Genomic DNA, 144,179 nt, shown 5'->3' with positions numbered 1-144,179 from the left:
TTACACTAAACCGGAAATCTATTACAACTCTCTTATCTTTATTTGATTCGGAAGAACTAGTAACGTCATACAAAACAGTTCTTTTTTATTAAAATTATTTTGATTTTTTTCTTCATGTATTTTCAAGAAACTTTTCCGTTGGGCTGAACTTCCGAATTCATCAAATTTTTCTCTGCCCGAATCAACTGCTAATATAAAAGTAGATTCTATTTGAAATGTATTTTGCCTGAATTTTTTTGATGTTTGTAATAATTGTTTTTTGCTTGACAAGAAATTCGCGTTACAAGACTGTTTATCATTTTATTTCTAAAGTTACTATTTTTTCAACAAGTAAAGAGTATATATTGAGTTTTTCTACTGACATTTCTTGGTGGAACTACATTTTAATTATAATAATAAAAATACTTTATAGTTTATAGATGTCGGTCACGACGAAACCCGGTCACTGGTAAAAAATGAATAAAATAATTATAAATAAAAGTGGAATAAAACTATAAAGTATTTGTATTATTATAAAATAAAGAGTTATCATTTTTAGTATCGTCATTGTACCTAATCATTTCACATTTTATATATTTTTGTTTATAAACAGATTTATAAATTTAGGTTAGAGGATAAACGAGTTTGTTCATAAAATGTGTAACCATCCAATTTGATTTACTATTGACATCAGTGTGGTCCCAGTACCTAACAGAATTATTGGCTATATGCTTTACCAGACTACAATTTCTGGTGGGATGGGTAATAAGTAATGAGAATACCGAGGGGAAAAAAGTTCGATTGATTGGTGGAATTCTAACAGGGGATGAAAGTAAATAAGGACGCCATCGGTGGAATCTAATACCTATCCAAATTGCAAAACCTCCCCAACTGTTATGCGAAAAGGGAAAGTAATATAAGATATACACGGTTTTTCAGGGCCTGACCGCGAAACTTTAGAGGAACATTCCTTACGGTAAGCTTTTAAAAAAAACCTAATAAAATTTTTCAAAAAAGTCATTTTTTATTCGACTTTTTTTTAAATTCTCAAAATGGAGTTAATCTTTATTTTTTTTCCTTCCATAAATCCCCTACTCCTCAACATTTTTTTTTTTGGATAAAACCGTATTTGACCAACGAAGCGATACGCACCAGACGCGGACAAACGAAGCGGCTGGGTAGGAGAGGGGTAGGGGTTTGTGGAGGGACTGCTTGTTCGAGAAATTAAGGATTTACTACATATTGAGATCATTAAAAAAATATTAATGACTTTTTGAAAAAAAAATATCAGGATTTTTTTTAAAGCTTATCATGAGAAATGTTCATTTGAAGTTTTGCGGTGTGGCCCTGAAAAACCGTGTATAGATGGTTACAAAATAAAAAATATTACAATTCAGGTGTTTTGCGGCTGTCAAAATTTTTATAGACAATTACTGGAATTCACCCCCTAGGAAGGTATCAAGATTAACGTATTACAACAAAGATGGACTATGGAAAATATAAAAGTTCTGTCATTGGGTGGTTTAAGTGGCCACTGTACGCAGTGTGTAACATTCACTATTCTGCCTTTGTTCGAATATGCATATTTCTTCAATTCTTCCATTCGTTGATTTTTGTGAAGATTAAGACCCGAAACCTTTATCAAAGGAGTGATCCAGTCCTTGTTAACACAAATTTCCTAGAAGTGGAAATAGTGAAAAAATGTTTTCAGGCCTAGTAGGTGAAATAATTCAGTCAGGTGAATCTCTCCCGCATCAATAAAAGTTTCAGATCCTTAATAATAAGAAAATCAACAACAAGAATTGAAGAAATATGGAGGTTCAAACATTCTGTTGTAATAATTATAGATTTGTGTTTAAATTTCGTAGACTTTCACGACCGTTCAGATGCACAACGAGTTTCTCCGGGTTATGATGCCGTGTGTCGTTTGACGGTCAACATTCAACCCCGACGAAGAACGCTGTAATGCGATTTGAAATGTCGGAAAAGATTACTAACGACACACGGCATAATACCCAAGAAAAACTCGTGCATAGACTTGTGTTTCTGTGTTTAAATTCAATTTCATGAATGTTTAATTTGCATAAAGGTATATTTCTAACTTGTCCTAACTTAACGCCAAAAAGTTCCATGAAGTTAGAACATGGTGTAAAAAGAAAAAGTATTATACTTTTTGTGAAAAAAAATATATTAAAAAATTCAAAATATTTTAATTTCAAAGTTATTTTCTAAAAGTCGTGAATAACTTGTGGTAAAAAATTATAATCAGGTTATAGTATAGCGGGACTCGAACCTTTGATATCTGATCTATAAATGAAACAAAACTTATCCTATGAGATTATGAAATTTTCTACTTTTGTTTTTCTACTCCTTACCAAGTCATATAGAAATTGATTTTTACAGTTTTACAATAATTAATTTTTAACAAATATAAATCCATTTCATTTTTTATTCAAGCCTTACAGGCTTTATTTCTGATAAAAGGATGCAAGCGAATAAAACAATTATACGTAAACTTTGTGTGCTTTTTTATTTATATTTTTTGCATGAGAAAATTCAAAATAATTTAATCGTTTTATAATACAAATAAATTCTACAAAATCCACATTGACAAGAATATATTTATCACAATTCATGAATATTTTTATTGATCAAAAATATTACAAAAAATATTAAACATTATTAATAATTAGAAAAAATGACAAAAATCCATTTACAACATTATTATCAAACTTATAATTATAAATGTAATCAAAATTAGCTGATCACCAACACGATTAATCAGTCTTTTAACCCGTATAATTTCATTTTAGGAACTAAACAATTATTATTAAATCCATACTTATATAGATTTTAAAAACATACGTACAAAAATAAATACCCCTGTATCTATTAAAATATAATATTTTGTACCTGAAAATATTTTTTTTTTAAGCTATAACTTATGTAGATGCTCTAACATGTTTTTTCTTTTAATAATTTTACATCACATCACATTTGTAATTATTATATATTGTGTCAATAATTTGGATCGCAAAACTCAAAAAATACATGTAGGTACGCGTAAATATAACAAAATTCATTAAGTATTATAAAAAGGTACATAAAGTTACAACACATAAATTAATATTTAAATTTGTAGATCAGACTTTTGAATTTAACAATAATTCACACTGTTTGTAAAAAAAAAACAGTACAAACTTTTTAGTCTCGTAGTTCTTTACAAATCTTTAAAACTGACCCTAGTCCGTTTTCAATTTAGTTATCTTTGGCTCTTTTATAAAAATCTTATATGTACAGAAATTCTTGTAATTTATAATTGAAGAGTGATTTTTCAAACCGTCCTAAGTCAAAATTTATGAATTTAAAAATGATAATCCCATTGTTATCACAATTATCATAAATTCGTTCACTAACTGTCAATAAGTTGGATACTATAATGTTTTAAAATTTTACATTTTTAATCAAAATGCCCTCAAAAATCCTTATTTTAATAAGCATTTTGTTGATGGCAAATTACCAAGTATTTGGTCCGATAGCATAATTCCAGTCTAAAATTACTTTGATATGTCATTAAAAAAATCACTTGATCTGATAAAAGCGGACTAAGCACAAATAACTGATTTTCTCTAAACGATGTTGTTCGAATTAGGCCACAATGAAAAATCACTCTTCAATTTCTTAAAGCTATTTATTGAACCGGAGCAACTCCACAAAGAGCAAGTTGTTTCCTAGCAGCTGCAAGTTCAAACTTTAGTTCAATATTCTCTCTTTCCAAAAAGGCGGCCCTGATAGCTATTTCATCCTCTTTGATTCTTCTTCTGTCTCTTGACTTCTTCGCTGCGGCGTTGTTTTTTTTCCTCCTTTCCGTGTATGAATCATCTCCTAAGACGGACCCTTCCTCGCTCAAATAGCAATTGTTGTTCGTCGAGTTGAGGGTTCTTCTCATCTTCGGGTTCGACACTGTCGCCTGTCCTCCATTGGCGGCGCAGATTTGATCGAGCATTCTTTTTCTGAAGGCTGAATACTTTTCAGCAGATTGAGAATCGAGAAGAGCGTCGACGGACGAAAAGCCGGCCGCCAAACTCATCGGGTCTTTGGGGTATGCTTTGAAAGGTCTGGCGACCTTGCCGTCTCTTCCGGATGTTACCATGGGATACATCGGAAAAGTGGAGTGAGAACCTTCGGATCCGGCATCGGAAACAGCGTCTGATTCTGATTTTCTTTTAGGGTCTGGATTTTTTAAGAGAAGATGTTGGCGGAACGCTGCTTGGATTATGTAAGGACTTAGACGTTCCGGTCTCGGGTAAGATGAAGCGTAGTTAGGTGAAGATTGTCCAGAATGAGGACTTATCAATGGATCTTTATCAGCGCTATATAATGAAGGAGATCTATTACCTGTGTATGAATTATTCACCGATTCGTTTACATAGTAAGAATCTCTTTCCCTGAACTGGTGCGGGGATAAGCTGGTTCTCGCGGGAGACTGTTGCTGAGAAGAGTCCGGATGAGTTGGAGAATGGCGATCAAGATTACTCTCATATTTGTGTACGGCGGGGTAGTTGTTGTTTATATATTGTCCGGTAGACTGCTTCGATCTAGAAAGATCCAACACCGCATCGTCGCGGTTGGAGAAATCAAGTGGAAGCTGGTATGCGAATGAATTTACGTGACCGACGGCCGCCATTTCTGTAACAAAAGGAAAATAACATTGTAATCGTATTTATTCATTAAAATACATACTATTTTTTCTTTCATAAAATACTTATACTCAATTTTTTAAAATGCACGTTTTTATTTGTTACTACGCCTGTTTTATTTACGCTTATATGTAATCTTATTTACACCAGTGCAAACATGTCCGTTAGTAATTCAAGGGTTAACGTTATGAACAAATTAAACAAAAATATTCATAGTCATTATGTAGAATGAACTAACGATGTACACTCTTTTTTTCTTAGTATAAAATAATTATTAATTACTTGTTTTTAATGACAAATTGTTAAACGAATGTGTTCAGATTGTAATTATTTTTAAAAAAACAGCATCGAAACAATAATTTCAATCTGTAAATCTCTTAACTTAAGATTTGTGTAACGTTTTTTAATAGTAAAATAAGTAGGCATGCTATATTTATTTTTATGTATTCATACAAATACATACATATTACAAAAAAAAACGAATCCCAAACTCTACGAGTCACGGTGTTGATTTGGAATACTACATAATGGACAGTGGAAGCATGTAAATTATTAAATTATGATATAAATATTATACGATTAATTATGTCATAAAACCGGAAAATTGATTATGAAAAATATTAAAACCTAACTTAAAACTATCAATTATAGACTCACCGTTTGAATATGTGATGAATTATCGATGATAAATTAAAATAATCCCATAGCACAGTAGCAATTTAATTTAATTTAATAAAAGCGATATTATATAAACAGTTTTTATCACGTATCACTTCACTCAATCACATAGAAGGGTTAAAGGGAGGACTGAAAGTATATGAGGAAGTACTGAATCCGAAGGTCGAAACTGAACTAATGTTCGATGCGAAATGACCACACTATAAATGTCATTCTCACAACAATACTATTTCTATTTCGTTCGCAAAAGGGGTAAAAATGCATTAAGTAACAAATACACCCGAAAATATTCGCTTAAAGTAACGGGCCCAGTGTAAAAAATAGTTAACGCTACATTTCTCCTAAACCTACAGGTTGAATCTGCTGTTACCTTTCTTGTGGAAGGATTGTGTTTAGTTTGCAATTGTTGCAATTGAATAGACTACGACAACCCGTTTTGCGGGGGCGGGGATGTGTGGTCAGTTATTTGCAAATAGACTTATTTGGCGAAATGGCACGCCCATAATCAAAGCGCACAGCTGCGTACGATTTTTTTTTTATTTAATTCGTTTTTGTTTTAGAGCTGCATAACGTCCATGCGTTTAGTAGCTGCAAGACTTGTTGTAATCTAACTTCTATTTTTATAAATTTGTTATTTTTTTCATTTTTTTTTCAAATATCGCTTAAACTCTAAACTTTATTGTCAAATAAAATAATGTAAATAGGGGCTATATTTTTTACTGTCCATGCGCTCTGTATCTGCAAGACGTGCTGTAATCCAGCTCCTATATATCATAATTGGTGACGAGGAACTAAAATCCCAACCGTCAATGCGCTCTGTAGCTGCAAGACGTGCTGGGATATTTATTGTACAGCGCCCTTGAGATGATTTTCACAAAAATCACGCCATATAAATTATCCAAATATATATGTATATATATAACTAATAAAAGAAAAATATTATTTTATTTTCCCGTTATAAAACTTTTTGTGTTTATTACTTAAACCTAATCATCATCATTACCATACCCTTATCCACACGCGATGGTGTAAGGGGCACCGGGACCTTATGCAAGTTAGTAAACGCGCTAGCCACTAACTATTTACAACACCTTCAAATTTTAATAAAGAAAACGTGTACTAATTAAGTTAGGTAATTTAATAAATAAGAAAATGTTTCAACAACAAATACAGTGCTCAATGCACCACTAGCTGCGGAAGGGAAAGGATGATGATGATACAAAGTAGCAGCTGCTATACGTTCCTTCAAAAAATATGTTTAATCCATTCATATCTCCAATAGCCTTTGTTAATGTGTGCGTAATATAATGTTTTCAAATGTGCGTACTAACACAAACGAATATGTGTTATATTACTTGTTTCACAGACAAGCACTTATGCATTACTATAGACTTTAAAAATATTGAGCGTACTGTACATATGAGTAAATAAATATTTATTTATAATAATTTAATTCAATTCGAATTTATTTCAAATAAAACACTTTGAAAATTTTACCACACAAGAGTTTAATACATTAAAACACGACTTATTTCGAGTAATCAGTATTACCCATCCTCAGGTGTAAATATAAACTTACATTTTTACATAAATATAAATTTACAAAGTGTTTTATTTTAAATAAATTCAAAATGTTTTTCTACAAAGTAAATGCTGAAACAATAAATAATATCAATTCAATTCATTCATTTAAAAATAACATAAACATTACAAACATACATTCAGGACGTACATATTTTTAAAATGAAAAAAATACATTAAAGAGACATTTGTCAAAGTAGAAGGATAATCCTGCTCCGGAAAACCCCTTCGGATACATGGAACAGATTAATATCCAGAGCGATTTGTTCAGCATAGCGGTAGCCCTTCCAACAGGCATAACCATCGACAGGTTAGTCCTGTATATCGAAATATGAAACAATCTATGCTGACGCTGTCAGTGTTCATCATAATCTCAGAATTATCGATCATACCGCGCAACAATCAATAAAAATGTGTCATCAAATACACATTCCTTCTAGTCTCTAAACTGTTGTAGTCAAACGTACCCTGGAGAAACTCGGTCGGGTAGAGCCAAGGATAATGTCAGCACTCTCATGTAGAGATATCTCATAAACTTTTGGATTTTCTCTATCATAAGAGAGTACTTCAATTTATGTGGCCCCCAAATCATCGAGCCACTCTCGAGTCTACTTCGCACCAAGGAGTTGTTAATAATGTCCTTACGCTCCAATGTACATCCGTGAAAAATTTCAACGGTTCTTAGTTCATGGTTTTCCTTTCAGAGTAATAAGGCGCTACCACTGTGAAGAATACAGTTATGTGTAAAAATGAACCAGAATCCTGAACCAGTTGCAATTGGAAAATCGAGTGAAGATAAAAAAGAATTATGTATTTACGGATTTTTTGCATGCGTTTACATTTGATTTCATATCTGGCCACACTGATCATTAAACGTCAAAAAAATATGAACACGTGAAATCAAACATGATGATTTTCATTAAGGACGTTATTGCGACTTTAAGCATTATTCAAAACAGTTAATTAGGTTGAATTGACCAAATCGCAATAGTTTTTTTCCGTTTCTTAAACAGTTTTATACATCATTTTACATTTAATCATCAGTGTGGTCATTACATGAAGCAACAAACTGTCCGAAACGAAAAAAAAAATTGAATATGTTTTTATGCATATTTATTTTAGCACACTTGTTGTAGTATGATTTTGGCTGTCCTATTTTACCCATAATGCATATCATTGGATACCCAATGAATGTAGAGGTAAGAACCCACCTATATCAAATTCTGCACCTGATTATAACAGTACATATATTCCCATAGGTACGCTCCATTCAATATTTGATAAACTTTGCTTATGTGTGCGTAACAAAAAGTTTTCAAAAATTTAAATGTCCGTGCGAAAATTGTATGTTTACTTTGTTGGCTGACAACACATAAAAATGGTCTTTTTTGGTATCTATCACCTCTCTTCTTTTCTCTTCATAGTATAGTGTAATTTTTTTGTTAATTTTGTTATTTTCAATTTTTGTATACAATTATAAGATTCTGCATTATTACCGAGAATATGTCCAAGTACTCGTAATTTTTTCAAACTGAACGGTTTTGTTATATAGGATTTTTTTTCACAAGCCTAGGAGCTCTGCGCCGTATTTCAGCATTGTAAATTCAATATTTTAATATTAATAATTTTTGGTTTTGTAATTCAATCATAAACAAATACCAACTTATCAATGAAAAATCCTTTGTCAACGTTCTGGCAAGACAACGTCTGTCGGCTCCGCCAGTTTTAAATATAAAATTACTGAAGTCAACAAAGCATTTTTTTCGCTAGTGAAAAAAAAACTGAAAATATTATTATTTTTTTGTGTTATTACTTATTTAAACTGATGAACTTTGTAAACGTAAAATTTCAATCTTAATCCTTTATTGCGTACATCAACATAGTATATTATAACGTTATCATTATCACACACTCACCCTGTCCATAGACCTACCCTCACACCCATAAACAATCACACACATATTCACATACCTACCAAAAGAGGCTACTAGAACAGGCATTTGCCCATATAGGAACCGATTGCAACATTAGGCATACTAATATTTCTGGCTTGCCGACCCTTCATATACTGAGCCTACTCCTAGTACAAGCACAATTTGCCAGAGTGTTTTTTGTGCCATTTTTGTAACAATGTATGTATAAACTAATAAATAAATAAAAAACCACACTCCACTTTTTTACACACGCATCCTCACACATAAAAACTCGCACACATGCACTTCTATGAACTAATATCTAACTGAACTGGATTTTTATAATTGTATTTATGTGAAAAACTGATTTGGCTTTATTTTATGTTTTTTTTTTTATAATGTTGTGTATATTTTTTGTATTGCTGTTGTTTTTCTGAATAAACAAAATAAAATAAAAAAAAATTAAAAAAATCATCATTTCCCTGCACAGGGCACGGCATTGGCAGTCCGGTTGCAGCGTATCTAGATCATTTTTGTAACATGGGAGCTAAGGTCCTTAGGCGCCAGTCCAGGGTACATTGAAAGATTGCAGTGTTAAACTTAATGAAGTCACTGAAATGAAATATTTAGGTGTAATGTTGGATTCAAAACTTACATTTCACCAAAACGGTAATAAATAAGATTGCAAAAAAAATATCAATTTTGGGAAGGATCAGAAGATTTATTGATAAAGACTCCTGCAAAACTATTTACAAAGCAATTATTGAACCACACGTTAACTACTGTAGTAGCATTTTATTTTTATCAAACAAAGAAAACATAGATAAACTAACTGTATTACAAAATAAAGCCTTTAGAATCATTTTGAAAAAAACAGATATACGAGGGTAAAGTCGATGGTAAATGAAATGAAATTATTAACATATAAACAAAGAATATTTTACAATACAATGATATTTGTTCATAAAATTATAAACTCTAATAAAAAAACAGAATTTTGAGAAAAAATTGATCGGAACCAGCATGAACACGATCACAATACTAGAGAAAAGAACAAAATTAGACTTCCATTTAGGAAAAAGGCAAAGTCACAAAATTCAATTTTATTTAAAGCAATTAAAAAGTATTACGAAATGGAAAAAAATATTTATGAAGAAAAAAACATATCAAAATTTAAAATAATGGTCAAGACATATGTGATAAACAATTTATAAATTAAATATATTTGCAATGTTATTATTATAACACACATAACAATATGTATGATACGTGTGCCCTACTTTAAGATTTAAATATAAAAAAAATTAAAAAAACCACCTTATATACCAATATTTCACGTCCACTCCGCCAGGAATTAAACCCCAGGACAATCTACCGTGTCATGGTATAGCTCAAGACTGTGTTGCAAGAACTCGATAGGGCAATATTATGATGTAGTCCGAATGTTACAAAGAAAGTTTTCGCATCAATTTTTCCCATGTAACAACAAATTGCAACCTTCTCCAATGTTGCTTTTATTTATCAATAGAAGTGTACCCTTTATCCACATAATGGGAATGGTTGTAAAAGAGAATTTATGCATTTATTAAAACAGTGCCATAAATAAGCCAACTTCATTATTTTTGAACCTAGTGGTACTTTCCAATGTAAACAACCTAACGTTTGAATATTCCTTTTAGCCTTTACTCAAAGTAGAACCATTCGCAAATTTAAAACATATTTTTTGTAGTATTGTTTGGTAAATTTAAACAGGTGTAAAAAACTGCGGCACCCATTTACATTTATTGATTTATTTATTATACGGCACAAATGCCTTTTACAATATAAAATATAACAAAATAATGAGTTAATTAAATATACAAACATTTAAAAACAGTATTAAAACATAGGTATAAAAATAAAAATAACAAGAAATATATATATACATGTATGTATGTCAGCATGCAGAAGATTTAAAAAATATAAAATGAATTAACACCAGATCATTAGCATAAGTAGCTTTTGCAAATAATTTGTTAATCGTTACATCATAAAATATTTAAAAAGAGATGATTTGAATTCACAGAGACTTGAGTTAAAAATGTCGGTTAAAAAAAAGAGGTACACTCATTTCCTAGTCTGTGTGTACGCGGGTATAGGTGAGTGACAAAGATAGTTGTTTTTTTTTTTTATAGTTGCAAATTATTTGTACCTTGCTTTTGTTATATGCAAAGTTTTATCGAATATATTTATCTTGAAGTTATATTCAGTTGACTTTAACCTTTTTTCACCATAGATAACAACACTAAAAGTAAAAGCAGAATCAGAATATAAAAAAATAACACTCGAAATATTACATTAATAAAAAATAAAATAAAATTATCATAAAGGTTGGACACAAAAAAAAACAATAGGAGATAAATACCACCATTAAATAACTTAGCCTGCTTGATCGTCCCTGTAATAAATCGAACAGTCTCTCTTTGTGTATCATTACAGTTCAGAAGCTCAGCTAGGTTATTTGTCGCAGCAATCCTAGTGATAGTGATAGGAATAAAGAAAGTTGGTTTGAGAAGGGTGACAATAATATAAAGTATTTTGTCTAGTTCTAATTTATTCATTCACAAATATTTTTCTCATTGCTGGTAACCATATCCAGCAATTATTTATAAGAATTTGTGATGAAGCGGTTAGTGGTTTGGCCGGATACCGGAAACCGGATATTTGGTGAGCCTCTAAGGTGATACCCGGATATAAAATTTCTCTAATCGTTAAAAACAAATCTTTTAATGGGCATAAGATGAAAAATTATTAAAATATTTTTACGATGTTTTTAATTATCACTCATCGATCACAATGAGTTGCATATCAATGTGGTTTATAAATTTATTCATTAAATTAGTATCGGTGGTTTTGGGTAGTTTCACCCCTTGCGCTTTATTTTTTTGACACAAATATATTTTTAATTAAAAAATCTTTTTTATTTTATTTGCGGGTTGAATTCTTTTTCTAGCGTGTATAATGAAAAATGACGATCGTTTTTATGCAAAAAAAACTATTTTTGAAATAATTAGGATAACTTTTTCCCAAACACCGTCCATATCAATAAATCAATTTAGTGGCTACAGAGAAGCAACGCCTTTCATTATACAGTCCATAGGTACAGAAATATAAGAAGGAACCTTTTCGATTCCCGAAGTGAAATATTTGTTTTTTTACCGGATCATTTCCACCAAAGTTTTTTTTTTTCAAAATAAATCTGAAGCGTAACATTGATTAGCTGGCCGTCAAGTCACAAATCGGGATTCACTGCAATTTGTGCACCAGTACGGCTCCCCATGCTTTATTAAGAGATAATTAATTTTAAAAAATAATGCATTGCAGTCGGCATATTTATTATCGAGAACTTCGAGCAGCCACATCTCCAGTTCATTATGTTATTTAAACAAAAAATAAAAAGGTTTGCGTATTGCAAAACAGGTTTCATTTCTATCCGATCGTCGAATCAACGTTTAGAGAAATTTATACACATACGGTGTTAAATTGCGTTAATAAGGTTTGAATGGCATTTGGTACAGACATAATTCCTCACACTGAACCTAGAACATTTCTGCACAAATAAATATTTCAAAATTATTCAAAATAATATTACATCAATCATTTTTCTAGCCTTTTATTTCTTTTAAAAATATATATATAATCAAATGAAAAAATACCATGGATTCTGACTAAACAAGGATTTTCTTGCGAGTCGTGGCAATCCCACGGGCATGTGTCGTTCTTGGTTATGTTTCTATGAGCTATCTCTCTTTGACTCTGTTTCTATAATGAATTTTAAATAACGCATTTATTAAATTTAACACGGGTTTTCTAGCGAGTCGAAGCAAGTTCATAGATACAAGTTGTTCCTAGTTTCTCTACTATAAACTTTATTTTTATTGTACTTTCATTTTGAGCTAATTTGTGAACTATTTATGCTGTTTTTTTTTTTTAATAATTGTAAAATTTGTTTTTGAAAAAAATGCATTAATTGATTGACACAGAACGTGTCTATGAGCCGGTGAAGTGACTAGATCCACGCAAAGGTCCATCTGTAAGAGATATGTTAAAATTGTAAAAAAATAACTACAGATGAAACAAGTTGACAAAACCTGGCGGCTTTTAGCCAGTTCCTAACGGTAACTGGAAAAGTTGCGTAGGTATGTAGGTACTTATTTAAATATTAGGAATATTATACTGCCCTTTATGCAAAATCTGTTACTTCGTTCTGTTGTAAAGGTTGTCCGAAAACCCTTTGTCTCATCTAAAACAACCGGTCTTCGCATGATGGAAAAGGACGCAGCATTGTGGTCGAGTATTTAGTTTGCTAAAATACAAAAATACAGGGTTACCCATATTGACGAATTCAATTTTGCTTAATTTTTTCATGGAAGAATTTAATAAATTTGGATGTTCAGGCATGAGCTAAATTGTAAATGTTACACAGTGTGTAATATGATCACTAAACCACATCAAATTTATAATTTTTATGTGACTACATATACAATAACAATATTATGAGGAAGCCTATAATTGGCCTTTATGATATGTATATTTTTTTATTTTTTTTATTCATAAATTTCATAAAAAAGAACATGTTTTTGTAAAACTCTAAATATATCTACTTATACACACCTAGTAAATGTTATCACTGTAACCCTCCAAAAAAGGAGACTAGCTCTTGTGCTTGGAGAGTGACTTACACTGTTTTAGTTGTTTATTTAAATAGTTTATATAATTTCAAATACGAGTACATGAAAAGAAAAATAAAAACATAGGATATATAAAGAAAAAACATAAAACAATAATACATTCATAATAATTAAAATTGAATGTTGTTATTACACGAGTTCAAAAAATTTCTTTAGATTAACTTTAAATTTATTTATTGATATATTATATTTAATAGTTTTTAGTTCATTAGGAAGATTATTATAATTTTTTACACCTTTGAAGACAAAGCTATTTTGACCATGACTTGTATGGAATTTGGGAATTTTAATATTATGTTGGTATCTGAGTGACTTATTCATTTCAAATTCTTTTATTTTTTCTTTTTTATAAATTTGTACAATAGAATTTATTTTATAAAGAGTGTCAACTGTATGAACCTTAAATATTTTGTCTAGACTTTCCGTATTGAATGTTGAGGGTTTTTTTTAATTACTTTAATAATTAATCTTTGTTCTATTTTAAGGGGGTATAATATATTGGCATATGCACCACCCTATCCGACAATACCATATTGTATCTTATAAATTTATGAATATCTGTTGGCTATCCAATAAAATAAAATAAAATAAATATTTTTAAAAAAACTTTTAATTTACAACGCCTTTCAATCATTAAAGTCCTGATTTGAAAAAGATTGAGAAGTTTTAAAAACGAAAAAAAAACATTAAACAAAAATTTAAAAAAAGAGAAATAGGGGAATTATGTATGCGGGTGTATTTAAAAAAAATGTGCACCGGCTTGTACATATCGTCATATCCCTATCCACACCCAATGGTGCATATGGCACTACATTTGTGCTCCAATTACACCATAACATTATCGTATTTGTTACATCGATGGTAAGGTGGTCTACTTCAGTTGCTAGTCCCAGGAACAATGAAAATATTGCAGTATAGAACCACCTTTCAGGTTCTTAAAAATGATAGGCGAATGCGCCGACCACTAGACTACGAGGCGGACATATCTCCACTCAATACATTTTAGCCTGCTAGTAGCCATCGAGTCGAAAGCTCTCGTCGAGGGTTCTAGTTCTATTACTCATACAAAACAGTATTCCTTATCCGTCCGGACTTAAAATACATATAAAATACAAAATGTTGATATATCCAGAGAACAGGGAACCCCGAGGAAGGCATGTCATGATCAAATCTAACAAATACTTTTTAATTTGTATGTTTTTGTATAACCCTGTATTTTCCATTACGTGTTGACGACCTTCCGTTAATCCCTTAAGATTTATTACCCCGAGCCTTTTGCGCGGGAATTTTCCGAAATTCCTAAAAGGGTTGTTTGTGTTGGATGTATTAATGGGTCCGAGGACAGATAACAGACGACATGCAAATTGCCAGACTGCGGAACAGATAATAGTATACCTGACAGACGAACTAATAACATAACTTATAACTATACATTACAACTTGTAGGGAACTTACCGTCCAAAATTTACTTCGATTATAAATTTACATAATTCGTTATATTGATGTTCCGGTTTTACGTCAAATAGACGAATGAAATCATAGGTTGATCTATTGGTCACACGCGTTTAAAATTTGATTTCATTATTAACGTATTTATACATTAGCGGGCTTATTAACAAATGGCAGTTTCTTCCAACCAACCAATACAATTAAGAGTATTTTTTTAAATAAAATAAAAAAGTTACAACATGTTAACAAAAAGAAATACATAATAAAGCAAAAGTACAGAAACAAAAAAACGAAACAAAATACCACACCAAAAAAGAAGCAACCTCTTGTGCTTGCTGTGGGATTACAATATTAATAATTTAAGTACAAAATATACAAATATTTCAAAAAATAAATTAAGGTATTTAAAACATTTTTTTATAAATAAGTGCATATACATATGCATGCAAATGCGCATGCGCACACGCAAACTCACTCACACGCACATACACATTCACCCACATACACACTATAACATGGTGAAGAAAATTACAAAATAAGGTTTTCAAGTTACTTAAAACAAAAAAAACATATTTGCTTAATGTTAAAATAAAAAACTTAAATATGATTTCAATGTTAAAAAGCAACATTTAATTAAGGAGGTTGATAAACAAATATTTTTACCTTTAGTTTGAGTTTTGTAAAGACATTATTTGAATAATTATGATTTCACTTTGCAAACGAGAAAAAAATAATAAAATAATTGAACTAGCAATATGAGGTTTAGTGTCGAAATATGGCGTTTATTGGCAAAAAATAAAAGTAAACACATGCAATACAAAATAAATCAAAATTAGTATTTGACGTCGAATTGAATTGCAGGAAAATAATCATAGCAGCTTCACTAGATACAAAAATACCTGTTCTATAGCTACATTTGATAGATATATATATATACACTTTAATATATTATAATAACAATTATAGTACTACATTGTTATAAAAATAAAGAAATAACAAAAATAAAATACTTAAAATATTCATGAAAAAGTTAAAAAATTTCTAACAATGATTAAAAAAATAAACCAAGATGTAAAAATAAATTAAATAAATTAAAATTAACAAACATTTTTTTAAATGGCAACTAACACTTCGAATTACAAAAACTTTTTTTTAAATTTTTTTTTAATGTCTACTTTATAATTTTAAATCTATACTTGTATTCAATAGTAAAAAGGGGAATAAAAGATAAGGAAAAGAGAAAAGAAAGAAAATGTTTCTTTAGGCGTGGCACTGAGTTAGATAAAGAGAAATTAAGTAGTTCAGCGCTTCAGAAATTTGATATTTTTTTTATTTATTGTAATTTCTTCTTTTCATTTTACTATAGGTATACATAAGCCAAATACACAAATAGAGAATACACTATTACAAAAATAATTTAAAAAACAGAGAGGCATGGCCTGTATACATTTTATTTCAAATTTCCAACTAAAAAAATTACAGAATCGATTTGTAGTGCATGACTGGAGCCAGCGGCGCAATCACAAATGATTATCGACGTGCTTAAAAACATGTTAAGCATTTGAGCGATCGCAATTAACAACAATGAACATGCTTAAGTTATCGCGGTCATAAGTCAACGCGTACGTAATCTCTAAGTCAACGCTCGTGTCTGTTTGTTTTTTTTTCCTCGTTAATAAATACAATTCACTGGCGAAATATCGGCGTTTTCTATTAAAAAATCATACATTATATTCCATTTGCAAAATAGTAAGGAGTATCTAATACAAAAAAGTTAAAAATAAATTTAATTACTATGGCGACTGCTTTTTTGACAGTTGGCTTGCCAACCACCGGCCAAATGCAATAAATAACATGATAAATAATAAATAAATAAATGAAAAAAATTTTGGAATATTTTCCATATTTACACCGGTGAAATTCAAATATGTGATTGCGCAGCAGGATTGTATGACGCGAAACGTAAATATTTTGACATTTAATATTAGGTGTTCACGGATGTCCCATTGTGATCAGGAATACGATAAACAACCATGGTGAGAAATTGTTATCACGTCGCTTTTTAGCACGTCGATAATTATTTGTGATTGAGCTACAGCGTTACGTGGCAGTTTGACGAAGACGCTAGTATGGGATAAACAATGTTGTCAGGTTAGGAAATCATTTGTATTTTTTCTTTATTTTCTTTAGTACAGATATTTACTTCAAATGTGAAAAGTGAAGATTTTAATGTGAATATTAAATAATCGTGATTTATTATTCTACATTCAAGAAATACTACAAACAATGTTTTATAATGCACACTTTAACGAAAAATCATTTTATTATTCTATAAGTATAAAACCATTCGAGTAATTATGCTAATTTAAAGGGATGGTTTTAAGTGAGTCAGTGTAAACAATTCTGGGAAAAATAGTCGGAACTATTTAAAAATAATAAGTATGACATGGTTACACATTTAGAAAAGGATTAAAAAAATAGGTTTATTAACAAAGAATAATATGTAACTTTCCACAATTCCTAGAAAATTAAATATTTCAATGGACGATTTTAAGTTGGTTATTGAGGCTGGGTGGTTGGACTATTAGTAATAGTTAAAAATCGAAAGTAATAGTAATTCTTTTAAAAAGATAAATAATATATCGGCAGTTTAAATATTTATAGATTTATTTTCAATTTTAAAAAAATATTTATTGAAAAAATATAGATTGCCATGAGGAATGTTTGTCTGAAGTTTCGCTGTCTGGCCATGAAACATCGTGTGTAAGATATTTTTAATTTCAATAACTTGTTTGCAAAATTCAGCGCCTTAGCACAGATCCGGTATGGTCTAGTGGCTAGGATACCTGGCTCTCACCCAGGAGGCTCGGGTTCGATTCCCGATACCGGAATTATTTTTGTCATTTTTTTTATCTATCTTGAGTTCATTTATAGTCACTGTTAAAATAGGAAATTTGTAGCTACACTACTTACCTACGTATGAATGATAATAATATTTTTATACGCCTAGGGTCGATTCCTGACGGGTGGTTTAGAAATAAGAGTTTTAAAGGCGGTCTCTGGACTGGCACCTGAAGCGAAAAATTAATCACCTCGCAATTGAAGAAGTTCAGTGTTTTTTTTATTATTTGTTAATGACTCCCAAAAGCAAAAAAAAAAATATGTAACGTATTATCATCGGTATTATTTTACATATCGTAATTTTGAAATAACTCTGCCCGTGAAGTCACGAGTTGTCGTCGGTGAGTTGAGCTGATATTCAAAAATAGAACCCCGTACGTTTGAAAACACGCTAAATATGGCTTCCCGGAAACCTAAAATGTATCACAAATCACAACACATAATTTTATTGATTGACCATTCTTAACAAACGTTGACAAGAACCTGTAACGGTATAAATTAGTTAATTTTTATCCAAACTTTTTTTTTCAATTTATTACAGTTAAAGGCTTAAACTTTTATCGTTCGCAAAAAAAACATTTTTTAAATCCAATTTTCCGTAGCACTGAACTTCTTAATTGGAGTGAAAATGCAGTGCACTGTGCACCACTGATTAGGAAAATTATTATTTTAAGAGAAAAAAACTAATTTAATATCTATATTTGGGTAAATTATAACAAGCTTAATATACAAGCATATTTTTTTTAATGCAGTAGAACTCCAATTATCAGAACTCCGACTATCCGAATCATATTCTGAATTTCAGAAAAAAAAATAAGTCGGAAACGTACTGCGATTCGCAAAATAACGACTTGGCTGTCCGATAACGGATGGTGACAGTCAAACAGCTTATTTTGGCCGAGATATTCAGCAAGCAATGACTTTCATTTACAGTACGGCACGTACATACTGTGCTAATATTTCTCTACAAAATAGTTAATAGCATGGCCCAGAAATTGTTAGAGGCATTTCATATCGAGTCCCTGTCCGTAGAGCTCGTCAATCTGTACTCTTCGACATTCCTAACTCAATGACTAATTATTTAAAAAATAGCACTCTACGAAGAATACAGATTACCTATAATGACAGTTTTAGTGACATCGACATACTGCATTGTAAAAACATATTTTTATCAGATCTGTTAAAAACATTTAAAATTTATCTCCTGCTTGACTTTTAACTTTTAATTTGATTTTGAATTTTATCTTTCAATTTTAACTTTTTAATTTTAATTCTTAATTTTAAATTTTAATTTTAACTTTTAATTTAAACTTTTAACTTAATTTTAATTTAAACTTTAAATTTAAATTTTAACTTTTACTTTTCATTTTATTTTTAACTTTTGATTTCAACTTTTAATTTATACTTATTCATATATACATCTACTACCTGCATCAAATAAATTATTGTTGATTGTGAATTTTTACAAAGAAATTCAAATGTTCATGGAAGCAGAGAGAGAGGGAGGAAAGTAGAGTGGGAGTTATATAATGTCTTCTCCTTTTTATGTGCTTTTTATTAAATATTTATATTTTTACTTTTTTAGAATTCAACTATTTTTCCCCTCTCCTCCTGCATTCATAATAAATTAGTGTGAAATCTGTAATTGGTCTTACTTTTTTTTATTGTTCTTTTGTACCTTGTTTTATATAAAGATTGTATGATTTCCATAATAAATAAATAAATAAATAAATGGTATACAGCACTTGTAACTATGCTTAATAAAAGTGTTGCCTTTTCATTTAATTAATTAAAAGCTCATTCATTTTTATTTTCAAAATACATACAGTAATAAATTAAAATAAACCCTTTTTTCGGAAAAAAATCAATTTTCCTATAATATTGATGTTTTTTTAAAGATATTTTTTGATATAACTTCATAATTTATAAATGATTTTGATAAAATTTTAAATAAAGTTATCAATAAAATTTCTTGGTTTAGTTTTACTTTTTTATTATTTTGACCAACCAAGAACATTTATTAATAACTTTATTTATAATTTAACAAAATCATCAACTATCCTAATTTTTTATTATCAGAATGGGATCCGGTCCCAATTGATTCGGATAATTGGAGTTCTACTGTGTGTGAAAAAAAACATATGCTTAATGCTTAAACTTTTATAATAATGTACGTATTTTGAAATGCTGGTCATCCAAAATGGTGCAATTAAGTAACATCCGTCTTACATTTTCATAACAAAAAGCTCTGATTACTTTACCAAACTAAGCACTTCAAAATCGCGTTACTTCCGAGCTTTCTCGAGCCAATTTCCCGTGAGAAGCTTTGATCCTTTCACATAACAATCGTAACATTAGGTAGGTTCCTATCCTTTCTTGGTGGTAATAATATTTCCCACACATTCATGGTGCGGCACCGAGATTCATTCTCGCAACAATCGTTAACTTAGGGTTGGATGCATATTCATGTCATTGAAAGCTCATACAACAATACATTAGATGACCATTCAAGGTTCCCACGTAGCTGTTATGATTTACGATTATATAGCGTTGTTACTCCCACGATATTAACGTTTTACTTTCATAATAACTTTTTTCCTTTTCATATCATGTACACTATGAGATTTTTAGCAGTGTTTTCATGTTCGTATGTTATAAATGTGATTTTTTTTAAATATTTTTATTTACTTTAGTAAATATAATTCAATATTTTCGATAAAAAAGGGGGCATTTAAGAGTCCTCTTCACAAGGGAAACCTGTTCTGAGGAGGACTTTAAAATGTTCAACTTAAAAAAAAAAATATTTCACGTCTAATTATTTTTTTTAATTGATTTATTCTATCCTAATTTTCTTTAACCAGATTTAGATTTCTATTTTGAAATATTATTTGTTATCAATTAACTTTGATTTAACAACAATATTTTTAGTTTGTTCAAATTTTTATAGAAAATGACTGGATTCAACTCCCTGGGGAGCTGTTAATATTTATATATTAAAACAAAGATGAAGAACATTTTAGATAAGGTAATATAGAAGTCTAGGAATTTACAGGGCTTATGACCTGAAAACATTTTTGACCTGTCATTGGCTGGTTTAAAAAGGTTTCAGCTCTTACTTCACAAAAGTCAACAGATGGAAGAGTCGAGAAAATAAGGATGTTCAAACATATGCAGAATGGTGAATGTTACACAGTGCATAAAGGGGCCTCTTAAACCAGCCAATAACAGATCATAAGCCCTCCTGTTAATGACTAAATTTCCATATTCCCTTCTGAAAGAAATTGATTGCAAAAGAGTTGGGACATCATTTTTATCGTGAAATATTTTAAAAATGCATATAAGGACCATCTCAGTCTTACGTTTCTCAATGAAGACAGATTAAGAGATTGTTTAATTTCACAATAGGAATATTTACCCCTTTGCAATCTGACCAATAAGTTTTATGTGGAAGCATATTAACCCTTACGCTGCTACGCAGTTTTTCAAGAATCTAATCAGAAATCCTCTTATTTATACATTTCAAAAATATTTTATCGAATACGTTGTTTTCCAAACACACTACTGTTTTATCAATTAATAGAAATTCCAAGAAAAATCTTCCATTCCATAAATATCTAATTCAAACCCAATGGAGTGAGCAAGATAGAAAATTCGTGCCGCAAATAGACAATTTTCGTACAGCGGTTGTAAACCCTTTCTAAATTGAAAATAAAAACAAACAAAACTGATCTCGTACTGCAATCTCAAGGCGCATTGTTATTATTGAAACGAAATAATTATGATAGTTTTTTTGTTGATTGCGGGGCAAAGTGCTCTGTTATATATTATCAAACCTACCACTTCCATCAATGCATGCTAAACAAAAATTGAGTAAAATATATCTTGAAATTTGTTGCAATAGAGAGGGAAAACATTTTTGCCAAGGGAATATGGAAGTCTAGGCATTTACAGGACCTATAATCTGTCATTTGCTGGTTCAAATGACCACTTTACACACTGCGAAATATTCACTATTCTGGGTATGTTTACACATCCACATTCATGATTATTTTTACATTACCTCAACTCTTCCATCTGTTGACTTTTGCAAACTAAAAGAGCTGAAGCTTTTATTGATGTCGGTGAGTTTCATCTGGATAAATTATTTTACCTCCTAGGTAATGCCTAAAAATACTATTTTTATGCAAGTTATTTTAATCAACAATATTTTGAGTATGTCCAAATGTTTGTAGGGAGTTATTTAGATTGAAACTTAAAGGTAACCGGTAAATGTACTAAGAAGTGATATTATTTCTTGGTAGTTGTTATAATATAATTTTAATTTTAAAAAATAATGTTTTTGTACAACTATCTCACAAATTGATATCTCTTCTAAGAAAAATATTCCGTTACACTAATAGCTAGTTCACGCATAATGGATTGAGCGAGATAGACAACAGTTGCCGAAATTACAAACAGCTGAGGTAAATTACATATTTTTTACATTTATATATATTTTTAATCTTACTTTGTTACTCTAACTAACAATTTAACTCTGCAAAGCGTCCTTTTTATTATGAATAAAATTTACAAAATATATCATTCCAAATGATAACGGATAGTGAAAGTGATAAAGAAATAATAGTACCTCGCCGAGAAACTCGGAGGCTTAGCAGCTCAACCTATTCCGAAAGTGAATTAGACAATAACGATATTTTTTTAAGTGATAGTGATAATAATTAAAAATATGACTCTTACGAAGATCACGAAATCGAAGAAGCTTTTTCTGAAGTATTTTTGGATCAATCTCGAGCTGATATACCTCATTTACGTTTTGTTTGTAGAATAGAGTTTGTACAGTAATAATTACGTTTTGTTAGTAGAGTAATAATTACTACCTAATAAACAGCTAAAACATTTTGATTTCCCATTACTGTGGGTACCCATTATAATAAATTAACTAATGATTTTTTTAATATTCAAACGTCCTAATTGACAATCATTAGATTCCATGGTGAATTATTTTTATGTTTTATGGCTCTTTACGTATTTGTTTATATTCTTAATTATGGGGTTTTCCGGTGATATAGGGACCTCACTAGATAAGAGTTATTATATTAAAGGTAAAGTATTCAATTAGTTATTCATTTCGGAAGTAAATCAATATTTTCGTAATCACTGAATCGGGTTTAATAGCGGGGAAAACAGCAAATATAATTATTTTCCTCAAATATCATATAGGTGATTAAAAATCTAACTATTAACATTGATTTATTTTTTATTTCACTGTTTTTGGAATGTAAAAAATTTCACTGTTTCAGGTCCCGACTAGCTAGAAGTTTCCAGTGTTAAGTCGTTTATCTTTTCTTAAAAGCACTGCTAATTTAAACATCCTAAGTAAATTTATAATGAGGATGTTTAGTGGTTTTCAAAAAAATAAATTGTTAATAGACAAAGATTTTTTTAAATTTTTTATGTATCGTACTATCAGCGCTACGATCTTATAAAGTTTTGTATTTCTGACATTAATCCGCGTGTGACGTCGCAAGTTCTCTTCCGCTTCTTCTCGGTTAGTTCTGTTGATTGGTCCATTGACGATTAGCGAACCGGAAATCTTACACAACCCTCTTATCATTGATTGATTCATATGAACAAGTGACTTCGTTCAAAGTTGTTCGTTTTCATTGAAATATTTTTAATGATTTTTTATTCATTTTCAAGAAAATTTGCCGTACAATTTAATGCTTAAATTTTTACTGCGCGTAAGAAAACATTTTTGTATAACATTTTCCGTAGGGCTGAAATAGGTACGAAACTAAATAATAACCCGTCGAATAAGTAATTTTTATGCTTTGAAAATGTTTTATACCACTGACGGTTAAGTGCAACAAGCAGTTCCCGAATTTATTTACCCTTTTGGGGATTATGACGTCAGCATCAGTCTAGTTAGAACTTTATGATAGGGATTAACAACAACGATATATCGTTGTTTAGCAGTATAAGGGTTAAACAACAGAAAAATAATCCTTGCACGTCTTTTTGTGTTAAAAGGAGGAATATTGACAATGATACTGTTTATCGTCCTTGTTATATATTCATATCTCTAATCAAGGGGATGACGATGTCCATCTCCAAATTTGTCTAGCAGAATAATTTTAGCGTATATTAGGCACATCTCAGGTACATCAAAGGCTTTAAAGATTTATGGAGATGGGGTTCTTATTGGTACTTTGAGAAAAACTTTTATGATGCCGTTAAACTAGATAGATAGATAGATTTTTACAAAATATTATCAATCACCAAAAATGCTGGTATAAGGGGATATAATATATTATGACTATTAAAAGTCGATAAAATAATATCACATTTCACTCGTGATATGGGCCGAAAGAACTGTTATTGTTGTAAACTATATTCGTTATATTCAAACGTCTCATTATTTTTATAATTAACTATTACAGATGGGTTAATTTAGAATTTCAGTGCCGTAAAAGAATGGCAACCAAAAAATATTTCAATACGCTTACATAGGGTGCCTTTTAAGTTTTTTACAAAAATAATATAATGAATTTTTCTTGTTACTAATGTTTTATTGCTTTCCAAAATATTCGGCTTTAAGTTTTATACAATTTTTATTTAATTAATTATTTTGTTCATTAACGCCCGAAAGACATTTACAAAAAATAAAAATAAATTACATGTTAACATACTAAATAATAAACACAGAATATACAGAAAAAATATGTGAAATTAGTTAGAAAGGATAAAATAAAAAGTTTTACAAAGTAAAAACAATAATAATAAAGGTATGCAAGAAAAAATAGTAAGCATGTAAACGAAAAATGCAAAGCTTATGAAATAAATTCTGTAAAGCAAACACAGTAAATAAAGTGTTACGGTAAGCAAGAAAGACAAACTTAAGTTAAATTTATTAATTGTTTATTAACAAGCAAGCATATATTATCGCGGAAAAGGAATTGCATGTGTTCAAATCAATTTGCTAGTGTGATGACAAAAAGATATATTATGTGTCATTTTCTTGACTCCGGACAAGCCAATAGTATCTTTTGTCACGTAGTTAAAATTGTGAAAATAACAAATGAACCCTATATTTTAATATGGCCATTTTAAAAGAAGGTCTAGCTCTAGAAATGTATTTCATGTTTTCAAATATGAAAAAGTAAAAGATTTTAGCATGTTTTATTTTGGAATAAAAGTCGGATACACCCATTACAAAGGTATCACACTACCGAATTCTCGAAATAGTTTTTTTCCATTCTTAAGGTGGTATCTCAAAACATAGGTTTGGAAGCTTCAACAACATCTTGAGGTGATGAAAATTTTTGGGATATTATTTATTGCACATCACCATTGAGGTGATTTTAACAAAAATGGCACAATATAAATGGCTAAATATTAATTTATAATATAGTAAAACGCACACATTCCCTCTACAGATTTACGGACATTTATACGACCTTTTCTTGTAACCCGTATGCGTATATAAATTTCTTTTTGACCCGCCAGATGTTTCGTCTTTCGACGCCTTTTCTGATATAAGAATATTCAAATGTCGTGGGTATTCTGCGAAAAAGCACTAAGTCAAAATTACTACTTCTGAGATATTGAAATTCAAAGTTTGTAACGAAATAACTTTTTTTTATACTTAACATTACTAAGCCAACAGAAAAAATGGTAAATTGATGTATTTACTACATTTTTCGATATAAGAATATTCAAATATCGTGGGTATTCTGCGAAAAGGCACTAAGTCAAAATTACTACTTCTGAGATATTGAAATTCAAAGTTTGTAACGAAATAACTTTTTTTTTGTACTTAACATTACTAGCCAACTTGAAAAAATGGTAAATTAATGTATTTACTACATTTTATTCAATAGTTTGATAAATAATAACTGAACTTTCAGAACATTTTCTTCAAAATAATAGTGGATTGACATGACTTATAGTCCTTAAAATGTAACATGATTTGAATGACAGTTGTCATAAAAAGTGACGACATAACTTTGAAGTAACGTCAAAGGAGTTATTTATATTGACACACAAAAAAACATTTGTATCTGGCATGTTAATTATTTTTTTTAATACAATTCTTGAAACATAAATCAACATTAATATTTACAATCAGCTTTAAAACTAAAAGAAAACTAAAGAAACCTAACCTATTAACGACGTTCTTACAAGGTTACATCATTTTGCAAAACGTTAGAGATGGGACAGATTGATCAATGTAAATTGATCGAATAAAAAAATAATTAATTTGATGTTGTTTATGAAAAAGGTATAAATGTCTCATTTTTTGCTGAATAATTGTGTTAAACACACTATAATAGGCTTGTTTTTGCCTTTTTCATATCAATTTTCGGAAACAAAGTTTTATGATTGCATGAAATAACTGATAAAATCGATTTAATCAGTGATCCGTAATTTCCCATCACTAATTTAATCAGTTTGACAGCTGTCATTCTAATCAAGCAATATTTTAAGGACTATAGTGCATTTTTGTTGACACATAATACCACAGTAAGGAATGCAAATTGAAGTCACATTGAACCTACTATAGTCACTTTGGGAGGAATGTTTTTTTTCTTTAATTAAAAAAGTTATGTAATCATTTTATGTAATGTACAGTACCTATTACATTAGGTAAAATAATAATTGATTTGTAGAAAGAGAAAAGAAAGAAAATAACAGAGTGAAGCATGTTGACATCACTTTTTATTTTATTTTATTTTTATTTTTATTTTTGCACCACAACAGGCCAGAAGGCCCAATTGCAGCGGTGAATTACATCACAGAACACCCAGGCTTGAGAAAAATCACATTTAATTTTTGTGTTCTCACCGGGAATCGAACCCGGAACCTTCCGTCTGTGAGTCAAGCGTCTTGACCACTACACCACGGAGGCCGCCTTATTAGACATCTCCAGGATATCATGTCACCGACCAACAATCTCACATTTTCTCATGTCAGTACTGCTCCATAAGCCCCGCTGAATACATCCGAAATATTGTCATTGATGGGCCACCAGTACGGCGTCCCTTGAATTATTACAGAAAATATCTCGACTTGTAGTGTAGATAGGACTTAGTGCGTTTTTGCAGATTGCAGAGTATTTTTTCAACAGTATAACCTGATCATTAAGTCAAAATTTTGACTCAGTTCTCTTTCGCAGACTACCTACGATATATGAAAAAGTAATATCTTTATATATATAATTCCTCTGTACATGTGATGTCACCGTACTCCTCCTAGACGGCTTAACCGATTTTCGTGCGGTTTTTATAAAAATATAGATCTTTGCGCTGTGCGTGTTCGTAGATATTAAAATCTTTAATCGAATATGTAAAAAAGAAGTAAGGATCATGAACGTTTTATTCATTGATTTACCAGGGTTGCATTCGAGGAGAATACATTTGCAAATGTTTTTTTGTGTATAAAAAAGTTTGTTTTTGAATGTTTACCAACATCGTTTGTTTTTTTGTGAATCTCAATCAGATTCTTTCCTTAAATTCCTTAAAATTTCTACCCATTTCTTTTTATTGGGTAACAATAAAATAATATTGATTTCAATACATTTTTAAAAATCGTATTCCTACTTAAGTACACCCCTTTGTTGGTGAGACGACCGGAGTTTGACGTTTGCAAAAAGAATGCTATATTTGAAAAAATATTTATTTTATGTTTTGGAATTCAACCATAAAGAAGTACTTACTTAAATTTAAATTTGAATATTAACTATTTTTAGTTTTGGGATTTAATCACAAGCAAGTACCTAGGTAGGTACCTAATTATAAAAAAAAGTATTTTTAAGGCAAGCCAACGTTCGGGCAGGACAACGTCTGTTGGGTCAGCTAGTAATATATAATATTTGAATTACCGATCGTGGCTGTAATTAATCAGCAAAGATCCCATGCCATATGTCTTATCTTCATTTGTTCATCAATTTAACGTTTTATTATTTTTTTACTACGCAAGATCTTTAAAACATATATCGACAGATTTATGATGAAACCCATTACACAGTTATCACACTACTTCTATGGCTCCAATTTTATTCATTTTCAATGATGCGGATATTCGGCTATCAGAAACAGTTATCCCTTATGTTGTATTAGCCATCCGCGGATGTCACCCGCCCCTATTTGTGTGGGAATAGGACCAAACACTGAACTATGTATGTCACAGTCCACATAGGTTCCCTGTAGTGAATAAATACAGGAAAAGCAAACAAAACAGCCAACACGGAACGAGGAAAAGGTGATAGGAAAACAAAATGCCAGGTGCGATGCGTGTGGCGTGGTAACTGTACATCTCTATTCCACCTTTTTGTATTTCTGAAATCGCCATTGTGCTGAGCATCGCACAAAAGGGTTGCGGCCAAAATATAATGCATTATTATTTAAACCATTCTCCATTATGTTACGTTTGAACATGGCTGTTGACAAATAATATTCCCGCAACACATTTCATTGCAATGCGCCATTATTTAATAAATCTTATTATGATAGAGTGCGTAAACCGGAGGTTTGTCCTATGTTTGACGCCAAGAGGTTAAACTGCAAACAAATACGCGCACAATACGGCCAAATTTTTGAAAACCCAGAGGAAGTAATAAAAAATGAAGCCACTGCGGAAAGATACATTGACTTTTTGAAGACTTTGTATTAAGATTTTTTTTAAATAATGAAGGAACGGACCCAGACCCGTGAAAAATAACTGTTGTACAATACATACATACTGGGAAAAAAAGCTTTGTATGCATAAGCAAAGCAAGAAATAACCGGAACAAGAGGAGAAAAAAAATGAGGTTTTATGTATTGCACTTCCTCTCAAATAGTGTCACAACTCAAAAGAATTTAAAAACTTTTTTATTGTACCAATCGTTTCAGAAAACTTTAAAATCTTATCTTAGATAGTGCCAATATAGTTAAATAGTTAAATTATTTATCCATATGTAAGTTCTATGTTTTTATGCTGACTTTTTTAACAATTTGTGAATTATTTTGAAGTTAATTATAATTAAGTACCTACATAAGATTTAAAATTGTTCTACCCCGAGTATAAATACTTAACTACTTTTCTGTTTACTTTTTGTACTGATGATTATTGTTATCATTATTTTCTTTTTGATGATTTCTATTGATATTATTTTATTTATAAAAGTTGAATTATGTTAGAGTTTTAACTCATCTATTTTTTTTTCAAGCCAATCAACAGGCTTAGGCCCTAATAGATTGGCATAAATTACTAATACTTAATCTAAACAGTCCTAAAATCTACTTAAATTTAAAAAATCTACAATGAACAAAAGGTATAAATATAGCATAATCTAGGCGGAAATGGTAAGTGTGAAATCGCGAGTCAGGAGAGACAAAACCGCTTGCTTCTTAAATGCCTACCCTTGCTGTAGGAACACATTGACATCACCGTTTAGTGAGATTTCGTTCATTTTTTTCGATCCTTGAGCAGAGGGGAAAAGAATCCGATGTTAGTTTTATAATTTCCCACAGCAAAGGCAGGATTGGTACGCAAGTTACGGCGAGGCACATTAAGGTTTTTCTGAGCAAAGGCATCTATACAGTTAGATATTAATTTGTGCAAGAGTATCGAACCACCAAAAATCCTTCTTAATTCTAAACTAAATATATAAAAGTAGTCTAGACGATCATAATAGTTGATTATAAAAGTATTTGATCCGATTCTAAATATTAACGATTTTAAAAATTTACGTTGCACCGATTCAATCCGCGCTATATGAATATTATAATTAGGAGACCATATTATAGAATTAAATTTAAGCAAACTACGAATATCTATTAATTAAAGAGTATATTTATAATAAGTATCTGATAGTGCTGAGTTAATGAGAGGCACAAGTCAATGTTTCCATTGTATTTCTTAATAAGAAAATATTTTTGAACCGCTTTATTTGAACAATATTTCGTAAATTATTAGTTTTTTTATCCATAAAGTGTCACAAGTCAAATATTTTTTTTTTTCATATATTTCTGATACTTTATACACCATTTTGTAGTGCTTCAAAAACCATTGTAACTTGCCAAAAAACTTATCGCGCTATTTTTATTAGATTTTTAATTATAACCCGAAAAGTTGGAAAAAATTCGAATAAATTTCAAACGCCTTTTACTAGACAGTTTAGTTTTTTGACTTACGACACTAATTGAGCGGAGGTGCGATATTCAAAGTACAGTAGAACCGTTTATCCGAACTCCAGCCATCCGGATTGCCAAATATCAAAATCGTTATCAGGAAATAAAAAATAAATGAGAAGTTTTTAATTATAATTTAATTGTGCAATTAACTTTGCTAGCCATGTGGGTTTAATTCCCGACGAGGACGTAAAAATAAATACGATTTTTCTGAAGCCTGTGTGTAATGTGCTGTAATTAAGCATTGTAATTGGGCCTCAGGGCCTCAGGGCCTGATGTGCAAAAAAAAGTAAGTTTTTTATATGATTCCAACTCTGTATTATTTCAAAAGCAAAAAAATATTATACTGTTTATCCAAATAATTGAAGTTTTACAGTACCTACTTATTGGTATTAGGTAGATAAATAAAAAAAGCTAATATTTGCATGAAGTCTGCGTTTATTTTTTATTTTTTATTATTATGGATTACTTATATAGCGCTATTTTCGTAATATAATACCTCAGGGGCGCTTTACAAAGTGAAAAAAAACATAGAAATAAATTTAATTTCAACTATTTTAATTTGTAATTTAAGAAAAACAATGTAGGTTCTTTGTCATCACATGCTAAAGATTTATTCAAATGATTATTTAGAGAACAAGTGGGTTTTAAGGTTTTTGCGAAACATCACTTCACTCATACATTTTCGCACCTCTGCTGGGAGAGCAGTCCATGCCGCAAATTTAGTGCGCTGTTTGCGTAGAGGTATAAAAAGTTTTCCTCTCGACGTAGATGTAGCTGATCTAGCGTAAGACGTCTGTCGGCCAGTTCATCTGGAATGCAGAGTTCCCATAGATTATTATTATTATTGTGGATAACTTATAAAGCGCCATTTTCGTAACAAAATACCTCAAGGGCACTTTACATAGTGATTCTTTTAAATTTGTAATTTAATTTAAATAGTTTATTTTGTTGTCACATGCTACGGATTTATTCAAATAATTTAGAGAACAAGTGGGTTTTAAGTTTTTTCCGAAATATCACTTCACCTTCACAGCCTCGCATCTCTGCTGGGAGAGCATTCCATGCCATAAGGCCTGCGACCACAAATGCGCGTTCACTAAATTTAGTGCGCTGTTTGCGTAGAGGTATAATAACTTTTCCTCTCGCCGTAGACGTAGCTGATCTAAGCGTTAGACGCCTGTCAGCTAGTTCATCTGGAATGCATAGTTCCCTTAGATATTCCGGAGCAGAGTTGTGCAGTGACTTATACATAAGCCAACAGAGTTTGTATTCGACCCTCTGTGGAAAACGTAGCCAGTGTAGTTCCCAAAGTAGTGGAGTGATATGACTGAACTTAGAGATTCCGAAAATAAGTCTCGCTGCGGCATTCAATACAGATTGTAGGCGAGTCATTTTGTTCATTGGTAGACCTGCATAGATACCATTACAATAATCGACTCTAGACACTACACACGCATTTATTAATTGAATTCGATATTCTGGAGCAGAGTTGTGCAGTGACAAGCCAACCGAGTTTGTATTCCACCCTCTATGGAAAACGTAGCCTGTGTAATTCCCGAAGTAGTGGAGTGATATGACTGAATTTAGAGATTCCAAAAATAAGTCTCGCTGCGTCATTCAATACAGAGTTTTGATTTTGGCGGACGTATTACTAAAAGAAAATCTTCCAGACAACTAAAGCCTGATAAAAAAATGGTTTAAATTTTTTTAGTTGCTTCTTTATAGTTTGAATCCGCACAGACGTCTAATTTTTTTATTAAAATCTACCGTCGTTTACAATATACTTCTTATGTAATATAATCATCATCATTTCCCTTTCTAAGGCCAATGATGTATAGATAATTCAATTCGTAAACCCAGTGTAGCTTATTTTGATCAAGGAAAGGTGATCAGTCCAAAGCTTCAGGTGCTACAGGAACAATGAAGTATTGCAGTTAACAACCTTTAAAATCAATATTTCTCGTCCACCCTGCCAGGAATCGAACCCAGAGTCTCAAAAATGTTAATCGAACGCGTTAACCATTACAAAACGAGGCTGACTCATCTTCACTCGTTTTCTTTATTCGGGATTTCTACTTGAGAGAAGCTATCGAGTCGAAAACACTTGTCCAGGGCTGTGGTTATAGTAAATGTAATTTCACACAGGTTATAAAAAATATAATTTCAAACTTACATGCAATTAAAAATATTCGTGTGACATTAATGGTGTTATTCTTCTCTAGCCTGGGTGTTCTGTGTTGTAATTCACCGCTTTAATTAGGCCTCCTGGCCTGTTGTGGTGCAAAAAAAATCAAAAGCGAAATCTAAAACGCAAATTTATAAATAAATATTTTTTTTATTTTTTTATTTTTTATTTTTATTTATTAATAAAACATATAAGACATGAATATCATGATATTATATTCCCAGGAGTTGTACGAGAAAACTCATTTGGGACGGTACATAAAAAAAATAGTACATTTCTTGTAACAATACATAGTATACATTTAAACAATAAAAATTTAAACAAATTTTAACAATCTATGAACTTAATATTAAAAAAGGAAAGAAAACATTTAAACAATCTGTGAACTTAATATTAAAGAAGAAAATAAAATCATTCAAACAATCTGTGAACTTAATATTAAAAAAGAAAAGAAAAACATTTAAACATTCTGTGAAATTAATATTAAAAAAGAAAATAAAAACATTTAAACATATTCTATTCCCACAATAAATATAGCCAACCTACTTAAATAATGGAGGCGGATTCTTTTTATAAATGACATTTTTCCTGAACAATTATCTGATTCCCTACCATCAAACATTAAACCTCATTCTACAGAACTAATAATATAGGAAATCACAAATATAAAGTCCCTAAATAAAATAAATCTGGTATATACCAATTAAATTGTAATGATTGCGATTCAATCTACATTGGAAAAAACTAAAAGAAACTTTAATATTAGAGTAAAAGTACAATCATGGTGCATAAATAATAATAATTTTTCTGAGTTCGCAAACGATCTGATAAAAAAATTTAATACAGATATTAAATTAAAAGCTCATGTCAAAAATAAAATATTAAAATTAGACAACTTGGAAATCTAAGAAATAAAAAAGTCGGTTTATAATAAGAAAAAATAATAAATAACCAAATAAACGATATTTCCTTTTGCCTACTTTGTGATTTCAACATCACACCCATTTTCAGAAATTTTATCTTGTATGCTTATATTGCTTATGTACCTAGATGTTTTTTTATGGTAGAATTGGCGCTGCGTGTAGCTCTGCCATAAAACACACATTTGTTTTTTTTTTTATCAATATTTAGCTTATATAATAGCGTCTAGTCAAAGTAGACGTGCTTTCACATTATTTAATACATCCTCATAGGCGACATCTATTGGCTATTTTGTGAAACTTTTTAAAATACATAGATTTCCATATTCCCTAATAATTCCTTCATCTCGGCTCGGATATCTAATATAGTTTTTTTCTTCCTCTCCGTTGAGATTTTGGTATCTTTAGCTGAAATCCTTAGAGGGTAAAAATTACAATAATATTGTACAGAAATATTATTTCTTTACAAATATTTGGACATACTCAAAACACTATGAAATATTTTATTTGTATAGTAAAGAATAATATCCGAAAAATAAATCATAATAAAAAATTAAAAAATCAAAACAGCACATTTAAATATTCTACGACGGAATACTTTATTTTTTATATTCATATTGCATCAAAATTTATAAAAATATGTATTTATTACTTATATTATTATTATTTATCACACAAAAAACAACGTACTGTAAAACTAGAAATTTGATGAAATATTATTTTTAATTTTGCTCATTTCCGAATAAAAGAAAATACTTAAATATATTACAAAGCGTGAACCTGCATTTCGTTTTTTTTTTATATCAATGGCAATGTTATGTTAATTTTGTTTATCGGTTTTAGTTTCTGATTACTTTTACCTACCCACCGATTTTATTTTATAATTATTCATGCATCTTAAAATGACATTAAAACGACTACTAATACAAACGTTTTTCAGTACAAAAAATATTGCAGCATAAAATCAATTTTGTATTATTGCTCCTTTTTTTATTTTTTAGCAAAACCTGATCGTGTGTTAGACGTTTTTAAATATTACCGCGTCAAAAAAAAAACATCCTACCTACATGAACAGTATTCCATATTATAGGGAATTTAAAATATTAAATATGGCAGCATTACTGTAATTTCTTGCTGTTTCCTACAGTGATTCGACAGCCATCTTGGGGCGATTTGGGAATGTTTTGAAAGGTAGCCTGATTCCACGTTATCAGTCAGTGATATTTGAGATTAAAATAATTTGTTTTACAAGCTAGCAAAACGGCAACTATTACAGAAGATTTATTATACATAATCGAGTGTAGTGACCATAGTTGAGATTGCTTTTGGGGCTTGACATTTTGCTCAGTGTCTGCAGGATATTATTTTAGATCACTTGTCAATCAGAAATGTGGCGGCTAAATTCGCCATAATTTTATATGTATCGACAAGTTGCCGACAAATTTCTTCAAATACACGACAGATGCTAGAAATAGGAATGAGTGGATCATTTAGTACTCAAGTGGGGGGTGTGGCGGGTATTTTCGAAGGGTGGACGACTTGCGAGAAAACCGTAGTTCTATGCGCTTTGCTTCGAAGAGTCCCTACCAACAGTCTTAAATTGCTTCGATATGTTATCGACACTGCTCTGGCGCAAAATTTTAACGCGGAGTTCATACTTAGAGAGACTGAAGCCAACGATCCTAGTTTTGTCGCCTCCATGGTACAAGGAGCGGAACAGCAATTGGACGTAGATGTCGGGGACAAATTGAGTAAACTATTGACACATCTGCCTCTGCTGAGACCAGGCAACGACAAGGCGAAGGACCTTTACCTCAGCTGTGTACCTCACTTAGTGAGGCATTGTGTTAACGTCTCACAATATACTGATGAGTGCCAACAGTTGCTGTCCTACCTCCTGATTCATCCCGCGATTAACAACAACGACAGAAGGTGAGATTTTCCAGAAAAGATAAAATTTCCACTTGTTGAATTATTTTATCGCTGATTTTTTATACTTTGTTTTGTTTGTTTTTAGGTCACTGACACAATTATTAAAACAGTTAGAAGAACACGTGACCAACAGTTGCAAGTCCAAACTGGATGTGTGGCAGCAACCCGAACTCCCTTCCTCCCAACTCAGGCCCGTGTGGCCGAGTAATGGCTGCCAAACCTTCAGGCGGACCATCGGCAAAAACGTGGAATTTAAAAGTACCCTCGAGCAGGTTATAACAAATAATACAGAACCTATCTGCATACAAATTAATAACGAAGTTCTTCATGAATCCTTCTCGAAGAACGGAATCGAAATAGAGTTGAACAGTGACAATGATAGGGTATTATTCGATCCAGTGATCATCCAACCGAAGGCGAGGAGATCCAACAGTTTGACCCCTCCTTCGACATCATACGTGTTCATGTCTTCTTCCTCGGAAAACCTTAACAATGACCCGTACTTTGTTCAGAAACCTAGAAGCTTTTCTCTCTCTAGCGAACATAGCTTGCTGAATGTGCGACCGATGGGTAACTTGCCTAACAGCAGCGGAAGCGAAACGAGATTAGATGACCTACGATTTAACAATGTCGGGGACCATGGAGGAATGTCGACTGTCGCGCACTGGCTGAAAACCTTAAGGCTACATAAATACATATGGCTCTTTTCAAATATATCCTATGACGAAATGATGTCTATTGATGAGGATTACCTTCAAAGATTAGGTAGGCTGCCTTAGATTATATTCAGTGTATTCTGGAACCCAAATAGGGAAGTGTATTTTTAAGTATCATTTAATTTATTCATACATATTTATTTATTTATTGAATGCCCAGAGGACTCTTACAAGAAACATATATAACTATGTTTTTAATATAGCGGGTCAAATTACTTCAATTTACTGGCGAGTTTGGTTCGATTAAACTACATGAAAGGGGTTCCTTTTTTTCCCGATTCTCACCTGACACCTATGAAACCGGGGGAGAATCAAACTCGACTATCCCAAAACACCTCTGTTGTAATACAGTATCTCATCTTATACATCCTCACTTTTGCTTTTGCGGCACTTCAGTAATTTTGATTTTATTAATTCTTATTTTTTAGGTGTGACTAAAGGTGCTCGTCACAAATTACTGCTATCTATACGGAAGTTAGCGGAAAGACAAATTGTTTTGGAAGGAATGGAACGAGAACTATCGAGTGGTTCTTTTATATCTCTAGCCAGCATGACGGTACTATTGGAGCAATTACGGAATATAGTTATCAGCCCCATTAAACCAGAATCTATCCTCGCTACTCTGGTAGTAAGAGTTCTTGACCTCTGTAAGTGTAAAATTTAATTTTACTCGAGTATTTAAATTAAGGCATTCAGTTTTTTTCTTTGAGATAAAATATCTGTATATTTCATCTTATCTTAATATAAACACGGCAGGCAAAATAAAGCTAAAGTAAAATAAATGATAATTTTAATCAAATGTACAATCTTAACAATTCAAACTAAATTTTGAAAAGAAAAATGTCAAACTTGACTTAGGTTAAAATTTATGGAATAATCTTGTAATGAGGGTATTCATTTATTTTTTCTTTAGGTTGTAACAGAATATTACGAGAAAATGTAACAATAATGTTTTTACACTTTGTTTTTAATTATATTGTTGCATTTTAAGTATTGCAAATAAAATACGCATCCATTTTTTTGTTGATAAAATAAAATACAATATATTTCTATGACATAAATTTTTAGACCCTTAACTTTTTCAGTGCTACCGGAAATTGGAGTATGGCGTTGTTTCATAAAAATGTATGAAAAAATAATAAAAATGAAAACATTACAAGTTCTAGTGAACGGCTGTTTAGAATAGCCGATCCATTATGTGTTTTTGTTATATTTCCAGTTTCCGTGAAGCCATGTTTAGTGTGTTTTCATACGTATCGGGGTCACTTTTTAAACGTCAGAAAAACTCACCGACAACAACTAGTGATGTCACGGGCGGAGTAATTTTGAAATTGCGAAACTTAAAAAAATCATGGCTTTAATACGATACATAAAAATAATTTCTTCTTTAGCTTGGTTTGATAGTCTATTAACGAATCTTTTTTAAAAATAAAACCACTGTGCTTCTTCATTATAGATATAGGTATATTATAAGAATGTTCATGTTTCACGTGACTAACTAATTGTATAAACGTAAATTATATATGCCTGAGTTTTTATCTAAGTATTAATATTTTTTTTTTAATACACTTGTTTGTGACATTAATGTAATTGACCCAGAACTAGATTGACGGATAAGTGAACAACAAAACTGACATCCTATGTTCATAGTATAACCTCTTGGTTATAATGATTTTTAAAGTTTCATTTCTCTCTTTTTTTAAAACTTTTTTATTCAGAAAAAAAATATCACTATGAAACACTTTAATATATGTAGTTATTTATATTTCATGCATCTCTTCATAATGTTATATTATTTTTATTTATTACACTGTGCATTACTAAGTTACACTGCTACCTTTCTAGACTACCATCTATGTTAAGGCAATTGTTTTTATTAATTTATTATTTTGCCGTGCAATCCATAAACTGCCGTAACTTAAAAAATCTGCTTTTAATAAAAACGCAAAAAACGTTTCAAACTAGTAAATCTCGATGATATTGATAAAAACTTCAATTTTTTTTAAATTTCGTCATAAGGCTATGATGATGACTATTAATTGTGAGAAAAAGCGTGTCATATAAGTAAAACAAAAATGTTTTTCAAATTCACATCAGTTACTGCGAACAAAAAGTTGCCCAAAACTAGTTAAAATACAGTATTAAAACTTGATACTGCAAAAAACCTAATTTTTTGACTTAATAATGTTGCGCTGTAGTTGTTTTCAATTTTGAAATTAAGGTGTTACTTCTATGAATGTAAGCAGTTTGAATTAAATCAAATATGTATTTTTTTAAAACATAGTTTATTTATCAAATTATAATGTATTTTTTTTTTTCAAAAGACACCTGGCGTTTATTTAAAATAAAAATATTCAACATAATCAAGCTAGAAATATTTTTTAAAAACCGCATATTAGTATTTCAATCATTCTCGATGTTACTGTAAAGGTAAGTATTTAATTTATAACCTTATAGTTGTCATAACGAAAAAAGAGTTGGATACACTTATCTAATAAAATGCTGATTACTCATTTATTTATTTATTAACGCCTAAAGGCCTATTACATATACAGAGGTTATAAACAATTTTCAAATAAAAAAATACAATTTAAAATGAAAAAATAAAATACATAGAAAACAAATGAAAATACATACTAGAAACTCAATTAGAATAATTTGTTCTTGAAGTTTTATACAGTAAAAGCAAATACGTCTATTTTTGGTCATCAATGTGTTTGTTACCGAGATAATGAATTCTCGGGTACAGAAAATTCACTCTCAATTACGAATCAATAAATGACAAAATGTAAGTTCCTGCGGTTTAGGCTCTGCCAGCAGTATACACAGCAATATAGCTTTCAAAAAATATTCAATAAACGTAATCAAAGTATGCTTGTCAATGTGTATTCTTCCTGCTCTCCACCCAACTGAATTATGTGTTCGGTGTAAACTGTCTTAAGTCTAGCGTGTGAGTGTCTTCCAGTAAGGTTGTGTGGTGTACATATATGTTTTAAGGTTCCCCATTATGTAAAGGAAAAAAATAATTCATTATTTATTATTTACATATAATAGATACATTTTTTATTTTTTAATATTTTTTTTATTGCAGGACTCGCCGAGCCAATTTATATGGCTTGTCAGTGAAGATCCTTTACATTAAAATATATGATTAGACTATTTGTATAATAATAATTACTACTGACTTAACTGTAAGGAGCGAGAAAATATAAATTTTCTATGGAAAGTATTTCATGTGTACCATAATGGGGAGTGACTTTGTATCGTTTCATATATGTTTTAATAAATTGACTCTTCTTAGTTCCAATACTATTTTTTTCTTTTTTATAATGTGATAATATTTTACACATTTATATAAACTATTTTTTCAGAAAACATGTGTTGTATAATTGCAAACCCATGTACACTAAAAACTGGAAAAATATAGTCAGAATGTAATTTTACAAATAAAAAAAAAAATCTCTGGGTAATCTGCTTCAATCTCCACTAAAAATTGTAGGAAAGCAAAAAAGTCTCAATAAACTGTGTTGTTTTTTTTTTGTGATTTCTGGGTTTTGTTGAAAATTCATTGCAGAAGGGTTGGAAGTGAATGACTCATATATATATTTATGCATAGTGAAATTTGCTCTGCACAATCAGGCCATTTTGCAGAAATAAATAGATATTATTATTGACTTTTTAAACAATTTTAGCATCTTCACGCCTGTTATCAAATGGGTCATCTTACCACGATGGAGGAGTTGTCATGGCCCTTCACTGTTGGCTCGTAGACCGAGCGCTGTCTCATGACGCCTTTTCCCGCAGTGCTGCCCTTGCTGCTGAACTCAAGTCTCTCAAGTATAGAGTGCCCCCAAGGCAGTTTCTCGCGCATCTTGGAGACGCGCCTTTCCAAAGAAGACCAAAACCAAGGTTTGCAACATTTAGATAACATAAACCAGTACAAGCGTGTCAATAATGACGAACCCCGGTCACTGGTTAAAAAAATAAAATGATTTAAATGAAATGCTCAAAACTCAAAAAACATTTTTTTTTTCATTACAATATTTGAGTTTGTCCAAATGTTCGTATACAAAAGACTGGATTTCACCCCCTTGGGAGTCATTAAGATTAACAAATTACTACAGGGATGGAGAATACCTTTAATAAGGAATATGGAAGTCTAGGCACTTACAGGGCTTATCTAAAAGCTTACTAAAATCAACAAATGGAAGAATTGAAGAAATATGGATGTTCAAACATAGGCTAAATGGTGAATGTTACACAGTGTGTAAAGTGGCCACTTAAACCAGCCAATGACAGGTCATAAGCCCTGTAAGTGCCTAGACTTCCATATTCCCTTATTTTAGGTATTCTCCATCCCTGTTGTAATTTGTTAATTTTTTTTTTCATTTTGTTTACAATTCAGTCACAGTTCCACCAAAAAATGACAGCCTTACACACCGGGGTTCCTGGTTCTATTCCCAGTGAGATAACAATAATTTGATTTGTTTTTTTTTTAAAGCCTGTGTGTTGTAATTTACCACTGCAATCGGGCCTCTTGACCTTTATTTGAATGTTGATGGATCCAAAAATAAACTGACATATCTCAATTTTTATACCTCAAGGGCGTTTTACAAGGGTGATTGGGTGCTGAAATGAAAATGATGATGCTGATTGAATTGATTAATTTTTAATTAGTTCAAACCGTAGTCTATAAATTTATTTTATTTATTTAAATGCAAATATGTAACAAAAAAAAAAACCTATCCCTAATGAGGCCAAGAGCCCTGTGTTGAGTTTACCGAATTTAGTCTGTAAAGGTATAATGACCTAATCTATATGTGTATATTGCTATAGACATAACTGATCAAAGCGTAAGATATTTTTCAGCTAGTTAATTTGGAATGAATAGTTTTTTCAGATATGTACTGGGAAATGAAATTTATATAATGTTGACCAATTAAGTATGTAAAGTTTTATATACAAATCCCTGTTCTACCATGTATAGTTAAACCGGAAGAAGACCAACCTTTTGGAATCCGATATCTTTTATAAAATATATTTTTCACACATTCAAATATACTCACAATGAATATTTATATCTTTCAGGTGGCGATCGTTCCTAAGTGGTAATAATTGGCAAATACCTGAACCAAATAAGAAGAGCTCGTCGTATCCTTCCTTTCCCTCTCCCCCTCTACCGAGACCCCTTCCCTCTGCCGCATCTATGGGAGACATTAACTCGCGGCTGGAGTCTCTCTGCCTACAAATGACAGAGCAAGCCATCAACTGATCACCTTGCAAATGTTTTGTTTATCGTTGCTTTCAAATTGTTCCAAAATTGATACCAAAACAATTGAATGCGTAAAAGAAAAAAATATTGCGACATCTCTTTTGTTTTGCTGTTTTTGAAGTCGATGAATGAAAATGAACAATTTAAATAATATATTATTTGATTCGTCAATTATGGTCAAACTTCCCGATACAAAACGATGTAGCTTAAGCCTATCTGGTTATCGGTGGCTTAGTTGTGATATAGCTTTAATGATAAACGCTAAATAGTTGTTATTTTAAAGTATCTCTTATTGGTTTTACCATTATGTTAATTGGACAAAGAGGCGAATCTGGGTCAGGTGATGTGTTTTTTTTTAATCAATCTGACTAAGGTATTCAGGATTTTATCCTAATTACTTGATTATCCGTACTAAAATTTATTCTTATGTAATTTAAGTATTTTCTGACAATGGCAACTCTCTTCTGTTATAACTGAAGAAGACAAAAGTGAACAACATTATTAAATCTATGTATAATTTATATTCCAATTTCTAAATAATGCGTACTCCAAGAATGTGTATGACTTCACTTTTGGAACCATTTGATCACAACACGAGTGTAAAATAACCAATATTTTCTTCTGAAACTATTACTTTATAGATGTAAATATTTATCACATTATTATTTTAGCATGGTAAGAAAAACTGTTTGTTATAATGATGTTTTGAGCACACTCAAATTGTATATTAATTTATTTTATGAAAATAGCTACCAACCATGTGACATTCAATAAACTTGGTTAGTTAACATAATCTGTATTATAACAGATATGTACTGAAAAAATAATATTTATCGTTGTTTGACAATATTATTTGTGTATTTTTTGTACGTAGGTACTTTAATATTAATATCATGTTAATTTTTTTATTTATTTTCTGTTAATTAACATTATTTGTTAGTCAAATGTTTATTGGGTATGTATTTATTGTTTTATGTTATAACTCTTCATCGTAATACTCTCTTATTACTTACAATGTATAAAAGTTTAAAGAGTAATCAAATCAACCACGGGTTATTGACTAGTGACGCAAAATTAAGTTTCATTAAGGTCTCGAATGACAAATTCTGTACAGTTGAACCTGGATATAAGAAAACCCAAGGGACCTGGACGTTTTTCACTTATAAAGAGGTCTCTCTTATATCTGTGCTTTCTTTTACAGAGGTGTACAAACATAATCAGGCTTCCTATTCTTATTATGTATGTACTACTATATACATATGTATAAGAGGTACAAAAAAAAGAAAGTACATGACATATGTATGTATTAGGTAAAGAGGTATATAAAGAGATTCACATACATACAACATACGAATTGTACTGGGGTTCTGTAAATTTTATAAATGTCAAAATGACTTCCGAAGCAAAGACGATTTCGGGTCCATGTACGTAACAACCCGTGAGAACTTGTCGGCACGTTTCAGCTCTATTATATAGAAGTCAGTTTAGATAGAATTCCTCTCTTTTACAGAGTTTTTCCTGCTCTCTTTTATAGAAGTTTCTCAGTGTCCGGGTCTCTTATATCCAGGTTCGACTGTAGTATGCAAGAATGAAATTATAATATGTTATTCAATATTCATTGTAAAAATCTACAATGGCTTTATGCAATCTATTAAAAAGTAATGTCATCATAATAGTGAAAAATCAGAGACTTATCTTTTGATGACAAAATAAAACTTTTCTACCCGTATTTCTTATTTATTGAAATAAATAATTCATAATAAATATATATTTACCATTATCTATGTTACAATATTATATGTATAAAATAACAATCACTGTTCAATAACAACGAAAGAAACTAATAAAAATATAAATTATAATGAATATTTGTAAGAATACATAATTTATTATTTCCTTTATTAAGTATTTAAGTCCTCAGATTTTTTTCTTCTCTTGAAAAAGCAATTTACATGACATTTTGTCTTGATTAATTTTTGCATAAAAAACATTATTCTTATTTTTCTATATTTGTTATCTCTGTTAATTTAAATAAATCATATTGAGGGAATAAAAAAGTATTTATTGAAACAGATGTAAAATTACCGTACTAAAATGACAGTAATCCCTAACAATCCACAAATTCTATATCATCTATACTTAATTTTCTACGGGAGATTCTGACATTATTATCACTATTTATTTTTTATACTCCAAAGATTATAAATTATATTTAATGTCTATTTCAGCAGAAAAAATATATTTATACTAGGAATAAATTTATATGTATCGCAACTAAATAAAAAATGGGCTTAATAATTAATATATTACTATAATTATGTAAATTTAAAAAAATAGTTTCTTCAATGGCCAGTTTAATTAAAGTAGTAATGTAATGATAATGTACGTTCATATGTAGGCTGTCCAAATCTGAAAAATAATACAAAAATGATTCCTAATTTATAAAAAGCAAGAATATTTTATTAAAATAATTATCAATGAAATTCTTCACTGTTTTATGGTTCTAAAATTGGACAGCCAGTAATGTATTCAATTTAGCATATTTTTATGTCAGTAGTTCTTCATTGATAAGTGTTAAAAATGCTTAAAAAGTTTTTAGTATATTTGACTAAAAGGCTGTAATTCAAACTCCTATTATAGATTTTTGAAAATTTGTAGATTTGAATGAATATGCTAACTAAAAAATTTACAAGTAGGTCAAAATTTAACTTAAATTCTTATTGGAAATTCCACTTAATAATTGTAACATGCATAATACTTTCTTAAATAATCGTTTTACATATTTGAATAAATTACGGTAACTTTTACACCAAAATTGCACAAAACGTAATTAGATTTATTGGTCATTGATAAAATTATTTACTTAAATAATTTTAGTCATAGGCAATGGGACGCATCACAGAATAGAAATATTTATATTATTTATAACGTTCCTTACAAATGTTAAGAATTTCCATTACATGTTTGCATAATTTATTAATGAATATATGTGAAATTTATGAAATCTGCCAAAGGGCTTCTGCAATATACTTTATTGTGCCTACATAATGTTTGCTGGTCTCTCATACATTCATATTAAGAATAAATGCATTATGTATCCAAATCTTTATAAAATGCTCAATTTAAGATGGCACTAAAATATATAAACATGCAAGAAAGTCTCTTACCCAATATGAAGAAAATATTAAATGAAATATATACAATGAATTGCTTTAAAAACTAATTATTTTCACAAAAGTGCTCTCTTAGCAGAACATGTTCATTCATTCATAATTATGTATTCTAATAGCTGCTAGTGTACTATTTCTCTTATAAAGTCATTGTATCAAAATATTGCAAGTTTTGATAGTAACTAACTGTCTGCTTACATCAAACCTTTAAAATGGCAATTTCTTTTAAACAATATTTTTTAGAGATATTTCTAGAGCACTTGCTACAGTGGAATCCGAACAATTTGCCGTTGTAATGTTTGGCTTGTATCAGTTATATTGAGTTTAAAAAAGAAAACAGTGCAATTAAAAACATTTAAACTGTTATCCTCGATTATAAGTATAGACTGCAATAGTTATCGGTTTAAATAAAAGTCTTCATTTGTTCGGATTCAAAAGCCGATTAAACAATTAGATTTTTTCTTATAAAACCTTTTTTTACATATGAGCAGAAGTGACAAGTGCTTGTAATGATAATAATGTTCTTATAATTTTATTTAAAAATGCCAGTGTTGCTGATAAAAATTAATATCAGACCTTTAGCGGAAACAATTTAGGAATATAAATTAATTAAACTTTTTCTCGAGTTATTAGAGTACATTAAGCTTTAAAGAATACTTTCACAAGTCTATTTTGGCAAATCTTAAAATTGATCTTAATATAGTTAAGTTTAAGTACATTTTTCTTTAAGTATATTTGTATGTAAGTATAAAGTTAACTTTTTTATAAAAGTTGTTTACCTAATTGTTGTTATTAATATATTATGTAAATTGTCAATTTTCTATCATAATACGATAATTAAAATGGTTAAGTCGCAAGATGTAAAACATTATGTTTTTCAGTCTATTGCACCCGTTCAACGAATTTGTGAAACGTTTTGTTTTAGAAATTTTCCAATATTCCTGTGTCTGGGATTAGCCAGAGTACATATTATATGGTTAACTGTGTAGATTTTTTATTAGTTTAACAATAAAATTTACCCCGGGAGGCTATTATTTAAAAATTGTGTTCTAGTAAAATACTAGATATGGTTTACATTTCGTGTAATGCAACCTACTATTTTACTCTGCAGTTTTACTTCTTTAATAGACATTTATTGCTTATAGTAAATAAAATTATATACCACCATATTGTATTTATTAACTTAATATCAAGTTGCTTTAAAAAAAAATTTCTTTGAAATAATTCACCATCACATCATTGCTAATTTAATACTAGAAATAACCGACGTACCGGGACTTATATTTTGAATAGATGTCTATGTTTACTAAATACGTATGTAATTTAACTGGGGGGTTTTAAAAATCTCATTATGAGAATCATTCATAATTGGATTTACCACAAAGCATGTGCATTAACATATTTATGCATACATAAGTCATAGTTTTTATTATACATAGAAAGCCTTAGCAATTTGGAAAAGTACAAAATGAACGTGATATGTAATGAGTTTAATGAAGACTTTTTATGTATACATACCCATCTGGTTCTCAGAAAATTGTATTGTTGTCTTAGTAGTATTTTGAATGTTTCATACCCTTAATTTTTTACACATCATAATTTGAAATACGTATTAAACCAGTGCGTAAAATGATATGAATATTTATTTCCATTCATTGTTAGAAGTTTTCAACGGTATTAAACATGTTAAAAGACAAATTGTGTTCATTTTTAACAGTAAGATTTCAAATTTTCTCCATTGTAAAGGAATGAGTGGGTAATTCTGATGGCCATGTCCTATCAGAAGCAGTACTATTTGTCGTCAAGTTGTTAGAGCTATTGTAATTTGACTATCCATTCATAATTGTGTACTAAAAATATTAGCTGTTTGTCTAGTTGGACTCGTAAGGAAATATTGTTGCCTGGCTTTTAACTTTAGTCGACTTGCGTAAATAGGTAGACATCAAACAATCAATGTTAAATTCAGATTGTTATAAATTCTATTCCATATGCCTACTTTTTATGTGACTAAATGTTGATCTTTAGGCGTAAAAAAGCCATGTGTGTGAATATGATGTATGTATATCTCATTTCATAGTGATCGGATCATTGGATTGTTACTGAATTTATTCTACTGCCCTGAGTAATGATTGCTTATATATTTTGTGCAAATGTTAATTGTGATTTTTAAAATTGTACTAAATATCGTGTGATATCTGATTTTATTAAAATGTTTCATGTAAACACAAGACTGATCTATTAGTGAAGCATCTTCAGCATGCTTATAACAGGATAACTAATCTTCTCTATATTATAGTACAACCATCCAGAACATAGTTAAATTATTGTTACGCATTCATATTTAGTGAAACTAGCAACGGTTATGTGGGATGGGATGGGTTCATGTAGTGTCCTAGAGCATGTCTAATATTTGTAGATTGAATTTTATATGTATAATATTGTGCGACGAATTTGCAGGTTGTAATAAAAGTGTTCTATAGAAATTGGATTTTATTTTTTATTTAGTATTATAGTTGTTACCCTAACATTTCATTAAAATGTTGGAACAGAAGATTCATAAATAATTAACTTAGGTATTAATATGAAAAATTAGAAGATTTCAAAATTAACAATGAAAACACAGCGGTTTAGATGCCACGAGATAGAGAAGTAAAGCAAGATTAGCTGACTATGTAATTTTTTAACGGATTCAATACTAGACTTAATGATTTTGCCACTTAGTATATAAAGAAAACTTCATTGGCAAACACATAAAAGATAATATATACCAAATGTTTTCTAGAGATATTTTTTTTCTCAATTGGAAATAATTAATGATATTTGAACTGATTTTGGAAGCGGAATTAGGTGATGTTTACTCATTTAATTGAATTAGCAATTAGTTATTTTTAATCAAATTTATTGCAGCGGAAAAGGAAAACATTTGTGAGAAGGGATTATGGAAGTCTAGGCATATACGGCCACTTTACACACTAACATTCACCGTTCTTCCTACATTTAAACATCCACCTTTCCTCAACTCTTCCATCTGTTGACTTTTGTGAAAATCCAGTAGAAAATTATGCTTTAGCATATAATAGGATCTAATTTTAAGGAACTTGTTTAGAAAAAAATTAATGTAAAAAAAACTCCCTCTCTAAACATAAGTTTTCCACTCTATTAGACAGGTAAAAACATTATAATTGATGTATCTACATGCCCTATGTAATTCATATTTATATATATTATACATTATATTCTTATTTTATGAACCAATTTTGATGTTTAAAAAAAAAGAGCTGCAGAGGGTGTAATGTGGCCACTTAAACCAGCTAATGACAGGTCATAAGCCCTGTAAATGCCTAGAATTCCATATTCCCTTCTCGAAAATGTTTTCCCTCTCTGTTGCAATAAATTTAGGTCTTAATAACTCCCTAGGGGATGAAATCCATACATGCTCAAAATATTAGTAATTTCTACACTACTTTTATTCTGCATATATTTAGTAGCTACTTTTTTGATATAATATATTCACATAATATACCTAATATGATTTTTAACTAAAATTAGGGTATTTTTATTGATTTTTATTTTTTTCGAAGTTTTACTGTAAAATATAAAAAAAAAAAAGAAGGTTTAAATTTGTAACTAACATTGAAGTCCGGAAACGGAAGCATCTTTGTAGTTTAATCAATTGACTAGAGAAAAGGCTACTTTACATAACTCCCCCAAACAACAAAATTTAGAATACTGTGCAACGTTACAAGCCAATTTTTGAATGAATTGTTTCGCTACGAGATCATAGCGATTTTTTTTTACTGTACTGGCATCTCTAAAATGTGTTTATAATGTTGGTACGACTATGTAATTTTGTTCTGTATTGTGGTAGCATCAATCCTTTTCAATTTTCAATCCAAAAATTCATTGCCGAAATGGCTGTCAGATAGTGTAAGATATTGATATTCTTATTCGAATCTCAACTCCGTTATGGAGTAATTTCGCTTAGATCTGATACTGTGATATTATTATAATAGTAGTGTTTAAAATGACAACAGATATTCGGATAAAGAAAAGAACGTGCGTATGTTATGTAGCGCTAATTTCTCTCGTAGTTATTGGTGTACATTTATCAAGTAACGGGTCATCTCAATGTCCAAATGATTTGCAAGAGGTTAGAAGTGATCCTCCTATTGAATATTCAATAGTACAGCCACACACGCAAGCGCAAAATGTGGACTCATCCAGGTAAATCACTATTATCATTCAAAAGTTATGCGTTCGACTCAGTAAATCAATTATTTTTGTGGTTATATTGTGGATCTAGAAGGTTTTGATGACAATAATATTGACATATAAATTGACGCAATAGCACGAATACAATTTATTTGAACGATACGTTAATTGTAATGCTAATTTGATTAGTTTGATTGCACAACTTGTTCTAACCTGAGTAACAATCATAATACTTCATAAATTATGTAAAGTACATTAATTTTCTTTATGTAAGTGTTATTATGTTCAAACAATAAATTAAAACTGTATGAATTACATTAAATATCTGGAAGCCATATAAACTTACATACCACCCTTAGTTGGACTTAATATTTGATTAAAGCGATTACTTATGTCTATAAAAAAGTTTTCTAAATTAAAAGGAAAAAATAAATAAGGTCACTTTTATGACTAATCGATTTATTCAGGGTCATTGGTAGTTTCTGTGTTCTAATGAGGAAGTTCGGTGGTTTTTTAGAAAAATGTATAAAATCCGTCGAAAATTGACACCCCCTAAGCTATTTTGAACTACCATGACCACAATTTTTCAAATATTTCTGATATTTTTTTTGTATCGTCAACCTAAGTAGCACTTCTATGTATATAGAACCGTATTCTTTATCCGCATAGACAGAAAATATGGAGTATCGATGCATAATGATGGTGATGATGAATAGTAAATTTGTTAAAAAAATATATATTAATGTCAATCAATTTGTTTATCCAAACGATCTAGAGAACGAGTGAAATTAGTATTCAACAATGTTTTGAGTATTTCCAAATATTTATTCAATAACGGATTTAGTCCATTAAAAAAATGGCAAACACATATCCTTATAATACATACAGGCACAATTGAAATAAAATACAAATCAAGAAAATTAAAGTTAGGACAAAAAAAATAAATTACTACCTCAAGACAAGATCTGGTCTAACTTAGTGATTTTTAAATCTAGAAAGACTTACACCAAAAAAGTCCAGATCTTGTCTCGAGTTTACAATGCGACACAATTGGGACATCAATGCATTTGTAGACAAGCTTGATTTCACTACTTAAGAACTTAAGATCTAAATTTATTGCTGGTTGACTGGTTTAAGTGGCCACTTTACACACTGTAATATTCACAATTCAACAGTGACAGGTCATAAGCTCTGTAAATGCCTAGAATTTCATATCCCTTCACAAAATTATTTTTCCTCTCTGTTGCAATAAATTTTGAAATTGGTATTATTAGTTTAATCATGAATGATATCTGAAACAGGAACTGTGATTCCTGTTTGTGATATGTTTCTACAGTAAGTGACCGTGATAAAGTTTTGTCAAAATGGTATTATTGTATTTTAACTAAGTTGTGGTCCCGTGGTAGAATAACAGACTTACAGATCAAAGGTCCAAGATATCATTTTATCACAATTTGATTTCCGCTTTTTAATAATGCATTATTTAAAAACTCATAAAAATATTTCCGTAAATTTCAAAAATGTTTTTTTTTTCTAAACAGATAATTTATTGCATTCTGTGCTATGTACTAAAAGCGCAGCATTCACCCGCGTTTTTGGAATGGAGTTTGCTCTTAAGTGTCCTCAGCGCGTTTAGTATATATTAAAGTTTATTTCTTTTATATGTACATTATAAAATATATATTGCAAGGCCATGTATGATGAGAAAAATTAACCATAGAATTTGAATGCTAAAAATACCAAAAGGAAACTTTCTTCTCTGAACTTTCTTTCAGTAACATGAAAGATGTCGATATCCAAATAGATACGATTGAGTAGACATTGTTAAACTTTACATTTATTGCAGCAGAAATGGAAAACATTTTTGAGAAGACTATGTAGAAGTCTAGGCAGAGCTTATGATCTGTCATTGGCTGGTTTAAGTGGCCACTTTACACACTGTAACATTCACCATCCGGCCTATATTCAAACATTCACATTTCTTCAACTCTTCGATCTGTTGACTATTGCAAAGTAAAAGAGCTGAAACCTTTACTGATGTGGCTGAATTATTTCACCTACTATGCAACGCTTAAAAATATTTAAAAAAATTACACTTCTTTTTATACCAGCTAGTTCAATCCACAATGTTTTTGAGAACCTCTAAATGTTTGTAGGCAGGCTGGATTTCGCTCCCTAGAATTATTATGCTAAATTATGTACTCTAGATTTCTCATCTATTTTTGACACGTTCACGGACACTATTTTCTCATAGGATCCACTTATATGGGACACATATCATAACTTTAAAAAAATATATATTTTACTTCCGATTGGACCGTAGTTGATGGTTTAAAGTAAATCCTATTCATCTAGCATACTGGGAAATTTTTCTTGCTGACTGTTTATTATCATCATCATCATTCTCGTTCCTCACCGAATGGTGCATAGGGCACTGCATTGGTACACCAATCGTAGCGTATCTTGATCATTTTTTTTGTTACATGAAGGTAAGATGACCAGTCTTACCCTTTAGGTACCAGTCCAGGGAGTATGAAATATTCTAGTGTGAAAACGCCCTTTTAAATAAATATTATCAACCATGTCGGGAATCGAACCCGAGACCTCTTGCATGGTAGGCAAATGCGCTGACCATTACGCCACGAGGCCGACTTATAGAGACACAATATCTGTCTAAAGACATTTTCTGAATGAGAGACACGGTTTTGACAGCTATAGCCGGCATAACAGCGAATGTGTTTTGTTTTAAGAAAAGGGAGATAGTTATTATTATCATTATTTATTTTAAAAGCACACACTCCATTTATCACAGTGCATAACGTAAAAGGAGCACAAAATTTTAATCACTTTATTTTTTAGCTTATTTAGTTACTTAAATGTATGATTATTAGTGATTTCTAGAATATCTCAATATGTTACTTCATTTTATTTATTTACATATGTAGGATTATTAGGTTGTTGAGGGTTTGTGTAGCTCCTACCCCAGTTAGTGATGGACAGAAGAGGTGAGGTTGTGGTTTGAATCCGTGTATTTATTGCATGTTGAATAAGATACAGCACTTTGTTGTGTAGCGCGATCGTAGCGACGATGATGGGTTGAAGAGAGTGCACTTGAACTTTCTTGACTTTCTTTTCTTTCTGACTGACTGAATTGAACTGGGCGTTGACTGTGCCCTGTGGTCTCTTTATAGGCCACGTAACGTTGTTCTTCATATCTCCATGGTAGGGACGATCTTAATGTACTGCAGGACGTTGATCTCATGTTTCGCAGAATGTAATGAATTGAATTCAATAGAAAGCGCTGACTTGCTTCTTGGAGTCATGACTCTATATTTCAGGTGAAATCATTTATCATGTGTGTGCCATCGATCATGGACTATAAACCCCACACATAACTATGCGCCTAAATGGGAATATAAATATTAAGAAAAAAAAAACAATAGAAAAATAATTTTATAAAATAACCCCCATGTCGTTTCTCCATGGTAGACAGAGAGGATAAAATGCCACTTATGTATACAGACCTTGCTTCCCCTACATTCATACATCTTTTCATGCACGCTGATTATTATGACTTTTGGCATGTCCATCGTCTTCAAGTATTTGTTGAATTTCGTCCCCTTAGTAACACAAAAACGTATCTCGACTTTTATAAATTTTGAGTTAAGTACAACCTTTCTCAAAATTAAAGGTTCTATTTAGTCACAAAGACACGTATGTCCATGACACTTTATTTCAAGCTTTAAAAGTAATAGCATTGAAAGGTATTAATTGTTTTCTCATTTTTGTATCGTGTCGTGCGGTTTTTATCTTGTTTCTCAAATTGGACAAAATCAAGATATGTTTTTGTGTTACTAAGGGGACGATTCGATAATGTTATATTTATCTCGGTCTTCTTCGTTTTGAGGATACAGAATCACTATTTGCAACCTATTTTTAAACAGAAGACCAAACAAACATTTGTATTTATATAAAGCAACATCATTGCATACCAAATTGCTTTAAATTATGTGAAATGACATATTTTTTAGATATGACCCCTATCTAATGAGCCATAAATTTACTCTAAATACTACTTTTGTGAACTTCATGGCCAGATCTTATCTTTATTCATTAATTTTATTCATAAATATTTAGATAAACAATTACAAATTACGCACTTACTTTTTCAAAATTAGGTCAAAAGTCTCAAATGTTTATTTAAAATGGATGACATGCTTATTTCTTTTTCTTGTGTGCCAAAACTGAAATGATTAAAATTTTCCTCTAGAATGAATTGTTAAATTTATTTTGGATTATTTGTCAAGTTTCCCTTTTTTTTCTCTGGAAGACTATAACATACTTTTTTAACATTTGAAATTCAAATGCTGTTCTCTACTACACTAACTTCTGGCATACACAATTTTAAGAGCCATAATTAACTCTCTTTGCTTAAACAGCTGCTGTGGTATGGTTCGATTAATGTTTTTTTTCTTTTTCCTTGTTACATTGTAATCTTAATTGAATTGATATTTTCCCTTTTGCGTGTGGCACAGTGTGAAATGTACACACATTGCATTCCTTTGACTTATGGTAAACTCTTGTTTAAAAGTTCATCCAATGTGTTATGCAATATTTCCTTTATTAAATCAATATAAATACTAAACATCATTATTGTTTTGCTTACCGTTCGGTATGCTTTGTGGAACCATCTCAAATACTCAATTTTCTTATAGTAGTTCATTTTTACATAATTTAAAAAAAAAAATTGTTTTATTAAATATTAGGTTAATATTGTCATTTTTTTAATAAATTGATTTTTTTATGTACTATTAAATAAATATTTCTATTTATCATATTTTCACCCTGAACTATTAAAATATTGATATTTAGTATTATTAACAATAAATTTGTTGTAAGGATCATTTTGGAATGTTTCTTTAAATACACAGCATTGACCTTATATTATTAGTTTAAAATTGTTAAGTAAACACTTTAGGTAGTTTTTTTTTATTATAAATTATTTTGTTTTCTTTTTTACAATGCTGGCCAAAAGAATGATTTAGTGAATATGATTTAGTAGAACTGAATAATGAATGCATATTAATAAAAAAACAAGGTTTTAAAGAAAATAAAAGTGTTTTAAATTCAAAAAAATATTTATTGGGTTTAAAAACATAGTGTAAACTGAGAACTGTTTAGAGAAAAATGAAGTATAGATGTAACTTTTATTTTTTCATAAACAAGTAATTCTGGGACTATTTAAACGTTATCTAATGACATGAATGATGAAGTTCAGTAGTTTAAAAAAAATATATACATTTGTTAATTGATTATTAAACTAAGCCAAAAATTATCGTATTATCAGTTCTATTATTTTTTAAAGTTTTGTATTCCTGAAATTACTCCGCGTGTGATGTCTCAAGTTCTCTCCCGCTTCTTCTCGGACAGTTCTGCCAATTCGTCTGTTGGCTTTCTGTAAACCGGAAATCTTTCACAACTCTCATATTATTGGTTGATTCATATGAAGTAGTGACGTCGTTCCAAGTAGTTTGTTCAAAAAAAATTTACATTTTCACGAAACGTTGCCGTACAATTTAATGCTCTAATTTTTACCGCGCGTAAGAAAACATTTTTTGTATCCAATTTCCCGTAGGGCTAAAGTTCCTCATTCCACAAAAATGTAAATCATTTAGGCACTCCTTTTTACTCTTGTCATATGAAAATACATAAAAAAAATTATCGGCAAAAAACTTTAAAAGAGGGGTTCCATCTTTTATATTATGTAAAAAGTTATTAATATAAATAAATCACTTAAGTCATAAATAGCTCTTACTCTCTTTTGATAAATCGTTCGATTTTAGTAAATAGTGGCAATAAAAAAAGTTTAATTGTAATTGTTTGCTCTCATGCTTAAAGCAAAAAAACAAAATTAACATAGATGTTTAGGAAAAAAAAAATATGGCAGTAAAAATTTTAAATTACTGGAGACATTTAGCAATGCACTATAACATATTTTTTTTCTATTTTTCGTAGATTCAAAGAAATATGATCCCAAACATGGCCAGTCAACTTTAATTAAAAAAATTTTTTTGCTTTAAATATTTGAAAAATGTATGTTACAATTAAACTATTTTTATTTTATTTCCACGTTTTGTTAAAATATTTTTTTTCTCAAAAGAGCTATGACTAAAGTGATTTTTTTGTATTAATAACTTTTAATTCATAAGAGACATGAAAAATATACCCCCCATACCCCTCCATTTTAAAGTTTTTTTTTTATGTATTTTCATATTATGACAACGGTCGGTTTTGAGCCCGGGACAATAGGGAAATATCACATACTACGAATACCGATAAAGATATATGAAATGGATTTAGAATAATTAATTGTGCTTTAAAAATCAATATGCATATTGTGGAGAAATGTTTTCACACATAAATGTAAAAAATAAATTTATTAAAAATATGTAGCTAGAAAAACGCGACGTGTTTGGCCTTGTTGTGACGTCAAGTTTCGTGATAATGTTCTAAACGAATTTCAATTTCAACAAATAAAGATGAATCGTGACGTATTAGGGGCGCGGCCAATGGAATGACCATTTTTGCGGGAATTCAAAATTACAAATTTAAAAAAAGAAATTATGCTACTAATAATTAGCAAAAATTTTTTTTACTGGACAGTATTTCATAGACCTTTATTACTTTGAAAATGTTTAAAATACGTGATATTTATTGTATTATCGATATTTACGCCAGATTTTTCGCTACTATTGATAAGCTTTCGCCCTCTGGCAACACTGCAACTATCCTTCAAATTTATTTACGTACCCATTTATGTGCTTACCTGTGTTCTGCCGCGGTTCGCTATTATGTTTTTGATTGGTGGTATTGACTGAAGGATTTTTGTCGGCTGTTGACGCGAACATATATCCGATCTCTCAATTTATTTAGATAAAAATGTTTGTGAAATGTCGCCGGTTTTGTTGCCCAACGTAACTACAGTTAGATGCTTCTGTGCCGAGCTTCGCAAATCGGCACCGCGAACATTTAATCCGTTTTTGAACGAATTTAGGCCCAAATGAAGATGTTTTACGAAATATCTTTTAGGAAAAGAAATGTTTTTACTGTGTTTTTGGCTGTTGCTTCATTGTATTTGTTGTTTTCATACAGCAATAAGACCCAACAGTGCGCTGGCGACAGAAAGGAGGTTAGAAGCGATCTTCCCATGATATACGCGATTACACCAACTTACACTCGCCCTGTCCAAAAAGCGGAGCTTACAAGGTATGTATGATGATCTAACTCTCCCGTCCATTAGTCACGAATTATCTTTAACGATAATAAATCATTCACATCAGTAAGGAAATGATCATTCTCATTCACGGTCATGACTTATATACCAGATTTCCGAGTTTGTCGAGTATTTGAGTAATGATCTTTCTGTAAAAACTAATCGGTACTAATTGTGTATGAAAATTAGCATACAAATCTACTCATGAGAAATTTAAAAGTCTGAATAATTATTTTGATTAACTCTAGTCAATTTTTATCCATTGGCATAGCTCTTATTGTTAAATTAAGTTAAAACAAATAATTTTATATTTATTAGATATTTTTTCAGCAGAGATGAAATTGTTAAGAATATGAATTTGTCGGCATTTTCAAAGCTTATGATCTGTCATCGGTTGGGTTAAGTGATCACTTTACACACTGCAACATTCATTATTTTGCCTATACTACAGTCATATGCAAGAATGCAATTTTTTGTAAAAATTACAAAATGAGTTAAACATGAGGTAATGTTCCACAAGAGTTTTTGGACCATTTAATATATAGAAAAATGATACAATGTTTCTAAGCATAGAATTATAATAGTCCAGAAACCGCATACGCGCATCACACTGAAACTGACTAAACTACTCATAAATGAGTAGTTTTACGTTTTGGCCATTATTTACTCTGTAGACATCGCTTAGTACGCAACTACTGATTTAAATTCAATTATGCCGTGTTGTGTCGTTTGTAAGTGTCAAAATACTTCTGGGATTAAAAGGGAATAGGGTGGGACCACATTTTATGTGTAAGTAGCGAATTTACAGATAATTATTATTTAAGAATTCGATTACTTTACCAGTTAGTATCGCCAGGGTAGTTGAATTTTTTACCTGTCTTTCTATCAATAAGCCTTATTGTAATATTAAACAGTATTAATTTACTTAATAACCAAATAATTATTTAATGTTTTTTTTTTACATTAGCTTAATAAATGTACCTGTTTGTTTTATAGTACAGCCAGTAAACTATTTTTTCTTGTAAAATATAACATAACATAACACAAAATGATCTTATATTTGTGTATATTGTTCACGGTCTGGCAACATTACGGGGCCTTTTAGAATTTATTTAAAATAAAACACTGTAAATTTACCACACAAGAGTTTAATACAGTGTTTTATGTATGTGAGGTAAATTTACAAAGTGTTTTATTTTAAATAAACTCAAAATGTTTTTCCACAAAGTAAATGCTGAAACAATAAATAATATAATTACGGGGCCACTTCACGCATGCGCAGGCGGGATGTCGGGTGAAGGGGGGGACTTTTGGACACAGTACGATGTATACAAACTTGGTTCTATGCACCTTCTGGTTTATTCTAATTCTATGTTTTTAAGGTTTTTTCAGCAATAACACAATATCTAAAGATCCATAAGCAAAACCTCAGCGTAGAATATGACACACACAGGTTTTATGCTTTAGAAACAATTGACATACTGTGTTTTTATTTATGATTATTTACAGTTTTTCTTCAAATTTGCATAAAGTTAATAGATACTAAAAAGTGTAATATCTCAAAATATGACCTTATGTTTATGATGGCAGTATAGATAGTTGATTTCCATATTCACTTATGTCACTGTTTGTCTCTCATATAATATTTGGTTTGAATTTCAAGTCCATTCGCATGCATATTGTCCGATGACAGATCATAAGCTCTCTTTATGCTTAGACCTCCATATTCTTAATATTTATATCAATTCCGCCTGGGAAAAATCAGAGATTGTCCGAAGCTTTGGACATATCCAAAATATTGTTATTATATTTTTGCTGTATTAAGTTTGTTCATAAGATATTAAAAACATTTAATTTTAGTACATTACATCTTCTATCAAAATTTATCAAGAATATTAAAAAATATTTGAAAGAATATTTTAAAACTGATTGGAAATATTTCGAGTCTTCCTATTTCTTTTATTTCTTCAGGTAACTCGTACAATTTTAAACCCTTGCATAATAAATTTTGTGACTGTTTTTTCCCAAATCTTTTTTATTTGTGGTTTCATATGGGCGGTATTGTTGGTTATATTTTATTACAGTTTTTATTTGATTTAATCCCTTAATAACTATTGTATGAATTAAAAGTTCAACAGTATAATATTGTATTTGTCGTTTTACTGTAATATATTCATAGGGCGGCATTGTTGGTTAAATTTTATTATAGTTTTTATTTGATTTAATCCCTTAATAACTATTGTATGAATTAAAAGCTCAACAGTATAATGTTTTATTTGTCGTTTTACTGTAATATATATTTTAAATTTACCTAGTTTATTTTAATTATCTTTCAAGTTATGTCAAAAATCCTTTCACATCAGTATTTTTATTTCTTGATATTCTCGTTTTTGTTTAAAATGTATTTTTATGAATTTTTATGTTAACAAAAATAGAAAGTCCTAATCTTTATGGCGGCCCTAGTTAGTTACTTATTTCATTATTAAAATAATGTTAAGGATACATTTTTTAATTCTTATTTTTTCAGCAATCAAAAAAAAAAATGTTTGTGTTACCAATAACTAGTTATAAAATATTAATGACTATTACGTTTTCAATGAATAATTGATCATGACAATGATAGCAATGCTTTCTATCACCAAACATGATTCTTCAATCTAGATTTTGTATCAATACTTATAAAAAGTTGTTTGATTTAAAGTAGATCTTATGTCTTGCTCAATAGTGTGATAAGCTATATACATATAAGTGGGATCAAAGTATTGGATTATAATATTAAATATAAAAATAAAACAATACGTTTATAAAAACTATTTGAAATATTTCCTTAACTCTAAACAATTTTTGTTATATTTTTTATTTATGATTGTTTATGTTTATTAATGCAATTACCTTTTTGGATGCATATGAACAATATTTCTACAGAACTGATAAATTTTAAAATGAATCTGGATAAAGTATTTATAAAATCTGTTGGTGATTTTTTAATATCGTAATATTTTTATAATTTCGTTACTGTAAAAAAGTACTTATTCACTAAACCATTACACATAAAATTAACATTTAAAGGACTAATATTTTTATTTGAACATATTAATAATTAATAATTAATTTTTGTGTAAATTTTACTGATTTTAGGCTATATAAAGACATATTTTCAGCTCAGTAATTAAATCAATAGGAAATTCAAAACAAATATGTGGTGAGAAATATTAATTAGAAAATATGATGTGTTGTAATATACCTTAATATATTAGATTTAAAATGTTAAAAAATATAAGCTGTCAGATTAAAAAAATATATGTTTCTAAAATACGGCACATTCGCCTACCATGCTTGAGGTCCTGGGTTCAATTCCTGGGAAGGTCAGCATGAAATATTTGTTTTTAAAAGTGGTTTTACACCGAAGTAATTTATTGTCCGTGGCCTGGCACCTGAAGCGTAAGACTGATCACTTTACTTTCCTGTAACAAATGATCGAGATATGGTGCATTTTATTTAACAATGCCTTGCCCTATGCCCATTGTGCGTGGATAAGGGTTTAATTATGTAATAAAAAAATTGCTCATTTTTCAGGTTAGCTCAAACTGTTATGTGGTTAGAGAATTTCCATTGGATTATAATAGAAGATTCTGAACATAAAACCAGTCTCGTTGAAAACTTTTTGAAGCAATCACCCCTCCATTACACTCACCTTGTGGCTAGAACAAAGAAAAATAAAATTTTGAAACCTACCGTAAGTATTAGATATTGTAATATCATTATTATTTCCACTTATAAGATTACATCTAAAAACAAGCAAATTCAATTTGTGGTGTTTATCGTCCAAATAATCAATGTGTTGCAATTTTGCAATCTCTATTTATCCGAACTCCAGTCATTGGAAATCCAGATGACTGGAGTTATAAATAGAGTTCTGCTGTATATATGTTTTTTGTAATTAATCCTATCAAACAAATTAATATAACTTAATAACTATTGAGCTGAAAATCAATGACATTTTCATTTATAAATTTGCCAATATGATAAACTATTTCTGGACTGAAGAAGGGAGAATGACAGAAGGTATGCAGAATTCAGAAGGAAATGGGCTTTTAGAATATTGCTGTAAAAATATTGAATTCCATTGATGATATATGTAACAATTAACTAATCTTATTAAAATTAATCAAAGTAGTAACGGTAAAGGAAATATCAAATACAAGATTATTAAAAAAATATTCATATTTTGTTGTATTAAATAGGCTTTAAAAATAATTATTATTTTTAAACAAACACAATATTTAATAAAGAAATAAAAAATTGTTTTCTTGGATTTCAAAAAACCCGAATATTTGTATTCTTACAATTTACCCAAATATTTCCATTTTTGGGGCCATTTCAACGATTCAGTATTAGAAAATGGGAATTAAGTTGTGGTGCAGCGGGGTTCGAACCTCGGACCTCTGATCCCTGTGTCCGCGACACTAGCTACGAGACCACAACCTAATTATTTTTTGCGAAACTCCTTTCTTATCCACAAATATGTTTTTAGTAAGCAAATTTATAGTTTGTTTGCATACACTGAAATATATTCTCGATTAAAATCACTGGTTGGAGAAAACAATATTTTATAGCATATTTATTTTATTGATTTGTTTATTTTTGCACCACAATAGGCGGAAGCTAAATTATAGTGGTGAATTACGGTACTTGCCTGTATAGGCTTTGTGATTTCACGGGGAATCGAACCCGGAACCCTCCGTGCATGAGGCAAGTGCCTTATCCTTTAATTTGCAAAATATATAAACTTATAAAATTTACTAATATTCGATGAATTCAACTTGTTGGTTATTTACTCATGATTCTAGTTATCAAGTTCAACTGTATACATATCAACAACCCCTCCTATGTATAACATTGTAACCCGCAAATTTTCATTTTTATGTATTTGGTCGTATATCGTTTTATCTTTAGTTCCAAAGAAGAAAAAAAAATATTTTGCGATTAGTTACATTTTTTTTGGATGCATATTGTCGTATCTCATTTTTTTTACCAAGTATGAAATTGCAATTGTATGAATCTTGCGATAATATTCGTGGGACGAAAGGGATGACTGGAAGCGGCGTAAGTATCAGTTACGATTGTGTTCTCCGTACTTGTCAGACGTCCGCCGTGTTCGTTGTTTTTTTATTATTCTTTTTTTCCAAAGTGGATCCCGCTTATGCAAAAAATAAAACAACTATTACTAGAGCTCAAGAAATGTGATTTAGACTTAGAAACAAAATCTACACTATGTACAATATAAACCCCAACAACAGACTCATTGAATAATAATCAATACCTGTATTTGCACGAAAGATAGAAAAATGTTTGATATATGTAATAAACTAGGTAATTTTATTTTTTGATTTTAGTATTGATTTTTGTTATAATATACATAGTAACAATGTATACTATTGTTAGTGCCACTTTTGATTATTTACACGTATCAAATAATGAATCAAATAAATTACACATATATTACACATACAATAATCCCTTTTCAATAATTCCCTATGTAAAATGTTCTGTATCATTCATACAATATTTTACTTTACGTCTTTTCCATAGTATAATATCGAATCTGTATTTTTACAAAAACTGCAAAACATTTTAAGTTTTTTGCTAGCTTTTATAAAACAAAAAATAAGAATAAATATTCTTACCGATTTTTGGAAAAAATCAGTCAGTATTTAGACTTATATTAGACAAAAATATCTTTGAATCCTTCTCCTGCAAAATACTGTTTTGTGGGTTATGAAATTATATGAGTTGTTGATATTATCACGCTAAATAGTTATAAAAAATTAAAGTGATGAATTTAGCCTTTGTTTATGTCAAATGTTTTTTTTCCTACTACATTGAACCTTATATACATTTATTTATCAGACTTGAGTAGATTTTAGAGTGTGTTGTGTTAACATCATCAGGTGGACAGTTTTGCCAAGAGCCTACTTAGTATTCAAACTTGTTTTGTCATGGTAAACAATGTCATCTTTTACTGTACAATACATTTAAGCACGACACAAGTGTGGGTTATTGTACTCTGAATGCGTTGACCTTTAGGAAGATAAAATGTCCTCTTGGTAACAGATAGTGATTTAAATGGAAACATTAAAAATTAAATCTAATTACAATGAAATCTAAATAAGAAATTCAGCTGATTGCATAACATTTACGCTATTATTTAAAATGTAAAATTATTACAAAATATCATACATTAATTGCCTATCTTGTGTACTGAGTCTGGTTTTGATTACTAATTGCCAACCAGATATTTCAAGTGTTAATTTACTTGCTCTGCTCTTTACATTTCTCAAAATGATATCTAGTACCAGAAAAGGCCATGTCATATTGCAGGTTGAATAAATAATTTGAAGGTAAATATTTTTTTCCCAACATAAGAAAAGTACCTACATCAATTTTTTTGTAATCAAGAAACTTTTATAAAAAACGGAAATCAGGTTGTAACAAAATGGGATTTTTATATCTGGTAATTAGGACTCTGCTCATAAAAAACAATAAAAATACAATTTAGCAGTTTATATAAATCTATGTCCTTTTAATATTTTCAACTACAGTTTTATTAATTTAATAATCACATTTAATGTCTGCTAATAAATATAGTATTACATATAATAAATTAAGAATTGAGTACATTTTGTCGTGATCGTAGAACAATGACGGGTGTGCGAAAAATGCGACATTGTATTTCTTTTATATTTGATCTTGAGAATGTTTTGTAAAGGATTTTTTTTCTTTTATTCAGGAAACATACAGTACAATTTCATAGTTTTATAGTTTACAAAATTAGATTTAATTTTAATGGATCAGTGAAGTTTACATATTATATTACATGCTAAGGTTATCAAGTAACTATTTTTATTATTTCAAGTACAAGAATAATATTAAATGGAAAAAAAGTTTTCTACACCAAATCTCTGTATTTTTAATTTATTATACATATTCATTTAAATATGAATACCTTGTTTATAAAAAATGCAATCAACATCATTATTTTTTTAAATAAAGTAAAATTAATATTTGCTTTTTTATGATTTACCCAAATACTGCAATTTTGGGTCTATTTTCAACAAGTTGTAAATAACTCACTATTAGAAAATGGGAATCACGTTGGGGGAAAGTGGGGTTCGAACCTCGGATCTTTGATCTGCGAGTCTTCAACATTATCCACGGGACCGCAACCCGATTCTGAATTATTAAGCAATATTCATTATTGCAAATGATGTTTTAGTCGTATCACTTTTTAAAATAATGTTTTTTTCCAAGTACCTACTTTATTTTAAATATTTCTCCATTGAACTAATATGGCTATTTATGTTCCAAATCTTATACCGGTCCCTTGATCCAAGATTACCAAATATTCTTCTTGCTCATACTGATCATGCTGCTGCCACATAAAAATAAATTGATGTCATTAGTGAGGTTATGTTGAATTTTTAGACAAAATTAGTGGGTTCATTTAACTTCACAATTTACATAGTCAATAATTCAATAAAAACACATGTTCATGAAAAATTACTATTTGTTCAAAGTAGATTACAATTTTTATCACAGTTTTAGTCTTCCTAAATCCTTCAGTATGCGTAAATCACCAACAGTTTGTTCAATAAATGTAAATGAAAATTTATACCAGTCAGACCTGAAGATAAATTACCGATTTTCGAATGTCAAAAATATTTGTAGCATCATATTATTTAGTGGCCTAAAAACATAGATAACATCGAACAAAGGTAGAAATCTTGTATAGTATTTATGAAACATTTCTTTAAATATATTTTTGTGTAGTGTCTAAAAATTAAAATATTTAGTCTGGTCATGTCAAAAGCAGACAGAACCGAAGGTATGTATGACAAGATGTATGAATGTGGAAGAAGCTAGGAATGTATGCCAGGATAGACGTGTGTGGCGGTCCATTCTCTCGGCCTACCCCTACGGTGAACTGGCGTGATGGTAATAGTAGTAGAAGTAGTAAAAATATTTATGTGGATTAAGAGTCACATATTTTTTTTTTAAAGTCTTAACAATGTTTACTTGAAACCCCTAAATTTTACGCTGTCAATACAAAACATGTACTCTATGTTTCAAATATTTGTATAAAATATTTACAATACTGTTTATCCAAAGTTTATTTTTTGCTTGAAATCAAACCTTCCAATGATTGTGATAATATTATGCACTTACTTTTTTGTTATTACTTTTATTAGAAGAATGAGATATTAATCAGTAACTAGTTTTATGTTTATTCAAACTACAACTGCTTATAATTCATTGCCTACCTTAAAATTTCAAAATTATAAATATTTCAAACTTAAACAGAGATAAAAGTAATATAATTCTTAAGGCCAACAACATAATTGATTGTGTTAAATAAAATAAAAAACACTAGTACAGGGTCCGGCAGAATGATCTACTCATTTTGATAATGGCGTCACGAAGGCGCTGTTGGCTATGGATGAAGCCTAGGTATCGTTTTGTCTTTCCAAACATTTGCCATTTTAGTTTCCATCTGGTGTGGAATGGAGAGCATTGTGCATTTGTAATTGAAACTTTTTTTTAAATGGCAACTCGGTCACTGCCATGCAATTGTTGTTCTGTCAGCATTTTGAAGTAGGCCGACATTGAAGGATACCTAACAGGAAAACCGTATAGTTATCGAAGGTGGAAGTCTTTAAGCACTAGCGGCGATAACTCTGCGAGTTTCAAAAATTTCAGACTGAGACTTCCAGAGTGTAAAGCTCGAGAAGGCAATCATTTAGACAGCATAAACATCATTTTTAAAACAAAGTGATGTCAATACGAAAACAAAATGGCAAACTGTGTTCTTACAGTAAAATAAAATATAAGTTTTGATCATTGTTTCATTTGTTTGCACATTTCAAAATAGGTAGATCATTTTGGTGGACCCTGTATAATTATGTTCAGGTGGTAATTCACGAGATTTGACCCAGCCATATATCAAACATAAATGGCAATTAATTGCTTAACATATGATAATAACAAATCTTTATATCGAAAGCAATGTTTACTGTTATTTTTAATTTTCTGTAATCATTATTTAGTTTTCATTTTCAATCTTATACACTTGTTAAAACCTCACGTTTACCACCCATTGGTCTGCCGTGTATATTTATTTATTTTGCCTATTGCACACAACCAAAGTACATAATATATATCGATTGATTAGTTTTTGGGCTGCATCATTTGACTAAGATCAGATCATTTGACAAAAATAAGATCTGCAATACAAACATGAAACAAAAGTGAATTTTTCACATCATTCTAGCCCTTTAACATCAACTAATATTGATCATGATTACCCCCACATGTATTACATTTTAGAATTGGCAGCCATCTCACAAAAAAAAATTCACTTTTTAATTTTACATAAAGTTTATTTTATTATTTTAGAAACACACAAGACCATTTATAAAAAATGACACTGAACTCCAGAAAAAATATTTTTACAGGTAACCCTCCTACAACACGGTAGATAGGTGTAAAATGCCATGTTATGTGTTATATGAGATTCAGAGCCAGCGCAAAGAGGGGATGGGTTCCAAAAAACTGGAAACAGTTTTTTGTTATTAAAATTTAGTAAAAAATATAATATTTTATAATAATTAATATTTATTTGTCAAACTGTAAAAAATAACCTTTCTAATTTATTAAATTTTGATTTAATGACTTTCTTCATCATCGCTGCTCAATACAACTAACTGTAAAAGTTTTTTCAGTTGGATGATAATATTTTCATCTTCACTCTCTGAATCTTTTTTATTGGCTCTAATTTATGCCATTTTTAAAATATCAGTGATTTTGGTTTTGCTTGCCAGTCCTTAACCTTTCTCTCACTAAGCATACTGCAATAAGTCATAGACAAAAAGGCAGTTTTTTAACAAAAATCACAAAATTAGTTAAAATATTCTAAAATAAATTTTGAACCGTTTGATATGAAGGAATGAGCAGTAAAAAAGTATAGCCGTCGTTTCACTGCCAATGTATTTTGGACGGAAGGCTGTGATTTCCTAAAAGAGATACACGATTTTAATGGTTATAGCCGGTATCATCGGGAATGTGTTAAATATATTATATCATAAATAAAAAGTACTAAATATAATTACTAATGATCGAACATCCTGGTTTTAGTTATTTCTTCTGCAAAAGGACTTACCTTTGTGAAAATGGCCCTCAATATTAGTTTTTCCTTCAAATTTATTGTTTTATTTGAAACATGTTTTGGTTTATTAATTAACCATTTACCACCCCAAAGCTACCCAATTTAGTGTCGCTAGTTCATGTTATTTTGGATTTGTTTTCATTCACAACCCTCATGTTCACCCGGATCAATCATTCCCCGTATTGCTTGGTATCGCGCAATATAATAAAGGAACCACATTGGATGAAGGCTCGTGGAGTGGAACAAAGGAATGCAGGATTAAGTTGGCTACGGGATAACCTGAATGATGACCAGCTCAATGGGGTGGTATTCTTCATGGATGATGACAACACCTACGCCCTCAAGATCTTCGAAGAGGTGAGATATTTTATATTTCATTAACAGTAAAACCCCGTTTTTACATTTTTCAATGTTGCAACAAAAAAGTATAAAACTGAGGAAAACTTGAAAGCGATGAAATGAAAAATGTGCGGAAAAGATAGAATTACATAAAAATAAAATTAATGTGCTTGACTAGTGTAAATGTACTGCCAGAATAGTAAAAAATAAAAATTGAATATTATTCATATTTTTACCTGTTTTCAACGATTTCATTATAAATATTTTGTATGTTTTCAATCAATATTATGTGTTTTTTTTTTTTATTGAATTAAATAAAAAGATGTTTAAATAATTTGATCGCCATGTCAGCCACTGGTGGCCTGACACCGAGGTATTCAATCCGGCCGTGTCGGCCACCAGTGGCTGACACCCTCATCTCAAATTAAATAATTGTTTTTCTATCTTAAAAACATTTTTTGGAATTTTATGAAAATCCTATTGGCGAACAATGTGTTAAATTTAAAATCACAAAAACAAAAATTCGCATGAGACAATTAAAATTAAATTATTATTAAACAATTTATAAATGAAATATATTTGCAATGTTATTATTAGAACACACATAACAATATGTATGATATGTGTGCCCTACTTTAAGATTTAAATAAATAAATACATACTAGACCATCGAACGAGTTTAAAAAAAATTTCAGCGTAAAATATGACAAATGTTAAAAACTTTGATTGGGGAGAATATTTTATTCAAAATGTAAGGAAAAAAATAGGACCAGCTGTTCTGACGTAAAAGTCCCGAATTAGGAAATTGAGTGGCGATAAGTTCACTTTGTTGTGTAGTGGTTGATGGGTTTGCCTACCATTAGATTCTGGGTTTGATTCCTGGCAGGGTGGATGTAAAATTAAAATTAAAAAAAAAAAAAAAAGAGTCTTAAGGATTTTTAAGCTGCAATATTTCATTGTTTCTGGACTGGCACTTGAAGCGTAAGATTGATCGCTTTTTCTTCATGTAACAGATGATCGAAATATGCTGCATTTGGTTTACCGATGTGGTGCTCTATGCAACAATGGGTATGGAAAGAGTGATGATGATGATTGTAGTACATAGTTTATAAGATAGCACATCTATAACATATTGTTACAAAACCTTAAATCTGGTATCTACTTATGTTTTAAGTTAAAGGTCAATTTGCACTACAGTGGCGCTGTGTGAAAAAGTTTTGTATGGAGTGCTGTGCAGTGTGATACAGCTGGTGTACGGTTCATTTCATCCAAAACAGTGAAAATAATATTTCAAGTTGCCGTGCCGCGCAGCGCCGCTCTAGTGCTGTTTGACCTTTAGCCCCATAGAAGAAGAATTACATAACCAACTAATTTTATATACAACAAAGTACTGATAATGGTTATCAAAATATGTATCCTGAAAAATATCAATACAAAGTTTTTTAAGAGCGTCTATTGCCACACAGAGGGTTCTGAAAAGTTATTTTACCATTATTTATTGTTTTGTGTTAATTAAACTGATAACCTTACGTTGCATCGTGCACATGTTACATTACATACATAATATCGTAAGGTTTCTGGCACAAGTTGGTAACTAACATTCTAGTTCTGAGATATTGAATTTTTAAAGTTAAAAGTTCATCCCAAATCAACAGTTCAAACGAAACTACAAGTTGAACATTATAAAATATAATTTTTTTCTGTTTGCAAAATATGACATATTTTTTATTTACTCGTTCATCAATTATTTGATGCCAGTTATGAAAAAATTTCATTTTTCGAAAATTTATAGTCTTTTTAAATTCTATTAAAAACAAAGATTTCCTGACATAAAAAGACCAATTAAGTTTTCATAAAAGATGTAAACATTAAATGCGACAAAAAATAAATAAATGAATAAACAATAAGTGAGAAAAGAGTAATCGTTAACATTCATGTTTTCCATGGAGGTTATGAGTAGTAAATAAAAATACTGAATGCACACATGGATTGAACAATGGCTGGACAATGAAATATTTCAGTGTAAAATCACCTCAAAAAACAAAATATCAATATTCACTGGAATCGAACCTTGGACCTCAAATATTTTAGGAAAACGTGCCAACCCTACGATATCAACAAAATCTGGATTTTTACCTGAGAGTAGCCATTGATTAGAAAACGCCTGCCGAGGATTCTGGTTCTATGAGTTATGTTTTCAAGAATGAATACATTACAGCGTTTATTACAAGCTAGTTCTCGAAACTATTATTTATTTTTTACCAACATGTATTGGAATTGTTAAAGGACATACTAAATAATAAAATAAAAAAAATCTGCCCTCGTTTTCGGCAGAAAAAATGCACAGGAGCGACACGTACACATAGAGAAAATCGCTATTGTTATAAGGTCCTGTCTGTGCACGCGCGGTGTTCGGGGTAATCATTGTTCTACAGATATAGCTTGCCCATCTATCTCCATGACAATGTCTTGGAACAATATCCTGTCCTACAAATTGTCGTTTACCTGTGGACAATTTCTAGCAGTTTTTTAATATGTAATCTTTTTCTGTAGATGAGACAAGTCCACAAGGTTGGCGTATGGCCCGTTGGATTAGTAGGCGGTATGATGGTGGAGAGGCCTCTGGTGAATCCTGACGGAACCAAGGTACTCGGGTTCAACTCTGTCTGGAGACCAGAACGCCCGTTCCCAATTGACATGGCAGGTTTCGCTATACACATTAAGGAGAATCCCAAAGCCCGTGTTTACGCACAAAGTGCAAGCCGGATACCAGGTAATGACTTTAAAACCATTTTTTTTTCTGAATTGTAATTGCATGGGATGTCAATTTAATAAAGTTTATGTTAATTGGACACAATATTAAAATAATACACAGGCAGAATTTATTTTATATGAATACAAAAAAATATTCATGAAAAACTTTATTCGATATAGTAGAACATGTTTTGGAAGAAGCTTGCCTGCTGCGCTAGTATATAAATGAGAGATATCGGTCAGATTTTTCTTCCCTATTTTTAATAATTTGATTAAATTTACTCAGGTGTTATTTTGGAGGTACAAGCAGTTTTTATTTGCTGCGGAAATCAGATTACTATTAAATTTAAAGCACATTTACATTAATTTAATGGCATATTAATTTATTCATATAAACCATTAACCCTTAGGCTGCTAAGCAGATTTTCAAGAATCTAATCAGAAATGCTAATATTGAAATATTTTACAAATATTTTATCGAATACATTATTTTCTAAACACACAACTGTTTTAAAAATTAATTACACTTCCAAGAAAAATATTCCGTTTTATATATTGCTAGTTCATGTCCAATGGAGTTAGCAAGATAGCCAATACTTGCCGAAATAACCATAACCCATCACATCGTTGTACAGCGGTTGTAAACCCTTTCTTATTTAGAAACAAAAACAAACCTTTTAAAATACGGTCTCGCTTAGCGAGGTGCATTGTTTTAATAATTATTATTGGAACGACATAATTATCTTAGTTTTTTGTGGACTGCGGTACAAAGTGCCGTGATATATTTTTTTCTTAATAAAAAGAGAAATACTTGAGTTTTTATTATCAACTCAAATATTTAAATTTTCAGACCATTTCCTAAAAGTCGTAAATAACCTGTGCTTGAAAAATGGAAATCGAGTTGTAGTAGAGTGGAATTTGAACTTCGGATATTTGGTCCCCGAGTCCACATACTATCACGGGACCACAACCAGGTTCTTGGGTCCTGGTTATGTTTTGTCAAACCTACCATTTCCATTAGTGCATTCTTAACGAAAATGGAGTAAAATACACCTAAAATTTGTTGTAACAGAGAAGGAAAACATTTTTGCAAAGAAAATATTTTAGTCTAGACATTTAAAGGGCTTGTGACCCGTTTAACAGATGCTTCAAGAAGGGCACGCCGAAAGTCAGAATAATAGGCATGAGTATAGACTCATAGGAGAAGATGTATGAATGTCGAGAAAGTGAGGTCTTTAAGCAGAGAAAGATTGATATGACATTCCATCCACTCTCCCTACTCCCATGGGAATCAGGGTGATCATTTGTTTTTTTTTTGTTTGGAGAATAATCACTTCATACCTAAAAACAGCTAACACGTGTTTATTTTCTGTTGCTGTACCCATTATATGAAATGAAAATAAAGGTAAAAATAGCATATTTCAGTAATAAAATTTACAAATTAAACCAAGGAGCTAAGTTCAACTTTGTATTAAAAGGATCATTTTACTAATGTAATTGCAGGAAAGTGAGATTTTACGACAACTTATAACACGCGATGAGTTGGAGCCCCTGGCAGATAAGTGTACTAAGGTTTATGTTTGGCACACGAGAACGGAAAAACCAAAAATGATCGAGGAAAATAAACTGCGTGCCAAAAATTCTAAAGGTTCAAATGATGGTATAGAGGTTTAAATGTTCCACTATTCATCTCGACTTCCGATGCATATTTTTTTACTATAAATCCTGTGATTCCCGTATTGTTTTTAGTTTTTTTGGGCATTATATAATAATATCTGAATTTAATTGAAAACTATGTCTCTTTGCATTAATTGGCAATGATTGTCAATGTTTATATTAATAGTGATTTTTGTCAGTTTCATTATTTATTTAGATTGTGTGCGATATTTTCACCTATTTATAAATTATTCTATTAATTTGTAAATAAATAATTTGAGCACATCAGATGAATGCGTGTGATAGTGATATTTTGTACATTTCAAAATAATGTGTTTGTGTGGTTAATTATAAATATTAATAATTATGTACAAGTTTTCCTCTACACATCTTCCAGTTCTGATTTTTAAAACAAAAATGTATCCCAATATCTCTTTAATTTATTTAACCCTCTCAGACCTGCTATTCATTCAAATATACATCCATTAAGTTGAAGATTTATTTACTCGCATGCTTACCAAAATTTTAAAAAAAACAGCAAGCTAATTTTTTAATTGGCGGTATTCCTAAACACTTCTTTGTTTTTATCTGCCTTCGTTGGCAATTGGTATTGCACAGAACATTGGGTTTTTAGTTGAACAACTGGCTTGGTTGCTTTGGGGTGAATAGAAATTAGATAGAAATCATTCTTGCGAATGATATTTAAGGCGAGTTTTAAATATATTTCGCTATAATTAAACTAATTCGATCAAATAAACATATTTTATTAGATTAAAACGCACGTTTCACGAACTTTGTAGATTTATGAAATAAATTTATTGATAAATTTAAAATGAACGTCAAATAACTTCTAAAAAATACCAAAAATTTACAAATGATTTCTCGAGTAAATGCAGGATACAGAATTGATTCAGGTCTGAAAATGGTTAAATTAATTAAAATATATTTCTTGTACATTATTAAAATCAGTCCTTTAATATTCCGAAAATGCTATTATTTAATTCATTGCTTGAGAAGAGATCTTCCATTTTTCCCCATTATATAAATAAATCTGTACTCAATTATTTTTTCTAAAATAAACATTCGATCGTCTTCAGAATCCTTTTATTGTTAGTTTTCTAAATATTTTTTGATACTCATTACGTATTTAAGTTTTATTTATCTTCGCACAATCCTTCCATATTCGCCAAAGACAATGTCACAGTTATATAGAATAACAAAAACTCTAATGTGCAATTCTCGTTAGATATTAATATTTTTCTATTATTTAGTTATATGATTTATTATTATGACTTGACAAGTAAGAACAATAATATTAAGATGCTAATTTTTTATTATTTATAAGTTGAATAATTACTTTTAATAATTATTAACTTTGTGAAAAGAACTCGTAGTTTTATCTTTCTATTGTTTATTCATATTCTACAAATATGTATCTACTTTGTAATTATTTTCTTAAAACTTTTTTAGCATGTTTTCAAATCATTTAACTAATGATTCTAGTTTTAATTTTTTTATTAAAAACCATTGTAATTTTTTATATTTGCATTGTCCTCAGGAAGCTATAATTTTAAAAGTGTGATTTTCTTATTCATTTAGAAAAAAATGTAATGAAAATAATAATGTTATACATTACGAAACAAAAGTCATAATACCCGTTTAATTTCAGAAACATGAAAACTCACTAAAAGTGCCATCAAATAAAAAAAGCACTACATTATAAGGGCCATCATAATGCAAAACACACTATTTCCATTTTGCCCTTTCTTCAGAAAGGGAAAAAACTATAGCAACTACTACAGTTAGAATAATTCTGTAAAATATAGTAAATTATTTTGAAATTCTTGAACAGATTCTTAAATTTTGCATTCCATGAAAAGCATTCTAAATCTCTTATTTTAATTCATTTTTAGCTAACATTTTCCAAAATACAAAATCATAGAATTATAATAGTCCAGAAACCGCGTACGCGCATCAAACCGAAGCCAACTAAACTACTCATGGATTAGTAATTTAGTCAGCTTTAAATTCAACTATGCGGTTTTGTGTCGTTTTTAAGTGTCAAAATATTGCTGGGATTTTAAGGGAATAGGGTGGGATCACATTTCATGTGTAAGTAGCGAATTCACAGATAATATTATTTAAAAATTTGATTATTTTACTGTCTGTCAGATTGTTAAATAAAACAAGGTAGACATTTTTTTAATATTGCAACTGGCAACTACCCTAAGTTGATTTTTTTACCCGGCTTTCTATCAATAAACCTTAGTATAATATTAAATGGTATTAATTTACTTAATTACCAAATTATTATTTTATGTTTTGTTTTACATTTGCCTTGTAAAAATACTTTTATAGTCTAGTCAGTAAAATATTTTTTGTGGTAAAACATATAATAACATTACACAAAATTATCTTATATTTGTGTTATGGTAATATATTGTTCACGGTCTGGTAATATTACGCGGCCACTTCACGCATGCGTGCAGGCGAGATGTCAGACTTTTAGACACAGTGCGATGTATGCAAACATGATTCTACGCGCCTTCTGGTATACTATAATTCTATGTACAAAATACTGGACAAGTGTTATTTATAACATACACCTGTCAATTTTTTTTAGATTATGTCAATCATAGACAAATATGTAGTACGCTTTGAAAAAAAATATCCCTAGTATCTATTTTCTTTGAAAATAGTGCACTTTGTGTAACATGAAATTAGTCCTCTTTTGCAAAAACGGTACTTAATTTTCTATTGGAAATACTACATGCATTTAAAGATGAAGTAAATGAACTTTTTTAATTGTAAAACTAATAATACGAGTATTTTCCTTAGCTTTAAATTAACCCTTTCTATATATTTACCTTAATATTGCTAATTTTGGAAATAGTGCATTTTACATTATAACCCCACAATTATGTTTTCAAACCTGGCTAGATAAATATGACATACACATATATTGTATTGTCTTACAATCCACAGGTGTAGGCATCAAATTCATAAAGAGAGTAGCTAAATTTGAATCATTATTATCTGGTCATTGAATAGTTTATTTCTGAAATTATAATTTTATTTATTTTTTCTTTATTTGGTGTAGCCAACAATCTGGTTAGACGTCCTTTTTATACAGAGCCTTAAATATTATTGATTATAATTCAAATAATGTATAACATTGTATGTACGTACCTAATTTAATTTAAACACGCATGTTTAAAAATGTGTTGATAATGAAAGAAAATGTTTACAAATAATAATTTTAGGCCAAGTTATAAAGTATTACGTGTGTTTCCTGATTCATGTGTGTGTCCTGATTCATCGGGTATAATCATTGATTAAGTATATACATAATAAAAAATTATCCAAATTGATTTTCTGCTCTTTCCAAAAGCTGATCAAATAAAAAAAAAAAGTTTTTTTTTCTTCTGTAAATTATAGCAAGTGACAAATTATTTTTTACTAACTAAACTTATCATATTTCTTATGATTTTTAAATATATGTATATATATGATTTGTGTATTTAAAATCGACTTGTTTAGAATTTTTATAGAATTCTTTAAGTACTTACTGTATAACATACATAGTTATTGATCCGTTCTGAATAAATATCCTAAATTAATGTGAATTTATAGTTCTTGAGATTAATACTCCATATATTCAAAGCAAAAAAATCTTCGCACATTTTAAAATATTATTTAAAAAAACCAAGAAATTATGATGGTAACGGTTTTATTATTTTTTCTGTGCGACATCGAATAAATTTTCTACGATGGTTTAAAATATGCATATTTTAAAATGAGATGTTTCGCACATATTATTACAGTGCCATTCTTGTACGCAGTGTTTGTTAGAAGCGCGCTCGGTGGGCAAGACGTGTGAAGTCAAAGTGACATGACACCAACTGTTGTATGCACTTAAATTAAAATAAATCTGAAAATTATTAATGAAAACTAGTTTTTTTACATTGATAGTTATATCAATAGAATTGTAAAAATCGACACTAAATATTAAATATATTTTTAGCGTTGTTCCAGAATTCTGAAAATTCCCCATTTATTTTTCTTGGAAACAACTCAGTTTATTTATTTCATTTTATTGATCGCGAGATGAATTTTTCTAATGTATTTTTTTTCTAATTTTAAAATTAGATTGGAACAAATAATTATTTTTACGAATTACCTGTTAACAAATGTGCACTTTTCTAAAATGATACCAAATCATTCATGCACAAAATTGTACATTTAATGAATGTAATTGAAGATGAGTGAAGGATAATACATAAATGCATGAATTTGAATAAGATTACCTTATTCCGTGTGAGTCCACGAAAATGTGATAGTTGAATTACAGAATTGGTTTGTGTGTACACGTGTCTAATAACCAAACAATGCAATATTGATAAAACATGTGCTTTATTACATATTTTAACTTTACCATTAGAGTTAATAGAAATACAATAAATACAAAGAAGTTTCATCTTGTGGCTGATAGACAATCAATTAGTTAAATAGAAAACATGAGATAGTATCCTACCATTGTACGATTATATTGTGGTTTAGGATTTAAAAAATTGATACAATGTTGAAAATGTATAATCATAAATTCATTAACTTTGAAAAAATATTGATTTTCATAGCTTTTTGCAATAAGTTAACTAGACGTACTGCTTATTATGTACATAGTTACAATATCCTGTTTACAATAATCTTGTTTGAAATTGTACTTGTCTCATTTCTTTAACACTTTTTTATTTATTCACAGCTTAGCTTTTTTCTCCCTTTCTCCTTTTTAGATCTTTTTTTGTTATGAATTTCACAAATTATTATTATTATTATTATTATTATTAGAAATCGATAAAAAATAACGAGTGCTAGTAAAATATAATGTAAAGTAAAAGGACCTATTCATGTTCCATAGGCAAAAACTTTTTTTTTGTTTCTCTTTAAACAATATTCGTATTATCAATTTTAATCTATCCTGAACAAATACAACTATTTTGAGTTAACTCTTTAAAATCTCAAATTCTTTTATGTTTTTTATGTTATTTCGGACCGTAAGATGCACTTTTTTACTCTGCAAATTCAACCAAAAATTGGGGTGTGTCTAATGGTCCGATGCGTCTTATCGTCAAAAACATTTTTTTTTTTAATTGTCAGGTAAATTTTAAGGTGCGTCCTTATCTTAAGCAAAATACGGTATGTTTAATATATTCAGCTATGGGATGAAACTGGCTTCATTGAGTCCTTATATACGTATTACAGAAAATGCTTTAGTGCCATGATAACAAATTCTTTTTACATGTTCCACCCTGGTAGTAAAAGAGATGAAACAATTTTTAAAAAATCGCTGGAATTATTTATCAGCCATAAAAACTGCAATGGGAAATGTTTGTTTTCTTTCGTAAGATCCCACATTTTATAATTCTGCCACTTTTATTATCAGGGTGCAACACAATACTACTAATATAAGGTATCTCTTGTTATGATAAGATAGATAATGTACCTTAATAACAAATTCATGTAGTGTTTATAAATTTTCATAATAATTACTCGTATAATGTAAATCGATTGTACATCTTTTTTATGAACAAGCTTTTGTCATGTATTGTACCTATTTATAATTTCATGTTATATAACAACCTGCCATATTGTTACCTTAATGTATTATTTTAATTTTATTTGCTCGGTTGCCCAACAGAGAGTTACAAAAAGTTTATAAAATATAATTACAAAGGTAGCAGAGACACATTCACAACCTTCACAATTATAGAACAAAACAAAATTAATTTACTTTATATTTAGAAATTAATATGCCAAGTGGCATTAAAAAAATAAAAAGTCTAAATAAATGTTAAATTTCATTATAATTATTCAATTTCAAACCAAAAATTAATAATGAAAAATATTTCTTAGCTTTTATTTTATACTTTTTAATGCTTAATCGATTTTTAAAACTTAGCTATTATTTTTTAGTATGTAATTTATAAAAAAATACTCCAAGCCTATCAATACTTATTAAATAATATATTTCGATATATGTTTATTTTAAACTAAGCAAAGTTTTGTATACTGAAAAATTTAGTTACAAGAATAAGAATATTTTTAAAATTTAAAAATCAAATTGTGGTGTTTGTCATCAAAATAAATTAAATGACAAAAGTACTTGGCTGATATAAATTAGATTGGTTTATAATGACTACTAGAAAGAATTGTTTCCCGTGATAATTTGCATGGCATGAATTTACCCATGACTTATTTATTTATGTATATTTTTTTAATATTCAATATTGTCTGCAAAAATGTGTATTTAAAACAAATGTACTTATATGCTAATATTATTTAATACTGTTTCTAATGTATGAAAAATTTACTTGCAAGCATGAGAATATTTAAAAAAAATTATAATCAAATTGTGGTGTTTGTCAACAAAATAAATTAAATGACTAAAGTATGCGGCTGATATAAATTAGATTTGCTTATAAAGACATTTTCTCTGCATTTTTATTTGATATACTTCGAACTGTAATGTTTAAAATATATATATTGAACGTTGATATATAATATTATTGGTAATGTTTATCCTTCCAATTACATAATAATGCCTTGTAAATATCTACCAAGTGTGTTTTTTTATTGGCGAATTATCCATAATTGATTCCAGGATTTACTTAATAATTTATAATGTAAATTATCTTTGTAAAATAAAATTAAAAAAAAGTGTTGAGAAAAAAAACAGTTCTTTTCTTTTATTTTCAGAGTTAATTTGAGTTTACAAAATGAAAATTTGCATATTTTCATAAATTTACAGATTTCGGTTTTGTATGATTGCAAATTGCAATATAAAACATATAATTTTATAAATAAAATTACTTTTCTAAACTGGACCCTACCATAGGTTCAGTGCACAAAGGACGCTTGCAAGGAAGAGGATAATAATATGCTTATATTTATTTTCATTCAATATGTTTTACAAGTTACAAAAGTTTACAAAAGAAATATTAATATGAAAGTACACCATCACCAAAAACGAGACAACCTCTTCTGCTTGGTGTAGGATTATAATATTAACTTAAGTACAATATAAATGTGTGTATGTAATACTATTTTGTTTAAATATACAATATGTCCCGGGCTCAAGTGACCAGCCATTGTCATGAAAATACACGAAAAATTATCGACTGAAAACATTAAAAGGGGGGAATTTATTGATTAAAAATAAAAAGCAATCTTTTTACTAGTTATAGCTCTTACAATTAAAAAAAAATTAATTAGTAGTCATATTGCAATAGTAAAATAATTCTCTCTGTCATGTTATTGTATCATTTTAACTATAAAAAAGCAAATCGATCAAGAATAACAGATTTATGGGAAAAAAAACATGGTAACATAAATTTTACGTCATTTAATTGGTTTTTTTAAACGTAAATACCGATTAAATTGGAAAAATGTCTCATTTAGTACTTGTTTTCTTATTGATAATCATTCTACTAGAGACACTTTATAAAACACGAGAACAATGTTTTTATCTATCTTTTATAGATTCCAAGAAATATGACCCCAAACATGGTCCTGTACTGTGTTTGGAACTACTATAGTCGGTGCAGTGAATTACCACCGCCGCTCGCAAGACGCCATTTTGCTGTCAAGACACCATCTTGTTGTCAATGTCAATTAGCCATTCCATTCTTTCTTATTGATAAAAACGTTGTTCTATTGTTTTATAAAGTGTCTCTAGTAGAATGATTATCAATAATAATATCTCGCGTACATAACGGGGCGTTTTTCCAATAAAATTGGTATTTACCTAATTTTTTATTCAAAATTACTTAAAATTTTTGATCCCATATTTTTTTTTGTTTTTGGTTGTTTTTGCTTTTAAAATAAAAAATAGTTAAAACAATGTAATGACAATTGAGCTTTTTTTTTAATTACCACGATTTAACAAATATCTAATGATTTCTCAAAAAAATGTTCAAGAGCTCACTAAAATTACTTACTTTTTATTTTTATTAATAACTTTTTACTGAAAAGAGATAGACCCCCCCTTCAAAGTTTTTTGTCAATAATTTTTCATGTATTTTTATATGACAACAGCCAATCACTCGAGCCCAGGACAGAATGTACACATAATTTATTTACAAACTTGTGTGTTCCCGCCTCCTTTTGGTAAGAGACAAGACCGGTGCAAATTTGCAATTTTTCAATGAAGGCTTTACTTCTTCGATAGTCTGGACAGAAAAATCTGAAGCTGTTTTTTTTTTTTTTAATTGTTATTCCAGTAAAATGGCTATAAAGTGCAGAGCCAATTCTACCATATAAACATGAACATAAATATAAATATAAACAAAAATATAACAATAAACATAAATATAAACATAAAATAAAATTTTATATTGCAGCACTTATGGTGGTCTTAACATATCGCGCCATCGCTCAAACAACGGTGATTGGATCCACTCTGCAGTGGCTTGGAGAATTTCGTTATTAGAGTTTTTTAGGCGTTCCCATAGGCTCCAGGCTCTTTGGCGAAGCAGGGCAGCGAAGGTGTTTATTCGTCCAGCTGTAAACATTTCAGAGGCACTGCAGTACCTAGGCAATCCGAATAATTGTCTTTATGAGTTGTTATACGTGATCCTTAATTTGTTCCACGCTCCTTGCGTATAGTTGTTCCAAAGTTCCGCTGTATACATGGACGTCAAATACGAAGTAAATATGATTTTCTTCACTTCGTTACTGCATTGAAAGAAGCGTCTCACTAGCATAGAGGCCCTGACATTGATGGCTCTTCTCTGTCTCTCTATGTCCTGATCGTCTTTACAATTATCAGTCAGTATGCGCCCTAGATATTTGACTTTTGCAGTTACCGTTAAACTGTTGTTGTCTAGGAATACAGGTGGTGATGGGTGTACGAACTCAGAAAGTGACGTCTTGTGTTTAAATGCAAGTACGGCAGATTTTTTTGCATTGTTCTATATAAGAGTAGAATTTTGCTTACCGGTGTCGGATTGCCATTGTCAATATACAGAAAAGAAAATATTTTGGATACACATAGTTAAATTTATTTCAACATAGAGGGAAAACATTTTTGAGGAGGGAATATGGAAGTCTAGGCATTTACAGGGCTTATGACCTGTCATTGGCTGGTTTGAGTGGCCACTTTACACACTGTGTAACATTCACCATTCTGCCCATGTTTAAACATCCACATTTCCTCAACTCTTCCATCTGTTGACTTTTGTGAAGTAAAAGAGGTGAAACCTTTATCACGTGGGTGAGATTCATCCGGCTAAACCAAATCACCTACTATGCAACGCCTGAAAACAATTTTCCAATGTTTATTTTTTTTTTACCAGGTAGTTAATTCAACAATGTTTGAGTATGTCCAAATGCTTGCGGACTGGCTGGATCTCCTCCCTAGGGAGTTATTTATATTTTTAAATAAAATATGAATAACTCCCTAGGGAGGAGATCCAGCCAGTGTGCAAGCATTTGGACATATTCAAACATTGTTGATATATATAGTTATTAATTTAGGTCTGAAAGGGTTAAATTAAGGGATAATAAATTTAATGTATATTATAAGATACGCTGCGATTGGTTTAACAATGCAGTGCCCTATGCACTATAAGGTGCGGAAAGGGAATGATGATGATATCATAGATACCTTACAAAAAAAAACAGCCAGTTTAAAAAAAATCTACCTCTGCGTAAGACAATAATCAAAAACACAAATTATTCAAAAATTTCTTTTATTTAAGCAGATTCTCCAGTTCACATATAAACAATGCACTTAGCTGTATAAAACTTAATTTTTTTTTAAAGTTACACACATCTTAAACTAAACATTTTTACAAATTTATGGAAAAGGTATACACACACATTTATATATGAAATATTTTTTTAAGAGAATCCCCCTTTTTTGAAAAATATATTAAACACTGTTTTGTTTAAATGCAAAAGTATTTCAACACTTTTATAGTAATTAATTGACTAATAATAATTGAAAACAAAGAAATAAAACTAATTATTCGATAGTAGGGTAACCATCCTCACATATTGTTAATAATAAAAAAATATTTCATTCCAATGACAAATTTCAAAAATGTTAAATTCTGAATAGTTTTTATAATGAATTTATACCAATTAATTTTTATTGCACTAATGCACATATTAAATTGTATTTTTAGTATCATGTACATATAATATTATGAAATATTACGTACTTATTATGGCATTATTTCAAAATAATAAATTGTAACCTAGATCATTAATTTAACAGGAAATTTTTAACTCTTCCCCGAAGCCTCCTTTTTTACGGTTTTTCAGTACAAAAGTTAAGAGAGATTTGGATGGGAATATTACACAGGCCTGGATATCGCAAGCGATGAAAGTGATGTCGTACCAAATATGCGTAAACGGGAATGTCTACTGCCTGATCGTTTAAGTGAATAATCTTTGGTACAATTTTTAAATTATTTTATTGTCATATTATATTTTTGAATAAAATGAAAATTTTTATGAAATCCCCAATTAATTTTGATGCAAGGAAACCTATCAACCGTTGAACTATTTTAGCATATTTTTTACTCCGTACTGCGTGGAACTTATCCACTGTGTAAAAAATGAGGTTCCTGTGTATTCTGTAATTTACTATGGACTATTCATAATTATCTATTAATTTGTATGCCTTAAGAAACAAAACTATGGTATACGATTTTGTAACAAATGTTTCTTTCTGCAAGTTAAAATAATACTAACAATAAAATTAATTTAATGTTATATTTTTAATGCGTACATTCATTAAATTTATTATCTGGCACTTATGTAAATGCATTATATGAAATTTTGTTAGCCAAAAGTCAATTAAATGACAAAATTAGGAATCTTTACATTATAGTTTTAAAAAAACTGGTAGCTTTGTCAATTTTTAAAAATAATTTGAGTTAGATGGAAAATATATATTTACGTACTAAGCAACTTGCCTATTTCATTTTTCATAAAAATATACTAACTTTATATTACGTAAACTGCTGCTGAAGTTTTGTCAGTTTTCATTAATTAACCTTTGATGTTCATAGATTGTATTTCATAATTTATAAATATATGTTATTATACATACGGTAGTTGTCTTTGATAATTAGATGCCATAAACAAGGTGTATTACAATTAAATATCTATTAAATACATTTTTTTGTAATTGGTTTAGTTATGAGATAAAATGAACATAACAAAAACTACATTGATTTTGTGTTTTTTTTTTTAGAATGATTTTTCCCATTAAAATTGTTGCACATATAAAGAGTAGAAATAGCTATTAATTTCTAAAACAAAAGCTTTGCTATCATCTGCCTTTTCAGTCAAGCTAAACATTAATGTTACATTTGTTTAATAATAATAATGTACTTATGTTACTTACGCACATTAAATAACTAACAGAAAATTGGTTCTAAATATTTCAACCACTTAATATATTCACAATAAAATATGATTTTAAGACAGTGGTAATATATTTTATTATTGATTATTTTCCTTAAATCCATGAGGATGTTTTCTCATAAATTTCAAGAAATACTTAAGAATTAATTTGTCATCGCGAGGCAGAATGTGACAAAAATTACATTAAAGTTAGTTGTTTTTTTTAAATGGTGAACATGTAAATTTGAAATGAGATTATTGATTAGAAATTAAAATAATATTTGGTTAATTCAGTGTTACAAGTTAATTAACAACTTTATTTGGTTGGTCCGCAATTTAATCTTAAGTTTGTTTTAAGTAACCAAATATTATATTGATTTCCATTATAAATAATAGTCATGGACATAAAAATAATATACAACTAATAAATACGTTTTAAAAAGTATATGCATTAGTTTCATAGTAAAGTAACATTATGGCATAATAACATATTGATAAGCACACAATATAACACTAATTTATATTTTTTTCTCCCATAATTACTTCTAAAAGGTTTTTGGTGAAAAGGATACAAATCCTTAACCAAATAAATATTTTTATAATATATTTGATACCATACATTAAGAGAAGGTGTGTTAAATACTAAAGGTAATGTTATATTTTAACATTTATAAGACAAAGAAAGCGACTGAATCAAGGATAAATCACAAATACTTTGATCAAATTATTGATAAATATTTTATAATTAAATCTTAATATTAATAAATATATTTTTATATAAAAAAGAGAGACTTTCTGAGAAAAGAGCTGTCATGCCCCAAATATTTGGTATTTACAAGTTAGTTAAGGGCAGAAAATATTATCATATATGTTGTGTTATGGAATGAATTAGCGATATCAAGTATTTTACGTCAGCCAGAGAAAGGTGTGGTTGTGTTTCAGGAAACACTTTTATTCTTTTAAGCAGAGTGATAAATGAGTTTGAGTTATAAATACTGATAAGTCTAGCATCTGTCATTATCACCGACTTCATTTTTATAACACGAGGTTCACTGCGATTTCGTGGCTCAGTGTGATTACGTACATATTTTACACTGCTGAATTTTTGCCAATAATATCTCCAGTTTTGGCATGTGCTCTTCGTCCATCAAATTCAACTGAAGTATTCCGCATCATGGATCCATCGATGATTGCACGGTCGTTACTATCCTTTAAGGGTTCCTTTTCATCTCTATATAACATAAAAAAACAAAAATTAAATTTACAGGAGAAACAATGCGCAAATATGACAAAAAACATCAAAAGCAGACGGTGACATTATGATTTTATTGATGTGAAAATTTACTGGAGCTATGGATTTTTAAACCATTTATAAGACAAAATGCAAGCATCGAATTTGATGTGTAAAACTGATTTTAAGAAATAAATAAAAAAATAAAAACAAAATAGTTTTACAACTTATTATCATTAGTAATACTTATAGGTACAAATACAAATAGTGCAGAACAAGTTAACTCGCATAATGAAATTAGGTAACTAGATCACAGTACTACATTCCAAATACAAGCTTTGTCCAAAATACATAATTACCATGCAATTTTGTTAGGACTAAACTAACGTGATATGTTTGAATTATACAACAATAAAAAGTAAGCACAAAGATACTAATGATTGCCACATAAATTCAGGTGGGCTAATCAGCCCACCTTCATTTAGATTTGATCAAAGGTAAATATAATTATAATCCTAAATATTCATATTTATAATATCTGTTATTTTCCTTCATCCTCTTTATTGTTGATCAAAGTTCATTCAGACAGAAACGATTTGTGCAAAATCGAACTCTTCATAGTTACAAACTGACTTATAATAAATATACACATTATTCCTGTACCCAACTACATCTTTGATTTAGTAAATATTGTGTTGCTCTAAACAATTTGAAAAAAAAAAGAGTTAGCAAATCACGATAGACAAAAAAGATATATGTACATATTTCCTTAGTTTATTTTTTATTTCTGTGAAACTCGTTAATATAAATACGATACAAGCTGATAACTCTCATTGTTATTATTTGTGTAAAATTGAGAAAAATATAACTAATTTCTGTTTATGAAAGGGGTAAAAGCAAAAATGCCACTGCATCACTGTTTTTGGGAAAACCGCTAGTGAAAAGACTATTTCTTTTAAGTTCAATGTGTAACTCGTGTGTGGCATCACCAGTGGTGAAACGACTATTCGTTTTCAACTTATGTATTTAATACTTCACAAGAATACATATATAATTGAATTAACAATGTATTTCTCATTAACAACAAATGATCCCCAAAACAGCAGATGATCACTGTGATGTTTTTGCTTTTAGCCCCCTCATATTCAATGAATACAATTGTATTTACAAATGAAACAATACACACAATAGAATTAAGAATAGTCCAGAAGAAGCGTAGAATCATATTTGAATACATCGGACTGTGTCCAATAATTCCCCCACTCACACACACTTTCGCCGCGCGCATACTTAAAGTCACCAATTAATATTGCCAGATCGCGAAGAATATAACCATAACACAAATGTAAGGTAAAAAAAACCAATTTGTTAATTTTTCTAAAATTTTATTGTGCACTCGGAAACATTGATTGACACAACAGAGTAGATAAGTAAGGGGTCATTTAATAAGAGTAATTGAATTAATGAACTTTGAACATAAAATATAAAACAAATTTTATTTGACATAAAACGGATATTTTTATATCATGTTAAATAATATTTTATGTTTTAAAGGTAATGTCGGCCAAATGTCCACCACGACGTTGTTGAATCCGAGGTTCAATTTTCATTATTTCTCTTATTATATGAGCGAAGTAGGGTAAAATTTTTTACCCTGGCAACACTAACGAAATTTTCATTTTGTTTCTTCGACAATCTGACAGATGCAAAATAATTCAATTTTTATGTAATGCATTAGTGACAAACACATTCATTTGATAATTACACATGAAATGTGATTGCATCCTGTTTCTTTATGATCCAAGCAGTATTTCTACACTTTAAAAGGACACAACACGGCATGGTTAAATTCGAATCAGGAGTTGTGTACTGAGCGACGTCTACAAAGAAACTAATGGGTCAAAACGTAAACCTACTCATTTATGAGTAGTTGAGTCGCCTTCTGCTTGATGTGCGTATGCGGTTCCTGGACTATTCTTAATTCTATGGATACATCTGTACTGTTTTTCTCACAGAGTGTACCTAAATAAATTATTTTATCATCACACACGGCAGCATTATTCATTGTCTGATTACAACAAAAGTCCATTATAGAATGAAGGAAATGAAGTCAACTTCGCTTGTAATGTATCTGTTTGATTATACATTATTGTACATTTAAAACAAGTCCATTTTATTTTATTTAAATTATTTATTGACAATTCTTGATGGAATTCCATTGTAGTGATGTAATTACTTATATTTACATGTAAGTTATTAATTTAAAAATACTTGGTACACTTCCATTTAGAGGGTGAAAGCACTAAATTGGTCAAAATAAATAAGTGGAAGTGTACCCAGTATTTTTAAATTAATAACTTATATGTAAATATAAGTAATTAACATCAAGTCCATTTTATTTTTGAAAATTTATCAAAAATCCACCACTTGGCTAATAGTGACATACATCTATTGGTAAGCTAAACAAATAAGTCCCAGGTAGAAATGATTCGCATGGAAATCAGTTCCTATAAGTCTTTCTTAAACACAAACAAACAAATTTTATATAAATTGATTCTTCAAAAGTCCAAGATAACAACAGTAATCTGTCATTTTTACATAGGATTTTACATTTGACTCTTCAGAACTTTCTATTGCAGTGTGAAATACATTCTTGAAAAGATAGCAACCAAAGTGGGAAATTATGCATACTCTAGAAGGTTAGTGCCGTGCAATGGAAAGGAAGAAATGTGAAATGTGTTAGTTTTCTTACATTGGCGTGGTAGCTAGGTAACTATTGGGTGTGTCGGGACATCAGCAAGTAGGGCAAGCATATAACATAGGGAACATAGTGTCAAAGTATGTCTCAAAGTACAAAAACACAATGTATAAGGGCTGTTTGAGGAAGTGGATTAATTTGTAATATTTTATTACGTAATGTACCTACTATTGTAATCTGTACAAGGGTATATAAATATTATTATGTAGATGTAACTTTTTTTCTATGAAAAGTTAGTTTATTTAAAGATAGTGTTTTAATTTGTAATACGGTTTTAGAAAATAATTGAAATTTCTAAGGTGTTTCCACATTTTCATAGCATTCATCATCATACCCCTTATTCAGACCCGATAGTGCATAAGGCACTGCATTAAAACATCAAAGTCAGTTTATCTTGATCATCTGTTTCATTAAGGTACCCTTCAGGGGTGCTATTCTGAACCACTCATGGCACGAGAAAACAGTTTTTCTCGTGCATTTTGTATGTAAATACACGAGATAATACGACCACGAGAGCGTTTGGAATAGCAGCCCAGGTGCCAGTCTGGGAAAAGTAAAAACACCACCTTTAAAATATTGTTTTCACATCCACCCAGGAATCGAACTCGGGACCTCAAGCGCGATAGACAAACGCGCTAACCACTACACTACATGGCGAACTTATCCCCATTTGATTTCCCTTTTCAAAATTTTTACCTGAGAGTAGCCATCGAGTTGAAAACACTTTTCCAGGGTTCTGGTTCTATTATACACACAGAACAGTATTCTTCAATTGCTTGAACACGGAGCAAAAAAGTTTTTAGCATTTACGTTTAGTTTTTTATGGTCTGCGGATAACTGCAGATGTTTATATTCTATGAAAGTTGATAGAAAACTGTCGATAAGTATTTTTTATTGGAAATATCTTAAATGCATCACAAACTAATTTCTTGAAAAAATCGCTTTTCTAATCAATTAATAAATAATTTGCTGTCCAACTTGTGACTGTAACATTCTCACATTAACAATCTGAATGACATATGAATATTGTAATATGAACATGTGATATGAATTGAATGTAATGTGCGAAAACAATAACCTCTGTTATGGATACAATGAAATATATGTACTACCTACAATGAAATATTAAAATAAAATGGATGCATTGCTAATAAAATCATTATGATGGGGTGATGCATAGAATAATGTTGCGTTGATTTTATTTGTACGATTTTGAAGGGTAATTTTAGCAATGGAAATAACATGTAGCTAGCCTGGAACATAACGGTTCTATGTTACAAAATCAAAAATGCGAGAAAACAGATGAAATATGTTTAAATTCAGTGTGCACTTATTCATTTATGTTAAGTTAATCTTTTATATTCTTAGTATTTAACCTAACACTCAACATTCAAAAAGATTTGATACTGAAACAATAAGTGCCAAAAAATATTATATAAAAGAAAAACTTGTTACATAGACCACGCTAGAATTGCATAAAATGAAAAAAAAAACATATAAATTTTAAACTGATACAAAAGTATGAAGAAATACTAGAAACCCAAATGGGTGTGAAATAACATATTATAGACCACTTTTGCTCGGATAGATTTAATTTTTTATAGTTCTATTGAACTACTATTGAAGTACTATTGTACTCAATTTTGCCAAAAATGTTACAAACATAGATCAGTTTAGTTCCAGGCTAGCCAGATGTTGTAAAATTTAATCATCTGATGCCTGAAATGAAGGGAAATTTATATTTGTAAAAATCCTTTAATGTCATTCGTTTCTCGAAATGAAAAGCTCTGTAAAATTAAATATCCCAACAAGAAACCCAAGACAAAATTTACTTCTTCATACTTAAAAACTATGATTTCTTTGATAACAAACTGTCTTCTTTCATGCGATCACGGAAACAAATTCAACCATATATATTAGTAATATTTAAAGCATTAACTTTGTGGTCAAACATTTTAATAAATGTTATTAAATATTTGTATATAACCACTTACCGACTTTTCTATGTCTACCGGTTTCGAGACGTACCCGTCTCTTCGTCAGGACACCAATCAAACCAACATGCAAAACCCACCACACACCTTCACCATAGTTGTTGCACAAAAATATAAAACCAACACGACATGTATTTTAATAAGCATATGCACTGATTAGGACAAACATGCACTGATTAAATTATAAAAATTTTCATTTGTTTGAAATTTTGATATTCGTGTTAAAGAACATAGGTATAAGGTGTCTTCACAATAATAATTTCTCTGAATTCGCAAATCACCTAATCAAGTTAAACCTCGACTTTAATAAAAATACAGGAGTTAAAATCTTACATACAAATAATAAAGGGTTAAAAGTAAATAATATGGAGATATTTCACATTAGGAAACCTTTAGAAAATAATGTTCCTTTGATCAATAATCAAACAAACTTCCAATATAGTCCTTTATACGATGTTCCACTTTAATGGTCACCCTATTAAACCTATTAAGCTTACCCCCTTCCTCCATCTTTTGTCACTCCAAATTTTGTTCTAATCACAGTGCATGTGCTTATTAAAATGCATATCGTGTTGGTTTTATATTTTTGTGCAACAACTATGGTGAAGGTGTATAGTGGTTTTTGCATGTTGGTATACATGTTGGTTTGATTGGTGTCCTGGCAGAGAGACGGATACGTCTCGAAACCGGTAGACATAGAAAAGTCGGTAAGTGGTTATTTACAAATATTTAATAACATTTATCAACTATATATAGCTATCTGTCTTCACCTTCCATAAACACGTAGTCTTGTTTTGTTTACTCTGTTCCTTAATGATATAGCAATGGGTTTGTATATATTCTTGTACTTTACTTGACAAAAAAATATGTATAATATATCAATTTTTTTGTATGTACTGTATTTTGTCATTGTAAATTTGTATTTGTATTTTGTCACTGGGCGTATATATTAATAAATATATAAATATTGAGAACTGCTTTGAATTGATTGAGCATTGCACACATAATAATATCATTTAAATAAGATACTAAGTATTTTCCCAATCAAGCAGTCGGAACTAAAACTTTAATAAGGCCAGAGAAAAGGATGAGGATATGATGAGACATTTGTAATAAATTTAATAGATATTTTGTTTGGTAAAAAACGTAATATAGTTTTGTGAGGTAGAGAACTCAAAATAAAAAGTAAAAATGGATTCACGTAAAACGATAAAGCTCAAACTTAAACGCATGCATCAAACTAATGATTTAAAAAATAATAATATTTGATTTTGTGATACAGCAGACATCATTACAGAAATAACCACCGTGATGCTGATAGACTATTGAATATCAATAACATTTCACTTGTACCAGAGCAAAACAGGATGAATTTGATATATTGCAGTGAAAAGTTATATAATGTAAGGAGTAATTAACAATAATTAATCTCTTTACTTCTATATTTTGCATTGTGTTAAAATTTTACTTTATTCTCTCATAGGCAATATGAGAAAATTAATGATTTCAAATGTTTTTTTTAAAAGATTAAAGTTTAAAATATTATTTAAAAGAAACACATTTTAACTCATTTTTCAACATTTTTTTTACTGCTTTATTTAGTAAATTTACTGGATTTTTATGAATCCTACACATATGTTTACTTTGAAAGTAATCTTTGTAATTTAACTTTCAATCAATTTATTTATTTTAAAACTATTGTTGGTCAATAATCAATAAGTTTGTGCACCAAAACATTTGATAATTTTTATGATAGACAGTTTTGTAGTTTGGAATAATATCCAATAATTTTTATAAAATAATTACACTATTTTAAAAATAGATTAATTGCAACTATCAAATCGGTAATGTCAAAGGTCGTTTACACGTGATCAATACGATATTGTTTTGTGCCAGGACTCGACCATTGTCCATGTGTAAAAGCAATTTGTAGGACAAAACATTATTCCGAGACATTGTCACGAAGATAGACGGGCAGGCATATTTGAAAAAATAATGTACTTTTAAATTTATATCAAAGAAAAACTTTATAAAGTTGTTATGTTTATAATATGCGAGGTGGGGCGTTCCGGTTGTGGCCTATTTTAGGAGCTTCTCTGCATTAGCTTTAATGACAAGGATACCACAGGAAAACCGCCAGGAGAAGGGGAATGTTGTTGTTTGCCAACAGGCCTTCCGATCCACTGAAAGAGTGTTCGGCATTTGGTGTCCTGCTTTCATTGATACCTTTTATTGGTTTAACTATATCTTTCATGTATAATGTTACCTCTCCCTGACAAGTCCTCACGACTTATCACTATCACCAAATCTAATCGGTTATAAAAACAATGAATTATTTTGCTGCGCAAACTCATCAATTGACGTACAATAAGATCCCTCGTCTTTTTGATAGGCTAAACTGAATGTGACAAATATTTCCGTTTTGCTGTTTGGTAAACTGAGATGGAATTGTGAAATCGTTTTGTATCAGCACGGCGGAGTAGGGCCTTACGTTGGTGTGGTGGCCAGCTTGACGGGTGGCGGCAGGGGGGCGGGCGAGGGGGGTGCAGGGGGCGCCTTGTTACTGCAATAAGGGAGCGGGAAGCGCCAGCCGTACAGACTGAGACAAACATTTATGTCCTTCAAAATTATCTTCTCAATATACAAAATGTTAAGGATAGACCCTATTCTGATAAAATCCTCCGATGATTAAATCAAATACTTGTCCACATACTCAAAATACTGAATGTAATTTTTTCATTCAACTGTTATTTAATATAACTAATCTTGACAAAAAATTAATCGATATAACCGAAATTATTAACAGTTTTATGTCGACACTTTGATACATTTGTACTACATCTAATGCACTTAGGTTTTAAATATTGTAAAACACAAGAAAAATAAAATTCCACAAGTACCGATTTGCTGGGTATGATCGATACACCCAAAATTTTTTTTTTAAAGTTTCAAGGTTTTATTTCGCCACATATTTTTTTCTAAAATGGGAAATTACATTGACCGAAGGCCAAAAAAGTCTTACAAAAAAATGTAGATATTCACTTTTGGCCACTTTTTCTGAAGATACATAATCGTTTGGCCTCAGTTCAATTAAATTTAATATGTAAAAAAAATTACAATTTGAAATTTATAAGGAATATAAATTTAATGAGCCCCTCATGTAAAATTAAAAAAATAAATATATAATATGTTTTAATATGCGTTTTTAACAGTTTGGAATAGGATTACTTATACCGTCGATTTTATGTTAAAAAATTTTTTACTAAAGAGTTCTTCCATACTCATTTTTCTAATAATATAAAAAGTAGGCAAATAGTAGTAAAAAAGCCACAGGAAATTGGATATGAAAAATGTTTTCTTACGCGATAAAAGTTAAAGCATTTAATTGTATGGCAAAGTTTCTCAAAAATTGAACGTCATAAGTTCTAATGAACATCTGTTTCGAATAGCCAATCAACAATGTGTTTTGACATATTTTAGATTTCAATTAAGCCATGTTTAGCGTGTTTTCATACATACGGGGTTCTCTTTTTAAATGTCAGGACAACTCACTGACGACAACTAGTGACTTCATGAGCGGAGTAATTACAAAATTTTAACTTAACTAAAAAATTATAGAGATGATAATACGATACAAAATAATATTTTTTTGGCTTATTTTGATAGTTCATTAACAATTATTTTTTTTTTATATCTCTGAATTTCCTCATCCAAAAAAAAATTAAAAATTGCCATTGTGTTAATAATAAAATAAGTATTTTGTATGGCAAAAACAGTCTCAACGTGTCAACTGTTGTTTTTGTTATATGGCTTTGTTTATAAAACATATAGTGTATATTTAAGTTGGTTTAAGTGATATTGTGATCGATTCTTTGAACTAGAACCAATAAAAAGTGAAATCGTTTGAAGTAACTTGCCGAAGAATAAAATCATATAGTTTTTTATTAATTATTATAAAAATAACATTGAATAGCCATATATTTTCTATTTTTTAAATTAACTTTAATTGTTCATAAATTTAAAGTCTGAATATAACTTATTAAGAAAGGAAAGCTATTAATAAATTACATTAATAATTGAAGAAAAATAAACATTTTGGGAACTACATTGTTTAAAAATAATTTGTTTCACTATTCCACTTTTAGTATTTTAAAATGATTTTTAATGCAGTAATAAGAACTTAATAACTAATAACTTGGTTTTTCAACTCAATGTAAGTAATAATAAATTACACGTATTAAGGGTTTGCTTGGAAAATGAAATATGCTGTTAGTGATAATGACTTTGGGTTGTAGAAAACTCTTCGTATTGGTAGAAGAGAAAACAAATTTGTACACTACAACTTGCTTCGTCTGCAGGATAATTTATTATTGAAAATTTTACTTAGACACTGAAATTATAAGAAAATGTATGTATGGTTGTATATTATTGCACTTTGTGTGTCAGTGGAAGGAATGGTGCTAAAAAAACTTTAAGAAGTTATGTCCTAACTCTACAGGAAAACATGCTCTAAGGATGTTTGGTAAAAATGATCAGATTGAAGTTCAATGATTTTAGTCTAATGATTAATGAATGATAAACATTCAAAATGCTTCCACATAAACTCGGACACTAGGAAATTAAATATCTAACATCGAAAACATGGAAACACACAAGTCATCACACGGAGAAGTAAAAACTAAAGGAAACAACTAGAATTTTGTAAATTAATGTGGTACCTAGTTTTTTTATACTTATATTCGTTAGTTTGTTATTATTATAAAATGTGTTATTTTCTTTACAATACTCGTATTAGTTAAAAAATACAGAACAGTTGGTGGAAGGAATAGTAATTCAAATGTAAAAAGTTATTTATCACATTCTAAATTGTCATACAAGAATTAAATTTAATATTAAATAGGTACATATTGATGTAAGTGAGAAGCTTTTATTTAAGGTAAAGAAACTATTTTTTCTGGTGCAAAAAGTTATTATTTGTACAATGAGGAAATAATTCAAAACTACCAAATAAAACGAAATAAAGGGCCGCATGGCTAAAATATTAATGACTTTTTTCACTAATATTGTATGTAATTGTTATGTTAATAAATTACTGATTTTATAAAATACTATGAAATCTTGGATTTTTGTCATGAGACCCTTTAAATTTGTTACTCAAATTGAAAAATGTATTGTTCTAAGCTTACCTTCCTAACTTGGCTTCATCTTCTTCGTGTTGTTTGGATTTCCTGTGGCAGATAGTGGCAATGACTCCCTGACGTCTGATGCAGCAGAGCATCAAGTCCACAACCAGCAGCATGAGGAGTACTCCGGCAATTACTATTCCAATAATAGCCGCACTTGACAATGCAGGTCCTTCGTGACGGTGAACAGTTGTATCCAAACCTTGAAAATATCGAGAAATGTATATTATTTTCATCAAAATTATCTTTAATCGAGAAAGAAAATATATTTACAATCGTGATTATGGGTAATGTAATTGCTTATTGGGAATTGATTAAATTAAGGATATGCTCAAAGTTTACTGGCACATTCACTACTTGCTTAGCAATTTATTTCAACCTAGCAGGTAAACATTTTATTAAACTGGTTTCAATGTTTTGCTTATTAATTAAGTGAAAAATGTTGGCAGGCAAAGGTGAAGTTTTAGAGGACGCAATTAAAAATTATGACAGGTGTGCGGAAAATTGCATTTGATCAGTGGTTAGTAACAATAGCGGTTTGTGCAGATGCTGGAATGTTGATGACTTAATTGAAATGTGAAGGTTAGGTGCTTGTAGAATTTAAATGTACGTGAATGTGAAATGAGATGAATTTGATTATTTTCAGTCTGATCAATTTGGTAGATTTTATGAAAATAATTCAAGTATTTGACATTGTAAATGTCGAGGAATATTATAATAATGAAGCAGCAATGTTTTAAAACTGACAACATTTAAAAATAATTAACGAATCCTGCACCATATGGCAAAAGACCATCACCGCTCTAAATTAAATAATCTAAAAAACATCATAAATAAAGTGTGGAGACATACGCACCATGTTCCGATTTCGGAAATGATATCATGCTAAACAATATAGATGACCACTACGAGTATGTGAAACAACTTCACTAAATAAGACATTTTCAGTAAGTGTGGTAGATAAACTGATGAAATTTCTAAACATTTAACTATACAAAATTGTAAACATAAACGTGCAAGATGAACCAATAATCTATTTCGAAATTAAAAATTTAAATGCTGTGGTCTCTAAATGAGATTTTAGAAAATGTAATAAAATATAAAACATCATGGAATACAAAAGTTTCACAAAAACATAAGAATACTCCAATGATGAATACACAAAGATAATTCAGAATAGTGAAATACTATTTAATTTAGGTTCATTTCGATGGAGCATACCAAAAAATTGATCTAGAATCATGATAAAAAAATCTATTTTGAAAAATAAAAATTTGCTCATATTCTATTAATAGTGAGCAAACATGCTATGTACCTTTAACTCCGGTAAAAGAAACTGACCGTGAACAGTTATCCGAGTTTGTTTAGTAAATAAAAATAGGGCAGCGTTTGGTTATTTTATACAGAAAGGTTTCTACAGTTATACAAGAGTTAAAGTTGAAAATAAGTTGATTAATAGTGCTAATAAATGTTAATTTAAAAGCCAGCTTAACTGGAATGCATAACATGCAGTTAATGTTATACATAAAGTACTTATTATGTCATATTACCTTGAATATTCACGCATGGAGGGTGTTTAATGGAAATGTAGGACCTTGCCATTAGTGAACACAACTAGATTAGTTTATGTATTGTCTTCGTTCAACACATTTACGTACATCTTTTTAAAAATGCAAAAATAAACACTCATAAAACATTGTTATCACATTATAATTTTTGGGAAACAGGGAAGTAGTTATGTTATAGTGTGGCATGGAAACAGGCAATTTTGAAGCAATGTTTTTTTTCTATTTATGTAGATTGAGAAATTATATTTTACTTTTACCAATGCTACCTTATGTTTTAGTTGCAAGGGAAAAAATATCACAGTCAATTATTGCTGTGAATAATTTATATTAAACCAATTATAAATTTGTATTCAAGTTTAAAAATTTAAAAGGCAATACAATCACAAGAAAAGTATTTGAATTGGTGGAAATTGGTCTGGCATTGTGTCAAGTTTCCAGTCGCATATAATTTCCATAAATTAATAATAATGTAAAATCAATGATCTTAAAAAAGATAAATAAACAATCTTTTTTCGTATCTTGCTCATAAATTAAAATTTTACAAGAAATAGCTATGCACTAAAATTGCAAATTACCTATTACCCTGCTAAACACTAAGTGGGTGTTGATATAAATTAAATCAAAATATTACAAAGCAGTACTTATACAAATCATGGAATTATGCTTTGTTTGATAACTGGTACAATGCAGAAAAGTTTACTCAGGTTTAAATACGATTAAAGTAGGTAAACAATAGGTTCTGCATTAAAAAAACCGAATATAGACAAACAAAATAATTATGTTTTAACCATTGGCTTTATTCATAAATTAACAAATATATAAACAAACATATTATTTAAATATCCATTGTAAATAGTGATACATACATACATCTGAAGTGCACAAAATGTGTTTCAAAAGTACTGTATTAATGTAAAATGACTTTTTCAAAATGCTATAAAGTAGAGAAAAGAAATTTCGCAATAGACTCTGTCTTTGTTTATTATGAAATACTAGACAACAAGAATTGTTATAGAATAAGCAAAAAAAAATGAACTTGTTTTTAAATGTACAATTTTGATCTACAAATTCTATGTAATGTGGATGAAAATGGAAATTCTTTTAAACATTTGCTACTTTTGTGCAAGAAACTAAATATTTTAAAATAAATGTATCTAAGATTATGTAACAATTATTTACAATAAAGCTTGAAAATTTATCAAACATAACTAGCGTATATTTTTACAATGATTTTACATCAATAGTAATATAATTACTCCACATATTACGGGTATAAGAAACCGAAAAAATGTTTGTATTCCATTTTCATATTTGGATAAACTAATAAAAATTGACAAATATCAAAGATGGTCAAGCTATTATGGAAAATTGGTGGATTTTGAAACGGTATCGGTAGATAATATGAAGAGCTATCAAGAGCATTTAGATTCCTATTCATGTAAAAACGAATTTTAGTCAGTTTAAAATATACTTGACCGTATTTGATACAAAACATCTTTCATATTCATTAAATAATGTAAATAAATATATTAAATTAATTTACGCGTATATTATATTATTCAAGACATGAAGTTTACAATTTTATTAATATCTATAAGAACACACTGACAGCCACGAATATAATCGATGAACTCGTTATAAGTTATGCATAATTTATAATGAGTAACAATCATTCATCAATCTAGCATTTAGTTTAGAGATAATATATTGTAATACCTACTGATGAAATCCACAATCACACAAAATGCTTATTGTCAATTTTAAGTATTAGGATCTAATTACACGCACACTGGAGAACAAAGGAATAAAATGAAAATGGTTATTTTAATAAAATTTACATTAACTACCTTCAGTATTCTAAAAAAAAATAGTAGGTAGATCTTTCCCATTGACATATAATAAATAGGCACATTATTTCTTTACAAAATGCATATCAGTTTTGGCAAATATTGCATTGCCCTCAACAATTTGAAAGAAAGGCAAGGATACAAATTGAAATACCATCTTTTACGCGCTTGTAACGTGTCTATTTAACTATATGTCTTTGATATTTCCTCAATAATTATGTTGAAATGTTAAATTTTAATCAGAAATGCGATCACACGACTAAACTCCTTTAGTACTAATAGGTATTGGAACTACATAATATTATGTGAAATTCACTCTAAGCCCATATCACTAAAGAGTATCCTGTATTTTTTGGGCGAAATGTTGAAACTCTAATGCAAAATTACTTATGAAGTAAAATATTAAAGTAAGGTGCATTATTGACTACTGAAAATGTATATACATAACATTAAGTCAATTTAAGTTCAATGCAATATTTAATATCAGCACACTTAGGCATAGCTATTTCGATACTGGTCTAGTAATAATTTTAAATTCAGTCCCTCCTGTTACCCACCATAATGATATGATATTATATTTAGAGGACAGTTAAATCCAATGCTCTTCTTCTGATGATGCGATGAATCTCGATGAATGAAAATCTTCACTTTTTAATATAAATATCCACAGTTGTAAATCCTTCATATTGTCACTACGCCGCCAATATCCGTTAAGTGGTTTTTCTTTTTTGAAAGGATTTTTAATTTAAGTCCTAAGTCAAGTATGTTTAAGTCAAAATAAAATTGGGCATTTTACCTTTTTGTTATCAATAAAAAAATATGTAAAAAAATCCACCATCAAAAGGTAAGTTGTTTTATTAATCTCCTTAACAAATATTCGCAATGTTATTTGACAGATATTGCCGGCGCAATGGCGATAAGCTAAATTATTTTTGAGTAATGACGGCTTGTTGTTGATGTTCTGGCCTATTTCATATTCACAAACATTATTATTGTCATTTTCAACTTTATGTTGCTGAATATAATGTAATAAATTTGTTTCTTTAAATAACAATTATACTTGGTAAAATATAAGTACACATTTCTGTATACAATATCATTTCTTGAAAAGTCGGTTAGGGTATCTCACAAAGTTTATTTATTTAAAATAAACCAATAAAATTCTTATTTTAGCATAAAAATGTTATTAAAAGAATGTGGGTAGAGATGTATTGCGTGAAGTCGAAATGAATTTCAAGTAAACTGAAATCAGATTTTGCAAGGGTAGAAACGGGTAATTTTTTTTCCATTAATAAATGTATTTTTTAAAGTAAATACTTGTTGACTTTTATGAAGAAGGTGTTCACCAAAAATGTTAGTACAATTCAAAACATCGATAAATCTCATGGTGTAAATTTTAATATAAAATTTGATGGGCGAAAATGTAATTTAATATGAATGTAATATATTATTGGTCCATATAGGTAATTATGAACTGTTTTAAGACGTAAACCTTATAAACATACATATTTATTATTAAGTACTTTAAAAAAAAGGTGTTAACTTTGTATCTCATAAAATATTATAGCACAAAAATGTTATTCAAATATAAATTTGATGCTTGATAAGTTATATCACTTTTAATTATATAACTGGTTTTAGAAATCATAAAACATTTTTATTTCTTTAATTATGTCAATTGTTTTAAGGCAGTAATAAAAATAGTGAAATAGGCATAATAAGCCAGATTTGAAAAAACTCGAAAGCCACCCTAAAAAATATCTATATTTTAAAAACCTTCCCCTTCGTGTCACTTCAGTGTTTAAGTATCGCTTACTTGTGATATGCTGTAATGTTAATTATATATTGCAAACTATAGTTAGCAATATGGGTGAAGGAATAAACACAAAGCAAAATTTTAAAAAGAAGAGAAAGATCAGCCACCAAAGGCAAAATGCAAACATTATCTACACGTGTGAAAATAACTATCACCAATAAAATCAATTGTTTTCTACAGTTTTAAAGATGGAAAAAATCTTATGATGATACTTGCACATTTATGTTTATCTATGGTGTTTTGGGATTGAAAATTACAGATGCCATAATTATATTATACATTACAAAAAATCATTTAAAACCACCATAACCCCTAATATTTACAAATTTCAAATATCCGTTGATAATTTACTTAAACAATAGATTTATATGAACACTATGTAAAATCTTTAGAATGAAATATGTTTGAATAGCATGTTTAAAAACTAATATTATTGTATTACATAATATTAAATTGACCGCTAATGTTGAATGTGATCTTTAAAAAAAATTGTATTTTATTTTATAAAACGCATTTATGAAATATACAAACATAATAAATTAATATGGATAAAACATCATTTCTAGTGCCGAAAGACACCGAAAAAACTAACTGGCTTTGATTTATTATTGTAGGTAATACAATATGTAGTAATTACAAAGCTAAGACATTTGTTAGTATATTTGCATAAAGTATCCTGGAAGTTTTTTTTAAAAAACAATATATGTATATATTTAAGTATGTCGATATTTTATAATTGCCTAATAACACACATAATAATATTATTGGAGGTAAAAAAGGGTTTTAGCGAGATTTATAGAGATGATTAGTGATATTCCCTTCACCAATGATGATGTTGATGTAGCTTTTGTTGCACTTCCATAGTAATTACCTGAATAGGGGAGAACTCCATATATATTTCATCAAAAATATTTACATATTTAAATATACAATAAATAAGGATACTGCATATACATATTTTATATTTTGTTTTACGTATAGTAAATAAATATAATATATAACTATAAAATTATCTAGTATAGACTAATTTATGGAAATCTTTTAGTCAGTGTGTCAAATATTCAAAAGTTCTTCTTGAATTCAGTCGATAGTGACACGAAAATTTAACAAAACTAATACTGTCTGTACTTAAATCCTCTCCTTTTAAATTATTTTAAAGTTATAAATTAAATTAAATTTAATGAGAAAGTGATTGGATTATTTAGCGTGACGTCCAGATCGATAAAAAATGTGTCATTAATTTTTCATCCAACTAGTGTATTTTTCTGAATAATACACTAATTGGCTTAAGGAAAGTACTTTGGTTGAAACCGATTGATAAATCAATAGCAGTGCAGTAAATGTGGTAATAAAATAACCATACATTTTGATACAATTATTCTATAGTTATTTCTAAAATGGGATGATGATATGAGGTTGAATTCCAATGAATGAGTAATGATTTTGAAATATTTTAACAAACAAAACCGATCTTGTAAGAATAAACTGCTAAAAAGCGAAAAGAATAAAAAATATATTTGATATAAATAATAATACACAAAATAATAAAATAAAATAAGATAGGTACAGTTAAGTTGATAGTCAATATTAATAAGAATTTATGAAGTTATAATTGAAGAAATATTATTAGTTTTATGGATAGGAAAATTTTTTAGGGAACAAAAGAAATGAAAAGAACTTTGCGTGTTGTAAGCAGATATAAATTTAAAATCCCCAGCATTAAAGGCGCAATGGAAACTTATCAATTTATTTATGGAGACGAAGCTGTAAAATAAAATCAAATTAAATAAAAACCCACACCCAACAAAAACAACCAACACAACAATAAAGTTAAAGTCATGCTGCATGTAAAAGTGAAAGTTTTGTTAATAATAAAAATCTATCTACAAGCCCTCGAGGTCTAAATCCAGAACTACTGTTTAAAGTATTCCTAAACTATTAATGTTAAAATTATTATTTAACCACATTTGGAGATGATTATTACTCTCGTTTGTCCCTAAATGAATTTGTTTCATGCAAATCAGTGTTTTTAAAAGAAACAGAGAGTCCTCTTTTTTATTTCACTATTCTTTTTACCTTTTGAAAATGTCATGTGGTGAGAGCGAATGGGGGATGAAGAAAAAAAAACTTAGTAAAACAAAATTTATTTATGATAAAAAATGCAATTACCAAAGTACAAAAATAATAATAACACAAACATACGATCGACGAACACAAAACAAAAAATATTCCACACAACTTCGAGACAAATGATGGAGACACATCACAAAAACTAAAATATTAATGTAAATAATAAGTTTATCGGACATAACACAGATATAAATACAAAGACAAGACTACAGGCATGAGAGGGGCGGAATGTTTAGCATTCGCAACCCCGCTTGTGGTGTCGTGACTGTAATACACATTGTAAAATCCAGCTTTTTTGACTTGGTCTCCTTCCTCTTCATTCCACTTACCTCTGGCAGTTTTCATGTACATTTCTCCGGGTGATGAGTAGCCGATGATGTTGTGGGCGCGTAATCTAATGCGGTAATATGTGTCAGCATCTAGGTTGTTCATTTCGTAAGCCGTGTTCTCATACGCCTTCATCTCTTCCTTCATGCATTGAGATTCGGATATCTCGGTCCATTCGCCATTAACTTTGTGCACCTATAAAAATAAAAATTTGTCAAAAAAGAGTAAAAAATATGCAATACCAAAATTATTAGTAACTTCTAATTTAGTTGAGCTGTTTTCAAAGCATTACCATAAATAAGAACACTAACACTCTCAATTTCTGCTATGTTTAAAAGACTCCACATAATTCACATTTACCTTAAAAAAAGGTTTCTTTATAAATAAAAAATATTTAAAAAACTAAAATTTTGATTTTTATTAGGTATTGAGTTTAAATTATCATAACGCAATAAAAGAAGTTACCATGACTCACGCAAAGCAAATTTTTTGGTAGAGTTTAAAAATAGAAAAAAATGTTTAAAAAAACACATTCATTTGATACAAATTCTTAGATTTTATTTTACATTGAACTTATGGTTTTTCTAAAAATAAAATATTTAAACCTTTTTGTGGATTATGTATAAAATTAATATCTATAAGCTGATAGTAAGAAATCTTATGATGCATAGGAAAACATAACGAAGAGCTAACCGGGCAGTAAATGAGCTCATAAACATCAATGGGTTCCCCATTATCAGCAGGAATCTTCCATCTCAGCTCGAAGTGGTCAGCGTAAGGTGAAGGAACTGCTCCTGTCTCACTTGCGGTTCCCAGCAGGAGTCTCGGAGGTTCAGGGGATGACCTTAATTCATACAAAAATAGGATTGAAATAGTAATACAACATTCTCACTACTGCCATCTTCATCAGTACACCGTGAACATTAAAAAACATAGAATATAAATGAATGACACACAAATGGAATGATTTATTCAGTGTTATTTAAAAAAATAAAGGGCATTGAACATTTCAAAATAAATATCATCTTACAGCTTTAGAAAATGTTAACATTAGAGCCATATACTTTATTCAATTTGAAATGTTTTATGATACCTACATAATGATTCTTATTAAGGATTTAAATGTAAAATATTTTGACATTAATTACCTTTTGGGTAAAGTGTAAATTTGTGGAGCCCCAAATGGACCTAATCCAACATCGTTCAATGCCGCGAACCGAAAGTTGTAAGTAGACATGGGCGCTAGATTCTCAATAATGTACGGAGAGTCTACACTCCACGTTTTATTCTTGGCATGATTCCAATCGTAATTCCTTTCATCTTTGTACTGCACCACATATGCCTTGATTGGTAGGCCAAAGTTCTCTCCCGGACCGATCAGGGAGTATGTAATAGATGTTGCAGTGATTTTCTCAAGTTTAGACTGAAAAAAATATTTACAAATATTTTGTAATTCGCATGTGGTTATTCTAGTTCAAATATATTTTGGATGAAGAAAAAAATAACTAAAAAATGATATTTAATAACATAAAATAATGCAACATTAATCCATTTATAAGTTAGACCGATGAAAAATATGTAGAAAGTTTGTTTTATTTTTTGATTAAAGTAATTTGAAAAATCATCAAACTGAATAAGCTCTGTTTTAAATTGTTCGGATTATAAAGACTATACTGTAGGTGTGAGTAAACTATACCTGAAGTACAGATCCGGGGATAGTAGCCAGCCTCAGTTCCACGTTATGTTCTGCTCTCCCCCACTTATTGGTAGCTACACATCTGTACACCGTATAGTATCTCCTGTCACGAGGAGTGACATACAAGTAGCTGGAGGGGCCAGAGCCGAATATTTTCACATTAGAGTCCTCCAAAAGTGGAACGTTGTTAAGTCTGTGAAAAAGAGTAAAGTGTTAAAAATTAACATTACACTGTGCCAAAAAGACAATGACTGATTATGCCTAACTAAATAAAGTAGACAAAATCGAGGACTCTTATTTCCGTTTTCTACACCCCAAAACTGAAAAAAAAAATTTTTAAAGAGAGTGTAAAAAAAAAGCCTTTTAAAAAAAAATAGTCATCATATTTGTATTCCGCACGTCCGAAGACGGTAGATAAAACTAGGTGCTTGAAGGGTTTTTGGATGGTCCTAGCTCATATAATAGACAATTTATCAAAATAAACTAATTATAGGGACACGCCAATGGTTGTAGTGTGCAAAAAGATCATTGCTGTAGTGAATACGTTTGTATGAAGAAAGGTCAGACTGCGAATCCTATTAAGCTTAATGAATTGATAGCTGCTTACAGTGAATATGTGAATTTTGATTGATTACCTGCTAAGTACGCTACATGTGTTTTTATTTAGAATAATAATGTATTTTGAAGTCCTTAGAAGGGTATCTGTAGGTAATATAATAAAATAGATTCAGAAAATTATTTTAAATTAGAGGATATAAGCACAATTTGATCAAGCAAATGTATACAAATTATTTAGATTCTAATTTCTGTTACTTTTAAAATCTTATGTATTTACCTCCACTCAATAGTCGCATTTGGAATACTTTCAGCCAAGCAGCTAAGATTAGCTGGATTCATATCCCAAGTCCACACAGGAGGCTGGTTCACTGAGGCCTCGAAGCTCGGTGGGAATTCCACTGTAATATGGCCATTCTTGTATGCCTTATCACCCTTGTTGGAAGCCATACATTCGTACAACCCATCGTCAGATCGCTGAGTATTCAAAATGGTTAATATTCCAATAGTTTCACTCTTATCAGGGTTAACATCTTGATCAACTATAATCCTATAAGGAAAACATGAATCTAAGTGAATTAATGTATAATTTTGGGATTTGTTTGTGTATAAAGGATATCTAACTATTGTACTCAGAAATTGCAAACAATCCTTCATAGACAACTTGTCCACTGTTAAATAAAAATGGCTAAAATGCCAATCATCAATCATAATCACCATCATACCTGTCATCATCCGGTTGAGGTCCCTTAACGAAGTAGTTATTGGCTACTCCAAACTTTTTGAATGTAATTGTGGGTGCAGGACGTCCAGAAGCTTTACATATCAGTCTTGTCTCTTTTTTTGTTGATGAAGTAACGTTTAGCAATTCATAAATCTTCGGTTTCACCAAAACCTGTAAATAAAAAATTAAATATGTTCTTATCTGCTCAGATGTAAATTGATGGATTTATTCAAATTTGAATAGTTATTACCTCAATTTTCACATTAACTTCAGCATTTCCAGCTTTGTTTGAAGCGACACATTTGAATGGTCCAATATCAGATTGGTCTACTCTGGACATAGTGAGAATACCAGTGTGCTGGTTAACTGTAAATCTGTCTGCTTTGCTGAGGTCCTGAAACACGCATGATTATGAAAAGAGTTCGTTATGACATGCTATTATTTTATAATGCAATGTGAAATAGGTACTGAAAAGTTTTTTTATGATGAAATAATAATCACAAGATAGATTTAGAAAACATCAGTCTAATTTTAGATTAATGTTTTTAGAAATCTGCGTTTGTCGAAGCAAAAGTCATCATATTGTGATAAAACATTCATTCTAATAAATCGGCTTCCTTTTGAATTAAATTAAATTCAACTGTAAAAATAGTGCACCTTTGTTGTGACTTTTTGCACTAATTTGACTAAAAAGTATATTTGATGAATGGTTGGTATATTATTAAATTGAGTTGCTGAATAAATAAAATACAAATAATAACAAATAAAACGTATATTGGTTATACAAAAAAAATAAAAAAATATTCAGGATATCATTCCAAATATTTGTACCTGTTGGGTATTAACTTTGGTCCACGAATAGACTGGAGGGGGTTTTCCTTTGGCCTGACATGTTATGGATGTAGTTTCTCCTTCTAAAACTTCCACAACTTCTGGCATTGGTTCCATGCTTGGAGGAGTATGAACCTGAATAATTATATGAAAACCAGTGAATAATCTTAACACATTAATTTAATTATATTTTAAACGAATTGTTTTGTCATTTGTGACATTCCAATAAATGATTTGAATAAAACCTCAAGTTTGATGTTCCTCTCGGCAAGTTCTCCAGTAAGCATGACGGCAGCTCTGCATGTGTAAGTTCCATCATCAGACTCATCCACATTCTTGATGAGAAGACCCTTTGCATCCAAAACATAACGCCCACTAGTCAAAAGCTGCAAAGAAAAAGGATAGCTGATTAAAATTTCAGTCACCATTGCTTGAGATTAAACACAAAACCATAGATAAGGAATAAAAATAGCAGTATTTTTATTCACTGCATGCTTGCATTATTGTCGGTTCCTTTTCACCATGTCCATTTTTGAAATGAGTTCTAGAGTTATGTACAACCCACTTTAGACAAATTTGAATATGGGTATATTAAGATGAATTTATTCAAATGTTGTAAAGATAGCTTAGATAAAATGTCTGATTCCGAAAAAAGTGTTAGATATCAATTTAAATTATGATGTTTCACCTGTTCTCCGTTTCTTGACCAATCCACAGTTGGTGGGGGTCGAGCCGATACGTCACACTTTACTTTATAATCTTGTCCTTTTATTGGGTACTGATTTAAAGGAGCATCTTTCCATGTTATGGCAACTGGAATAATAAAAAAACCCAGTTATTAGTTAAAAGCTGAATCCCATTTGAAAGTTCGGTGAATTCTTAAAAGCGGAGAATAAGAATGTGCATTATATGTAAAAGAAAGACATATAATATGACGAGTTCTACAGCATATTCCATTACTGCATTATTTGATTATAGAAAAAAAACTTTTGCCATTGATTTTGAATATTTGATAGGCATACATAAAATTTTAACTGCAAAACTGTTACTTTTCAGGAGAGCAAAAGGCGTTATTATGAACCCAATTACTTAGCTAAAGAACTCATATTTAGCAAAATGATTTATCATTTACAGATACTTTCGTCTGTGTAACCACATTTGAGTAATTTGTACAAATATGAAATTATTCTAGATGCAACTTCCTGAACTTTTCAAGATGGAACAGAAATGAGTTTACTTATACTACTAGAACTAGCTCATATTATTTGTACTACACAATGAATGATACAAATGAGTCTACTTATATTACTGAGACCATCTTGTACAATTTATGCCACTGAAAATGTGACACAAATGCGCATACTTATTTTATTGAAACCATTGTTTTAAATAAATTTAATAGTTTATTTATGTTTTGAGTTGTCATATAAGAGTACTGTTAATACCATTGATGCAGGCATACACAAGGAACGTTTTCAACAATGTAAAATGATCAAAAATGCAGTTATACTGTTACGTCCGCCCATAAAAATAGATTCTTTGGTATTAAATTGTTTGCTTTTTAAATGTCTGACTTCTGAAAAAGGAAAATGTTTTCTAAGACTACGTGACACATTTTCTTACATTGAAATAAAACAATAGTGGTGTGCATGTACATAATGAAATAGCACACATGCGGTCCCAGGTGTGATTCTGTGGATTTGAAATGGATTAGGTACTTATGTACTAATTTAACTGAAGCATAAAACTGCTCATGTAAGAAAAAAACAGGATGAATAAAATAAAAGATTCCTTACTAATAGTTCCAATGGTGACATTGGCATACAGTCTTTCAGTATTGGCATAGCTGGCAGAGCAATGGTAAGTTCCTGCCATTGCTTCAGTGAGAGAAGATATAAAAAGGGCTAGGGACATCCCTTCGGGCATCAATTCGGTGTACATCGCTGGTCTGTGTCCTCCTCTCCTGTGTGCAAATAAAACAATTTACTATATGGTTCTAATAAACATTTTTATCATGCTGTTCTATACTGAAATGTTAAATAATAAAGCAGACATTTTATGAAAAAATATTTTGTTTGAGCACTATACCACAGATACCTACCTACTGTCTGCACATAATACATTTTTTTATTTTGCAAAAAAAAACAAAAAAATGTCAATTTTATTCGATCAAATATGAAAATATGTCCTTGAGATTTAAAAACAATAAAAAAAAACCCAATATGTATAGAAACACCTAATAAAACCAAAATAAATATGCTTACTTTGGAGCAAAATATTTCAACAAGCTTCTACTGCAACTTAAAAATATTACAAGACAAACTCGAAAATAATAAAATGAAAATTCTACATAAAGATAGTACATACCTATGATAAAAATTTTGATTAATTATTATTTACTACTATTTATTCATAACATGTTTCAATTGTTATAAAATTTGAAGTGTAATGTACTTTTCCAAGCACAAGAGTTGAACTCTTCATTAAAAAGGTATTGCGAATTTAAATACCGTAAGTAAATAATAAAAATATAAAAAACAGTAAATTCTCTACATATATCATCAACCTAGATCCGATAATGTTGTCTATTATACTAATTTGTCTTTCCTTTTTCTTTTTACTGTTTAATTTCTAGTTTCATGTTACTGTTTATATTATTATGATTATTAAGTTATAATTTATATCGTCGCCGTTCAGGCAAGTCACTAACCCAAAAAACATCGTTTTCAGAAATCGCAATTCAAAGTTTTGGAGACAAAGTAAAATCTGATTGTTGTATTTTTGAGGTTTTATATATACAACATAATTCATTCATGTCTTTTTAATAAATTCCATTGGTAACATTTTCCTCTGATATGTTTTTATATATCGGCGCCCCGATTACAATGGGAAGTCAATAGAGTTATTTTCGACTGTCCATAAAGAAAAACCGATATTTGTGTACAAAAATGGGTATATTTGCATGAACATTTAAAATATCTTCCTCGGTAACCTTTAATTGAATATGTTAAGAAGATTTTTTTATTCATATTCTGCTTTTCATACAGAAAACTTAATATTACTTTATTTTTTATTTACTTTGTCCCCATTTAGATATTTTTAATACAAAATTTTGTGAATTGAAAAAAAAATTTTGAAACACTGTAAAATGAAACATTTGTCAGTGTGTAATAAGTTTATGTTCCTTTAATTATGTTTATTTTATTATAATATTAAAATTTTGAATTGGTCAACTATATTATGAAAATTCCTCTCCTCCACTCCTCCACTCTATTTCCTCATCCATTAACCTTCTTACGAGCTGTTTCTCATGTCTTATATAATATATTATTTTTCTCTTTACTGTGTAACATGTTTTCTCATTATATTTGTGAAAAACTTCAACTGGATGTATGTACTATTTTTTATATTTTGTATTCTTATATAACAACTGTTGTTTTTCCTTAATAACTAAAAATAAATAAAAATAAAATAAAATAAAATAGATAAAATTGAAGATAATTGTTAACCCTTCATTGTAATCGGGGCCCTGAAAGGTTTTTTATGAGACAAGGTGTCTAAATTTGGCTATGTGACATTTGCTTGTTTATAATATGAACAATGCAAACTATCGTTATATATCGAGGCTTTACTGATATGGTGCATTAAGTCATTTAAACAAGTTACGGGATAATCGCAATTAAAGCTTTTTTTTTTTTAAACGAATTATGTCTCCCAAGTTTACTGCTTTAAAGCTTTAAAAAAAATTAAATAAAAGAAAATTGTGTGAGAAATAATGCGTTAAAATAATAAAAAAGCTTTAAATGCGATTATCCCGTAACTTGTTTTAATGACTTAATGCATTCTGTCAGTAAAGCCTCGACATATAATTATAGCTTGCATTGTTGCTATTGTAAATTTTTATTTAAATAAGTATTTTCAAATACATTAAAAAAAATGTTTCAATAAATAATAATATAAAGTCGCATAGTAAAAAAACAAATAATTCCTCACTTGTTACAATATGGTATTGTAGGATGGGCTGGTGTATATGCCAATATATTAAACCCTCTTAAAATAGTACAAAGAATAATTATTTAAGTAATTTTAAAGAAACCCTCAATATTCATTACGAAAAGTCTAAATAAAATATTTAAGGTTCATACAGTAGACACTCTTTCTATTATTCAAATATATAAAAAAGAAAGAATAAAAGAATTTGAAATGAATAAGTCACTCAGATACCAACATAATATTAAAATACGAGTACCTAAATTCTATACAAGTCATGGTCAAAATAGCTTTGTCTTTAAAGGTGTAAAAAATTATAAAAATCTTCCTTATGAACTAAAAACTATTAAAAATAATAAATTTTAAGTTAATCTAAAGAAATTTTTTCAACTCATGTAAAAACAACATTAATTTTTAATTAGTATGAATGTATTATTGTTTTATGTTTTTTATTTATATTTACTGTGTTTTTATTTTTCATTTTCAATGCACTCATATTTAAAATTAAATAAAATCTTATAAATAAACAACTAAAACAGTGTAAGTCACTCTCCAAGCACAAGAGTAAGTCTCTTTTTTTGGAGAGTTACAGTGATAATATTTACTAGACGTGTAAAAGTAGATATGTTTAGAATTTTATAAAAACATGTACTTTTTATGAAATTTATGAATAAAAAGAAAAAAAATCAGATTTACTCAGCTTATTTTTACTTAAGCTACCTTGCCTCTTAAAGAACATAATTTTACACTTCGAATGGCATATTTAACTGAATCTCAGAGTAATAATTCGCTAAAAAATATTACATAGAACAAATGCGTTCAAAATTTTTGGTTTGGTTTTTAATTGAAAAACAAACGTGTAACGGACGGTTTCGGTTTGCGCTTGCAATTCTCGACCCGAGTACCTAGCCCGTTGTATTGCTGGCTGTACCTAATTTCGTAGTTAGTAATCATGCAATGATTTTTGTTCGCATGGGCGACTAAATACTACCGTTTTTAAGGTTAGTTCAGGCAATAGCTATTGCTTGAATTGGTACTGTATTATGCATGGACTTTGTCGGTTAATTTATTAAATTAAAAAAAAAACCTTTGTATGGAAGTGAAACATGGAACTGGCAGAGGAAGGATGAAAGCCGAGAGAACGCGGTTTAAATGTGATCTCTTAGACGAATGTGTGGGAAATAAATGTATGACAGGGTTACGAATGATGAAATCAGGCAAGACTGTAAATCTGAGTGAAGTATAATTGATAAGATTAAGAAAGGGTTTGGTTATGTAGAACGAATGGACGACGAAAGAATGGTAAAACAAGTATATAATATGGCGAAAATGAAAGGTAACGTGAGACGAGGACGACCAAGGAAGACGTGGTATAATCAGATAAACCAAAATATTAAGTCTGGTCATGTCAAAAGCAGACAGAACCGAAGGGCATGTATGACAAGATGTATGAATGTGGAAGAAGCTAGTAATGTATGCCAGGATAGACGTGTGTGGCGGTCCATTCTCTCTGCCTACCCCTACGGGAAAATGGCGTGATGGTGGTAGTGGTAGAAGTAAGAGTAAAAAAATATTTTAGAATTAATTGTAAAAATGAATTCAAACCGTTATAAAAAAAAAATTATAAATTAATAAAAATAATATTATTTTTAAAGGGGCATTATACAATAGATAAGGGCTTACGCTTCAGTGATAGTGCGGTTGTTATTGTCTCTCCATTGCAGGTCTGTGATGAGTCCCGTATCCGCGACGTTGGGTCGGCACGTGAGGAGGAGCTTGGACCCGACCGCCTTGCTTTGCACAGCTTGGGAGGGCAAAATTTCCAATCCGGGGTCGCTGTCTGCTTGGCATCCATCTGCAAATAAAAAATACACTTAATACAGATGAAAAAAAAACCCACAGCTTTTTTGTTATTTTTTTGGACATTCTTTACAAATATTTTTTTTAAATATTTGTTTTTTAAATATTATTTTGAAAATTTGGTAAGATATCCAAAATAAAACACTTTTATTGGATTTAATTCAACTTTTACTTTTTTAAAAAAAACATGTTTTTAGCCTATATTTATATTTTTAAAAAGTAAAAGTAGAATTGAATTAAATTGCTCTTCAAAGAATTCGGAGTACTGAATATTATTCAACAGTATAAATTGAGAACGGTAGTGGTTACACACATAAATAGAGACATTTACCCAAGCGTCAACCACAACCATAATACAAGATACTCTAATAGGGATCTGATACTCAGTGAAGGGGTCAACACTATTCTGGCATCGAAACAACACTATTACGTAGGCAAAAAGGTCCATAACCTTTTGCCAGAATCGTGGAAAGACGGGAGTGTTGTCAAGTTGCGGAAGGTGTTGACCTCGCTCTTTCATGACATTGGTTGTAGGGAGTCAGAAAAATTGATGCATGCCACGGATTGGAGATTCTTACTGGGTGTCGAAAATAAAATATAAAAATAAGGAATAATTAAAAAAATATATTTATAGATGGCAACCATGAAGTTTCGCATAAATAAATTGTCTATGTTTTTATTAATGTATGTATGTGTATGCGTATGGGTGTATGTATGTGTGTGTGTGTGTGTGTGTGTATATATATATATATATACATATATATATATTATATATGTGTATATATATGTATGTGTGTATGTATATGTATCAAAATGTGTATGCGAATAAGTTTATATTTTATTTGTCTGTGCTCTCTATTAATTTGTTAACTATTGTAATATATTAAAATGTAATTTCCTAGCTTGGAACGGGGTATGTACCCTTTTTAGCTGGGCAAAGTGAACATAAAATTGTATTTTGATAAAGAGTGTAAATAAATCCAATAAAAGTGTTTTATTTTGGATACCTTACCAAATTTCAAATCAAGCTAAAGTCGTAAATATAAAAACCGTAAATATGAAAACCCGTTTCTATTCTCCCCATTCGGCGGAAAATTATTAAAAATTGATATATCGAAAATCGAAAGAAAAAAGACTGCCACAACACTATTGTAAGCTGTCAAAAGTATTTTATATTGCCTGAGCTGTATACACAAACTAGACGAATGAGCATGCTGACCGAAGTCTTAATTTCAAAGTAATCGAGTTAACCAATTTGGAGGCAAAGAGGCGTAGAAAATTTACAATTTATAGGTAGCCCAAGGCCAAAAGTAGGTAAATTAATTTCCTTTATATCATTAAACGAAGGTATCCGTTTTACGCGTTTGAATTATGGTCAGCTTCGTAAAATGATAAACGACAGCTCCAAACTCCGGGTAGCTGTAGCTAGTGCCTAGTACCTACCTTCTAGAGGGCTCGGAAGTCTTACGTATAAAGCCAGAATTTCTCTAAAGCACCATTAATGTGCTTTATGCACATTAAGACGGGCTCTGTCGGAATTGATATGGGTGATAAGAGATATGAGCCAACGTATAGTAGTAATATATTACAAGAACGACTAAATTATATCGCCAAGTTAAATAAAATTTGTGTCTCGGTATAAATTTATGCAGATCTATTTAAGACGACGGAATGTTACACGAGAAGTGGCGGAAATAATGGCGGGAGATTAAATTTGAGAACAGAAAACTGTCTTATTTAGAAACTGTAAAACGTTTCTAAAGGCCTTAAGCGGGGCTTGAAACAATATAGATCTAGTGACGGTGATAACTTTCCTATAGAATGTAATATCCTTATCTGCGGAGGGCTTTCACTCGCCTAATTTAGGAGAACAAAGCGCTTACAGTCCGGAACGAGGTGCGGTGATCTTACTCTGGTAATGTCTACCGAGCTGAGTCATGTCGGCTGCAATATACTCGTACTTCGATATTCGACGTATGATGTATCGCTAAGCAAACAGGGATAAGGTTATACGTGATTGAGTGGCATTGTTTCCTCCACGAACTCTATTCGCTAAGCTAAAACCGGAGACGAGAGCCCTTTCCTTTCTAGTCTGAAGATCCACTCGAGTGCCCTCCACTTCACCCTCAGTCTTTATTCCCCGCGTATTAACGCGACACCATAAAGTTATTGTGTTATAAATTTTCCCTTAACAATCTGGAGAAATTTGAGTAAAATTGACACTCCGCGTACCCTTTCGCGAACAATCGAGTTTGGTTTATTAATTGTTTAGCTGCGCCGGGAGTAAATGTTGATAGAGGAGGGATGATGCGGCTTTTTATGCACGCTCCTCTATTAGGGGGCAGATATTCCAAAGGGGATGCTATAATTTATAATCGAATGCAAGACCCTCGATGTATAGCAACCCAAATGGCAGAGTCTACAAAACGAGGAATAATACATACATCCGACATCAGCTCTGCTCAGCTCTCTTCTGAGTATTAGCAAATATTTATTCAGTATTAATTCCTGTTTTAGTATAGAATTTCACGAGTCAAAGTGCAACGCAATTGGCATTCTGCTCACGAATAGTAAACAACGCATTTAAAGAGACGCCAAACGGTTTAGAAATTTATTTAGTTAATGAACAAGCTTTACAAGCTCCATTGTTGTTGTACATACCTAAAGAAGCTTTACCGTTATCAAATTAATGACGGGGATGTTTTTTTTAATGAACCTTTATTAGAAGTGATGCGAGCCTAAAGGTACGAAAGTTTGTTTATGGTTTAAAAAAACAGTTTTTTCGGGTAACATTAATTATTCTACCCCAAAGCATAAATTTAGATGAAAGGGTCTCATGATTTATTTTGTAATAATTAGCTTTATGTTGCTTAGCTTATTAAAGTCTCTATACATAAAACTAATTTAATAAATATGCCGGTAAATTGTGGTAATAATTACTCAAGTGCTTATTTTACTCCACCGAGAAGGACAGAGGGTTAATATTTTACTTTATTAAAATATAGGTACACAAGTTTATATGATACAAAACAAAAAAACATACATAAGTAAATACAAGAATCCTATGTATACGCCTAGACATTCATACAAAGAAGTTCTCCGTCTCTATTGAAATGCATATAAATTCCTTTTTACTATTTAAATTCACACGATTTTTCGGAAGTTTTAAATTTTACATTAAGTTTGAATTTTAAGCTTTGGGATGTAAGGGGAGCCGGATATGGGAGTTGGTGGAGGGGGTTGATGACGTAGTATGCTACTCACGTCTAGAGTGAGGGGTCCCACAATTGTACAGCCGACACAATAATTAACAACATATGGAAGGAAGACAATAAACACATTAAACGTAAAATTATTAACTGAATGCACGTTTAAGTACAATGCAATTTGGAATCAAATAAAATAGGTATAACAGATATCGTGGATTATAGAAGACGTTGAAAAAATAATTAAATCTTGCGGATTTTGCGCTCATTGTCATGCTGATGATGCCCACATATACTTTTTCTGTAAACCAATCCATAAAGATAATTTACAATGAGCCATCACCCAGTGCATAGTGCCGCATAGGCAAAATAGGTGAGCGGGTGGCTAAAAATTCACTCATCCTTAATCAATCGAAAACAGAAAAGCTCTGGGTGTAGCTACACCAAAAAGGCAACGTAATATATTTTTATGTTTTTTTATAATGTATTTTTGTATTTTTTAATTTAGTACTCAATCTTATTTAGCATATTATTTATTATTCCTATTTCTTAGTACAGTGTAGAGTGAGTTTCTAAAAACCATATCTCAATTACCATTTCAATATTTTTTTTATCTATATATTCATTTTCCAAACAATATTTTGAGTTTGTCCAAATTTTTGTAGACAAGGACTGGATTTAACTCCCTGGGGAGCTGTTTATTACAGAGATCTCTGTTGTAATATGTTAATATAAACAGCTCCCCAGGGAGTTGAATCCAGTCCTTGTCTACAAAAATTTGGACAAACTCAAAATATTGTTGATAAATCCACCTGATCCATGAAGAAGTATAGAAATTCAAAAAAATAACATTTTCAGGCGTTGCCTAGGATGTAGGTGTAATAATTCAATTAAATGAATCTCGATACAAAAAATATTCAATGTATATGTCAAAAGCAGATATAATCAAAAGGCATGTTAACCAAGATGTATGAATGTAGAAGAGGCTAGGAATGTCAGTATGGACACATGCGTAGTTTCTAAGAGTGTAGTAGTAGTTTCATGGTTTGAATAAGTTACAACTTCTAAAAACACGTCTTACATCAAAATTCTCGACAAGAGGCCAATGTAAACACACCCCTAAAATGGCAAGGGAAATCTAAAGTCAACATGAATGTCCAAGACCCATAAAAATATTATATTATATCGTAGAAGTATTTTTGTATGTTATGGGGGGGTTCCACGTACCAAGTACCGAGTCTGATTGCACTCTGTTGCGCAGTTATGATTTATTTTGGAGATTTTTTTACGAGTGACCTTTGTCTGGTCTTCAGGGCTCTAGTAAATGTCAAGTAAAATTATGCTCAAGTAAGAGGGATGTAAATAATGTTTTGGGACCAAAATTTTTCATTTAGTATGACATTTAAAAAAAACTGAAATAAGCAGTAAACAATAAATAAATAAAATTATTTAAAAAAAACATTTAAATTATAACTATGATTATTGTGAAATTACTACACTAAAAATAATATTATTCATTATTTTTAATGTTAAAAACAAAGAACACAATATTAAATACAGAAGAAAATTAGCTTGGTGCTTATAATAATACATCATCAACGTAAATAAGAAAATAATTGAAAGGTCTAGAATTTCACAAGATAAAAAAAACAACAAGTAAAGAGATTTTCAACCATGAGGTTTTTCTTAAGAATATAAAAAAAGTATTACAATATTTTTACTTCGATTAACTGGTAAACTAAATCAAAAGTATCGTTATTATTATATTATGTATTTAAAGGTGTGGGTCCAAATAATATTATGATATGCAAATCAGTGTTATTTAGAAAATTATATTAAGGCTCAATAGAAATTCAAATGAAGAAATTCAAACCCATAAGTCTTCAACTTGATAAATATTCCTAGGAAAACTTTAGGTATAGAACGTTTTGGTTGTGGAGAGTTAGGAATTTAAAAAAAATAAGATTTTTACAGATAAATAGTACAGAAAACAATTTTAAAAAAATAAAATGATTTAAACACTCACAATTGATAATATATATCACGGTATATATCGCGATATTATTTATTGCAGAATTAAATACATAAATTATAGATATAACTTAGTCAGTGTCTTAGTTTTTACGAGACCTTCTGTGTTTCTCTTACTGAGGTTCTTCGGACACCATAAAGTCGCGTTTGTTGCGCGCTGTGGACCAAAATGGGAATTCACTCGGAGCATGGAAATAATATGCAGCAAATACAGCTTTAGAGAGATATTTTGGTTTGGTTTCGTCTAAACTTAGAATATTTCATATACATCTGCTAATATTACAACAGTTGACCTGTAGCAATATTCATACAAAATGAAAACTTTTTTTTCATCACAACAGGCCAGGAGACCCTGGTGAATTACGGCACAGAACGCCAAGGCTTGAGAAGAATCACATTGTTATTTTTTGTGTTCTCACCGGGAATCGAACCCGGAACCTTCCGTGCGTTGGTCAAGTGTCTTAACCACTACACTACAGAGGCCGCCAAAACATTTATTTATTTATTCATTTATTTATTCACACTCTTTATCAAAATACAATTCCATATTCACTTTGCCCAGCTAACAAGGGTACATACCCAGTTCCAAGCTAGGCAATTACATTTTTATATATTATAATAGTTAACAAATTAATATAGAGCACAGACAAACAAAACATAAACTTATTCGGATACACATTTTGATTCATATACATACAGACATACACATATATACACACATGTATATATAAATATACACATATATACACATGTACATACACACACACGTACATACACCCATGCGCATACACATACATACATTCATAAAAACATAGACAATTTCTTTATGCGAAACTTCATGGTTGTCATCTATAAATATATATTTTTTTAATTTTTCCTTAATTTTTATATTTTATTTTTGACATCCAGTAAGGTTCCCCAATCCGTGGCATGCATCAACTTTTCTGACTCCCTACGACCAATGCCATGAAAGAGCGAGGTCAACACCTTCCGTAACTTGACAACACTCCCGTCTTTCCACGATTCTGGCAAAAGGTTATGGACCTTTTTGCCTACGTTATAGTGTTGTCTCGATGCCAGAACAGTGTTGACCCCTTCACTTAGTATCAGATCCCTATTAGAGTATCTTGTATTATGGTTGTGGTTGACGCTTGGGTAAATGTCTCTCTTTATGTGTGTAACCACTACCGTTCTCAATATATACTGTTGAATAATATTTAGTGCTCTGAATTCTTTGAAGAACAAGTCACTTGGATAGCGAAATGTTTTTTTTAAGATGACTCGGATTAAATATTTCTGTGCAATTGCTACAGGTTCAAGGGCGGTTTTTGCATATATAACTTTTTGATATATAAGGTAGCCAGACACTAGACGTAACAATAATTATGATGATAAAATATCCTTAGACCTATCATTTTCAGTTAAACGTTAATTATTTTCGAGATGATTCATTTTTATTGTTTCTTTCCTTTGATTTCGTTTTAGTTGCCTAAACTTATATTTGACGGATTTTTTTTTCTTTGTACTCGTACATATCAATTAAGTATCTAACACTTCATCACAAAAAAATAATTTGGATCATTCGCATTATCGAAAATACTTATAATTTAATAAGTTTAAGTGAAAAAAAAATACAAGGATTTTAAAATAATTATTTAAACAGGCGATTCCGGACGCGCGTTAAGGAACACTATTTTCACAAATAAAATAATGAACTAAAAATACTTAAGATAATGCGACAGATCTCATTATTTGTACATAATAAAGTATTCTAAAAGATAACATATTGTTATACCAAAAGAAAATAAGAAAAAATAATTATATATTTTAAATAAAATTTAAGTACCTAAAGCGAAATCAAGGGGAAAAACCAGTAAAATTTGAATATCTCGTAAACAGTTAGCATTTTACTGAACATGATGAACCTTTATTTTACTGGCGTAAGTATGTTCTATTACAACATTTTTATTACGTCTGGCGTCTGAACACCCTGTATATATTGGATATTTTGATATTTACACAAATATTACACAAATACTACGATCTTCTAATAAAATTTTAATTTTATTAGAAGATCGTAGAAAAATAAATGACCTCCTTTTTTTATTTAAAATTTTAAATTCGGAGCTCGATTGTTGTGAACTCCTAAATCTCATTAACTTCAAAATACCTAATCGAGTCACTAGAAGTACGGAGTTGTTTGCAACTACGAGTACATACGTGGGTACTAACTATGCACGAAACTCTCCGATTCCGCGTTTACATTCCTTAGCCAACAAATTTACTTGTGAAATAGACATTTTTAATACGACAATTATCAATTTTAAAACGTTCTTAAATGCACTGTTTGAAACAAATTATTAATGTCGTAATAAAACTTTCTTTTTCATACAATTCTTTCTCTGTTTTTGATGTGTATTATTATTATCTTATCTCTTTCTGATATTAATTTATCAAATATTTTTGTGTACCGTATATTATATTATTTTCACATATATACTTACTCTTAACTAATTTTCATTATCTGTTTTTAACAAAAATTTGTTGATACCATTTTTTTTTTATACTTATAAGTATATGAAAATGTATATATTTTTTTGTTTGAATTCTTTAGAAGTTATTTACAATTTGCTTTTTATTTCAATTACTTTTATTATATCCATCTAAAATATTTTTTTTCTTTTTTACTATGTAAAGTTTCACTTTTTATTTTGCATGGCAGTATGCTTCTTATTGTTTCTAAATGTATACAAAAAAGCATTGTTTATCTTTTAAATTTTTACGCACTATGTTTGTACTTAACTGTATATTTTTTGTAAATGCCCCTTGGGCGTATTGTAAAATTAAATAAATAAAAATAAATATCATGATATTTTCAAACGTTAATTGAAATACACTTTACAACAGCATATGATGATGTTTTCATGCAAGGAAAATTAACTTATGACAATTTATAAAAGTAGCTAAAATATAAAGAAACTACAACTGCATAACCATTTGGGCAGCTTGTCGCATGCAGACAAAATCGCAAATTCGTTGGAGCGAAGCCATTTTGAAGAAAAATGCTATATTTCTGCATGGCCGAATATTATTGCCTTAGGGTGAACGCCGAAATAAAATTGCATTACGCGATGGACGTACAACTTTTCACATAAAGCTCTGATAAATGTTTAAGGATATATTATTTTATTATTCCTTTTATACAATAAGTCAAGGGCCGCAAGTTGAGAGAAAATGTAAAGGGAGAGGGAATCTGATATTTTCCTACTATCTGATCGGAAAACGAATTTATAACAATACACTTTGAATACAATGGAATTTGTATTTATTTTGACTTTTGTTAATCTAATCTAGTTATTTGCAGGAAAATAGTGAATTAGTTATTAGTATTGTGGTCTTAATCTTCGATCAATAAATTATAATAATTTATTGATATGTAGACCTTACAAACATATACATTTTGTAAATATAGAAGTAATTTTTTACTACCTTAGATTAGAGAAAATAAATGGAAAATACGAACATATTGTAAGTATAATTAAACGATTTCAATCGTAATAAAAATGAAAAAAATAATTGAAGTAAACAGCTGCAATATACTACGTGGAGAGGAAGGGTATAAGTGGGAAGGAAAAAAGAAGAGAAAAGGAAAATCTCAAATATTCATCATCATCATTCCATTTACACACATAAAAATGCATAGGGCACTGCGTTGGTACAACAATCGTAGCGCATCTTGATCATTTTTGTTACATGAAGGTAAGATGATCAGTCTTATGCTTCAGGTGCACTAGTACCTGGACTGCCAGAGACGATGAAATATTCTAGTGTAAAAACACATTTTCAAATAAATGTGTCATATCAACCATGCCGGGAATCGAACCCGAGACCACTACTTTACGAGGCTGACAATATTCAAGTAATTACATATTATACATTTATTTATTTTTTTGAGTAAAGAAATATTTGCGTTCTTATGATTTACCCAAATATTTTAAACGGGTTGTAAACTAAATATTAGAAAATGGGAACCAAGTTGTGGTAGAGTGGGGTGTATTGTATTTGAATCACAGTCAATTTGCACCCAATCGCAATCGTTCTCAGATTAAATATGTACACCCCTTCTAAATCTTAAATGGCCTCTACTTTATGTGTGCATAATAAGAAGTTCAAAGAAATTTAAAGTAGGAATTTCAAAGAAGTAATGTGCCAACAACGTAGTTTCACAAAGTCTACAAAAATAATCATGGGCAAAACCCGAATTATTATTCCTATTTATATTCTTGTACGCCGCAGAAACGTGAACCCCAAGAAAATGAGAACGAAGAAAGATATACAATTTTCGAAATGTGTTGGTGTGGAATGCTGCGGATATCATGGACAGGCCCATATGACTAATGTCTTTATAATCCGAGAACTGGGTATTGAAAAGCGTTATTCTTCCACTGTACAAATACGTGTTCTCAGATACTTCGGCCACGTTACAAGACGAAGGGACAATATGGAAACATTAGTGGTACAAAGACGAGTAGAGGGAACTCGATCTCACGGAAGAAGTCCTATCAGATAGCCAGACTTGGTGACAGAAGCAACTGGCGTCCATCTTCAGGAGGCCTCTAAAAGAACTATAGATAGAAGGGGATGGAGGCGGATCGTAACGACGTGCTTCCCTCCTGCCTACGTGATCATGATTGCTCTGCCGAGAGCAAACGACTTCAAAGAAGTGTGGTACTGACACAAACGAAGGTTACTTAACTCAACATACGCCCTTTATAAAGTCACCTAAAGATTAATTCCATAACCATGCAATTATTAACACCGCTTGTGTTAAAGTTATCAGCTACTTCGATTCATTATATATTTTTAAAGTATAAAATCATCTTTGGAAACTAATATTCCATGTCGAACTTGCCAGTAATTTAATCTGGGACCTCAATAATAAACTCTTACAAAAAGTAGATTTTATTCCCTCGGTTTTTCTTTAGGGGTTTTCAATTAAAAAATATATTTGTAATATATTCAGGTTTTATTTTACAGAAAATAATATTCTTTTTGCAAATCCTTATTTTAATCCTTAAATTTATGGATGCAATTGAAATTACAGAGGTATCACTCATGGTTATAAATAGATGTTGTAGAATTAAGTCTCTTGTACGTGGGATGCATTCAAACCAATTGATGATATTACATGTAATGCTTGTAGATGAATACATTCAGATAAATACATTAAAGTATTATTAAGATGTTACGCTATTTACATTGCTAATATTAGTGAACATATTATGTTACGTAGCGGTTTCGAAAAGGGCGGAATAAATGGCACACCTACCTATATATTACATTAATAGCACATTCGTACAAAGCTCCTTTACAGATTTTATGCATACTGATAATAATATGTATTATGATACTTTGTATTTATACCTGTCGCAGTCGGATTGTCATTTTAGGCAGAATACATATTGTCTAGCCAAATTATAAAACGGCTTCGAATTGTAAAACCGCGGATCGACAATTAACCGTACTGGCAATACTTGGCATTTTACAAATCAACGAGCCATGTTTAGCCGCTTTGTAAATTGGCGAATATTTTAGAGAAAGCGTCCAATATAATAATATTTTTTACTTTTTAAAAAAACGTTTGTTTTGAAATGAATAATTGATGCGGTTAGGTTCGGTTTCTTGTATTTCCTGCTATTTTAATCTTAGATTTAAAAAAATATGCATTTATTTTGTTAAGTGAAGTAAGGTTAGGTTAGGATAGTTTGGGTTAAGTTTAGTAAATAAACAATTTTAGTAACCTAACCCATCCTATCTTAACATAACCCAAACTTACATACCAAAATAAATACAAAGTTGCGAAATTGCAAAAATAATAAATAAAATAAATAACACATCAAACTATTGTTCCGTCGGTATTAAGTACATGCACCGTAAAGTCTTAGGTGTTTTCTTTAAAATAATAATTTAATAATTATTGGTATATTTCTTCTTCCAGTAGTATTGAGTAAATATCTGTTTTTCACCGGAAACTATAGTCACCATAGCTTCTTTTAAATTTTATCGCGATATTTGATAATATTTGTGGAATAGTTTTACTGCAAAACGCTATTTTTACTCAATTACCACGACGTGTGACGCTTTAAATTGTAGAAAAAATGACTAAAAATAACAATCGGGCGCCATCCATAACCGGCCAAAACATTACGGCTGTTCGTTCGGTCAGCCGTAATGTGATATGGCTAATCGTCGATCCGCCGTTTTACAAGACGAAGTCGTTTTGTAATTATTTGGCTAGGCAATATGTAATCCGCCTAAAATGACAACCCGGCTGCGACATATCGATATTGTAAATTGTAAGGATGAATGTAACTAAAAAAAAGAGTTAATCATTATTATTATCATTTATTCTTTCCACACCCAGTGATGAATAAGGCACTGCATTCTATATATGTAAAATACTGCAGTACATTTGATTATCTCTTACATGGAGGTAAAGTGATCAGTCCTACGCTTCAGGTGCCAGTCCAAGAATAAGAAAACACGGCACTTTAAAAAATCTTTATAGTAAATATTTCATGACCAGGGCCACCCTGCCAGGAATCGAACTCAGGACCTCAAGAATAGAAAGCGAACGTGCCAACACTACACAACGAGTCACACTTATCTCCACTCGAATTTTTTATTCAGGATTTTTATCTGAGAGCAGATATCGAGTCGAATACTCGACCGGCGTCCTGGTTCTATTTCATACAAAACTGTATTATTTATCCGCATGGACGCGTAAAATATATACACTATGTACATTTTCATAAATTTATTATAATGTTAGATTATCTCTTAAATAAACATGTGTAAAACACAAAGAGCCGTACTCTTAAACTTGGTATAAAGTTACGCCTAGGCAGTGGTAGAATAAGGATGGGAATATCATCCTTATTATATAAGTAGAATAGGAATGGTTTTTCCATCCTTATTCTACCACTATGCCTAGACGTAAGCCCCTTAATTTATAGAGAAAAAAACATGCTCTTCTACTCCATTAAAACTCTATGGGCCTTACTTATAAACCTGGTATAAAGTTACGCCTAGGGATAGTGGTGAAATAAGGATGGGGGTACCATCCTTCCCATCCGTATTTTATGACTATGCCTAGGCGTAACATTATACCAAGTTTATGAGTAAGGCCCAACCCCTATATATATTATTTATATATAGGCGAAGGTCGGTTGGAATTGTGAAAAATAGCATAGCAATTTAAAACGTTGTATAGGTATAAAAAGTAAGAAAAGTTTCTTGGCATGAAATTTATTTAAGTAATATAAATATAAATTTCATATTTATTGCTGAAGTAAATAAGCGAATAAAGTAGGTCGTGAATACATTAAGTTTAGGTTATCCATAGACGCTTCACTATTATTAAATTTTACAAAATACAGTGAATATTCATACCGGGTACGTCTAATAAATATTTATGACAAATTTAATTAAATTAATATTTAAGAGATACTATTCATGAGACATGAAAAGTTCACGGAGGGCTTGCTATATTTCACGTAAATAAACAAAGGTCTTGAGTTTCGGTTCCAGATAAAACATTTCTTACACAAAACAGAGGCCCCCGATGCTTGGAAATTTAAGTGGTACAAAAATGAGGGGTGAAAATTAGCGAAAAATTATAAATAAAGGAAATTCAACACAATCTTTCACGTTCGTAAACCCTTTACGGTCGCACTTTACTATTAATTATCCCCACATGATGGTACTTATGAGTTCGGTTATTATATAAGGGATGAAGGGTTGTTAGTTATCACAGATTGAAACGTGATTAAGTTTGTCATGCGGACCCTCAGAGTAATAATTCGCTACCCGTTCATTGAAAAACCTTTTTGCTATATTGCATGGAACAAAAGCGTTACAAATATTTGGTTTAACAGCAAACGTTAAACGGACGGTTTCGGTTTTCGCTTGCAAGTCTCGATCTGAGTACCTACGGCCCGTTGTATTTCTGTTAACTGTTGTTAACTTCATGATTGATATCCATATAATGGTTTTTGTTCGTATGGGCAACTCTATAAGCAGGTGGCGTATTATTTACTCCAGCGGTGGATCCGATTAAAACATTTAGAAATAATATGTTAAAAAATTGCAATAGGTATTTATATATTTGTGTATATAACAACAGTTGTGAAATTCTAACAACGAATAAATTGCAATTTTTTCTACGATACGATAATTGAAAAGTACAAATAAAATTATTTTATATACTCTTACATCTTATATACATTATTTTGAAATTCATGAAATAAACTAATAAAACAATGAGAACTAGATTGTTTAAATGGGTGCAGCGTTGTCTATGCAATAAATTACACTAGAGTTACGTGATCGGTCTTACGTGTAGGTAATGGTAATTAAGAAAATTCATTAATTTGAATGTAAACAGAGTTAAATGATAAGAAAATGTAAATGCTAAGCAAAAACCTGCTTGTGTTTTGTTATTATTAGGTTTCAGAATTTTTTCCGTCATTTCAAACGCAAGTAAAACTTTTTAAGCAAGTTAAAAAGGGGCTTTAAAATTTTGATGATAGAATTTGATTGAATCGACTGTAAAACAAAATGATACTTTTTAAGTCAAATAAAAAGTGAAACTCGAGAAAATAAATTTTATTGCTGAAAGTTCGTGCGTCCTTTAAAAGATATCGTCATATTTATGGAGGAAGAGATATATTCTATGAAAAGGCGGAAAAATCGATAGGGTGTTAGTACAAGCGGAAGAAATAGGAGATAAGACATTGGGGGCGGAACGATTTACTGCAATAATAATATATAAAAGATCTTGTCAATTGGTGTTGAAAAGAAGGAGTTGAAAACAATAATAATCATTTTATATTTTTATAAAACATGTTTTTTTTAGGAGAAATTCTGGAAAAGGAAATCGAGTTGAGATTAACCCGCTTCGCCGTCTACTGGTTATTGCGTTTTCTGACCATTCAGAGGTCTCGAATCTTGGTAAGGTTTCTGTGAAATATTTGAAATGATCGCTGATATCGACGAAAACGACTCAACTAAAAAAATCAACTTTTTGGGAAATCGCAAAAGAAGAAAGTAAATTGTGTTATTAACTATTTACTTTCTTCTTTTGCGATTTTGCGTATATTATTACAATTACCATTATATGGTATAATTTTGTTTCCTCTATAGTAGATGATTTTGTAAAGGTAAATACTTTTAATTCTATAATAATGATAATAGTCTCGAAGATATCGTTAAAGCGATGAAACCGATCACTGGTTATTCCAAATTTGTGAATTTAAGTATCACTCGGCTTTTATTTCTATACTAAATTACAATGAACTTCCACAATTCATTTTTCTTAAAAAAATTGCATGCATTTAATGTAAACCCGTCAATTTCCATAATTATTTAACTATTCAAAATCATCCTCTTACCTAATTATATGACATCACGATTAAAAACCCCTGCTTTTTCTTCTATCAATAAATTGTTATTTAGTCCACCAGTCTGACGACGTGTTGTCACAGCAAAATCCGGCCAATGGTAAAAGATAACAAATAAAATTGATCAAAACTAAATAACGTTTTAATCTTATAGAAAAATGTAACATATAATGAGAAAGTTATTCGGAGTTACGTAAAATGTATATTTTTTATCCATTTTTGCAGGTACATCATCAGACTGCGGTGTCTAGTGGTCTCGCGACAAGGGTGTCTGTTCAAGGGTCTACCACGGGGAGTTGGGGGTGCAATTGTTGCCATGGGGGGTTGACGTCACGTGACAGGGCGGGTAATGTACGTGCTCTGACTGCGATCAAGGGATGGTCCCTACGAGCAGGCTATGTCTGCCCAAGGGTAGGCTGATTCGAAAAAAAAACATGCGTTGGTGGATTGAACATGACGGCACGCGTTTCTATTGAACTTGCAGTATGCTGGTACTTTCATTTTGGATTTATTTCATTATCATTACCATTTCTCTATCAGCACCCAGTGGTTCATAGGACGCTGCATTGATGCTATAATAGCAACGTATCTAGATTATTTTTGTTACACGAATTAAGGTGTTATTTTGACCTAAAGGCAACAATTATTGGAGCTTAAAGATTTTTAAACTGAACTTCATTTGCTGAAACTGGCCCTAAAAGGAAATGGTTTGAAATAGTTTCTTGATGTTTCGCAATTGCGATGGAATCTTCCCCTGCAGACAGAGCTACCTTTATTTTTTTCTTCAATCCGCCAGCGCTTAAAATCTTCTTGCGTTATCCCCGATCACTGTAATACGCAGTTTTTATCAGGTCATTGTAATTTTAATGAAAAATTATTTGTTTTTAATATTGTTGATTCCCCTTCGTGCTGCTGCGGATATCCTAATCAATCTTCTGAACACATTTTGCGTTCGTGTCCATTTCCTCCTCTATCATTACCGAACGGAGCTCCTTGTTACAATCCGTGGCCCTGTTATAGGTCCTGTCAGATATACTGATCCAGAGGCTCCAAAAAAAAGACCTTTTTTTTTTGTTTTATAATAGTTTCGGCGAATTGAATCAATCAATTTAGCCCAACTCGAAGAGGAATTCATTTTTCTTTTTTTCCTCAACTCAATAAAGTGCATATTATGCACTTTTGGATAACCTTTCAGCATAAAGATGCTAAGGCTACCAGATTACAGAGAGTTTCTTCGAGCAGCTTTTCTCGTTCGGCAACGAGCAATTTTTCCGTGTTTGTGGACACCGCCAAGGAGGCTTATGTTCTCAAATGCTGAGTGCGGTATATAGTGTGCAAACTGTTTGTAGACAGGGTTGGATTTCATTCCCTAGGAAGTTACAAAAATCATAATATTGAAGCGGGTAAGGAAAACATTTTCGCAAAGAGAATACTAAAGTCAAGGCATTTACAGGGCTTATGACCTATCATCGGTGAATGTTACGCAGTGTGCAAATTGGCCACTTAAATCAGCCAATGACAGATTGTAAGCCCTGTAAATACCTTGTTTTCCATATTTCCTGTCTGTTGTAATAAATATTAGCCAACTCAACATCTCACGTAAAAAAATATATTAGTCGGATGACTCAGAAAATAACGGAAAATTCTGAAAATACGGTTTCCACACAACATGATTGAGCTGATTTATTGTAAAATCTGGCGCCTCCTTATACGGATTGTACTAAGATGGAGGAAAAAGGGAATTTAAAAGTTTTTCGGCTTTTCTTTGTTCAATTTTACTGGATAACTGAAAAGAAAGAAATCCAATTTGACTTCGGTAAGAAGTATATTTCACTTATGCTTGACGTAGGTACTATTTTACGAGAGTATAGAAATAAATCACACCTTCGAACTGAATAACGGAGTTGACCTATAAAGATACATAATGTGCTATTTACAAGCTATAATATAAATCTTCAGTATTATTATAGCTCAATATGATAATGTATATACTAATAATGTGAGAGACATAAGAAGCTTAACCAATTACGCCTTTTGAAAATATGATAAAAAGTGGGTCACGGAAAGAGATGTTCTTGATAACTTAAGCTCAATTGCTAGCAAAATATGTTCCTTTTTTTATATTTTCAAATTGAAATATTTATATTTTACTCGTATATATGTGTATGAAAGTATGTGTGCATATGTCGCAACCAAATAGTTAAATCAGCCACTTCACTGAGCGGCGAGGTTGTTCATTAATGCAGGCATTCAACTGAATGGCTAGGCCGTTCGTTGAACAAACGTTTAACGAAAGGGGGAAATTTCGTGTCTCGAGACATTTTCAATATCGAGACTCTAGATGCTAGTATCAAAATTTGGAGACCAGCAGTGCTACTTTAAACGCTCTCTAGGGGGTAGATAACGCGTTGCTAGCGCGTAATTTATCTGATTATTACAAACTAGGAACGCTTCCTCTACAGTTGTTAAAAAAAGAGTATCATACGCAATGAATGGTGAGCGCTGGATAATATCATTTCGATACATATCGTCGTATCTTGGTTCTGTTCGAGTAAATTAGATAAATATGTTCCGCGGACGCTAACTTTTGCTTTTCTAACTTTGTTAATAGTGAATTTAGATTAATACAATTTTGAATGTAATCTGTTTAAAACCTGTCTAGTCCATATAATATAGGAAATCGTTTACGTATAAAAAATTATTTACTTATATCTACGTTTAACTTGACAGGGAGGTGACGGAACTCGCAGTTTGGTAGAGTATTCAGACGTAAAGTATTTTTGAGACTGTTTTCAAAAAAGCTAATAAAAACTATTTTTGATGTAACACTTTGTTTACTGTAATCTATTTTCCGAACTCTGCAGTTACAATTAAATACATTCTCACAGGCAGACGCGCAAAGATCGTTAAAATTGAGAACGACCCCTATTCAGTATTTTATATACGAATTACCGTTAGTATCGATTAGACTCGAAAAGTCTTGAGATTCAAACTTGTATTGATACTAGAAGTTTTAGCCCGAAGCGTAAAACCTGACGCAAAGCTGCGTAAAAAAATAAAATGCCGTCGAATGGCCGATTAAAATTTTGCAGAAAATGTATTGTAGAAACTAAATTAATATTTACAATCAAAATATTATTCTTAAAATAAAGAAAATAAACATTAAAGAGGACTTGAAGTAAAATACTCATTTTATTTTTTATTTTTCTTAAACGGTTATTGAAGGTCTAGAATTTGATAAAAATACTGTTTACAAAATTCGTGCTATTTAAAATGCTTGTATGCATTTCTTTCTTTTCATGTATTTCTGTTCATCAAACAAAATTTTAAAAGTTGTTCTCCTCGTTTTTTACTATCTTTGAATTATTAGAACAATAATATTGCTACAATACTTTGTCTTTACATGAGCACTAATGTACCTAAATTTGGTCTAAATTTCGAGAGGCGTTATCTTTAGGTAAAACATAAATTATAAAAAAAAATTTAAGAAGGAATATTTTTTATCAGATACCAAATGTTTTTTTTTAATGGCGCAATATAAAAAGGCGTTTTTAAAATTGCTGAATTTTACGATTCCCTTACTTTTTCGTACTTTACTAACTTTCTTCAGAAAAAAAATTTAGTACATGCATAGTCTTATCAGACCAAACACGTAAAAGTTTTTCTCGAGTCAAAAATCGTGTGCCATTTCAGAATAATTGGTGTCTGGTGCATCTCTTATTTCTACAGCGTGCATTGTTCATTACTACGGGTGGTCCATTAGTCTCGGGGAGGTAGATTGTTCAGGTGATGTGGTAGAGAAGGGTGGGCTCCCGAGAGGGGTAAGAGAGAGCTGGAAATATACAATTTACTGTCCCCAAAATGTGCAGTCCAGATTGGGTACCAGGAAAACATAGGGCTAAATCGTTCATGGTTTGTCTCAGTGCATAGACGATTACCCAGATGTACACCGGTGAATAGTTGATCAGTTGATCAGGCAGTGATTGTCAGTTGGTTCTGCTCTCCTGGTAGGGCGAGATGTGGATTTGGGATGAAATAGTGACAGCCTAAATGATTTGAGCGCAATCAATATACAAATACGACCCACAGGGATATAATTTCAACTGTCACAGCAATTGTCTGGCATTTGTCAAATTGCGAGTCCCAAATTAATTTTTGAAATGCGTTTTTGATTCGAATGATATTTTTGGTATTTTGAGGACAGTAACGGATGTTTCACATTTATAAGCAACTGGAGCTTGTATTATACGAAGTTAAGAGAGTCATTTTCAATTGTCTTTATAGTAAAATTAAATTTTCTAAATAAATATATGTATCGGTAATTCTCAACTAAATAATTTTGAGGGCTATTGACATACATATTATGTAAGTACGTTACCTCAACAAATACATTAATTAAATCTTGTAAAATTAATAATCCAAGGCAAAATATTACATTATTATTCAAGGAGCTTTGATTTTTGGTTTTCCAATATGTATTACAAAATTCACAGAAAGGATTGATCAAATCGAGCCTAGCGAGATAACGTTTTCATAAATTTAATCATGTTGATGTGGAAGCTGGCATGAAATAATGGAGTTTAAGGATAATTTTGAGATAAATTGAAAGCAAATAATGTTAGTATTGATCGACAAAGGTTTGGTTAAATCTAATCCCTTTTAATGTAATTAACCATTTAACTTATTGAATAAATTGAACAACTAAAATTCATAACACTAAAAGCAGACACTTTAAGCCAATTTTTTTTACATACACAGTTTTCAAAAAATATTTTGTGTCTTGAAATAGGGCTCACATAAACATATTCCCCTATCTTCTCTAATAATGACAATGTACATTTATTTAGTTTATAATTTGTTAAACATATACGAGTATTTCTTAAGCTTTTGATTGAATTTTGATTTTTTTTTCTTCGTAAATGTTTTTTCCCATATCATAATATTTTTTAACTGCCTTAATTAAAATTAAATTTTGTGACTTCGCCTTTTTTCTAAATGAGAGTAGGTTTTTTACCCTTTTTCTGGTATTGTGATCATGTTTATGTTGGCTTTAATATTTTTTTCCAAAAATCTGTGTTTTTTTAAAAAATTTTAGTATTACACACAAATATCATCATACTGTAAAATATTCTTTGGATATATATATTAATACTTTTAATTCATTTAACATCAAATATGTATCGGTTATATTTCAAAATAATTCTTAAAGATTTATTTCGTAACATGGTTAGTGTGTTAAAATTTTCTTGGTTTGATATAAATAATATGCCGCTACATAGTTAAAGTGTGTTCTATGTTTGTCATAAGAGTACAAATTAGATTGTCAACTTAATTGTCATTTTTACGAGAAAATGCATTAATTTTTTAAATTTTATTGTGCCATTTTAATATTAATAGAATACCTAGTTATAACTAAACCATCGCAAATTATGGCCATTTTATCAATATGTAGGCAAACAATAATATTTTGAGTTCGTAGAAATGTTTGTAGACAAGGACTGGATTTTTAATCTCCCTAGAAGGTTAAATCAAGCCCTTATCTTCAACAATTCTGACAAACTAAAAAATATTGTTGATAAAAATAGCTTTTTCAAGAAGTGTGGAAACTGATTAATATTTACAAGCGTAGCCCAGCAGGTGAAATAATTCAGTCAGATTAAATTCACCAGTGAGCTCTTTAACTTTATAAAAATCAACAGATGGAAGAATTAAAGAAAAAGGAATGTTTGCACAAATGGAGAGCGATCAAAGTGTGTAAAGTGAGCACTTAAACCAGCTGACGACAGGTCGTACGCCCAGTAAATGCCCAGACTTCTATAAAATGTACTTCATCTCTGTTTTACTATGTAGATACTTCAATTGCAGCGTATCAGAGATCATTTGTAATACATACAAAAGCAAGTAAAAGTTATATATTAAATACGTATGTTTAGGACAAAAAAATTTGTGTCTAGTGAAACTGCTAAGAATATTTTCTTGCAATTTTTACATGTCAAACAATCATATTTTTAAATATTGTATTGCGAGTACTTGAATTATTTTTGCTAATAAACGACGTATTTCGGAACTGAACTGAACTGAACTGATAAATACCACCCAGGGCCCCAATTACAACAGGAGGGTACAGAGTTATCCTAAATTGTATATAAACTAAAATCGAATTTCCGTATATGCTAACCAGTAAATAAACATGTTTGAAACACATATATGAATCCAACAATGTTTTGAGTAGGTCCAAATGCTTGCAGACTGGCTGGATTTTCTCCATAGGGAGTTGTTCATATTTAAATTTGTTGCAACAGAGAGGAAAAACATTTTTGAGAACGGAATATGGGAGTCTAGGCATTTACAGGCCTTATGACCTGTCATTGGCTGGTTTAAGTGGTCACTTTACACACTGGGTAAAATTCATCATTCTGACAATGATTGAACATCTATATTTTCTCAACTCTTCCACCTTTTGACTTTTGTGAAGTAAAAGAGCTGAAACCTTTATCATGCGGGTGAGATTCATCCGGCTTAACCAATTCGTCTACTAGGCAACGCCTAAAAACAATTTTTCAATTTTGTATACTTCTCCTTTTAGTCAACAGACGGAAGAGTTGAGGAAATGTGGAAATTCAAACATAGGCAGAGTAGTGAATGTTACACAGTGTATAAAGTAGCCACTTAAACCAGCTAATGACAGGTCATAAGCCCTGTAAATGCCTAGGCTCCCATATTCCCGTCTCAATGTTTTCCCTCTCTGTTGCAACAAATTTACAAATATGAATATTCAATTTTTTTTTTACAGATAAATAGAATTTGAATTATAGACAATTGAAGAAAACTCTGTTGACGTTACATTGTAAAACAGACCCAGAGAGTATGAAATATATTTTAAAATAAGGACTTCATGTCGACCCTACCGGGCACCAAACCTTAAACCTCTATCATGAACGCGCTAACCAGTACATTACTAGGCGGACTATTTGATCATTGTTTTTCTCTCACTCTCGCAAATATTTCCCAAACAGTGTGCGAAAAAGACAACTTGCAGGATAATAATGCCTGGTTCCTTTTTTTATCTGAATAAAATTTTCTGTGTCGGAATTAATTTGCATTTTTCAAAAACAGTTATCATATTTCGGTAGTCAGATGGCAGAAGGGACCATCTGTAATTTTCAAAAATGTTCAGGAAAGATGAAATTCGACTCAATTTCAAGACTTCAATCCCCAAATCAAAATATTTTAGTGTTGCTTTTCAATAATGAATTACCATTTTTAATTACAGTGTTTTTTTTAAAATCTATGTGTATTTACTGAAATATTGATTAAAACTTTTGAAAACTAAAAAACAGAAAAAAACATAGATGGCACGTCCGAAACAGCAGTTAAAACTGGAGTTTTTAAGAGTTTTTGGATGGTTCTTGTTCTTGTTATAATAGTGTGTAGTTTGTAAATAATAAATAAAAAAAATAAGACGATAGGGACACACGAATGGTAAATATATTACATAGTGTAAAGTGTGTAAAAAAAACATTTGACAAGACGACAACCATATTGTTTATTCTGCCCGAACACGGAAAAAAGTTATTAATAATATATCTAATGTTGTTGCTTGTCACAGCCTATTTTATCCATCAACCCTTATATTAACTAACGGAGATTATATTAACATACAGATAATTAATTAAAGGAGAAATGAATCATTTTATTACAAACTTTTATTAAGTTAATTATGAAAATACGCAACTGTACTGCTCATACTCAAAATGCATTAAGATTTTCGTTTGAAACCAGCTTTTAGTTAGCACAATAAACTCATAAAGACTGCCGTGTCAGTTCGGGGCGGTAAAAACGAAATTCATTTTGTAACAAAAGAATATGATTGTTATACTATCCAGGATAATTGATTAAATGTTCAATAAGGGGGTGACTCATAATAATCGAGTCCTTTATCTAATAGACAGTCTCACATATTTTCCCATTTTCCTAGACATGGGTCTAATTTATATGTTTTAGGATGTCCGTCACGACGAAACCCGATCGCTGGTGAAAATTATTGATACGTACATCTAGTAAATGTTATCACTGTAACTCTCCAAAAAAAGAGACTAACTCTTGTGCTTGGAGAGTGACTAACACCGTTGTAGTTGTTTATTTATTAAGAGTTTATATAATTCTGAATAAACGAGTATATGAGAAAAAAAAACATAGAAAATATAAAGAAAAAAACATAAAATAATGATATATTCATACTTATTAACATTTAATGCAGTTTTTACACGTGTTCAAAATTTTTTTTTAGATATACTTTAAATTTATTTATTGATATATTATTTTGAGTTCACTGGGGAGATTATTTTAATTTTTTACACCTTTGAAGACAAAGCTATTTTGACCATGAGTAGTGTGGAATTTAGGAATTTTAATATTACTTTGGTATCTAAGTGACTCATTAATTTCAAATTATTTTATTTTGTCTTCTTTATAAATTTGTATAATTGAATTTATTTTATAAAGAGTGTCTACTGTATGAACCTTAAATATGTTATATAGACAAGTGAATAAAACTAAATTAAGTGTTTTAGCTTATTGAAAATTAATAATTATTAACTACAACTAAAATGCAGTCTCACCAAAAAATAATGTCCGTAGAAAAACTAAATAAATGTAATTTTACGATGTTTTAATTTATTCAATGTACGGGGTAGGCGCTCAAAGTGTTACCAACTTCACGCTGCTTTGGCACGTGTCAGTCTATTATATCGTTAATAATTCTACCAAAGCATATAGTTTTACGTCACAGTTAAAAAAAGGTAACAAAATGGAATTCAAACTAAACAGTGTTATTGCTCTGTATTTAGCTGGAAAATTGCAACCAGACATTATTAATGAGATACGACATTTACATGTGAACAAAATGTTTGTGTATCGGACCATTTCACGTTACAATGATACTGGTAACATAAAAAACACCATGGAGGTGGACATCCAAAAACAGAAACATTGACAGAAATGGAAAGGTGAAGGCCAGAATTCAACGTAATCAACGACAAAGCGCAGTTTAATTGGCGAAAAATCTCAATATGTCTGGTCGTAGTATGAGGCGCATATTAAAAAATGAACTAGGATTGAAGCCCTACAAAATACAAAAAGTGCAAGATTTAACGCTTGCACAAAAGGCAATTCACCTAGCAAAAGCAAAGGTGTTAAAACACTTGCACGTTGGTGGCGAGCTAGAAAATTTGGTCTTTTCTGATGAAATTTTTTTTCCGATGAAATTTTTTGTACGATCGTGTATCGCTACAGTGCATATTAAAAGACAATTTGTGAACTGCTCTGCAAAAACCAGCGCCTGCATCAGTGATGGTTTGGGCCGCGGTAACTACTAAATGACGCTCGCTTTAAGTTGAAATGTTTTTACGATATACTGACGTTTTTAAATTAAAAAATCACAATTGACAGAATTACAGAATTATCGATGGACAACACTTCAAGTGCCGACCCCTGTAAATATGAAAAGTCAATAGTATATTAAAAAAATTAAAAAAAACAGCATAATATTAATAATTGCCATATTTAAAAACATAATAAAATCGGATTAAAAATAGAACATTCATATTTGAACAAGCAAAATTGATAATGAAAATATCAATATAATTTAGTTTTAGTTCCACTAGTTGCGTTTATTGAAAACAATAAATGACACGAATTTAGTTTAGATTTTACTACCCATACAAAGGTTATTATTGTAATTATAATTTTTTGAAAAATTATTTGATTTACAACAGGCTAGAAGACCAAATTACAGTGGTGAATTACAACACAGAATACCCAGGTTTAAGAATAATCACACATAATTTTTGAGTTCTCACCGGGAATCGAACCCGGAACCTTCCGTGTGAGAGACAAGAGTCGTAACGATTACGCCATAGAGGCTGACTTCCATTATCTAAAAAATACTACGTCCTACATACTTTATTTTTTTTTAAATGTGCAAAGAGTACAATGCTGATATGATATATAAAAAAAATATAACAAAAACACTAACCTATCAATGAGGAAATTCAGTGGTTCCTGGAATTTTTTTTTTACATGTATCGTATTTTCGGTATGATTTTCAAAGTTTTGTATTTCTGAAATTACTTCGCGTGTGACGTCTCAAGTTCTCTTCTGATTCTTCTCGGTCTATTCTGCCGATTGGTCCGTTGTCTCACCGTAAACCGCAAATGTTTCACAACTCTCTTATCATTGGTTGAATCATATGAACTAGTGACGTCGTTCAAAGTTGTTCATTTTTATTAAAATACATAAGAAAAAAATGGTGCATTTTCAAGAAACTTTGCCGTATGATTAAATGTTCTTATTTTTACCGCGCGTAAGAAAACATTTTTGTATCCAATTTCAAGTAGAGCAGAAGTCCTTAATACGTATACTACACCATATATAATACACATACTTACAAAAATAAATGAGAAAAGCTTCAATTATTTAGAATTTTATTGAATAAGTGCTTTTGTGTGGCCCACATAAGATTATTTAAAAAATGGCGTGTGTGGTGGTCCATTCTCTCTGCTTACCACTACTGGGAAATGGCGTGATGGTAGTAAAAGCAGTAGTTTTTTTTAAAAACATGCTCTTACAGAGATTCTATTTTCTCAACATCTATGTGTATTGGCTTATAAAATGATTATTCGATAGCTGATAACACTGGTAGATAAATTTACTACCTTATAATTCAGCAGCTGGAGGTCTATAATAAAGCTGGGGTGTTATCGACGTCAATCAATCTTCATTGAAAGATCCCACCCCTAATGTGTCAAGGGTGACGAAACAAGCTGATTCCCTTCCAAGAACACGCGAAAGCACAACCCCAAACAGCTTTAAAAATAACTAAATTTCTCTTTTGAAATGTCTATCCTTTTACATTTTGCGTACTTACGATGTAGGGAAATGTCAATCGAATGAAGACGCTCATCTAATACAGGTAAATTGATTGAAGAAAGAAAAATCCAAATATATACGCATACAGAAATACGATGCTTTTCCTATACTTTCAAAGGCTTTATCTTACCAAATGTACAACTTTTCTTTGAAATTTCAATAAATCTTTAAATGAGGTAGTGAAATGTTTATTATCACTACATATTACAAATATATGTGACAAGGAATCATTCATTTCCTCTTATATAAGTTTTTCACGTAATCTCTTCTTTTTTTTCTTTTCTTGTAATCTCACGATTGAGACGGCCTGCGTTCCCATGGATAGTGTCGTGGACTCCGGATCAGGAGGTCCGAGATTCAAACCGTGCTCTGCTCTGACTTGGTTCTAATTTTCTAACACGGTTATTTACGACTAAAAGATAATAGTCCTGAAATTGAAATATTTGGGTAAATCATAAAAAACGCGAAAACGTATTACATAAAAAAAAAACAAATTCCCTTAATTCGACTCGTAGTCTAATAATGGTCAGCGCAGCGTTAGCAGTAATGCATTAATTTTAAAAGGAGTTTATCCACTAGAAACTTTCAGAATCAGGGACAGGTATCTGAAGCAATAGACTTATCACTGATTATCTTACCTTCATGTCACAAAAATGAGCAAGAACCACCAAGCTACAAAAAGTGGCTTGGTGGGATTTTAGTTTTAGTAAAAATATAACAAGTGAATTTTTTTTTAAATTGTAAAAATTTATAATTATGCTATTAAATAAAAAAAAATAAATAAAATAACTAAAATATAATAATCTTCCACGCGCATAATTTGCTTCATCCGTCCATATAATGTATAGTAAGCCGACACGATCGTGTTTTTCTAATTGATTATGTTGTAATTATAAGAACTTTTAATTAAGTATTTAGGGTCATCATTATCATAGGTAAGATTTCCAATTCCTCTAAATATCATCAATAAAAATAAACTATAATATCATGTAAATAAAAAAAATTCTCTGTGGTTGGTGTACCAACGCAATAAAAAAAAACCGATAGTGAATGAAGTCTAGACATTTACATGGCTTATGTCCTGTCACTGGCTGATTTAGGTGCAAACATAACAGACAGTTCACCATTCTGCCCATGTTCAAGCATTCAAACTTCCTCAACTCTTCCATCTGTTATTTTTTTGTGAAGTACAAGAGCCAAAACCTTGATCATGTAGGTGAGATTCATCTGGCCGAACCTTCTCTGTTGCAACGAATTTAGATCTAAAAAAGCGATTATTTATTTGAATGATTTACAGCTAAACAGTTTACATTGAACAGAATATATTTTAACATGTTTCAACACAGATGAAGAACATTTTAGAGAAGGTGATATAGAAGTCTAGGCATCTACAGGGCTTATGACCTGTCATTGGCTGGTTCAAATGGCCATTGTACACACTATGTAACATTCACTATTCTGCCACATTTGAACATCTATAATCCTTTACTTCTTTCATTTGTTGATGTTTGTGAAGTTAAAGAGCTGAAACCTTTATTTATGCGAATGAGATTCATCTAATTGAATTATTTCACCTACATACTAGGCAACGCCTGAATTTTTTTTTTTCAATTTCTATTCTTCTTCATGGATCAGTTAGATTTATCAACAATATTTTGAGTTTGTCCAAAGTTTTGTAGACAAGGACTGGATTCAACTCCCCGGGGAGCTGTTAATATTAACATATTACAACAGATATTTTGAGTTTGTCCAAATTTTTGTAGACAAGGACTGGATTCAACTCCCTGTGAAGCTGTTAATATTAACATATTACAACAGAGATGAAGAACATCTTAGAGAAGGTAATATAGAAGTCTAGGCATCTAGGCATCTAGACTTCTATATTCTATATCTCGCCTGTTTTTTCATCTCTTTATTTCTGTAGTAATATGTTAATATTAACAGCTCCACAGGGAGTTGAATCCAGTCCTTGTCTACAAAAATTTGGGCAAACTCAAAATATTGTTGGAATATATTTTTATTTATCCGAAAAGCATATAAGAAATACATTCGGGAAAACACAAAACCGAATAATTTATTTATGTATTTTTATTTATTTATTAATTTACTTATAAACAGTTTATTACACATTTTTTGAGACACAAGTCCTAACTCCATGGGACTAAAAGTTCTGTGTTGAGTTGAGACGAGTAATCAGTTAACACAGGCACACGAGTATATCACCACAAATATTATAAAGGATCAGAAACATAATAATAATTTAAAAATATATATTTATGGCAGATCAATACGGTAAACAACAAACATTTGGAAAATCATCAAGGAGTTTTGCACTCAAATCCCTCCCGCTAAATATAAATTACACCTTTTTGTTTTTGGAAAAAACCTCTGCAGAATAAATATTTTAAAATACAGCCGAGTAGCTCAAAGAAAATGTATGCTGTAGTAGCTAGAAGCCAGGGGACCAAGGAAATTCTTTTTCCTTATACTCACTTTCTTAGGAAACTTCTTAGAAGCCCCGCGGAGCAAATCCCACAGGAGAAGCTCACTATTGAAGTGCAAATAAAGCCGCATTGAGTTTTTTTCAATTTCATATTATTTTCGTAATGTTCGTAGCAAAAAAATACGAGGGCAACAAGAGTTTCAAGAAGGTTGAGGTATTAATTTATTTATAATATTATTTTAAACCATACCAAGATGAAAACATATTTTTTTTAATGAATGAGTGTTACAAAACATATCTTTTTATACTTTTTATACTGATACAATAATCATGTACTTGCATTTTTATTCATTAAAAAATACTTCAATTTTGGGTTTATTTTTAAGAAGTAGGATATAACTGCGCTAGTAAATAGGAATTCAGTGGGGTATAGTTCGATTCAAACTCCTGTTATCTGATCCGTTAGTCTACTACAAAAATACAAGACCAAAATATATCGGTGCGCCAGCAATATCTGTTCAATGATTTTTCTTTTTCAAAGTTATCTATTTCTCATTATGATCAACAGAATATCATCAGCATTCTCTTTCTGCACCAAATGGTGCACATGGCACTGCATTAGTACATCACGGTATTTGCAGAAAGAGACAAAAACAAAAGAAAAAATTCGTTCAATCAGTTGGTTATTGGCAATGCACGCTAGTTATATGACCGGCGTATTGATGATTTTTATTTTGCTATAACAGGCCGAATTTATATTATTATTTTTATAAATTATAGAAATAATTAAACAGTTACGTAACGTGTGTTATTATTATTATCATTATCATATTATATTACATGCACATAATTATAATTTATACAAAGTTTCTTTGACTATCTAACTAGGGTTATTTACCCCGTTCTAAGACAGTAAAATAAATATACAAAAATAGTTATCAATATATAGAAACAGTTATAAAGATAGTGAACAAAGTGAAAAACAAAGTAAAAAATAGAGTTAAAACATGGTAAAAAATGTAGTTAAAACAAAGTAAAAATGTAACTAAAAATGAAGCAATAACATAGTAAAAACAAAGTAATAAATGAAGTCTAAACAATAAAAAATGTAATGAAAACATAGTAAATAACATTAATTATAAATATTTCAAAACTCAGTAAAATGCGAAGTAAAAACAGGATACATAGTAAGAAACATATTTAAAGTCATAGTAAAAAAATAAATGTATGTGTAGAGCAAAAATCTTATATATTATTTTATTTGTTTTTTTACATTTATTTTTGAATTGTTTAAACTTTCTATTAAATATGTTGTATAATTTTTAGGTTTAATTTTTTTTTTAATTTTGGGTAAAAGGAAATTTATGTTTTTTTTTTTTTTTTTATTATGTTAAGGCAAATATGATAGTATTATAAATTTTTGAAAAAGGCAGATTTGCCGTTTATGTTAAAAAAATAAAATAAAATAAAAAATGTTTTGTATGTAAAGCTGTTTTGTTTTCTCAAATTTCTGAACTTCAGAATATTCTGTCTTTTGCTTGAGGTTACACGATGTTACATCACTGCTTGTAAATATTTTTTTAGCATAGCCTTTTAAAAGTTTAACTCTGCATGTGGAGTACCTACTTAACCGATCTACAGTGACTAGAAGACCATTAACTTAATCGCCAATTTTAACCGCATCATCGCCTTACTCTACGTCACAGAGTTTTTGAGAGCAGTAGATGGATATTCCTCGATCTGGTAGAATTAATTTCCTTAGGACGAATTCCATAAGAATAAGAAAAAAGACATATGATAAATAATTTTCTTAATACAAGTTCACCGTAATCCTGGGTTGTCGTCAAATTAGAAGCAAAATAGGGTTGAGTCCTTATATAAAGTTTATATAAATACAACAGAAGTTGGGTTAAGATTTAACGTTTCATATCAACCTTATATCGTATCTAGAAGTAATACTTGGGTCGGCAATATGCAAGTTTGGTGACGCAGGTGTTGCGAGAAATTACGGTAGATGTCACCCTCGGCGCGTTTGTGGAACTTAATATGTACCCGGAAACGAAACTTCTAGGAAAGGTAGGTACAATTTATTTCTTCAGCTAATGACGCGGTGCCACGTGTGTTTTTTTGCAACTAAGCAAATATATAAAAACCTTATTTTTACACATTTTAATAAATACACATAAAATCATAAACTAGGAGAGAATACACAAAAAAGTATAAAAAATATGTTACGACATGCCGTATACTGTAAAGGTGGTGGCTAGCTTTTTTATCGGGTAACATAACTAGAAAATTACAAGATTAATTGAATAATAATGTAATATAACAGTACTCATGTACTGGGAAAACTCGTTAGTCTTTTTTATTGTATGTAAAAATCTAAATATGGCAAAGGAGAGAGTAAATTTGTTTGATTCAAAATTCTTATTTTGATTCTAGAGTAGATATTTATTTTATAATGGTTTTTATTAAACATTTTGAGTAAACGAAAATAACATATTTAAGTATTTCTATCACATTTTAAAAAGCCGAAATTTCTTAAATGAAAGTTTGATATGATTTTTAAACGATCGATAGGTTAGAGATACATTACGATATAATATTATACTTGAAAACAATACAGTATCTTAATAATACCTTACTCTGATCTTTCGATATCCTTTCAAATGACTTTTGGTTATAAAATATTGAAAAAAAAAACGTTTTAATTTAAATAATTATACTTTGATGTACTGTAGACATACGATGAAATCGTTTATTCTGATGGAAAACGAATACAAAAACGGTTGATATTTTCCGTTCAAAGGAAACAAATAATATCTACGGCAAATAAAGTTTTCGAATTCGAGGAAATGTTTTTCCCAGCTTATGTGCCAAGTCGTCAGGCATAATAGGCGCGGCCTATGGGTACTTAGGAAAAATGACAAAAGCTAAAGAAAATAAATAAAAATGCGAGACACAATAGGCCATAAATAATCGGATTACTTTTCAGTGATTTCCCGGAAGCTCACATACAGAAATGCTTTAAAACCAGGAGAATCAGAGATGGTGTTGAGGAAAATTCAATCGGAGGTTCAGGACCCTCTAGAGGTAATCTTCAGTATCCAGCACACGAGAGCTATATATCACCATGAATCATCTTAGGATTAACCGACGGAGGGCTGAGGGGAAATTAGACGAAGAAAAATGGGATTCGAGAAGTTTATTAAGCCCCTATAACAGACGATTCTTTGTACAACTAATATTGAGAAAATTTCACTATTCTGAATAATGTTTAGGTTGAAAAAAACACAATAAAATAATTTTCATTGGCATTATTATTACAAAGTAAATTAACGAAATACATCAAATATAATAAGCAAGTGTTCTTTTGATACTGATTTATTCCCTCTAATCGACACGAGTTCATTGATCTTGCAAATCACAGATGGAATTAAAATAGATTTATATCCGACGCAACTGAAATCGTATACATTTTAAAATTTATTGAGGGGAGTTTTTTACTATATTTACTTAAAATTTGTGTACACGTGTAAAATTTAAGTGAAAAAATGTAGTCTAGCGGTTTTTTTTATTTGTATGGATCATAGGTAGTATCATTGCTATGATTTTTTTAAAGTTTTATAATTTTAAAAATCTCCACAAAAACATTGAAATCATACTGCCTGCGACGTCACGAGTTCTGGTCGACGAGTGATCTAAATACACATCTAAACGGTGAAAAATAACTGACAAGAAGATAAGAAAACATGGATTTAACTGACGTTTATTGTACGAATCACTGACTTGCAGGTATTCTACGGCATCGTTGGACATGATCGGATTTGTTTGTAGGAAAGAAAAACACGCTTAACGTCGAAAAACATGTCTACCCCGGAAGCCAGAAATATGTTGCCGGTTGCAATCATGATCGCCAATAGTTGCCACAGTCAAATAACACCGCTCCTAATATTGGCGATAACAAACTCGCGGTTAAATAATCATGTGACTTTATAAAGGGGGTCATTTTGATTAAAATCATATTTAATTTTTTTTTCGTCCATTTTAGATGTACAATTAAGTGTAAAAAGAAAAATTATATCTAATTTCCCTTAGCGCCGAACTTCCTCATTATTTTTTTGTTTTCTGATTTGCACAATGTTTCAATATCATTTATGTCTAAATCTGTAAATAAATTATCTGTTAGGGCTCTACTTTGGTACAAATTAATTTGTCAGCATGCGTCGCACTCCGAGTATAAACACAAGTTGGTACATGATTACAACACCAGGTTTACTAGTATGGAAGGGCTAGCTGTTCTTAGATATTGCAATAAATATGGCAAAAGGACACTACAATACAGTATACCTAAAATATTTAACATGTTACCAAAAATACTGAGTTAAATACAGGAGTGAGAAGTTTGCTCAAATTATGGTTATTAGAAAAAAGTTTTTTGTATTAGTGATAGTTTTTAATTTTTGATAATGTAATATGTAATGTTTTTCAAGTAAAATTATTGATAATGTAGGTTAAGTGTAAATAATCGATGTAATTTATAAGAACCTGCTGACGAGTTGTATGTATGCAACTCAGCAGGACTTTAATTTAAGACTATTTTGTAAATATTTTTGAAAAAAAAATTTAAAAAAATACAAAACGGACTTAAGAGTAGGTATCTTAAATTTAAAAGGGAGCGCCGAAGTTAGCGCTTTTATTAATAACTTATGTTTCGTTTGGTACTAGCCTTCGGGAAACTTTTTTATGGAGGGTGTGGAAGCTTCTATTAAACAACTTACCGCATCAAGTTGAGTAGTTCTCGGAGATTTCTTGTTAAGTTTCGTCAAATATATTAACCGACTCATCCTCGCCACGGTGTCTAAATGAAAAAAAGTTTGAAATTTCTCACTATTTAGAGTGCGAAAGAGCAAAAGTATGGCAGTTCTTCAAAGTTTATTACGGAGGTTGTGGGATATAGGGATCCAAGTGTCGAGGTTACTTCATAATACAATAAACTGGGATCCCGAATCTTCCAGGGTCGAGCTAAGGGATTAATAAAGCGACATACATAAATAAATATATAACGAAATGTTATCAAATATTTGTATATAACCACTTACCGACTTTTCTATGTCTACCGGTTTCGAGACGTAACCGTCTCTTCATCAGGACACCAATTAAACCGACATGCAAACCAAAATGCAAAACCCACTATACACCTTCACCATAGTTGTTGCACAAAAATATAAAACCAACACGACATGCATTTTAACAAGCACATGCACTTTGTACTCGTATATTGGCTTGCCAACCATTGGCTAAATGCAATCAATAGCGCATGATGAATAATAAGTAAATAAATAAATCAAAATAGAAGCTTTGGAATATTTTCCATATTTACACCGGTGAAATTCAAATAGGTGATTGCGCAGCAGGATTATACG

General features: G+C 30.2%; 4 protein-coding genes and 1 non-coding gene across 5 annotated transcripts; 3 read left to right on the top strand and 2 right to left on the bottom strand.

Annotated features, from left to right (window-relative positions):
* Nucleotides 1-3,670: 3,670 nt before the first annotated feature.
* gt (transcription factor giant) lies at nucleotides 3,671-4,666 on the bottom strand. The gene has a single exon (XM_088230537.1). It carries the CDS (start codon nucleotides 4,664-4,666, stop codon nucleotides 3,671-3,673), a length of 996 nt encoding a protein of 331 aa, XP_088086663.1.
* Nucleotides 4,667-17,849: 13,183 nt separating this feature from the next.
* Nucleotides 17,850-17,921, top strand: TRNAE-CUC (transfer RNA glutamic acid (anticodon CUC)). The gene has a single exon. It is a non-coding gene; the product is annotated as a tRNA-Glu (tRNA).
* Nucleotides 17,922-34,360: 16,439 nt separating this feature from the next.
* Nucleotides 34,361-41,956, top strand: smg (sterile alpha motif domain containing protein 4 smaug). The gene is made up of 5 exons (XM_088230550.1): nucleotides 34,361-35,144; nucleotides 35,230-35,909; nucleotides 36,289-36,507; nucleotides 39,553-39,769; nucleotides 40,949-41,956. The coding sequence occupies exons 1-5, from the start codon at nucleotides 34,675-34,677 to the stop codon at nucleotides 41,130-41,132; spliced, it is 1,770 nt and encodes a 589-aa protein (XP_088086676.1). The 5' UTR covers nucleotides 34,361-34,674; the 3' UTR covers nucleotides 41,133-41,956.
* A 6,200-nt stretch (nucleotides 41,957-48,156) lies between these two features.
* Nucleotides 48,157-71,287, top strand: GlcAT-I (Glucuronyltransferase I). The gene is given in 7 exon segments (XM_088230552.1): nucleotides 48,157-48,526; nucleotides 55,667-55,780; nucleotides 59,364-59,523; nucleotides 66,220-66,366; nucleotides 68,902-69,065; nucleotides 69,067-69,121; nucleotides 70,606-71,287. Coding segments are annotated over 7 exon segments (1,011 nt in total). The 5' UTR covers nucleotides 48,157-48,326; the 3' UTR covers nucleotides 70,777-71,287.
* Nucleotides 71,288-83,097: 11,810 nt separating this feature from the next.
* Nucleotides 83,098-112,622, bottom strand: Fas2 (neural cell adhesion molecule fasciclin 2). The gene is made up of 15 exons (XM_088230554.1): nucleotides 112,595-112,622; nucleotides 110,507-110,678; nucleotides 106,630-106,796; nucleotides 105,522-105,646; nucleotides 105,079-105,219; nucleotides 104,834-104,968; nucleotides 104,253-104,396; nucleotides 104,004-104,173; nucleotides 103,559-103,828; nucleotides 102,724-102,916; nucleotides 102,176-102,450; nucleotides 101,721-101,871; nucleotides 101,030-101,222; nucleotides 93,343-93,541; nucleotides 83,098-83,404 (listed from the first exon to the last, which is right to left on the bottom strand). The coding sequence occupies exons 1-15, from the start codon at nucleotides 112,620-112,622 to the stop codon at nucleotides 83,263-83,265; spliced, it is 2,505 nt and encodes an 834-aa protein (XP_088086680.1). The 3' UTR covers nucleotides 83,098-83,262.
* Between the last annotated feature and the right edge of the window lie 31,557 nt (nucleotides 112,623-144,179).

Source organism: Micrasema longulum, unplaced genomic scaffold (assembly GCF_059751315.1).
Source record: "Micrasema longulum isolate JH-2025_06_02 unplaced genomic scaffold, ASM5975131v1 h1tg000779l, whole genome shotgun sequence".
NCBI classification, from domain to species: domain Eukaryota; kingdom Metazoa; phylum Arthropoda; class Insecta; order Trichoptera; family Brachycentridae; genus Micrasema; species Micrasema longulum.
This window is presented reverse-complemented; position numbering and strand designations above follow the sequence as displayed.

What these genes read in the sequence shown, in the direction of transcription:
- gt (XM_088230537.1), bottom strand. Translation starts at nt 4,666, where the DNA reads ATGGCGGCCGTCGGTCACGTAAATTCATTCGCATACCAGCTTCCACTT.
- smg (XM_088230550.1), top strand. Translation starts at nt 34,675, where the DNA reads ATGCTAGAAATAGGAATGAGTGGATCATTTAGTACTCAAGTGGGGGGT. An exon ending in GGATTACCTTCAAAGATTAG is followed by an intron (nt 35,910 to 36,288) that starts GTAGGCTGCCTT and finishes CTTATTTTTTAG; the next exon opens with GTGTGACTAAAGGTGCTCGT. An exon ending in CAAAGAAGACCAAAACCAAG is followed by an intron (nt 39,770 to 40,948) that starts GTTTGCAACATT and finishes TATATCTTTCAG; the next exon opens with GTGGCGATCGTTCCTAAGTG.
- Fas2 (XM_088230554.1), bottom strand. Translation starts at nt 112,622, where the DNA reads ATGACTCAGCTCGGTAGACATTACCAGA. An exon ending in CCAAAGTTAATACCCAACAG is followed by an intron (nt 104,397 to 104,833) that starts GTACAAATATTT and finishes TGCGTGTTTCAG; the next exon opens with GACCTCAGCAAAGCAGACAG. An exon ending in ATTTACACTTTACCCAAAAG is followed by an intron (nt 101,872 to 102,175) that starts GTAATTAATGTC and finishes GTATGAATTAAG; the next exon opens with GTCATCCCCTGAACCTCCGA.